At 37.5% G+C, this 122,363-nt stretch overlaps 1 protein-coding gene across 1 annotated transcript; it reads right to left on the minus strand.

The window, feature by feature from the left end:
• Positions 1-33,466: 33,466 nt before the first annotated feature.
• On the minus strand, positions 33,467-112,523 carry SIM1 (SIM bHLH transcription factor 1). The gene is given in 13 exon segments (XM_001367862.4): positions 33,467-40,033; positions 42,973-43,375; positions 67,171-67,336; positions 91,780-91,877; positions 91,879-91,928; positions 93,409-93,515; positions 94,108-94,307; positions 94,966-95,051; positions 95,196-95,304; positions 96,022-96,111; positions 98,440-98,522; positions 110,335-111,010; positions 111,782-112,523. Coding segments are annotated over 12 exon segments (2,298 nt in total). The 5' UTR covers positions 110,510-111,010; positions 111,782-112,523; the 3' UTR covers positions 33,467-39,302.
• Positions 112,524-122,363: the final 9,840 nt, after the last annotated feature.

The following is a 122,363-nucleotide window of genomic DNA, read 5'->3' on the forward strand; positions in this document are numbered from 1 at the left end:
AAATGGTCAAAGGATTTGAAAAGACAATTCTCAGATGAAGAAATTAAAACTATCTTTAGTCATATTTCTAAAATATTCCATATCACAATTCATTAAAGAAATGAAAATTAAAATAGCTCTGAGGTAGCACATCACACTGGCTAATAATATATCAAAAAAAGAAAATGATAAATGTTGGAAGATATGTGGGGAAATTGTGACACTAAACTCTGGGCGGAGCTGTGGACTGATACAACTATTTTGGAGAACAGTTTGGAATCATAACCAATGAGCCAAAAACTGTGCATGCTTTTTAATCTAGAAATACTACTCTTAGGTTTGCTTTCCAAAGAGATAAAAAAAGGGGAAAAGGACTTATTTGTACAAAAATATTTGTAATATCTCTTTTTTGTGGTGGCAAAGAACTGAAAACTGAAGGGATGCTCATCAAATGAGGAATGACTGAAAAAAAGTTGTGGTACATGATGTGCCATAAAAAATGACAAATAAGATGATCACAAAAAAAAAAAAAACTTGGAAAGACTTATATGAAGTGATATAAAGTGAAGTGAGCAGAATGAGGAGAATGTTATACACAACATTAGTACTAACATATGATGATCAACTGTGAATGACTACTATTATTAGAGATGTAAGGATATAGAAGAACCTCAAGGGTTCATGTCAGAAAAGGCTATCCACCATGATTAGAAGGAACTAATAAGGTCTGAATGCACATTGAAGCATACCATTTTTTCATTTTATTTCCTCTATGCTTTTCTCTAGTGTAAGTGAGATGTCTTCTTTCACAATATGATGAACATGGAAATATATATTGCATGATAACCTACATACCACCCAAAGCATATTATATAACTGCCATCTTGTGAGGGGGGAGAAATGGAAATGAGAGGACAAGGTTCACAAAATGTCAGAAAATGATTACTGAAAATCATATCAACATGTAATCTGGAAAAAAAAATTTTAACAGTACTGCTTTAGAGAAGTAGGGAAGAATAAAATTCATTTATAGAAAGTTTGGCAAGACAGCCAACTGAACACAGATTCATTTAAGGATGAAAATAGGTTGAAAACAGAAAGGAAATGGCAAAAAATCTGCAATTAAAAAAATTTTTAACCATCAAGGACAGTCATAGATGTGCTTATAAGGAAGAAATGTCACTAATGAAAACAATAAGATAAGCGATAGGATTCAATCAAGTATGTAAAAAGAATTTCTATATTGGTTTTGCTACATTTTGCTTCGAGGGCTTGATTCTCAAGGTTTCAGAAGGAAGAGAAGATACCAAAAGGTGTGGTAAATCTCGGTTTTCATTAATATTAAAAAAAAGACAACCTAGACAACATCAGCTAATGATCTGGATACATATTTTGCTCCCTACATATGTTTAATTTTAATGAAAATCATCTACCTATAAATCTAAAACTTTCTAGATCAGTGGTTCTCAACCTTTCTAATGCTGTGACCCTGCAATACAGTTCCTCATGTGGCAGTGACCCCAAACCAAAAAATTATTTTGGTGGCTACTTCAAAACTGTAATTTTGCTACAGTTATGATTCAGAATTTAAATACATGATATGCATTATGTATTCTCATTGCTACAAACTGAGAGGTTGAGAACTGCTGTTCTAGATGAAGGTTTTAGGAGAGAATAGGGAGGATTTTAAAGCAATTTTCCATAGTAAAATACATCTTTACCATCATATAATCTAGTTCAAGATATAGAGAATGCAATATTTCACTGTTGATTTTATTATAAAAGAAGCATTAGACTTTTCTCTATACATCAAAATTCAAGAATCCTTAACAGATTACAACAGATAATCTAGTTCAATGACCATCTTATTATCCTATCAGAGCAAGCTTAAAACATATATTCACCAATGCTGTTTGCCTGTGCCATGAAAGATACCTCCCAGAATAAAAATTGTAGAAGGATTCGCTGAGGAAGATTCATATTCCAGATTCTTCTGTTTATGTGCTGCTTGCATCATGCCCCAGAACATTGTAATCCTCCTAGAAGAGAATTCAGTCAAACCCTATACACAGTAAAAGCCAAGGAAATGTTTTAAATGCCAATTTTCCCAGATTATATAAGATATATTTTACAACAGAGCTTATCTAAATATATATGTGAGGATGTGCCTTAAAGCTCTTTTTAGATTGTCTGACTGCATATGTATATGGAAGGATTATAAAAGCATATAAGCAAGTAGAAACATCTCATGGGATACACCAGGAAAGGAGGTGAGGAGAGAAAAGAAATGGAAAAATGAAAGAAGCTTAGAATTGAAAAATTGGAAAACCCTGAATCCCAAAGCTATTTGATAGTTATTAGGGAACCATTACCTGGCATAAAGCATTGTCTCTTTTTGTTTATGGATATTTTCTTTGTCAAAAGGGGATAATAAAGGGCATTTGTATGCAAAACAGATTTTTCAATTCTATTTCACTTCAAATCCAATTAAATAACAATTTACTGAGTGAGTACTATATTCTAGGTATTTTTGCTAAGCCCTTGGGAGATAAATAAGATAAAGAGAGATCTTGCCCTCGAGAAAATTATACTCTAATGGGGAAAGATACACAAAAGGAAGCTTCAAGGTGGTGAGTACAGGGTACCTAGTATTTGGGCATGTTGTTCTGTGGAGTCAAAACGAAGCATAGCTGTTGATGGAAAATGGAGTTTGATGCATTTCTTCACAATGGAAAAAAACAGTCCCCTGAAAGAAAAAGGTCCCTCAGTTAAGATGATAAAATGAAAGAGTTAAATAGAATAAGATAATTTTCTCTATCATTCTCCACCTAACTCCTGATGTGGACAAAATATCTTGAGTTCTTTCCAGTCCAATTCCTTATGTCTTTCTAGGGCAGTGATGTGCAATGTGCTATGAAGGCAGTGAACTTTGCACTGATGGTTTACCTACAGGATTAACTGTCAGAATCAGATTTGGATGAAGACTATGTGGGAAGGGACTGTTTCCAGTGGGGAAGTAGGGAGGAAAACTTTCCATTTTTCCATACTACTTTAAGACCTACAGTTTTGAAGGATGGAAATAATATGCCATGGTTAGCCAAGTCTGAGTGAAAAAATATTACTCACAAAATGCCAGTGTCAAATAACATCTTTCCCTCCAAAACTCAAATAAAATACTGTGCAAATGAAGCATTGCATATTAGGAAGGGTTATAATATAGAGAAGAATTTCCTGGGTTCATTATCAAATGTACTCTTGCCCCCCATGAGATGGTAGTCTGCCTCTGGGCCATCCAAAGAGACATAGGTTCTAACAAGATATCCCAGAGTGGTTGACCCAGTCCAACTATAGACAACCTGGCAAACCCTTAGAAGAAATTCCCAAGCCAGGACTAAAGTTTCCACTCAGCATTTGCATAGACAGGGCCAGCACAAATGGGAGGGTTGGCCTGATTAGAAGGTAACAAAAACTAATATACTTCTGATTTCCATTCTTAGCCTCAAGTTTCCGCTCAGCAATTGCTGACCAAGTCTGAGCTTCTAAAGAAGCCAGTGAAGGCCATTACCACACAAGAGAACAGTTTTAAAAAATAACAAGCAACAAAGGGAAACAAGCTTGTTTTTCTTGCTAAATGAAGTAACAGCTTATCCAAATATGAAAGAATTACAGATCACTGAAGCTGATCACTAAAAATGGAAAGCATGATGGCAAATCTCAGGGGTTAAAGACCAAGTTTAAAGTTCACTGGCTAGGAAAAATATCATTGTAAAAAATCGAGGTTTCCTCCCATATACCTGCCAGGAAAAAAATCCTGTAATAAATATGTGTAGTCAAGCACAGCAATTCTATATAGTATCAATGTCTAAAAGTATATATTTCTGCATTTTGAGCTCATTCTCTATCTGTCAGGAGGTCCGTAGCACACTTCCTTATAGGTCCTTTGGAGACATGATTGTATATTGCATTGATGAGAGTTCTTAAATTATTTAAAAATTTGAATTTACATTGTTTTTGTCCTTATACACATTTATCTCCTGGTTCTACTCACTTCATTCTGATTTAATTTATACTACCCAGGCTTCTTTGCAATTATCTCTTTCATAATTTCTTATGTCACAGTAATAGTCCATTCTATCATATTCATATACCAGTTTTTTCAGTCTGTTGATATCCCTTTTAGATTCTAGATCTTTTTCCCCTTTTAACTCTCTCCCCATCAGGATCAGGAAGTTTCTTTCATTTGTGACTGTTCTCCCCCTATCATTCCTCCCCCTTAAATGCACCCTAATCTTTGTTTCTCTATTAAGTTTAAAGTATTTCTATACCAAAATTCGTATAAATGTGTTCTACCCAATTTTGTCCTTTCAGATAATATTGAAGCTTATCTTAAATCTATTCCTCTCACTCTTTCTCCCATGCTAGTATACGCTTTGTTAGTCCCAATTATGAGAAAAGGAATCTTCCAACTCATTCTTTTTCCTCTGCCTTCTCTTTCTCCTATTAAAAACCTCAGAACTGAAACAATTTATACTCAAATTCTCTGTTTCTCCTATTTAACTGCCTCAGTGACCTTTGAAGTCATGATGGTTCGAAAGAGCTTTTTGTTTCTTTTCCCCATTAGAATGTTGGCATTTTGGAACTGAATGGTAGCTTTAGGCTACAATTTGGACAAGAATGTCACTCCTGCTTTGCAAATGTAAAATAAGGAGTTGATCCTTTTGGTTTAAAATTCTAGCAATGATAAGTAGATATAAGCAATAGTGATTTGCCTAAGAACATTCATCCAGTTAGTGACAAAATCTGGAGAAATTTCAGGTGTCTTGATTCATGGTCTAATTCCCTTTCCACTAGCTTCTCTGCTACTCATGTCTAATTTGCCTTCTCTATTTATAATGATATTGTTAATGCAAGTTGTCCCCAAAAGTTTAGTTGCATATTAAAGTTTGAATAACTATAGAAGTAGATTAAAACACGTGCTTGAAAGGTTAGTGATTTAAAATGTTAAACTATTGATTTTTCTTACTAAAAGTCAACATAGCCACCATTTTGTGCTATATGTTGCCCTAGGTGATTTTTTAACTTTGTAAAAGTTTTCATTCGCTGCTTCGTAGAGACTGAAAGGATTGCATTTATAATTCCAGTCTTAAAATTATACAAAGAACCACGTTTTCATATGAAAACGTGGTTCTTTGTATAATTTTATATATTTATATATTTATATATATATATAATTTATATATAAATTTATATATTTATATATATGAAAATGTGGTTCTTTGTATAATATATATATATTTATATATTTGTGTATATATATATATATATATATATATATATATATATATACACAATAGTTTTCACATAACCCCACAAGAAGTCTAATGGAGGTATATCAGGTGACTAAGGTGACCAGGCAAGAAGACTTCCTTTACTAATCCACGGATCTGAAAAACTATCAAGTACACAATGTATAGGGTGCCTCATCTTGTTAAAATTAAAACTATAATTTTATCATTCAGAATTTATAAACCTGAATATATGCAAAATAAACTTAAGTAATTAAACTTTCAAGTGGTGTTTTGGGGGGAGTTTTTAATTGGTTATTAAAGCTTGAAACTGCACCAGCACTTTTGGGGCATCCTGCATTATATTTGTGGGTTGCCCCAAAGCCAGTGCCTCAAAACTTTATGTTTGAATCAGCTAGCCAATAAATATTTATTAAATACTTACCAAAAAGAAGAATGCTGGCATTGAATCATCATATGGTCCTTTTCAGGTGCTTGAGTAAACTTACATTTCTCAGTTTTTCTTGACTTTGGCATTTGAATGTCAGAATTCCTAATCAGCTCTGGCCTTTTCATCAGAAATGCTTGAAAGTCCTTCAAAATCTTGGATTCCATTAAAGGCCTGATTTTGTTTTCTCCTGTAAACCAGCTTTCCAGGATAATTTATTCTTCACGTGAACCTCTTTTATCTTTTTTAAATTTTATATTCCAAGATCTCTTATCCCTAACATTTAGCACATGGTAGGCATTCAGGTATTTATTGATTATTGACTAATTGCTAGGGCATAAAAGCTTGATAAATATATGCAGGGCAGCAGAAATGTTAAACACATCCTGTAATAAAAATTATAATCAATAAAGTACATTTGAAGGAAAGGTTCAAATATAAAAAGAGACTATATTCTAAAGAATTGATAAGTCAAAAAACAAATCATAGAAATTATAGATAATTTCATCAAATAAAATTACAATAATGAGATAACAAGCCCAAATTTTCCAGATGTAGCCAAAGCTTTCAATAGAGGAAAATTGATATTTCCAATCACTTTTCACTTTGATCAACAAAGGAAACAACAGATCAATTAACTAGTCATTCAACTAAAAAATAGAAAAGCAACAAATTTCTTAAAAACAAAAATGGAGAAAAGCTAAACATCAGCAAAGAAATAAGATTGAAGATTAAAAAATTGATTTACTAAATAAAACTAAGTTCCTGTCTTTAAAATAATAATAAAAACTTTAATTAAATAAATACTAGATAAAATGTTAATAGTATTTCCTTAATAAAAAAAAAGATCAGGAGCTGTGATTTTATTGGTATAGGGAATTCTAAGGTAAGCATATTTCTTCTACCAATAGAGGTTGTGACCTTTCTGCATTATATAGTCTTAAACAGTTTACAAGAGAACTGATATTTAAGTGACAAGACCACAAATGCATAGTAAGAATGTGACTTGAATTTGGGTTATCTTGGCTTTGAGTCTAGTTCTCCCTCAACTATATTTTTTCATCTGATTAAAAGAGGGGGGAAATCAAATTGCCAAATTCAAAAATGGAGAAAGAACTTACAACAAAGAAATAGGACATAAAAGAAATTATTCTGACAATTATGTGCCAGTAAAGTTAACCATTTACATGAAATGAATGAATATTTACCAAAAATTGGTCATTTTAATAAAATGAGAAATAGAAAATGTAAATAATCTAACATCAGAAAAATAAATTGATGAAAATACCATAGAACTCCCAAAGAAAAAAAAAGTTAGAATTGCAAATGAATATTAACAAAAATTCAAAGAACAACTAATTCTAATAATATTAAAATTGTGATATTAATTCATATTTTAAAGTCCACAAGATATCAGATCAAAAGCTCCAAGTCTATAAACTCCCTTTAATTCTACAGTTAAGATTCTTCATTTCTATGAGAAAATTAAAAAGCATCTCAGATACTATACTGGTACCCACCAAAAGTGAAGAGAACCAGAATTCTCATTGAGTGGGTCTATGGGACATAGTTATGGGAGGACATGAACAAAAATCACCTGGGAAAGGGCATGGATGAGTTCTGATTTGCATCATTGACAGAAATGCTTATATCTATGAGCTCATGGATTCCCTCAAAAAATATTTAAATGGTTTTCTTCTCTTAAAGCACAAGAACACAATTCTCCCAACAGATTCCTATACCAGTGGGAGGAGAAGGAACAAGTTTCCTTGAGAATAAATCTCATGATCTGAAGACACTGGGGAAGCACAGCACAGCCCTACTGGGCTGCTTGTTGTTTCTTATACATGATGTCCCATCTTCTATCTCTTTGACCATTGCTGAAATGCAACTGGGCTCCTATATCTCAGCCTCTCAGAATTCTTGGCTTCCTTGAAGACTCAGCTCAAATACTACCATTTCCAAGAAGCATCTTAGTATACCCTCCTCTATTGCAGCATCTTGCTCTCTGAGGTTACCTTAACTCTACTCAGTATATATCTTAAATAGACCCAATTATGTACACATTACCTCATCCATTAGAATCCAAGCCTCTCAGAGGCAGGAATTTTTTTTTTGCCTTCTAGCTCTAATATTTAATATCTCCAGTTAAAGTAGGCATTTAATATGTTTGTTGACTCTTTGGTTGATGATTCATTGACTGTGTTGTTGCTGAACCAACACCTCTGCCAAGCCAACATTTAAACTGGGGGCCAATGTGGCACAGAGTGGCCTGGACTCAGGGAGCCCTGAGTTCAAATCTGATCTCAGACACTTACTAGCTGAGTGGTCCTGTTATCCTCACTTCTGGTTCTATTTTTTTAATGGTTAAGGTTACCAATTGATTGAGGGGAGAAAGGAGAGAGAAAAGTAGGAAGGATGATATCAGAATCATCCAATACCTGGCTTTCCAGATGTATTGGGCCTTTTCTCATGAACTTGATTGAACTCTTGTGGAAAATATCTCAGTTCCCTATGGCATATCTGTCCACTCAAGGGAGCATTAGTTCATAGGGGACTTTATACAAAACAGGAAATAAATGTGTACTTGTTTGTGCATTGTCGGGACTTCTATCTAATTCTTGACTCTCCAGAGTCAATCTCCAGGTTCTCTGGTGTGCTATAAGAGGAGTAAACAACTTAACATCCACTCAAGACTTTTTGTTTAGAACTTCACATATTGAAGTATCTTAAAACCACCAGATCATCCAGTAGGCAATGACTAGAATCTAGAATAGTTCCTAACACATTGTCCTCCTAATAGTTTCATCTGTTGCTCTTGTTATTTTAGAGGGTTCATTTCGGTCTTCTGCTAAGTTTTCTGTAGGTTTATTTTTAATTTACACTCCTTTTGAATTTTTTATGAAGTGACATCATAATATTCCACAACCTTCTGATGCAATGGTTCTTTTAAAATAAGTACAGATTCAAAACCTATGCTATTCTAATATATCATATCTCTCTGCTTTGGTGAAATCGCATATCTACCACCAGAGGCTATTTCTAGACTCTTTAAACCTCATAATGACTACTACATTGTGTTGGTTAACTTCTTCCAGAAATTATGATAATCAAGGTCAATCATTTTAATTTTTTTTCCATTTCACTTTTTTTTGGCTCTAATGAACTCTTGATTAAAATCAAGATGATCCTGTTGCAGTTTTCCTTGTTCTTAATAGCCATGACAGGAATTCAAAAGGGGCTTTCAAAAAAGAATCAGACAGACCAGTCTGATAAGCTCTTTGACCTGAGAGTACCTGATTGGGGCACACAGAATGTTTTGAGAGAACTAGCACCTCTGCTATGAGGGTTTACTGAGCCCTTTTCAGGGCTGCTCCTCCACCTTTAGTGTCTACCATTCATCTAATTCTCATCCATGGCTCCAGAGTGACTATACCCTGGCAAAACCTTCTCAGCAGACAGGTTAAACTACCAACAGACTCAAATATCTGTCATTGAATTAAGGAGGTGTCTACCCTAAGTACATTAAGACTTCACCACAGAATGGGCAGAGGAAAACAATTTGTTCCAGCAGCCATGAAGGCAGTTGAAGCAGGCAGTGTGAAGAACTTAGAGCTTTGTCATATATCAAAGATGCCAACCAAGTTCATCCACTGCATCCCAGGCTATCGCCAGTCATCCTGACTTTTGTCTTAATACTAGACTTGGATAACTTTGGAAGAGACTGAGACTGACTGATGACTTCACTTGAATCCAATTCCCACTGCAAGTAAACATATCATCCCATGTCATCATTGGTCCCAACTGTTGTTTGCTTCAGTTGCCTCATTAGTAAAATGAAGATAATAATAGCATCTGTCTCCCAAGGTTGTTGTGAAGAGTAAAAAAATATTTCTGATAACACTTAACACAATGCCTAGCACATAGTAACTGCTATTTAAATGTTAGTTGCTGCTATCGTTATTATTATTAAAAATGGAGCTCTTAGGTGGCATTTACATCTTTGGAATCTGGCCTGCCTCACCCCTTGAAAGGAGCAAGAGAAGGGATACTGCTGAATACTTGTTCCCTCTCTTACCTATCTTTGGGAGGTGCATCAAACTAGAATTATATCCATCAATGAGGTGTAAATGTTTAACTATCATCTCCCCCTCCTCCAAAAAATGTTCATACTTTTAAATGTGTGTCAAAATGACAAACTTTTGAAGTTAATCTACTTAATATCTTCATCACTTTCTTAAGTTTAAGTAATCAATAAAAATAAATCAAACCTGGATTTGTAGAGACTGTTGATTTCTGTGTTGCAAATGCTCACAGTGAAAATTAAACATGAGCCTCCTATGAGCTGGCTCCAACACACTACTAATTATATCTATTTTAGATAGATTTCTAAAAGCAGTTCCCCCCTTTAATATTGCTGATCAAGTGATGTGAATCTGGTTCAGAACAAAACTGATTATTCTTAAGGGGAAGGGATTTCTTTCCCACCAAACCCTATTACACAAAAGGCCATCAACAACAGTGAGTAAGAGGCCCAATAAAGCAAGTAAAATAGCAGACAGATATTGGACAAGTTCTATAAATTAGAATATAAGAGAAAACATACAAGCGAATGAGTTCATCTTATGGGAGAGATGAAATGTCAGTGCAAACTAAGGCAAAATTCTCTATAGGGAGGCAAGTGGGAATCAAAGTGGGGAGCCAGCTTTCCCTACAGGTCTGGTTTCCAAAGTCTTTCCAATGCCTCTCTACTATCATTGCAATTTTAACTCTCACAGAGAGTCTCAAAGGGAAGCAGAGGGAATGAAGGAGGGACAGAGGATACAGACAAGCCATAGTTGACCTCAGTAGTTGGAGCCTGAGTGTGATGGTTTTCAGACCATAATAGGGTAAGGAAAGGGATCAGTTCTGGTCTTTCAGAAAGGCTAAGTGATGACACATCTGAATCCATCAGGATTTCTATCATTCCTATTTAATTCTTCATAAATGCCTGGGTATTAATCACCTTTTAACCAGAGTAGCTTTTAGTAATTTAAGGATCATGGGTTTTATAGGAATTTCCACCCAGGTGAGTCTAATTGTCTTGTTTGTTTGTTTGTTTTTTTCATTTCTGAAGACATGCACAAAAAGACACAAGTGAATCAGTAGGGACTACAAGCACAGGATAAGAAAATTTTCAGGAAAAAAAGGAAGAAGAATTGCATGCAGTGTCCAGAGAAGAGACAACCTGACACAAGTGGAGCCTCTTTGGAACCCATAACTGTTTCAGGATCATTGCATTACTAAAATGTCTTCTTCCTTCTTTACCTTTTGTTTAACATATTGATATGGTCTTTGTTCTAACTGGTTGTTGATCTGCCTTCAGATGGGCAGATAATTTTAATGAGTTTTATTTCTAATTCTACAAACATGCTCAGTGCTAATGTTATTTTAGGTGTTTGGGGGGGTTACACAAGAAGAAGCATGTCCACAAGAACTTCACCATTTAGATATTATGGGAGAATTCTCTAACTAAAAAAGACTCTAGAAAGAGAAAAATACATAACAATTTAAACCTCAAAAGATTCTTTTCTGTCTCTTGAATCCTTCAATATGAAATGTAAAGAGAACCTACTGAATGATTTTTCTATTAAAACACCAGGGAATTTAGAAAAGACCTTTCTCTAAGGAATCAGGATAGAGCAATGTTTTTCTACGCAAAGATACATCCTAGAAATATTGCTTACAGTGAAATCTGTGGGGAAAAGTCAAATTAATTCTTTTTACCTGAGATAAATAATAGTTGCTAAATTGACTGGAGAACAAGAGAGTAAACCAGAAGTGCCACTAGAGGATCTCAAACCATGTTCTCCACAGAGAATGCAAAATTGTTGTAAAAATTGACTTTTTTAAAAATTCCATCTACTCATCCTTTTTTCTTTTCTCTCTTGCCCTCTTCTCTCCAGAATTGTGGATCAGAAGACTTAGGATCAAATCTGAATCCTTGTATTACCTATGTTACCTTGTACAAGGAAGTTAGCCTTTCCAAACCTGTTATCTTGTGTATGAAATGATAGATTGGACTAGATGACCTCTAAAATCCCTTCCATATTTAAATCTATAATAATATGACCTTCCCATCCCCTTCCCTTTCCACTCAACTCACCAAAGATCCTGCCCCTAAAAATGCCTTGTAGTTCCCAAGTTCTCTCTGCCTCTGACTAGTACTGTAAATTGGAAACAACAATGAAACTTCAAAAATAACTGCTTGGAGTAGAATTCTGATTGGATGCTGAAATTAAAATTCCTACTCTAGACCAATTAGGTTTTTTAAAGATAATGGAGCAATCTTGCCAATGTGATTTGTGTAATGTTCCTTGAAGTTATTTAAATTTGCATCCATAAATATTACTGATAGAGACTCAGAGGAGGGAGGAGAAATGACTTTTTATGAAGTGCACATAATGCAAGGGAAGAAACAAACATTTACTAAGCACTTACTATGTGCCAAACACTGTCCTAAATGCTTTACAATTTTCATCTCATTTGATCCTCACAACAACCCAGAGAGGTAGTTGCTCTTATTATCTTCATTTTGCAGTTGAGGAAACTAAGACAGATAAAGGTTGAATGATTTACCCAGGGTCCCAGAGCTAGTAAGTGCCTGAGCTGGATTTGAACCCCAGTCTTCTTGACTCCAGGCCTCACACCATCTAGCTTCCTGAGTGAACAATTTTGAAAGACTATAATTCTGATCAATACAGTGACCAATTGAGAAGCAATGAATAGTTTGGGTTGACTATTATTGGTTATAAGAAATGGCTTCTATAAGAAGAGAAGCATTGATGGAAAGGAGGAAGAAGAGAAGGAGGAGGAGAAGAGGAGGCCTGGGAGGAAAGGGAGGAAGGAGGGGAAGGGGGAAGAGGAGAAGGAGGAGGAGGAGGAGGAGAAGGAGGAGGAGGAGGAGGAGGAGGAGGAGGAGGAGGAGGAGGAGGAGGAGGAGAAGGAGAAGGAGAAGGAGAAGGAGAAGGAGAAGGAGAAGGAGAAGGAGAAGGAGAAGGAGAAGGAGAAGGAGAAGAAGAAGAAGAAGAAGAAGAAGAAGAAGAAGAAGAAGAAGAAGAAGAAGAAGAAGAAGAAGAAGAAGAAGAAGAAGAAGAAGAAGAAGAAGAAGAAGAAGAAGAAGAAGAAGAAGAAGGAGGAGGAGGAGGAGGAGGAGGAGGAGGAGGAGGAGGAGGAGGAGGAGGAGGAGGAGGAGGAGGAGGAGGAGGAGGAGGAGGAAGAAGAAAGAAAGAAAGAAAGAAAGAAAGAAAGAAAGAAAGAAAGAAAGAAAGAAAGAAAGAAAGAAAGAAAGAAAGAAAGAAAGAAAGAAAGAAAGAAAGAAAGAAAGAAAGAAAGAAAGAAAGAAAGAAAGAAGAAAGAAAGAAAGAAAGAAAGAAAGAAAGAAAGAAAGAAAGAGAAGAAAGGAGAAACACATTAATGAAATGTTTTTACAAGCCCAGAAAAGAATAGAAAAAAAAGACCAGAAGGAAACATGGGCAATCAGGTCAGTTTTGCTACTATCCTTTTAAATTAATACATTTAAATTGATTACAACAGAAATTCAGAGTTTTACATAAAATCCTCTTCTCTTCTCCTTTGCATATTAAAATATTCATTTTTGTTGGGCTTACAATAGCCATAAAATGTAAGGGATATATTTCATTTATTTAAATGTAAATCCCTGACAAGTTTGATATTTTATTTTATTTTTTATATTATTTGTAACAAACCATTTTTAAGATGGTGTGGGATTCAAACTTTGAGTTCAAATCTTCCAAGAAGATAGTATCTCTGACTATCAGCTGAGGGGAGAGCAATGGGAGGAGAGAGTCCATATCTCATTTCAAGGAAACAGTCCTAACCTTTCTATCACCAGTACTCTGTACCAAAGCCTATTCCTGTGTCCTGGAGGTCTCTTTCCCAAAGCCATCTCGGTCTCTCCATGCTCAATTTGTAAGCCTGGGACAGGCTCATGGGAGAGCTACGGGAAGAATGCCTTTTCTCTGGTTCTTTCAGTGTGGGATAAATGGATCAAGAATGGATTGAAATGAGGATATTCAAATGTATTTCCCCCTTTCTCCTTTTCTCAGCCGGTGTTTGTCATGAGAGGGGGGTGAGAAGCTTGTTCTTTTTTAGTATGATGAGGGGTATTAGCGTTTTATGGAGAGGAGATGGATTGGTCTTTTTGAAGTGCTTGCTTTGCTATTATCGCTCAAAGACAGAAATCAGTTCCGCATTAAGCCCCAGCTCTCTTGGTAGCTTGGCAGGGCCAGAAACACATCACGTTTCCACTTTCTGAACTCAAGTCAGGCAGCTCAGAGACAGCCATCAGCTTACCCTAACCACATAACTTACCTCAGGTCTGCCTAGGGTAACTTGCAAATTAGTGGTGATAATTTGATCAAAACCACTCCATGGTTGTATGATGCTGAATGGCTGTGGCAAATAGAAACACCCCACGTCTCTGTGGGATTTCATCAGAGGAGAAATTACCCTCAGTATGGCTTCAGATCAGCCAACCCATAGATGAACTGTCAGACTCTGCTGAGTTTTCTGTTCTGCTGGTTTCTACTTGAACTTTGTGAGAAATTAGAAACAATTTCAGAAATCCCCCACCTACCATCATATGTAAACATATTCGTCATCATAGTCTGAAAACTAACCTCTCATCCCTCAAATCATGCTTCAGCTGGGAGTAGGAGGAGAAGAGGAAAAGAAAAGGGGAGGAGGGCGAGTGAGTCCCAAGTGGAACCAAAGGCTTCTATTTATTCCCAGTGCCCCCACTTTCTCTCTGATGGCTCTGTGGCCACCCTCCTAGTGTTGAGATTCTCAACATAAAGTTTTTATGTCTAGCATTTGCTTGTGGTCCCAGACCAGCTGTCGTAGTCAAATCTTACACACTCCAAGACTTCCTCAATGCATTCAAGGGGTGGGTCCATGCTATCCTGAGGTATGCCCACAGCTGTGCATTTCACCAAATTATGTCGTTTCTCAGCATGTGAGCTAGAGTGTGAAAATATTCTCTCCCTCATTATAAGGCTAAATAGTGCTCCAAGACTACAGCCAGCTGAATTGCTTCACTGTGAATCAGGCACATTTGGAAATAGGACCTTATGGTAAAATGTCAAAGACTGTCCATAACTCACTTGGGGTGGGGTTGGGAAATAAGAGAGAGGGGGAAAAATTCAAGGTACAAACCATCAAAAAACATTAGTGTCAACAGAGCAAATTTGTTGCAGCTGACAAAAGGGAAAGTGTTGAAGGATTCCTTGATATAAGATGCCTGGCTAGAAACAAACAAATATAAACATGCACCCAACTAATGCCACTTCTACCACATAGTCAATGAAACTGGCTACCATTGTGGGGTGAGGAGGGGAGAAAGAGACAGACAAAGACAGAGACAGAAATCATTCATTCATTCCTTTGCAATTCAGAGAAGCAATGTAGCTCAAAGTAGATAGATAGATAGATAGATAGATAGATAGATAGATAGATAGATAGATAGATAGACAGACAGACAGACAGACAGACAGACAGACAGACAGACAGATAGATAGATAGATAGATAGATAGATAGATAGATAGATAGATAGATAGATAGATAGATGTTCCCCTTTAATAAATAAATAAAATAGGATTTTGGTTTAAGACAGAAATCTACTTTCCCAATTGCTAGCTCTTACCTTACACTCAATAGTTTGATTCCTTTTCATACAATGCTGACTACACAAATTACTACAAATAACAAAGATCAAGAAAATACTTTTGAATAAGAAAAACATTTTTGCAGAAATTAAAGAAATTCTGTAGCTAAGAATATAACAGAAAATACATGAGCAAATGAGCTTTTAGATGGAAGTAAGATGAAATATCTGCTTACGGAAATAGGAAAGGGGCCTATATCTCATTCAAGGGAAAATTCCATAAGTCCTGTATTACTAATAAAGCCCAACAGCAAGACAAAGAAAGAGAAATCCCATTTATTAAAAAAAAACTATAAACAATATAAAATACCTGAGAGTCCACCTACCAAGACAAACACAGGAACTATATTATCACAACTACAAAACATTTTTCACACAATGTCATATCTAACCAATTGGAAAAACATCCATTGCTCATGGTAGGCTGAGCCAATATAATAAAAATGACAATTCTACCCAAATTATTTACTTATTCAATGCCATACCAATCAAATTACTCAAAAGCTATTTCACAGAGCTAGAAAAATAATAATAAAATTCATCTCAAAGAATAAAAGGCCATGAATATCAAGGGAATTAATGGAAAAAATAAAGGAAATTGACATTGATGTTCTGGATGTCAAACTGTATTATAAAGCAGTAATCATCTAAAAATCTGATGCCTGGTAAGAAATAGAGTGGTGGATTAGTGGAATAGATTAGGTATTCAACATGCAGTAGTAAATGACCTGAGTAACCTAGTGTTTGTTTTCCTGAAAGTTGTTTTGCTCTAATTCCTTGTTGGTTCTTTCACTCTTGTATTCATTTTGTGGCATTATTTTAAAATTAGGTGGAGAGGATTCTCATGGTGACTTTGAACTTCTCTGCTTGACTCTGCCATCCTTTTGAATCTTAGTGCCTTCCCCTCTCAGATTTTTCTACATGCTTTCCTGTCTATATTTGTACATAGTTGCTTGTGTGTTTATCTTCTCCATTAGGCTGTGAGCTTTTTGAGATCGAGGACTATCTTCTGGCCTCTCCTAATCTAGTGTCTGAAAAACCCCAGAATCTAAGCTTTGGGAAAAAGAACTCACTATTCAACAATTTGTATGTGTGTGTGTGTGTGTGTTTAGATAAAGACATAGATAAATTATCTGTCCCAGACTGGAGTCATCCAGAAGCAGCATCAAGTTTGGAAACCCAGCTTATAAAGAAAAGAGAGGAATCATGTCTGTTCATGGCTACTCAAAAGGAATTTTTTAAAACTAACCTTAGCTTCTCCAATTATTATAGCTGAGTGCTTTAGCTCTTGCTTGAGACTGTAACTCTGAGGAGCCACCCTCAAGAAAGTAAGACCCAGGAAAGAAAATGGTACCCTCATTGATTAAATCAGATCCAGTGTATACAACTGGATGTTTAACTTCGTGTTAATGTTGAGATAAATTAGTTCCCATTAAACTGACATTATTTAACAAAATTAACTAAACTATTAACTATTTTGCTAAAATTTAGCAAAATAAATTAACAAAGTATATTGTAAGTGGAGCTATGAGTGAGTGATTCTGGAAAATAATTTGGAACAATCGCCAATCACTGAACTGAATATACCTTCTGACGCAGTGATAACTCTACAAGGCATATGCCACAAAATGAAATGAACAAAGACAAAATGAAAACAGCCAAATATTTGTAGTAGCTCTCTTTGTAGTAGAAGGGAATAAACATCTCTTAAATGCATATCGTATTGCAGGCATTGTGCTAAAGCCTTTGCAAAAATCTCTTTTGATTCACATCCTTTGAGGTAGATGCTATTATGATCCCCATATTCTATCTGAGGAAACTGAGGAAGTCAGAAATTAATGGTTTGTCCAGAGTCAAACAGCTAGTATATGAGGCTTAATTTGAACTCACATCTTCCTGACTTCAGGTCCAGGGTTCAAACCACTGTACCACTTAGCTGCCAATACTAATTGCAAAGAACTATAAACAAAATACTATACTTTAACTTGGAAATGGCTGAACAGATTGTAATATCTGAATGAAAACATCATTAGGAAACGAGTTGGTATAGTTAATAGAGCATTGGTGACATAATGAAAAGCATTAGCTTAGAGTCAGGAACATATAAGTTCAAATCTCTCTCTGACATTTACTAGCTATGTGGCCCTGAACAAGTCACTTAACCTCCCTCAGCCTCAGTTTCCTCACCTGTAAAATAAAAGAGTTGAACTCAATGGCCTCTAGGTTCTCTCCTAACTCTAAATCTAAGATCCTTTGATCCTATAAGAAATGACAAATAGGGGCAATTCATAGTACCTTGGAAAAACTTGGATGAAATGATACAGAGGGAACTGAGTGGAACCAAGAAAACTATTTACATGCTGTCTATAGTAATATAAAGGAAAGCAACTCTGAAAGACTCCAAACCCGATCATGACTTAAAAATAATGATGAGGAAGCCTGTCTTCAGCCTAGAGAGAGAAATGATAGACTGGAGGCCAGAATGAGACATTTGTTTTCAGTCATGGCCCATGCCCAGATTTGTTTTGTTTGATTGTATTTGTTTAAAGAGAGTACTTCTATTGGGAAAAGAGGAAGGAATTAGTGGGAAGTTACAGAGCTACTTAAAAAGACCATCAATAAGGCATTAAAGAGGAGGCAGCTGGATGACTCAGTGGATTGAGAGCCAGGTCTAGAGACAGGAGATCTGGTATTCAAATCTGGCTTCAGACACTTCTTAGCTATGGGACCCTGGGCAAGTCACTTAACCACTATTTCCTAGCCTTTAGCACTCTTCTGCCTCAGAACTAGTGCACAGTATTGATTCAAAGACAGAAGGTGAGGATTTTATAAAATTATTAAAATAAAATAAAGTATTAAAGATACACAGAAAGAGATAAAATAAATTCATTGAGAAGTAGATACATTTTAAAAATTAAATGTAATATATACTTTTTTTAAAATTGCACACTAAGTACAAGTACCCAGTTTCCAATATGATTTCCTTTTTAGTACTTTATACATTAGAATGTTTCTTGATTTTTGTAAGTTTCATTAAAAAAACACACTTTTTAAAAATAAGTGAAACTTTGAAGATCATTGTGAAAGCCTTTGAAAGAGTAGTGTAAAGGTGTTGGAAAGATTTTCCTCATCTTCATTAATTTCACTCATTTCATAGTCCCTCAAAATGCCATTTTACCTGCCTAGGATCTTTCCAAACTAAGTAAACCCTACCATGCTAATCGTCCTAATAACTATTTTTTATGCTTTATGTTTGATTAAAAAGCTTCGGTTTTATGTGGCTTGTAGATTTCTTGTGTCTGTACTGCTTTCCTAGTTCCTCAGTAAACTCATGGAGAGAAACTTTTTCCTTCATGTTTCTCCATAATGCTTTCAATGAAATCCATTAATACTCAAAAGTTCAGTCTAATATTGTACATAGGAAAGACCAAATGGAATAAGATAATGTTCAGATGATGATATGTAGTCACACGGATAGGTCATGGAACTGGGTTCTTTGTACAAATAACTTGGTCAGACATTGAAAATGGACACTGAGCTTGGCACAGGATTGAATAGGAAAAAGAGGGCAATTTTTATCTCCTGAGGCACTCACAGGAACTCGGTGATCTCAAACTTCTCTCTGGAACAAAAACCCAGGTTTTTCACCCTAATATTCTCTTAATGGTGGTGAATGACTTATAAATTACACAGAATATCATGGTCTATGGAGAATCAGAACTACAGGTCACCTAAAGGGTTGGGAAGAGTAGAAGTGATTGAAAAATAATGGAGTTTGACCAATGATTAACAGTATTCAAGAAGCAATAGGAAAAGATATCAGAGAGATAGGTGACTAGAAACTGACTTGAACCAATCATTTAGTAAGAGGATGGGTTAACAGATGGACAGCTTGTTTGTTTCATGTGCATTTTCTTGTTAATAGACTTACTAGCAAGAATACTCCCAGCACACGTGGGACACTCCTACAGAATTATCGAAAGAGTATTGATTCTGGAGTCAGAGAATCTGAATTCAAATCCCATCTCTGATGGTATCACTTGTTTGACCTTATGCTAGTTGCTAGTCCCTAAAGTTACTTTATCTGTAAAAGGAAGAGATTATTCTAGATGACCTCTAAAGTCTCTTACAGCCCTAGATGGTCACTGATATATGATTCTATGACATGAATAAGAGTCCTACAGGATGAAAAAGGAATGGATAAACTGTGAGTCTCCTCCCTAGAAAGAAAATTCCATCAATAAGATTGCAGATCCTTCAAATTATTGAAGAAGTATAAGACATCACTCTGAATGTTGTGGAGTTCTCAATAAATTTTGCTGACGAGCAATGATTATAGAGAAATATTCACATAAAACAGGAGCACTTAACCACACACAGAGACACATATGCCTACCCTCAATCTCAAATATTTTTATCTTGATTTCAAATGAAATCTCCCCATTCACTGATTAAAAGGCTGACACAATGAAAAATCATCCCTACAAATTTTATTGGGGAGCTTGTTATTTCAAACTGGCCCTTAGACAAAGGCTCTGTTCACTGAAGAAATCTCAATAGACTGACAACTCTTCCTAAAGAGTCATCAGCAAAGGGAAAAGGCAAGCCTTCCAAAAGTAAAAGAAAAGAAAAACCATCATTTTTCACTATTCTTCTTTGAGAAACCCTTGCCCACCATTTGTCCAAAGGTACCTGTTGCCTCTGACTCTAAAATCATATCAACAGAATTAGCTGCTGGTAAATTTCTGCTTCTTCCCTTGCCCCCAGAGCAGTATAATTTATGGTAAGCTGCAGATGTTAAATTATTGGAATCCCCACTCAGTTGCTCCTCATTTACATGGTCTGTGGCGAATAAAAAGATAAGTACAATCCATATTGCAAATACATCAGACCATGATAAATTTGCAGCCATTCTTCCCCCTGGTTCTCCTTTACCTCATGGAATTTATATTGCCATCATAATAATGTCAGATCTACCCTATGAATATCTTCTTGCTAATTATATTTGGATTTTAAAACAGTGCCCATTTATGAAGACAGTATTATGGTATTCTTGATTGCACCCTAAATAATACTGTAAACATAAAACATGCTGAATAATACTGAAATTCAACTAAAGTATGACAATAAAAATTAGTTATTTGCATACATTGCAATCTTTCTTCTTTAAAAAAAAAGATATGTTTCAAGGTGTGCTATAATCTCTCTATATGTTTTTAAAGTACTGAGAAAAAATACCCAGTAACTGAACTGTGTGAAGTCCAACTTCCAAAATCAAAATCAAAGGCTACCTAGATGGCAGAATAAAAATATCCAGATCTAGAAGCCACCATAGCAAAGATGTGAATCTTGAAACTACCTTTAGAGTTCCAGAATTCATGTGGAATTTTTCACATTTAAAGTTATTCATTGGAGATAAAAATTAGACAGAACTTACAAACACAGACTTCCACCATGCCCCAGCTAATGATGTCAATAATAAGAGTACAAAATGATTTCATTGCAATCTCTCTGTTAAGTAGAGAGTACAAGAATTATCTCCCTCATTTTAAATATGGGGAAACTGATGCTCAGAAAGTTCATGACTTGGCCCAGGTCACAAGTTACTAACAGACGGAGCAAGGACTTGAATGATCTGTGGTTAAAAGATCTATAGTCTGCCTGATGGGTGTACAAGTGGATAATACAGAATCTTGGGGGTATATGGATTAGCTTGTTTCTAAGGTATCTTCCAACTATGGATTGATTTAAATGTTATTACTACTAATGTAAGTGATTAAAACATCAGGCTTTAGACTAGGGGTTCTTAAACTTTTGTGTCATAGATCCCTCTAACAGTCTGGCAAATCTTGTGGACCCCTTCTCAAAATAATACTTCAAAATTAAATTATACAGAATTAAGAAGAAAATGTTTAATCATATTTAAATATAGTTATCAATTTTAAAAAACAAGTTCATATTCCACAAAGTAACTAATATGGAAAAATGTCTTTGCATGACTGCACATGTAAACTTTTTATCAAATTGCTTACCATTTCGGGGAGGCCAGGGACAGAGAGTGAGGGAAGGAAAATGGAAAGGAAGGAAAGAATCCAGAACTCAATTTTTAAAAAAGTAAATGTTAAAAATGTGTGTTTGCATAAATTGGAGGGAAATAAAGGGTTTTTTAAAGAGAGAGTCCACAACCCAGCTAGCTCCTTATTACAATTTGTCAACTGAGTTGGCCCAGGTTATACTAAATGAAATAAAGGGATTGATGTTAAATTGGGGGGGGGGGGGAGTTCATAGACTCCAGATTAAGAACTCCTGTTTAAGACCAAGGAGTAATACCTCACAATGGCCTTTGAATAGCAATCACTGTCTAGAAGACCCTATCTATTGGTTGTGCTAACATCTACTGATTCTGGATACCTCAGTCCTACTGCTCCTCCCACCTCTGTGACCATCTCCACCTCTACTGGAGTGTCTGTGGTTTCTTCACTACTATGGAATCCAAGTTATTCAGCCTCCCTAAAAATGAATTTTCTCATATGTAAAATAAGAGCACTACACTAGACAGTCTCTGAAATGCCTTTTAGCTCTAGCTCTAAGATACTATGAACCTACAGAGTAACCCTAATTGTAATTGGGCTCCAAGTATTGATGCTGCGATAGATCATGCAGATAGACTTAGCTTTAACCTTTAAATGTATCTGATACTTGACAAGATTAATTTATAATTTATTATTATAAATTATTTAATTTATTGGGAAGAGTATATATAAATTTATTATTATATATTATTATTTATCTGATACTTGACAAGATTAATTTATAAATTAGAAAAACAAATAGTAAGGAAATAATCATCACAAAAACACAGAATGACAGAGTAAAAAGGACCTCCCGTTTTCATTTACTGATCTCAGTAGTTCCCAAGTATTCACTTACCATCTCTAGGAAGATGGCTCCCCAAATTCATATATCCTGTCCTACTCTCTTACCCTCTACCTTGAACGACAGTCCTGAATCATTTGCTGTTGACTGGATAGTCATCACCAGTAGGTGCCTCAAACTCAATTTGTCTGAAATAGAGCACATCTTTCCTCCAAAACAAGTGTTTCTTCTGAACTTCCCTACTTCTGTTTCATCACCCTTCCAATCATTCAGGGTCAGGATTTTGGAGTCATCCATAACTCACTCTCACTCATCCCACATATCCAATCAGTGGTGAAATCTTGTCATTTCTACCTACACAATATCTCTTATGTATATTTTCTCTAATCTCCATTTGCAGAGCCACTCTCCTAGTTCAGGCTCTGATCACCTAGAATATTGAAAGAATCTCCTAATTCATCTCCCATAAAATTCTCTGAACTCCCAATTAACCTTTACATAGCTACAAATGGATTTTTTTCCCTAACCCTCATCTGACATATCACTTTCCTTTTCAATAAGTCCTACTGCACTGGCTCCTTATAATCTCCAGGATCAAATATAAAATCTACTGTTTAGCATCTAAAACCCACCCCAATCTAGTCCATTCTTATTCAGTGCTTCCCTTCACATTCTCTATAGTTCAGTCAAATTGGACTTACCATCCTCATTCTTATTATTTCATTTTGTCATCTCATTTTCAGTCTTCTCAATGCATGTCTCCTATTCCTACAAAGCAGCCCCTCCTGACCTCCACCTTTTAGAATCCTTTATTTCTCTTAAATGCCACATTATGTGTGAGTTATTACTTGATTTTCCCAGTTGCTAGAGTCTTCCACCATAACTGTACTTATCTAGGTAATGGAGCCCTGGCCAAAGATGGCCAAGTTCTTGAATTGTGAACAAATATTCTCTGCCTCATGTCAATCCAGAATGTGGAACCTTGTAAACTGATTTTGGCCATGTTGATTTGGGATTAGTAATATATGATTATTAAAAAAATCTCCTAATTAGAAGACCTGATAACACAGGAAAGATTAAGCTGAAATTGAATGCATATGCAAAAGGTTCAAGAATCTGATCTCTCAGTTTCTTTCCTGGTGAATAATGAGGTATCGAAGGCAAAAATTGTATAGGAAAGCACTGAATTTGGATTCAAAATACCAGAATCCGAGTGTGCTGGTAAATTTAAACAACTGAGTCTCCAAGGAAAAAAGGGAGACAAAACATTTAAAAATCTAATCTGTATTATTCACATTTTCTCTTTTACTTTCTTACATCTAGACAGACAAGGAAGGAAGCAACAAAGCAACAAAAAGCCCTGACTTGTAGTGTTTGTCAATTTCTGATGTAAGTGATCACACTGAATATTAAACAATTAACTCTTCTGAGTTGGTCCAAGCTAACGTTAGCATACTCCTATGTGAGTTCAGCTTTTAAGAGTTGTATGATCTTAACCAAATCATCCCACTTTCTCAGTCTTTCATAAGACTATGACTGATTTTAAAGGTCATTTAGGCCCAATCCACTCTTCTTTTTTAGAAACATTTTATTTTTTCCTCAATTAAATGTAAAAACAATTTTTAACCTTCAGGGTTTTTTTTTTCATTTTCAGCCAAAATATCCCCACTGCCCCCCCACCCCCTCCCTAAGATGGCAAGCAATCCTATATGGATTTTACATATGAAATAATGTAAAACATTTTTCCATATTAGTCATTTTGTGGGAGAGAATTCAAGCAGCAACAAAAAGTGAAGAAAGAAAATGAAATATAGTATGTGTCAGTCTGCATTCAGATTCTATAAGCTCTTTCTCTGTAGGTGGATAACATTGTTCATCAGGAATCCTTGGGAGGTTGTCTTACATCATTATATTGCTAACAATAGCTAAGTCATTCACAATTATTCAACATAAAAGATTGCTGTTACTGTGTACAATGTTCTGGTTCTGTTCACTTGATTTTGCACCAGGTCATGTAAGTCTTTCCAAGTTTTTCTGAAATCATCCTTCTCACCATTTCTTATAGAACAATAAAATTCTATTACAATCCTAAGTCACACCTTGGTCAGCCATTTCCCAATTGGTGGATATCTCCTCAGTTTCCAATTCTTTGTCAACACAAAAAGAGGTGCTATAAATATTTTTATGCAAATAGGTCCTTTCCCCTTTCTAAAAAATTCTCTTTGGGATACAGATCTAATAGTGGTATTGCTGGATTAAAGAGTACACACAGTTTTAAAGCCCTTTGAACATAATTTCAAAATGCTCTTTGGAATGGTTAAATTAGTTCACAACTCCACCAAAAATGCATTCCTAACTCACTCATTTTTCAGTTGAGGACACTGAGACCGGAGAGAATTAAGTGGTTTTTCCCAAACCAAGTGTAGGATAGTGGGATGGTCTGGAAACTAGCAAAACCTGAGTTTAATCCTACTTACTAACTATATGACTCAGGACAAGTTACCTCACTTATCTCAGGCTGTTTCCTTATCTAAAAAATGGATATCATGATCAAAGCATCTATATCCCAGGATTATCATGAGAATCAAATGAGTTCATCTATGTAAAGTATTTTGAAAACTTTAAAATGTAAAATAAATATGAAGTTTTAGGAATTGCAGCAGTAGTGAGTGGCATAGCTAGGATTTGAACCTAGGACCTCTGATTGAACAAAGTGCTATTTTTACACACTGAATTTATATATAAAATGAGGAGGTTGGTCTATATAACAAGTTACCAATCTCAAATCCATAGACTAGATATCATGAGATCCATGAATCTGGATGGGGAAAAAAATTACATTTTTTTTTATTTTTTACCAACCTCTAACTTTAATTTTAGGGCAGCTAGGCAGTGCAGTCAATAGAGCCTGGGGTCAGGAAGATCTGAGTTCAGATCCAATCTCAGTAACTTACTAGCTAGGTGACCCTGGGCAAGTCAATCCTCAGTTCATCATCTACAAAATAAGTAGGAAAAGGAAATGGCAAATGATTGCTGATTCATTGCAGAAAAACCCAAACGAGGTCACAAAAAGTTAGATGTGCCTTATATGATTGAACAACAATCACATCAGACTCTGGTGTTTAGTATTTCCCTCAATTATTAAGAACCTTATTCTGGCTGAGGAGTCTTTGAGCTTCCCCAGATTGTCCCAAGGGTACATGGCACAAAATAGGTTAAGAACTCCTGGGCAAAAATATCTCTAAGGTTTACACGTAGTCAACTGAAAAGCTGCTGCAAGGTTTCAGATTTGCCAGCAGCTAACAAGAAACTCAAGCCTTGCCATCTATTCTGATGTCAATTAAAAAATGAGAAGAGTAGAGAGTTAAAATCAGAAAAGGAAAAAACTGAAGCCAGTTTGTTTAAGGGAACAATCTCAGATATAGTGGCAGAGAATTAATAAGGACAAATAAACTGCATTCTAGCATTCTTGAAATGCAATTTTTTTTACTTTAACATACAAAGAAAATTATAGATTTCCTTATAATTTTAAATAAAAAAAAGAAAAAGATATAAAAATGAGTGGCTGGGGGAAGCTAGAGGTCTCAGTGCATCTTGAAAGCCAGATCTAGAGATGGGAGGTCCTGGGTTCATCTCTGGCCTCAGACACTTTCTATCTCTGTGAACCTGGGCAAGTCACTTAAATCCCATTGCCTAGTTCTTACCATTCTTTGGTCTTGCACACAGATGGAAGGTAAGGGTTTGTTTGTTTTTAAAGGTGAGAGGCTAATGACTTTATTCAAAATCATTTGGGGGATCAGTGTCCCCTCCATCTTAATTCCATATAATTAGGTGGTCTGGTAACTTTCATATAAAGAAACCAGACACTCTAACAGCACTCTATCTGCAATTCCAAGTGCAAATGAGATGCCTTATCTAACAAAAGGAGAATTATTTCATGTGTCACTGAGTGAGTTGGAAATTTTAGCAGGTATCTGTCTCCATGAGGCTTCTCCCAATCAATTACCGTTCTTTCAGCTGGACTGGCCTTAAAGCGGTTAATCATGTAGTTTTGGGGGGTGGGTTTTATTCTGTTTGTGTGTTTATTTGTTAAATCTCCAAAAGATGCACTAGTCTTCCCATCTTTCACAGAGATTCTCCCCAGGAGAAAGGAGAGAGGAAGAAAAAGCCCATTCAATTCATTGCTTCCAATCTAGCACGCTAGAATGTATTCATTTCCACTACAAGGCTCCCCCTTCTTCTCTTCCCTCTGCGTCCAAATCACAGGGATACTTTCTCAATGTATGCTTAGCCACCAGCTACAAGAAGTCACTTAAGTAAACACGGAGCACCTTGCTGAAAGCAATTGCATGGTCTGAATACCAGCAACTGACACTTCTATTCGGTGACCCTCTCAGGTCTCACAAATGGTCTTTTCAGATTCCTCGTCTAGAGATATTGATTTCAATCAGCAGCTTTTCCTAAGAGCATCATTTCAAAAATAGCCCTGTCACAATTTCTACCGTCTAGCCAAAGTTTCATCATGGGCTTTGTGTTCCTATTTCAAACCATTCAGCTTGATGACATGAGAGGATTTGACTGAGGCATCGATTCCGACTCATGCATAGCCAGCCCTGTTTACTCTTTTGTGTACAAGTAAACATTTGGGTTGCCTTTGGGATGAAAGGTTTCCTTTTTCAAACAGTCTGAACATTTTTTTCTTTCTTTTGTAAAAATAATGTCTCACAATTAGAAAGGTTGTCATCGCAAAATGGTTTCCATGCAGAGCACTAAGATGGGAACAAAGCAAATTTAATAATCCAATATTGCCCTTTATGGGTCTACAGTCAGAGATGATCTGGATGCAGGTCAGAAAGATCATAGATTTAAGGCTGGAAGGACCTTGGGAGGTCATCAACTGGTTTTACAGATGAGAAAACTGAGGCCCAGAGAGATTAAGGCATTTGCCCATGCTCCCACACACGTATTAAATGGCAGAAATAGGATTAGGACAAAGGTTCACTGATGTTGGATCCACCTTTCTTTCTGCTGCAGTTTGCTATCTTTATAGAAGTTTAAAAAGAAATAAAAAGAGCGGGAGAGTAGTAGGTTCAGGAAAAAGTGCTGCATTTTCCATTGGAGGACCAGAATTCAAATCTGAACTCTGTCACTCCCTTTTTGACCCTGAGCAAATCATTTAACTTTATCTTCTATTTCCACATCTATGAAATGGAAGACCCACTCCAGATTTAAATCTAAAAGCCTAAGAAAAAAATAGTAAGTAAATGGGGGAGGGGGAGGGGAAGCAGGGAAGGATACCAAGTGGGTTGGCCTCTAAGCTATGAAGCTAACTCTTTATTGCCACTTATCTAAACCCAGTGGACTGTCTAAATAACACATGGTATTTATGATTATGGCCGTTTATGAAATACATGATGCTTTTTAAGATCAAAAAACTTCCCACAGCATCTTGTATTTATGATAAACCAAGTCTACTGCCATGCCCTTAATAAGTTTTTGTTGCTGCTGATAGAGGAAAAGGCCATCTTTTCATTGGATCTCATGATTTCCCATTCAGTTGTTTAGGAAACTAAGGCATGGAGAGATTGAGTTGCTTGTATATAGTTGTAGTCCTCCTCTATCAACAAATTTTCTTTTATCACTTGAGTAACTCCAATCAAGCAAGCAAGCACTTATTACCATCAGTGACCAGGTGTCACAGTGGGTAGAGCTATGTACCTGGACATGGAGAATATATGAGTTTAAATTTGGCCTCACACACTCGCTAGGGGAGTGATCCTGGGAAAGTCACTTCATCTCTATTTGCTTCAGTTCCCTCCTCTGTAAAATGAGGATAATAATAGCACCCTATTTTCCAGGATAGAATAATAATTGGAAGCCACTTAGCACAATGCCTGGCACATAAAAAGCATTCTATAAATGTTAGCTACTATTGGTGAAAGCATTTATTATAATTTGTAGAAATATACATTTTTCAAGTGATTTCTTAAGTAAATTGCAGGTTATTGTAGTTCAGAAAAATTTGGTTATTCCCATTCAAACTGAGCAAGTATAACTCAGTAAGTGACCTAAGAGAATGAAAGGCATCCTGGACCCTCCTTTTCACATCTTCTCAGTTATTTTTCAGGCCTGTAGAAATTTTCAAGACATTGATTGCCCATTGAGCTAGCTTGCATGCTCTATATCTATGCAACTTAAAACCTTGGTTATGTGATGTAGCCCACTGCTTTTAAAACAGACTGTAGACGTTTATTAGATCTCTCTAAACCCCAGACAATGAGATGGTTATATTGAAAAGATAACCAAAACTTTAGCTCCAAGAATTTTGTTTTGCTGATGTGTTTTTAGCTACTATAAAATGCTATCGTGTCCTTTATATCTAAAATGAGGTCTTTTTTTTTACCTTTTAGTTAAAAAACCTTTTACACCACAGTCATTTCTGGACACATACCACTGCCACCATCACATGGTTTAAAATCCATATTTTAACCAGCTTGATTAAACCAACATCAGGACCACATAAGCAACAAAACACCCTCAAAATCATCACCTCTTCAAGGAAAGGAGGGAGGGTGCCTTTCTTTATCTTTCTGTGTGCCAAGATGGGTTATCATGTTTCTATAACATTTGGTCTTATTCTTCATTAACAGTATTGTCATTTTTACCTATCTTTTTTTCTCTTGGGTCTGCCTTCTTCACTCTTTATCATGTCATTCTAGTCTTCCATTTTTCTCTTCATTTGTCAAATCCATAATTACTCATGGCATGATAATTTTGTTTTGTTCTAGGTTTTGAGTCTAGCTATTCTCTGAGTGGTACCTACTTTACTCCCACTTTTTTCTACCCCACAAAAATAAATACTGCTATGAATACTTTGATGAACATGGAATCTTTCTGTCTTTACCTTCCTTAGAGACAATGCTTAGCATCATCTAGGTCAGTGAATGTGAACTATAAAGTGACTTTCCTGGAATTACTCTGGCCTTTCTGCTTTTTCTAGGCTAGAGATGAACAAAAAAAAAAAAAAAGATTACCCAGCAGCTATGAGCAAGGCTGTAATGAATAAGAGTGGGGCTTACTGTGACTCTCCATGTGTTGGATGTGTGCAAAAAATCCATGGGGGAAAAGCAGAGAAGAGAGAGAAGAAGCAAAGGAAGGAATGATGGAGGAAATGAGCCCATTAGTGTTTTGTAAAACTTACAGAGCAATAATAGCACTCCAGTCAGGTCAAACCCCATTGGGTGTTCTTCCTCACACATGGCATTCCATTTCCATCCTTCTTAGTGCCCTTGCATAGCCTGTACCCCTGCCTAGAATACATTCCTTCCTTGTTTCTACTGAGGGATTGCAAAATGCCTAGTTTTCCTCAAAGCTCAATCTTCCTGATTCTGTCTCATGCCCCTCAAGAACCTAGACAGTGTGCTGTGGTGGACAGAGACATCCAGGAATATCTGAGTTCTTGACCCATGAGGTGTACTGGCTATATAACGATGAGCACTTACCTCATGTCTCGGTCATCTGGCCCGCTGTTGCAGAGAAGGTGCACCTTTGGCAAAGATCTCTTCAAGACTGAAGTGCAAAGTCTATGGTGAGGAGAAGGCTGGAGAAAAGCATCTATTTTGGTGAAGCTCATTTAGTGATTGCTATTGCACAATCAGTCGCTAAAGAAGATGCAGCATTATTAGCACTAATGTCAGGAACAGGTTATGGTTGGAGGGAGCAAAGGGAGTAGAGGGCAACATTTTCCAGCACATAAAAAGAAGAGCCCACCAAGTTCCCATGGGAAAAATAATTAAAGAAAAGGAAAGTGCAGAATGTATCACAGCTATCAACATCTGAAACTATCAAAGAAAAATGTTCAAAAAAGCTATCCAACAGATGAAAGGACTTGTTTAAGAAACTTTCAGGCTCTGGAAAATACAGGATGTCCCAAAAGTCTTCATGCACTTTTAAGTTTTAATAACTTCAGAAGTATAAATGTTACAAACTTACAAGGAACAACACTTAAGAAGTTAATTGTTTAAAAATTTAAAATATGTATATGTTTCTTATTAAGCTTCAATATAACCACCATTTTGTGCTATATATTGCTTAAGTCAATTTTTAAACTTTGTAAAAACTTTCTCCAGCTGCTGCTCAGTGCTGAAAGGATTTCATTTCTAATCTTACACTTGACAATCCAAAAAACAAAATTGTGATGTGTAAACAACAGTTTTGACATGACTCAAAAAGAAAAAGTCGGATGGAGATAGATCAGGTGACTGACAGATCAAGCAAGAGGATCTTCTCTACTAATCCACTGGTTTGAAAAAGCATCATCCAGCAACTGTCACATTGCACGACAGAGTGCCCTGTCTTGTTAAATTAAAACTTTATTCCTGAAAATTCACAAAATTAAACCAATGTGAAAGAAATATAATTAAACTTTCACATGATGTTTATGTACATTTGTAGTATTTTTACTTTCGAAGTTATTCAAGCTTAAAACTGCACTAAGAATTTTGGAACATCCTATATATGCAATGAAAGAACAGCTGATGTCTTCCCTTCCCCTCACAAAATAAAACGAAAGAAAACACTTAGCTATTGTTTCTCTTTAGTTGAGTTACCTAATTGCAAGTGTGCATAAGAATTTACTTCTTCCCCTTTTAATTGAAAAATAGATTTAGTCTGACACTGCTAACTAATCACTCTCTCTCTCTCTCTCTCTCTCTCTCTCTCTCTCTCTCTTTAAGTAATGGGGCATCTAACCAAAGGGAAGAGCTGAAAATTGAGAATTAGAGCAATGCCATCTAAGGGACCTCAATTATACTCCACATGATTTCTTTTCTGCACGATGGCTATATCTTTCCAATTAGCCATTCCCAAGGGCACCCTGGGGACTTTATCCATAAAAAGACACTTCAGGATTCAGCTTGAAAATATTTTTTTCTTATATTAAAAAAAAAACCTAAACAAAGCTATCAGGAAATCCTCACCAGAAACTCAGAATGATTTCCTTATGGCTAGAGGGATTTTGCCAAGATTCTCTTTAAGGTTTACTTAGATGGAGCTCCAGTAAGGCTCCCATATGGAATTACTCCATGCACGGGAGCCTGACCTAGAGCAAAAACTGAACAAAGCAGAGATTTTGTCAACTTCCAAACCAGTGGCTGTTTTGCATTTCTCCTACACTGGATCTAATTCCATTAGTAAATACAGCCCATATTAGGTTATAAAGCATAATTACGAAAAGGCCAAGCCATACTAAATCAGGTCAACTATTTTGATGACACAAAGTGAAACAAAACTTCAGGGAAGTGTCCTGGCCTCTTTTTTTGCAGCTTCTCAGTTGGCTGGCACCTGCAAGTTTGCATCTTTCCTGCTGTAACTGGAAAGATTGATCACAGGAAACCCAAGCTACTTAAAGAATGTCTCTTATAAGAATCCATCTGGTTGGGGTGGGTGCAGGGGGTTGGGGAGTAGTGATGATCGTTTCATGTGATAACAAACCTAATGAGCTTCTAGTAGCTTTCTGATCAAATGAGGAAAACTTGGGAATTAGAGCTATTCCATCTTTAATACTTTGTCATCTTTATAGCTACAGAATGGCTACTCTAAAGGATCTGCCATTCCTAGATTATACTTGGTATAGAGTTAACTTGTTTCCTTTCTTTCTTAAAAAATCTAATAGGTACCTCCTCCAGCCTGTTATGAGGGGTAAAACATTTCACGAGCATTTAATGGAAAATATTGCAGCTTTTGTAGGTAGATTTGAAATGTCAAATGGAAAATCTGTTACTATTATTAATTATCATTGATGTCTAGAATAGCTGGACTTATCAAAATAGACAAACCCCCAAACAAGTCAAGTGGTATAAGGAGCAGCAAGAATCTTAACTACACTGTTCTCTTTGTAGGAGTTCAAGTTTCTCTAAAAAGAGGAATATAGGGAAATTTTTATGTTATAATAAGGTGAAAAAAAAGGCATAAATCCTTATGAGATCACATGAGCTCAAGTCCTCCTCCTGGGTTTTAGCCACTTGGTCTAGTACAGTGACACTATATCGCTTATAGTGGAGAAAAATCAACTTCACACCCATTGCAAAGATGCACTCTAAGGCTATTCGACAAAACAGCCAGACTATCCCTTCCATTGAACTGATCAGTTCAATCAGAACAATCTAAATAACGAATTAGTTGTTTTGTTCATGAATACACCATTGGATTTTGATAAAAAAAAAAAAAGAACTTACTCCTTTGAAGCACTTAAGGGAAAAACAAGTATGAGATTAAATGTAGCTGCTCCAGAACAGAAAATTTACTGGGTAAAATTATCTTCATCAAAACAGAAGTCAAAATCATCATAGCTTTGTTTCTAAATCATTCTTGGGCAGCAAAGCCCCAAGATAAAGAACTTTTCAAGAATTATAGTGAAATGATGGCCAACAAACAAACATTGGCTGACCCTTCTGTGACATTTAATGGCTTTGTAAAACTGCTTTATGGAAGACCCATGAAACCTGCCTTCAATTCTTGGAGCACTGTGTGACTCTTTCCCAGGGGCCTGAGTGTGGATCCTGGCTAACAGCTTCCAGGGCAAATGTGAGAAATCCCTCAGGAAAACTCAGATTGAACACATGCAAAAGGAGTTGCCAAGAACTACTGACAAACACTGTTTATGTTTGGAAGTATACTGAGCACTACACTGAAAAAGCACTTTAAGTTCCAAAAGGGACATGATTTGAATACATCTTTTCTTTTGAGAGTTCTGTATCTAATACTGTAGATTTTTCTCTCAGGAAATAATTCTCTCAGATACTTCCTCACTCTATGACCCTGGGCAAGTCACTTAACCTCTCTTGCCAACTGAGACAGAAGATAAGTTTGTTTGTTTGTTTGTTAAGAAAGAATTCCTATTTGAGGCAATATGACAAAATAGATCAAGTATTAGATTTTGGATTTTGGAAGGCCTGTGTTCAAATACTACCAACCAGCTTTGTGACCAGGAAAAAGTCACCTCCTCTGTGTCCCCAGCTGTAGAATATGGATGGTAACATCTGTAGGACTTACCTCATAAGGCTTTGTGAGGCTCAAATGAGACAGCATATGTAAATTGCTTTGCATCTATTATCGTGATGAAGATTTAAAAGACTCGAATCCAGACAAAAATTGCATATTGGTAACTATATTTTAAACCAAAAAAATCTTCACATAATAAATACATTTTATGCACATTAACTTCAAATTTACTTCAGAAAGCTATTTACAATATAAATAATTATAATTGGGAACACTCTGCAAGATATTGTTGACGTTGCTAATTTTTTTCTACATTACATTCCAAAGTAAAACCTCCAGCCACAGGTGTTTTGCCACAGTGTCACTAGAAACTATTTATTTTGAAAGGCATGGCATCAATAATATAATCCTTTCTTCTTTTTCTTCTGTTTTTTTTTAATGTCAGTCCAAAAACAAGACTGGAAAATCTTGTTTTTTGAAATGTACCTTCCTATGCTTCATATTTTAAAATGTTTCTCTTTGGAAAAAAATTTTAATGTTACAATAACACTAAAATAATTTTCCAAGCAGACTTCATTTCCTTTGCAACATAAACACAATGGGATTTGTCACTCAGCATAAATTCAATTGCAATGAAGTGTTATTTTCAGGTTACAGATCGAACTAGATGACCACTGATATCCCTTACAACTCTTAAGATTCTATATTTCTGGGTCCTAAATATGTTGATTAGGACAAACTTCTCCCTAGGTTTCTAAAAATAAATTCCTGTTACTTAGTTCCATGTAGGTAATTGCAAAGTTGCGGGGGTTTTTTTAAGTATACAAATTTGGTTCGAATTCCCCAAATACTTTGGGAGTTCTAAATCTTCCTATGATTTGTCAGTTTATCGAGGAACGTGGCAGTTAAATATTTTTGTTTTTATTTTTGACACTTAAGTGTTTACTAATACTTCTTAGTTCCATGTAGGTAATTGCAAAGTTGCAGGAGTTTTTTTAAGTATACAAATTTGGTTTGAATTCCCCAAATAATTTGGGAATTCTAAATCTTCCTATGATTTGTCAGTTTATCAAGGAACGTAGCAGTTAAATATTTTTGTTTTTATTTTTGACACTTTTTTGCTAATACTACCTTATGGTATCCTGCTGTAGGAACTCCAAAGAAGCTCTCAGAAATGATCACATCTTTCCCTCTTGGAGCCAAGCACTATCTGTACAATCCTGCACACAAAAAAATGAGCACCACATTGAAAATCCCCCTTCCCAAACTGTTTTCTCCATAGAACACATGCTTTCACCCATACAGAACTCATCTGTCATGAATTTGTTATATACCATAATGATGATTTGTTTTCTGAATATAAACAAGGCATTTCAAAGACTTGGCTACTTGAACTTAAGTCTCTAATCGCAAAATTGACACATCATAGTTTGGATCATACCAGCTACTCTTTGAAACATTTTGGAATTTTACATTCATCATTCATCTATTTAGAAAATAGTATGTTTTTTTAGATCACTTGTTCCAGTAAAGTGAGGAGGGTTGCAAATTTTGAAATTTAAAGTTTTTTAAATGCAAGTGAAACTAGAATGTATACAATGTACATATGACATCTCCTTTGTAAAATAAGGGAGCACAAAATAGCCACGTCTTTGATTTTCCAAATTCAATACAATAATTTAACAAGGCATTCATCCAACACTTAATGCTCTCTGAGCCTCTGGGTCATTCAATGCCGCTTTTGTTCTTGGTTTTCATAAAAAATGACCTGGAAATTTAGAGGGACCTGATCCCTGTTCTTGAAAAAGGGTAGAGCCAAAATATTCATAAAACTGAATCCTTAGATATAATGACCTTTGATTCTTTCTCATATCTTTGCCATTGGAGCCTAGATTTAGGGCTAGAAGGAACCATAACATATCAGGTAATCCCGTCCCCATATTTTACAAATGAGGAGACCAAGGCTCAAAGAGGTTATTTGACCCAGGTTTTGAGAAAACGTGCTTTAAAATTATTGTTATAAAGTACTCATAGACATAGACATTTTTCTAGTCTCGGTTAGCAACAACAACAATAACAATAAAGGTCTGCCTGTTTTCAAAAAGAGAACATGCCTGTTCTGGGTGAAGATCATCCTTTCTCTCCCCAGGGTTTGGCATATATAAAGCACTTAATCAATGCTTCTTAATCATCCACTCACCTCACTTCTCATATAAAGCAGATGATTAAATGGGAATTCCCCATGCTGTGATAGATGGAACAGGGCATAAAGAGAGGTAAGAATCTGGCCAAATGGTCATATTCTCAGTCCTCCAAGTATAAGTGGTATTTCTGGAATAACATTAATGGCAAATAGTTCATAATCCCACCTCATCTGTAGTTTTACTTCCACAGGTGCCATACTAGCTAGTATCGAGCAGCTACATATAGAAACAGAGTCTTATTCCATTTATCACAGTGTGTCAACCTATGGGAAGAGATGAAACACATCCTGAAATATCTGCACCGGGTTAGTGGTGCAGTTAATCAGGAAAATAATAAGGAAAACTTTACTGCATCTTCCACATTCATTAGCAAAGTGGTTCCCCCTACACCCAAAGGAGAATTCTTCACAATTACTTCAGCTATGCAAAATTCTGGATTAAATAGGAAGATTGGTCTAAAAAATTCCAAGAAAACTTTAGTGTTATTGGCAGAGACACTGGCTATAGTACCTATTTATTATTCCTAAGGTAGTATACAAATGATGCTTCTTTATGGTTAGTGTTTTAAGATACTGTCTTTTAAAGTTCAATGCCATGGTTCTCAGCATTTAGCAAAGAGATGGAAAACAAAGATTAAAACCCAAGACCAGTCAGAGCATAAATTTAACTGATCAAGCTCTTGTGGCCCTATATTTTCTGTTTAAAACACATAAAGGGTACAGACAGTGTCTACATGGCATGGGAAATGAATTCTTGTGATGAATGTATTAATAAAGACTAGAAACCCAGTTTACTGCTCTTTGTACGCTGCTTTACTAAAGTTTCTGCCAGGGTGAAACATGGTAGAACTTGTTCTAAGTCATTCTGCCCATGTCATGTTGCCAAACACAATAACAACAACGAACAATTTTATTCCACTTTTCCCAAATTATATCTTAATTTTAGGTGATAGGATTGTTACTAGAGAATTTTTGATATTACTGGTATGTTAAATAGAACAAAGATGTGCTTATAACTGGGCCAACTATAATTTTCAGCCAAGATAGAACTTGGGCAGTCCCTGTCTTTGCCTACACATGCTGCTCTTGCCTTTCTTACAAGTTTTATTTATTCAGGCTGCTTCTATCTGTAAATTTCATAGTTTACTTCCTCCATCTATTAACTAGCCTCCACATAAAAATTCCACCCAAATTCCTTTAGAGCCAGCCTTTCCTCTAGTATAAGTTCATTTTCCTTGGTTCTTATGTTTCAACTACTCTTTCTAGCATCTGTCTATGCCATATTCTGTAGAATATGTACACATCAGTAAGGGCCCATCTGTACAAACTTCCTTTCTGAAGTAGACCATATTTGTTAAATATTTCAGCTCACCCACATCTTTAGCTCTTTATTTCTCCTCGGTTTTGCTGAATCCTTACTACTTCCCCCCTCAAAAATCCTTTCTCTACCTGTTACCAGAATACCATTGCAAGTATCCCAACATTGTCAAACATTCTCCAAAAATGCCTTCAGACTTGTGATTCATACCTAAATCGGTGCTTAGAATTGTATTTATTTTTAACTAGGAATTGTAATAATTTTAGATTTTAAATTTTAGATTTACAGCTGGCACCAAAAAAAAATCATTACTTTACTCTGATCTTTCTATTTTTATGACACCCTAAGCATATCAAGAAATGGATTTCATATCAATGTCATGGATTTTAAAAGAATTTGACCGCTGCTTTTCCTCATGACAATCCAGTACTCAGAGACCTTCAGATTACTATCATTCAGAACTACTCCTGCCTTTGGACTATCAAGGGTACTTTGTCAAATGATAACAGTATATTCTAAATCTGTTCAATATTCAGTTTTGTGTTTTCTCTTAAAGGTTTGAAGGTTAATTCCTCTAATGCCTAACTTTCCATAAAGGAGCCATGAACTATCTGCCTGGAGAAAAGGAACATCAGGAAATATGGGTCAAGAATAAGTTTATGAACTACCTCCCTATACCACCTATAATACTCTCTGTGGATTTCTAGAACATATCTCATTAAGCAAAGCTGGTGTGCTTTCTGAAATCTAAATTTACCTTTCTTCTTTCTTCCTTTGTCAGATCCTGCCATATACATTTGGACTAGGTCTAAACATATGTGGCAGAATTGAACAGGCCTGGGAGATTCAAAGGGTCTGATTCAACTGCAGACCATCCATATGGCTGTGTGAGTGGTATACCACCCAGAAATTAAAATCCCTGCCATTCCCAAGGCATGATGGATCAAACCAAGAGAATCTTTCATTTAAATCCAATTTTCTCAAATGAATGAACCACAGGATTTTAGGGCAGCAAAAAACCTTAGAGATAAATTATCTAAGGTAACCTCCCCATTTTATAAACGATAAACCTGAGAATTAGGAAGGATGGTTATGTGATCTACACAGATTCACACAGCAGGTTAGTGATAGCATCAGCACTAGAATCTAAATTTTCTGACCAGTACTAGTACTATTGGTCAAGAGTAAAGTGATCTTTTTCATTCTCCCCACAGTATTTGTCTTAAAAACAACAACAACAAATCCAAGTAGTCAAATATCGCAATACCTTGTCTGTTCCTTCATTCAGAATATTGTATCTCAAACTCCCGTGCCTTCTTCTAACTAAGCTTTTGACTCCCACATTCTCTCGGGATCAGATTATTTCTTCACTATACTGGCTTTCCATGTGTTTTTACATTTGTGCAACCATATTTAGCAATGTTTTCAAACACTTCCAATCATTTCATGCAGTACCTCCCTTGTTTTTCTTAATTACTTTTCACACTTCCTCTACATCAGCCTAGTTTCCTGGTGGGTTGTTCTGTAGTTGTTTTTTCAAAAACTCTTAATGTGTTGATTACTAATGGCACACAGTCTGAACCCAAAATAGTCTGTTCTTGGAAGGCTTTTCATTTATCTCTGTTTCTGGTCTCATTGCCTCCCCTGAATTTCTTCTAATTGAATGCCCTCAATTCTTGGTGCGCGTTCCATCGTATTGTCTAATTGCTATTACTTAACACAGTCCCTTACCTCTATGTTAGTGCAATCCCGTCCCCTTGCATGACTCAAAAGCAGCCTGAAAATTGCCACTTCCTGATTGCTTCTAATAGATACCATGTGAGAAATATGTCCAGTGCCATATCCAGAACCATACCCCTAATGTATGCCTATATCAAATGCGTCTGAATGGCTAAGAGACTACAGAGAAGAAACCACTTCTCTGAGATCTCTCATTCTCTGCTTTGGGGAACAGCGGTAACTTCTTCATGTCCTGAAGAAGCCCTCTTATGTTATGGTTCCAAAAAGTTGCCCATTTGGGGCGTGTGCATTTTATGGTGTACATTCCAAATGTTTGCATGTCAAGGGTGCATAGCAGTTTTGTGAGTAGCGGTCTGTGCCCATGCAGCCCACTGGGTCTTCCCTCTGTGGCGTTTCCAACTAGTACTTCTTATACAATGTGCATAAATTGCTCACTTGATCTACACTGGTATTGTCAACTGACTTCATCCATTCGGGCTCCCATAAATCACAGGGGCAACATATAGGTTCACTTCAGCTCCATTCACTGTAACCCCGAATGCTAGTGCATTTCTTATTTTTTACAGTAATATGTGTCAATTCATACCCAGTAGCTTAGGTTATTCTCTCTAACATACTGTGGTATATTAAATGCTGGTAACAAGGGCATTAAAACATATATATATATATGTTCCAACTATGTTTCAAAGATATCCTTAAAGCACATTTTTTTAGAAAAAAAACCCCATCAGCTCCCATTGGTTATTATAACAGATGTCCCTTTGTGTCCTTGTGCTGGGTCTTGCTGCATTCTTAAATGGGAAGTTACATCAAAGTGGGAGCCATTGCAGCCCAAGGAATAGGTTCGAATGGCCTCGCTGTCATACAAGTGCTCCAGGGCATACCCAGTTAATGTGTAAGCATGCTTATCAAAATACTGCCGATGCGAACTGTAATAGTTCGGAGACACTGCTGGGTGATCTCCTACTGTCTGATGAGGGGACATGTCTGAATGGAGATAGTCTTTCGCTAATACCAGGCTGGATTTAGAAATGCGATCCGAGTTGGGGCTGCTTATCCTAGACAACGCTGTGGGGCTGCTGCCGTAGTCGTTTTCATGAGGGCTCATCATTTTCCCTTCTCTTTGTTGAAGGTGCTCGCAGGGGGAAGTGTTGGCAAGAGAAGGGCCATGGCAGACCTCGCCAGTCAGCTGCGGCTGCTGGTAGTTTGCAAAACAAAGGGAGTGTTTTTTCCCTGCTCCGTTAATGGCAGCCAGTTGGTCAGGAGGAGCTTTCCGGAGCTGCAATCTGTTCTCTTCCTCTTTAATCATCTGCTGCGTGGCTCTTATCAGAGTTTCAATTTTGCTGGGTTCGTGGGGGCTGCTCTGGTACTGCTCAGCGCGGTAGCGGTCACCTGATTCGCTGGCAGAGCCAGGGTCTGGAGAGCTGACCACACTGTCTTCATCCCAGTGACCTCTCCCTAGAGAAAGATCCACACACGGATTACACACTAAGCAGATTCTTAGGAAGAAAGTAGAGCATACCGTGCAACTATGTTTCTAAAAGAAAAACAATGCATTAATCGTTTTAAAGGCAGGCAGAGGCGGCCACACAGCAGAATGAATGAATGACAAAAATTGTCACAAGAGCTGGGTTCAAATTCTACCTCCTATTTATTGTCTGAGTAATCTTGGACAAGCCCCTTAACCACTTTGGGTCTCAGTTTCTTCATGTGTAAAAGGAGTATTGGACTAGAGAGATTCAGGAGTCCCTTCTACTTCTAAATCTATGACCCAATGTTCCCTTCATCAGCACATATACTAAATCTATAGTCCAATGACTGATTCTCAGCCCTCAGAAGCTCTGGAGTTCAACAATAATATGGCAAATTTGCTGAAAGTAAATGTAACTGAAGGGAGAAACCATGGTTCCAAGCCCAGACGTGCCAATCCCTAGCTATAAGACTCCAGGCAAGTCACTGAACTTATCATACCTCTTCTTCCCCTGCTGTAAAATGAGGAGGCTGGACTAAAACTCATCACCTTGCAGCCATGCTTGCAATGTTGCTTCCCATGTCTCTCAGTAAGATTTCCCAGTTTAGTTGTACCTGCTAAGGCTTGTACACTATCGGTACAGTCTTTAAGAACCCAAGATCAGAGGCAGCTAGGTGGCTCTAAAGATTGAGTGCCATGGAGTCAGGAGGTCCTGAGTTCAAATCTAGCTTCAGACACTTCCCAGCTTTGTGTCCTTGGGCAAGTCTCTTAACCCCCATTTCCTAGCCCTTACCATTCTTCTGTCTTGGAAGCCATGTTTGTATCCATTTTTTAAGAGAGAAGGTAAGGGTTAAAAAAAAAAAAAAAGAACCTACCATCATGAGGAATTTAGGTTTCTACATCAGTTCAGGGATTGTTGTTTTAACTTCAGAAAAAACTATCTAAAATGTTGATACTTCTAAATATATCTTAAGTGAATATAAAATAATGCTCTGGGTTTCATTTGTATACTACTTGGTGTAAAAAAATATCTATAATATCAATATCCTTAATAAAACCCATATAACAGTATCAAATGATAATACTTGTATAACACAGTGGATTTGCTTGTCAGCTCCAGGAGGGGGGGAAGGAAGAAAGGTGGGAAAGATTATGAATCATGGAAACATGGAAAAGTATTTAAAAATTTAAAAATAGAGCTAAAAATGAATTAAATAAAATAATAAAATCCATATAATATGCATAATTTATCACAGAGCTGGCATCTCAGATTGTCAGTCCTTTTCAAGTCAACATTACCATTTAGGAACTTGATTCAAGCAAAGGGAGAAAAAAAAGGCCAAAGAGGCAGGTGGAGTGCTCAGGACTTTGAGGAATGATGCACACCCAGAATGTCATCTATAGGAAATCAAATTCCCCAAAGAGCACAAAGTCAATATAAAAGAAGGAAAGAGAAATGGGAAGGCTTGAAGATTTCCTGTAGACTACAAACATGGCATATAACAACATAAATTTAGAGGCTATCTAGATCTACAACATACTTTTACAGATGAATAAACTGAGGCCCAGAGACATAAATAACTTGCTCAGTAACACACAGGTAGTATGTAGAACTGAAATTTGAACCTTGTTTTCTTGGTTTCCAAACCTAATATTCTTTCTACCCTGCCTCTCCTAGGAGAATTCTACAGTCATACCATTGGATTAGTCACTTTCTTTTCTTACCATTTTGGTGTTTTTTTTCTTTCTAGTATTTCCTTCTAGATAGCAAGTATGAGGTATCTCCCCCATACTCTGTCTAATCCCTATAATTCATATCTTTACAATATTTTAGGTCATACATGCACGTAAATATCTTATCTCTTTTCCCTTCCCTTCCATGACATCTACTTCCATTTTGCAAAACTAGACAAAAGTGGAAAATAACAATATAAAAATTAAAAATCAAAGAGAACAAGGGTGTGAGGCATATGGGGAGGGTGGTAAAGCAGCAAGATTGGAAGCTTGATGGATAATGTAAGACATAGGCTGAATCTTTACCATGGTTAACTTATTTTAAATGATCAGTACACTGAGAGTACACAGGAGCATGTACTAGGGTCTTCTAATTAATCTTTGCATCATTGTCTTCTTTAACAGAGATAAAACAGAAAGAATTCCAGAGACCTTCCTGAACTCATCTCTGGAGGAAATGACCAGATGTCTACTTATCCCTCATTTACTTTGCACACCAGACTAAAAAACCTTTTTGTGATGCTAAGCAATTGAAGTATGTTCTCCATTTTCCTGAGGCTGCAATGCCATGCAACATCTATATGATAAAGCCAAGATGGAAACCCAGCTTTAATCCCAAGATTCCTTCTAAATGATTTTTCTACATGGCCAGCGCACTTTTTATATTCTACTTTCCAAGTGAGCACAAGAATGTAAAAGATACATGCAAGAATCAAAGGGTTATCAAATCATAAATCTAGAGCTAGAAGGGTCTTAGAAGCTATCTCACCAATTCCTTCATTTTATAAATGAAGAAAATCAAGACCCCGAGATGTTCACTAACTTGCCCAAGACCATACAGGTAATAAATAAGAGCTAAGAATTGAACCTTGGCTCTTTACCTACAAATTTTTTTACCTCTTAATTGTAAGGTACTAAAACACTTTTCTTTCTCTCAAAAAATTAAAAATAGATTCAATGGGCATTTTAATGTATTAAAACTCTCATTCTTAGGTTTGTTATGACCTTGAGCAGTACAGAGTTGCAAATCTATACATTTAAAGGAAAACCATATGGACTAACAAGTACATCCCTCCATCTAGAATAGTATTTGGCAGCCTTGAAATTTATAATTCTATCTCAGCAGAGACTCTACTATTAATCATAATTAGAGTTTCATATACATTTTTCATTTGCTCCCTACTACTCTTACCATGAATTCTGTGAACAGAGGTTATGTGTGGCATGCTGTTCTCGTAGGCTTCTCTGCTTTCTGGGGAGGACTTGGTTAGGGGCAGTGCTGAACGAGAGCCCCACCAGGGCTCTCTTCCAGTTTGTGGGGTGCCAAGGAAGTATCGACCCGCCTCGCAACGGCCTCCTTCACAGGCCTGGGTATGAAAATGCCTATCATCTGTCAGCCTGGAATGGTCTAGTGCAAAGCCATAGCAAAGAGCAGTACGGTCTGAATACTGTCTATAGGCACATGAAGCATCATGCTGGGAACTGGGCCTTTCTGAGGGGTCCAGTAACTGTGGAGATGCAGTATCTGTAAGTGGGCTTCCTCCCCATTGACTGTCATGATCCGATTCAGATCTTTCAGTGTGAAATCCAGAATACTAGAAGACAAAATAGAAGAAATATAAGTTTCCAGGAAAACATCTATGAATGGATACAAAGCTAAATTAAGCAGAATCAGGAGAAAAATTCACATAGTGTACATCCTAGAATAAGAAAAACAACAATGAAGAGTTTCAGGATCTGTGAATTGACTCAAACATACTGCAAATTTAGAATTGTGGTTAAAAAATAATGAAAATGCCCATATCCTTTGCTTACACATCTTACATCAAGATATTTATCTAAAGACATCAAAAGAGAAGTCTCTATATTCCAACATCCTCATGGCAACACTTTTTATGTTGGCAAAGAATTGTAAATAAAGTGGCTGCACCTTGATTGAGGTATATAAATGTAATGGGATATTAATTTACTGAAAGAAATAAATATGAAAAATTCAGAGAAGCTTAGGAAGATATCGCTGAACTGATAAAGAGAGAAGTAAATAGAACCATTTTAGACATGGTCATGTGCTGGTTTACTTAGCTTACATATACTTCCTTAAGTAATTACTTTCAGAAGGCAACATCTTTAAGTAAGAAAGCATTGTTTCAGAGATGGAGGAGAGCAGCAATGCTGGTTTTTTATTGATTTTTTTTATTTAAAAAGAAGTGTTTTGCAAAATCTTGGTGAAATAATGGGTAATATCCTATGTGATTCAAATACTCTTTTATCATGTGTCTCTAGGAGTAAAATATTTATGTAAATAACTTTTACATACCCAAAAGAAAAAAAATATGGTTCACTTGAATCACTTCTAGAATTCAGAGTTTTGCAAACTCTCCCAAGGTCAAATAGGCAAAGAAGCACTGGAATAAATTTAGATCCCTAATTGAGGCATACCAATGCCTCCCTATAACTTTTTTTCCTTGGGATTTATACCATAGCCATATATGCTAATGTATTTAATAACATCTTTTCTATTCTTTTGTAACTGAAACTCCTTGGATAAGGTCTAATATGCACCAGTCAATGAATTACACTCTACAATGACTAACAAGGTATAGCTCCATTTTTTAACTTTTTAAGTATATTTCCACCACCATAAAATTAAAGATTTGGGAGATATTTCAGAAATTCAAATCATATCCTAAAAGGAGTTCCCTCTAGAACATCCTCCAAATTTGATTTTCTAGCTTTGATATGAAAACCTCCAGACAGACTTCAAAGTCCCTTTAGGCAGTTTATTCCACTTCCAGGCAGCTATAATTGTTTGGTTTTTATCATTACACAAAAGTCTATTTCTGCAATTTCCATCTATTGCTCTAAGCTAACCTTTGAGGCAAAAAGAAGAAAAATACCTTTAGGGTTTTTTGGAAAATTAAAGCCCCATTTTGCAAATATTTTGCTCTTCCCTAAAACCTAACTTTCCAGAATTCCCTGTTATTCTGTCATTGCCAAATGCTCCATTGAAGTCCACCTACAATTTTCCACTATTTCTTTCCTAATTCCTAATTTCCTAATCCCTATGAAATAGTGCACAGAAGATAGAATATGCTAACATGCGAGCACACGCATACACACACACACACACACACACACACACACACACATGATCCCTCATAGATGGATAGTGGATTATTAATTTAGAAGCATGCTGTCTATTTGCTTGTTGAGAATTTCATCAGGGCAAATGTAAAAAGCAAAATCCTGACCATAGCTAATTTCCCATAATGTAGGCTATATCTGAAACCATGGAAATTAATAGAATAAATAATGCTATCCTGAAGTCATTTCAATATTTGAAGGATCCATGACTACATTAGCGTGGACACCTCCTTGGCCAACATTTCTATCTTTCTCCTATAATCCTTCTACCTCTTGGTCTTTATGAATTCCTAAAGCTGAAATTCCATTAGCCTGCATCCAACATGGTAATAAGTATTTTTCTCAACTTAGCTAGGCTGGTTCTAGGACAACAGCCACATAGCACATGACTATACTGTACATTATACCATTCTAGCTTTATAGCTTAATAGCTTAATAATAGCTTAATAATAGTTATTCTCTGCCTCAGTTTCTCAGCTATAAATTAACTGAAGAAAAAAATGGCAAACCACTCTATCTTTGCCAAAAACAAACAAATAAAAAACAAATGGGATCACAAAGAGTAGGATATGACTGAAATGACTGAACAACAAACTCAGTTTTCAAGATCCCCCCACCTTAGTGTTATCTACATTCCCTAATGAGGCATCAGAGTAAAATGTCAGTGGAGGACCCTGATTTCAAAGTGGAGAAAAGAGGGGGTTATCCTATCCTCAGGATGGTTACCACAGTAACTCTTATGCCTTAGCCATATCAAGACTAGAGGAGGAAACTACCCCAGTACTCATGTGCTGTAAGGGATCCCAGGTTATAATTTTCTCACCTCCATCAAAGACTATTATTATTTTCCATGGCAGGGACCTAAAGCCTAAGTCCTATATGAACTGATGCAAAGTGAAGCGAGCAGAACCAGGAGAATATTGGACACAGTAACAGCAATATTATGGGATGAGCATTTAGGAATGACTTAGCTATTCCCAGCAACACCGGGATCCAAGGAAACTTCAAAGGTTCATGATGAAAAAATGCCATCCACCTCCAGACATAGAACTGATGGAGTATGAATGAAGACTGAGACATTTTTCACTTTTTTCCATTTGAGTTCTGTTTCACAAAAGGGCTAATATGGAAAGATATTTTATACTATTACACATATCAGATTGCTTGCTATCTCAGAGAGTGGGAAAGGGAGGGAGAATGAGAATTTGGCTCAAGTTTAAGAAAATTAAAGATAAAAATTTTTTATGTAATTGGGTTAAAAATAAAATATTGGAAAACTAAAACCTAGATCCTCAGAAAATTTTGCCTAGCCCACCCCTACTGTCTCTATCTGACTGCCCTAGAAAAAACAAGCAAAACACTCTTCACAGATGCCTCTTTCTCTCTATCACCCCTGGCTCAGGCTGGACTTTGAGGGGAATGTAGGGTAGGGAATATTTATGCCTTTTAAAAACAAGCCTGCAGACCTAAAGGACAAGGATCAGAGGAAAAATAATAACATTCTCATTCCTATTCTTGAATAGGACAGACCAGTGCCCTTTAGAGGCAGAAAGATTAGGTGCATAGGCAGGTCTTCTTTGGGAGAACTCCAAAAAAATCCTAACAAATATGATGTACAGAGTTCATAATTGTATGCAAATTCCAATTTACAGTTTTATCCTTACTATTCCAGATTTTCTCATTAATTCTTTGCTATTTGTATATATGGACCACTAGTCTATGATATCAAGAAGAGGGTAAAGAGGGCTGAAAGTCCCAGCTCCCCTACCACAGACGGTTGGTGCATGTGGAGGCAGAAGTCTGATTTTCTACATTGCAGCTCTTCAAAATCCCAAACACCTTTTCTTTTAACAGTCTTCAGATCTGTCTTTTCAAAAGAAGAGGCCGTTGGCCACAGTAAGTGGTTAGCTAGTGTCCACCCTCTTCCTCATCAGCAGGGATCAGAGTTTCGTACATTTGCCATACAGAAGCCATCTCCATATGCTTGCCCTTGGAGAAATTCAAACCATCTGTGCTCCTCCAAGAGAGGGGTTGCTCGGATTCTGCTTTGTTTTTATAAAAGTATAAACCTGGCCTATTTCTGAAGTACTCCAGTCAAGACTTTTGAGCTCTATTCAGAAAGAAAAAAGCTTACCCTGAGTACATGTGAGAAAGTGCTATTGGCTCACGGTAAAAGAACATTCTGTTCCTCATTCACAGAGAAAAGTTCCACATGAGGCAAACCCCGAGCAGGCAGGCATGCACAAGGCAGACAGGCACACCAGGCAAACACTTCAAGGACACACTAAGGCAGAATTTGGAAACTAAGGGTCATGCCAGTGGCTGAGAAACAATAGCAGCAGATAGGCTGCCCTGGGGTTCAAACAGCCAGAGGTGGGATGGTTCACTCTGAGTAAATCTGTCATATTGACTTGGAGAAGAAGAGACACAAATAGCAACCAATCCTTCCAGGTGGCAGCTCAAATTCAAAGGACAGCCAAACACCTGACAATCTGCGTAGCATCAGTCTGCTGAGCCACATTCATAGGCTTTGGGAGCAATTCCACTAGATGACAAATTCCATGGGGCAGAAGGATGCCCCTAGGGTTTCATCTAGAATAGCCGTTCCCAACCTCTCAATTTGTAGCAATGAGAATAGATAATGTATATTCCGAATCATAACTGTAGCAAAATTACAGTTTTGAAGTAGCCACCAAAATCCTTTTTTGGTTTGGGGTCACTGCAACATGAGGAACTGTATTGCAGGGTCACAGCATTAGAAAGGTTGAGAACCACTGATATAGAACCTTTCTATCCCCTTCCCTAACTCCCACCTTAAGACAGAGCCTTCCTAATAGCAGGTGCTAAATAAATATTGGTTGTAAACAATGAATGATAACTCACATTTATGCATTGTGGTTTTATAATTTTGCCAATAATTTTACCCACAACAAAATGAAAAAGAAAGTAGGTTAGTATCTGTATGTTGCCATTAGGGAAACTAAGATTCAAAAAAGGGGCACAAGACACCATAAAAGTTTCTCCATTTTTTTTAAACCATTCCTTACCCTCCATCTTAGAATCAATACTGCATATTGCTTCCAAGGCAGAAGAGAGATAAGGGCTAGGCAATGAGTGTTAAGTGACTTGTCTAGAGTCACACAGCTAGGAAGTGTCCGAGACCATATTTGAACCCAGGACCTCTCATGTCCAGACTTGGCTCTCAATTCCCTAAGCCACCTACCTGCCCCCTAGTTCTTCAGTTTTTAAGTCAAAAAACCTAATTTGTATCCCAACTCTGACACTGACCATCTCTGTGACTCTAGACAAATCAAGGATTGTGGACTTAGTTCTAGATACTATAAGAGCTCAACAAGTCCAATTTTCATTCCTTAACTTCTCTGTGCCTCAGTTTCTTCACTTGTTCAATAAATACAATATTTGTATCTCTTCATAAGAAGACTGTCATGAGGAAAAGACTTAACAGACTCATGATGCCTAGAAGTCTATCATTTTACCCCTGTGAAAAACTATGTCTGTTGTCCAGGTCCAAGTTGGAGATATCCCTTCAAGGTGATTCAATTCAACAAGCATTTTTAAGCTTGTTATGTATTTATTGAACTTCTTATAATTATAGGCAAGTAAGTGTCACAATGAATAAAATTCAGAACAAGGAATCAGAAAGATGTGTGTGAATCTGGACAAATCCTGCAACTGCTATCTGCCTCAGTTTCTTCATCTGTAAAAATAGGGATGATAATAGCACATACTTCCCAAGGTTTCTAGGAGGATAAAGTGAAGTAATATTATATATTATTATATCATATATTATATATTATAATATTAAATATTAATTTAAACCTGAAAGCACTATAATCCAAGGTTATTTGTAATATTCCTAAGCAGCTACCATGTGCCAGTACTGTGCTGGGTGCCAAGGATGCAACGACCAAAAAAATGAAACCTTCCCTGACCTCAGGGCACTCATTACCAGGTTGGTCACAGGGCAGTGAAATACTTGGCCATGGCAGCATCCAAAAAATATTTCCTAAGTCACAAAGGTGTTATGATTGGTATTGATAGCAGAAGCACTCACCATAACAAAACCTCAGATCCTCCCAATATTCAAATATTATTGTTGAATGATCTTATCAGAAAACTAGCAAATGCTGAAGGTTTTCTGAATCCTCTCTTGGGACTCTGAAGGCTATGTCACGATGCCTCTATAGTCTACTAGAACATGCAAATTTGCATGTCTATACAACTGTACTGAGAGGTAAGTGCTAGATGGTGCTGAGGATGTAGCACTGGTCTTGGAGTTCAGATTTCATCCCATATACTTATTAGCTAGCTAAGTGACCCAGGGCAAATCATTTAGCTTCTTTCTGCCTTAGGTTCCTCATCTGTGAAATGGGGATGATAATAATAATATTTGTCTCAGTGTTGTCATAAGAGTTAAATGAGATAACTATATGTAAAACATTTTGCAAACCTTAGAACATTATAGGAATACTAGTTATTATTATTATTCTTAATTCAATAGATACTTATTAAGGGCCTTCTTTATCTAAGGCACTGAGTGGGCATTAGAGGGTGAATAAAGATGAGTAGGACGAGGTATCTGATCTTATTGACCTGATATCCAAGAGGAGAGATTAGACATGTACACATACAAATAATTATAATAAAGACCAAATATATAAAGGTAACGTGAACACAGTGCAAACAATAATGTAGAAGTATAGTGAATGAGGATTTTCCCCCCCAAAAAAATGCTATGTTAGTTCAGAGGATGGAGAGATTACAAGAAATGGGCAAAAATGGATTGATAGAATATAAACTCCTTCAGGGGAGAGGCCATTTTTCATTTTGTCATCATATCCCCAGTGTTTAGCATAATTCTCTGCACATAACATTTCCTTGGCCACACCTTATATAAAGGATGAACTTAATAAGTGCTTGTTAAATAAATTAATGAATAAATATGTTGGTAAAAAGTCTGACAACTCATCATGTAGGATCTGGTACCTCAAAAAAAGCCTGACGGTCAATAAAGGAAGAAGACACATAAGGAAACTTGAACTTAAAAATGTGACCAAAAGGCCAATATCAGTTTGCAAAGGGATAAATATTAGGGTTAGAAGTGTCATTATGTGACTCCTCTCCACCCAAGCTCAGTTTTACTGGTTGCCACTAATTTTGAACATGAAGTATTGTCTATCAGTCTCATTTCCTGAAAAGAAGGAACTTAAAATATTAGCCTAAATTTTTGCTATTCTATGTTTTTTTTTCTGTAGCAAATTTTTGCATTTCTATCATCTTTCAATCAAGGAGACAAGTGATATTACACAGTACAATAAGGTCTTGATTTTTTATAGGATAGACTGAGACAATAATTCTATTCAAAAAAAGATTTTTAAGAAAATGGAAATATGTACCAACAAAATGCCATGCTACGTAATTAAACAGGGTATGTAAAAATCCAAATTCCATGTACCTCAGAACCTCAATATGACAAATGGACTGATCAATGGGAGATGCATATTCTACTCATGGTTCCTTTGTGTGCAATGTTGAGAAAATCATTTTATTTCACTCAGTCACTGTTTCCCCATTTTAAAAATTGTAATGCCCTATAATATCATAGAATTCTCTTAAGGATCATTTTTTTAAATGTAAGCATTGAAAAGGGTCTAAAATATTTATATAAATGTAAACAGTTATTTCCCTTTTATAAAAAACTATGATGATCCCACAAAAACATTATTAAGTTAAACTGAGGTTTTCCTTAACTGTGATCTGGAGGCTTTGGTGCTATCCTCAACTCTACCATCACTGCTATATTCATACATTTGCCAAATCTTATTGTTTCTGAACCTAATTCTCTTGCATCAGACGCCTTCTCTCTTTACTCACACAGCTCCACCCTTATCACTTCTCTCCCAAATTTCTGCAATTATATCTGGCGGCGGGGGGTGGGGGTGGGGTGGGGGTGGGAGGGTGGTACTGGGGGGGCTGACTTCAAGGCTTTCACCTCTCTGGTCCATCCCCCTCAAAAGAAATTGTTCTTAAGCTGCAAGTTTGACCATGTTATTCTCCTGGTCAATAAACTCCAATGGCTCTCTAGTGCCTCTTGGAGAAAACTTCATTTATATTTATTCTGCATGTACTTATATATGCATTTGCTGTCTATCTCCTGTTAGAATATATTCCCTTAGAAAGTAAGGATTCTTTCATTAATTGTCTCATGTGATTTCATGTAATTTGTATACCCAGGTCCTAGCCCCAGATCTGGCACAGAGAAGAAGTTTAATAAATGTTTGTTGATTGACTGATCTTACCAATGTGGGAAAAATACCGAGGTCAAAGTTACATAAAAAATCAGTGCCATGGTTAGAATTCTAAAATCTGCTTTAGATACCTGGAGAATCAGTTTTCCAAACACTACCTTCCAGTTACCCTTACTCAAGTCAAATAGGATTTGTTTCTAAACAAAAATCAAATCATTTGAGATATGATTCAAACTGAAAATAAAAACGAGTGAATGTGAATTCTTCATGAACCACACATCCATACACAGTGAGATCACCAAGCAATTACTGATAACTGTGATCCTAGTGCAGTTATCTAAACCAGTGAGTACTAGGTGGGATAATCTAAACTTCTGAAATTGGTAGCATTCCTATGAAAAGATGACATTCCTACCAAGTCACTTTACATAAAGAATCCATGTGACATTTTCTCTGATTTCTAAGGACAAAAGTCCCCTTCAGAACCAAAAAGAAAATATTTGGATCCTAAGTTTGAATTAGGCTTGAAGATCAGTCGCTGCAAGCTCATTGGAAGCTAATGCTTGTTAATTTTATTGCAACTACTGCTCTTGTTTCTTCTGAAAAGGTGATTTTTATATCAAATATTCTTCACAATATGAACTCCCTTCATATTCCTTCCCATCTCCAATTCTTCTCATTCTTCAAATTTTGGCTTTTTTAGAAAGTCTCTCCTCCAAAAGAGGAAATAGAATACTTAATTCCATCTCACAAAAAGAAATTGAACAAGCCAGCAAGGAACTCCCTAAAAAAGCCTCTCCTTGTGATCACTTCTTTTTAATTGGTCCTGACACATAATTAAATAAACTTGGGACATTCGTGATAAGAAAACTCTGTTCTGCAAGTCATAGTCTTAGAGAATCTTCTGTAGGAGCAGAAAGGTTAAACTTGCCCAGGGTCTAATTCTTGTTAGAAGAGACAGGGCTTGAACTCAGGTTTTTCAGATCCCACTCTCTGCCACACCACAAAGCTTCTATGGTGGCCAATTAAGAAAATAAACAAATAGAGGAAGGTCTACTTGTTCAAATGCAAAGCTTCCATTTACTAAATATAGGTGTCCACACTGGTGGCAGAAAAGGCAAAGCAACAGCCACAATGCCTGCTGCCTCTCAATTTGGGCTCCTAATCTATGATACAGCTGTGCCTCCCTGAGGCTTAAACTGCTTTCAGAAATTCAAGTTCAGCCTATCAGCAAAAAGGCAAATGATTTGGGGATAAAGATTTATCCAAAAATAGTTATCTTCCCAATAGATTCCTTAGGAAGACATATTTGAGCAAGGCAAACCAGGCTCAATTCTCACAGGTTAAATAAATGAAAAAGCTCCTGGAAAATACTGAGTGGCATGAAATCCCAGCAAATTTTCCCAAAGAGCCTACTTTAAACCCAAACACCCGCTCTGGGCAACCCTTACTGGGTACTTCCTCTGATCGAGCCCCAAACCTGAAAGGAAAAGGTATGCAGTAGGTATTGCTGTGCACATTCCTTTTCAGATAATATGTTTAAGATTCAGGCTTCTCTCAACAATGTGTTGTAGGCAGGTGCTCGGCATTCATCTGGATATGGAGACAACAACCCAACTTGGGAAAAATGCCAGATGTTCATACAATAAATGTTACAGTTATCTATTTTTTCCTGGCAGCTCATTCAAGTTTTTATCATTTTTAGCTATAAAATATATAGTGAAACCCTCTTATGGTAAAGTCCTGTTTTCTATGAAAACTTTCACTACATCAGGCGTGAGCAGCTTTCTCCTTGATTTGTGTCTTAACCATGAGAAAAAACATCACAGATGCAGACTGCATTGTACTGAGAACATATGCATGCTTTTAAATCACTTTTATCTTACTTTTTACTAATGTAACCCTGAAACATAAAATATGTTCTTTTTTTTGCATTCACTGTTATGGGCAGAACAGATGGTGAAAGGGTTAGATTAAAGTAATACAGCATGTCCATTAAAATAACCCCCACTGCTGGTGATTCTTCATTCAAACAGGAGTCATGTTTACTATAAAAAAAAAAAAAAGACTTTTGCTTTAGCATTTGGAGCACGTTGGAAGTTGCCAGGAGTTCCTTAAGGATAAACATAAGGGGACGAGAAGAACTAATGTCAGAATAAAATGAATTTCAAAAATACTATCCTAAGCTGTTTTAGTCATCTGAAAGACCAAATAAACCCACAGCCCTCTTCTAAGGCAGCTGAACTGTCAACAAAGGTAAATGGGGTCAAATTTAGTAAAGAAAAATTGTGAAAACTTATCTTGTGCAAGTCATTTTGAACCAGGATATTGTTTCACATTTAGAGACATCAACTGAGATGGCAACAGTGAAAGAAATTTATCTTTATTTTCTTCATAGGTCTATTTTAATAATTAAAGTACAGAGGGTCTTGTCTGCCACTTTGTCATTTGCTAAATGTATTATTAGTAAGCAGTAAATATTGTTCTTTGTGGGGAAAAACAGCCCAAGGGTCTTTTCCCAATGAGATAAAAAATACCTTAGTGGAACATACGCTAAAAGTAATATATGGCCAATGGCCTTAAAAAGCAACTGGTGATAAGCAAGCATCCAGAGTCATTTAAATGATCCATTTAGAAGGCTTGGGGATCATGTAACCATGGAAAAATATTCTAAATTAATTATTAAATTTAAAAATTCACAAAATAAAATATGTTGATATTACATAATTTTTAAAAGCCTGGGGATAATTCAAAGTACCCTCATGATCACACAATACCTTTAATATGGAAAATACAAGCTTATTGGTTATGATTGTCATTGATATTTGCTACCTATTCATTTCATAAAAATCTCTTTCAAGAAAAACTTGAGCATGCATTCCAATAGCAATGAAATTCAAGAATAGAGAGCACACAGTTTCCTTTTTTGATTCAAAATAACTGTGGAAGATGACTGGTCAAATGACCAACCCTTAATTCCATATAGATTCCAAATGCTTCATAGCCATTTCTTCTGTACCTCAAGAGAAAGGGTTCTTAACCTCAGCTTGTTTTTAAAAACATTTGATAACTGTACTTCATTATAATTGGTTTTCTTTGTAACCCTACATATTTTATTTTATGCATTTAAAATATTATTGTGAGAAGGGATTCATAAGCTGCACCATACTGCTAAATAGATCTGTGATACAAAAAGGTTAAGACTTCTTGTACTTGAGTTAAGATAACCAATGCCAATTTTCCAAACATAAATTATATCGATATTAATTACTTTCACAGTCGATTTATGTTCATGGTTTAGCTTACAAATTATTTTAGGTTTGTTTTATTTTAATCTAAACTATTTTTGTGTGTTTCTGAATAGAATCAGATTTCCATTTCTATTCTTACCTGCAAAATCTCTGAACTATTTCGTTAAGCAGAGACATGTGAGGATTCCAAGCAAACTGCAAAAGCCACTTGAAATAGTCGGGACTTTTTCTAAATCCAAGCCCCCACAGCAACAAAAACATCTCTGGGATTCAACCCACTCCTTTTTCTCACAGAAAAAGTAAGCACGGTCTACATCTCATTCGATGTCAACGTGATATGCAGCTGGAAAGGAATTGGCAATCTGGAACCAAGGGCCAGATTGACTTCCAATGTAACTCTATCGGGATTCTCCTCTAGGGTTACAAATGGAGTGAACTGGATCCAAAACCATAAAATCCATTCCTCACCCCACCCCAAACCCCCCAACCCCCCCACACATATGCAACTCCAACAACAACACATTTTTCCAAAGGTGAGAAAAAAAAAAGATTTAAAAGATATACTTGCTCAGACTCTCTTAGACAGGCATTACCCACGATTATTTCATCCTAATGAGATCACCCTGCCCATGGGTTGAAATGATAATGCCTGTCCATCCCAACCTGTCAAGATAATACAAAAACATCTAGAGACAATTGGGCAAATCCCAGTTTTCCATGACCAGTAGCACTAATTTTAATAGTAATCCTCATCCATAGCCGGCTTAGGGCATGAGCCAGAAGCACTCCACTCTGTCCACCCAGTCCTCCAAGTCACTATCCGATTGCCCGCAACTAAGTGGCAGATTAGACGGGCTTGAATGAGATGGGTACAGGTGGTGCCACCTGCTCCACCTCTTTTAGAGCAGCTTTATTTGGTCTCTCAATGGTTTATTCAGAGGCTGAGGGAAAAGACAGAAAGACAGGCTGCTCTTGGCAGTGTAATTGCATGGGGTCTGCTCCAACTCTGCTGGCAAACTGGCAGCCACCACTTACCCCATCCCCTATCCCAAACCTGGAGGGAAAGTCCATGAGATTTATAATTTTGAGGAAAGAAATGGAAACTTAAGTCCCCTAAACCAAATTAATCTCTTTCAAACAAACAAGATACATAGCTTCCTTTCAGTCTCACTTAAAGTTAGCAGATGTAGTTTCTATTGTTTCTCCCTAAATCAAGAAACAGAAGATATCAAAGTTAAAACCCAATAACAAAAACTTAGAACAGCAACAGATATGCATCTATTAAAGCTTGGCTTTGTGGGGCAACACATAGCATAATGCAAGGCAATGCTCTTACAATATATTCAAGAAATATGAGGATGAATGAATGAATGATCTAAGAAGAAAGTGTGAGAATTCCTGGTTATGGATGCTTAAGGCCTGTTCTTTACAAACTTTAAAAGGCTTCCATGGTAGATGAGTGAAATCCTATTCTATAAAGTCAAAGGAGGCACAATCTATCCCCTTTAAATTTTGAATAGAAGAATGCTGTTTCCAGCAGCAGCAACAGTTCCATAAATTTAGCCATAATGAAATTTCATTGAGCTGACTTTGTTGTAATAAACCGTTCTCACTACATTTATGTGTAGGATATATGTATGACCATGAAATATATGTGTCTACATGGGTTATCTAATTGTCAAAATATAATTCACAGGCAGCAGAGATCAATAGCTCTAGAATCTACCCCACACCTGGGGGCGGGGGGGAGGGGGGGAGACTGTGATTTTTCCTTTAAGGGGAGGAGGAGAAAGGTCATAACTGGGTACTCGCTCTGTCCCTGGAGTACATCAGGCTTGGTTTATATCCATCTGCCCCTTCAAACACTGGTTATCTAGGAATATGACTTTTAGGGATTCAAAAAAGCTTGTTGTTTTTAAAAGTAAGGGGAAGGAAGGAGGGTTAGCCCTTAACTTATGTTAACCAGCTTAGCTCCTTCCACCAAAAGACATAAATACAAAAGACCATTATACATTGAAAATGATCAGTAAACTCATTTTATATTTATCTAAGCAAAAGAGCAAAAAGAAATTGAAGAAATTCTATGGATTATAATATAAGAAAAGATACACCACAATGAATGAGCTCTTCCTCTGAGAAAGATAAAATCTTGGTGTAAACCAAAAGCCAAGACCCAATTCTAACCAAGAAGAAATTGTCTCTGTAGTATCTAGGAAGACAAACAGGAAAGTAGGAGGCCAATTATCCCTAAATGTCTGCAACTTCTCTGTGAGAGTCTCTCTTCATATTATCTCTCCTGAAGAATCATTGCTCTCTGAAAAGACTGGCACCAACACTACCTTTATACAGGTATACCGCATCACCTCAGTATTCTCTCTACCCATTAAGAGGCATCACCCCTCCACAAATCCATTAGCACACACACACACACACACACACACACACACACACACACACACACACACACACACACACACACACACAAACCAACACCCATGTTTGTTTAGAAGCCCAGCAACAGTTAGACTTTCCAGAGATCTGATTCACTACCCATGCTCTAGCTGCCAATCTCCTCTTGCCACTCCTCAGCACAGTAGCCTGGGGACTAGAAATTTTAATTTCTAGATTAGATTAGATCTTAATTTCATGTAGATTACCCCAAACTGTGTTGAACCTTCTTTCTAGTGCCCTCCAAAATTAAAAAGACTTCCCACCAAACCCCTGATCTGTAGTCAATTGGGTCCACCTGGGTATAGCAATATAGTGGGTGAAGAATTCTCATTAACTTTGGAATCAGAGGACATGAATTCAAATCTCAACTTTGTTACTAATATACCTCGTACAAGCCCCTTTTTTCTTCAGGTCAATTTCTTCTGAAATTAGAGGACTAAAGAGAAGGACTTCTTAGGGCTCCTTCCAGCTTTAATTCTTCTCCTTCCTAAGAATTCACACAGCATTTTGTTCCTATCTCTCTAATGGTCTTGCCACATTTCTGTGGTAAAGGTATAATAGTATTATTAGCACTTGTATATTCTCTACACACCCTATGCAAATATTCATTAGGCTGTGGTAGGACAGGAACTGTGTTTTATTATTCTTTAGAGGTAAGGTGATAGAGTGGGGAAAGCATTTGGCTTAGAATCAAGCTTATATTTCTTTCCCAGCTATGACACTTTCTAATTGTATATTTTCTATTTACATTATTCAACCCACAGATTCTCAAAGTATTTTGTAAAACACAAAGACCTATATAGAAACTGTATATACCTTCCCATCCTATCTTACTACTAGCCCATCTTTCTTCTTTCTTTTATTATCAGACTTCTAGGAAAAGTGAGCCATATTGATCACATCCATTTCCTTCTATCCCCTGAAAAATCTGGCTTTTATATTTCATACTCTATTGAAACTATGCACTCAAAGATCACCAGTGACTTCATAATCACCAGTTCCCTGGTCTTTGTCTGTAACATCACACTATATTGAACACTTCTTTCCTATGGGATAATTTCTCCTTACTCGGGATTTAGACATTGAAATCACCCAATTCTTTTCCTGCTTCTCTAGCCATGCTCAAGATGACACAAATAGTAAGTTTCAGCCTTCAAACCTTTTATCCAGGAGATGTTTACTGCTTTCTTAAATGCCTTAAATCCTTTTCAAAGACCTCTATAAGCATATGCTTAGCTCATTATTGGAAAGAAATGATGAATTCTGAAAGGCACTAATTCAAACCACTGAAAATATTTTTTGTAATTCCTCTCTATATAGATTTTAGGCAAACGTAGTGTCTATGTGATAGTAACCAAAATACCTGGAAAGTCTCCCCACAAAAAATGAAACTTTGCACTAATCTAGGGTATGGGTTAATAAAGATGTGAAACACAATAGGGATAGAAGAGATTACGAGCAAGATTTTCACCAAAAAAAAATGCAAAAACAAAAACAACTTGGAAAGACTTAAATGAAGTAATACAAAGTGAAGTAAGCAGAACTAGGAAAATGTACACAGTAGCAACAATAATGTATCATGATCAACTTTGAATAATTTGACTATTAGCAACAAGGCAAGGATCTAGGACAACTCCAAGGAATTCATGACAAAATAAGACATTCACCACCATAAAAAGAACAGATGGAGTTGAAATGCAGATCAAAACATACCATTCTTCACCTTATTTCCTCCATGAATTATTCTCTAGTGTAAACAATATGTGTCCTGTTTCACAAGATGAACAGGGAAATATGTATTATATGATAATATATGTATACCCTATATCATATTACCTGCCTTCTTAGGGAGGGAGGAGTGGTGGGAAGGAAGGAGAAATGAATGAGATAGATTTGTGGACACAGCTAATGTAAGAATTTGCTTCTCTTGAATGAGCAAGTTTATTATAAATTATTGCAGCTTTATAACAAATCATATGTATTATGATATTCCAATTATATTATATTATATTTAAAAATAAATGGTGACAAAAAAGGGATGTATGTAAGATATACAATAAAGGGAATATAGACCTTGACCTCAATAAAATCTTCTAGGGCCATCAAGCATTAAAAAAATTGCATTTTAGTAAAAATGTCAAGAAGTAATTCAAGATCTATTCTCTCTATTCATTTCCTAGGCATTTAATATAATGATGATATGACTGAGATATAATGGGGGTCATCAGGAGAGTAGCCCTCATCTGCTGGACTGGAGCATGTCCTCTAATTCTCTGTGCATGTGACCTGGCTTGCTGCTCAAGAACATCTGAAAACCACAGACCTCTGATTGGTCCCTGTGGAGGCACTGTGTTGAAAAGGCTAGCCACTGAGCCACTAGAGCTGCCCTCTTGGCAAACTCTAAAGGAAAAAAAAAGGCTTCCAGTTTTGCTCTCTATTCTTTCAATGGATAGACAAGAAATCCATCCACCACAGAACTTAGAAAAGTGTTATTGATTCAATTCAACATTTATTAAGCACCTTCTATATGATACTATGCTTCCCCAAAATGAGCTTTTGAAGATAATGACCCACATTATCTCATTCTATTCACTCAACAATCCTATGGGGAAACATAGCGACAGATAAGGAAACTGAGGCTCAGAAAGGTTAAACAACTTCCCTAGAATCATGCACCAGGAACATCTATTCATACACTTCAATTGCTTGTGTGGACAAGTTCTCTCTGTATTTATTATACTCCTAAGATAACATTTTATTCTACTGTTTCAAGTACATATTTTGCCTTCTTTGATTCAATAGACATGTGTTAAGTCATTACTCGGTGAAAGGCACATAGTGATATTAATGCTAAATACTTTTTGTTGATAAAAAGACAAAAATAAAAGTTCTGCCCCTCTAGGGGTTTCTATTCTACTTAGTCTTCTTGTAAGGAAGTACTTTTGTGGTATTTTTTTCTGCCTCTGAGGTAACTATCTGAACATGCTGCATCAACAGATGCTCTATAAATCCATTCATTCATTTTTTTATTCAGAAAATGTCTTAATTATCAATCATGTGCAAAATAATGTGCTACCACATGCTGAGAAGGAGAGTGATTACAATCTAACTAGACATAAATGACTACAAAGCAAAGTAGCAAAAATGATACTAGTTATGTGGCATAGAGAACAAAAGGAAATCTTTCCTCAGGATAGTGGATCATCAGTGATGAACTTTGTGGTAAAGGTATTTGAGTTAGGTGTTCAAGGATGATGGTAGGCAAATCTTGACAGGTGGTAAGAAAGAATGGCATAAAGATTTGCTGGTAGTTAAGTGCCTGACATACTTAGAAGCCAGTCTGATGTGTCTGGAAGACTGGGTTCACTTAAGAAAGTGGGGTGAGATGAGGTTGGGAGAGAGGCAATGGAATGTCTTACATCTCAAGCTAAGGAATGGTTTTTTCCAGTGAGGAGCCATTAAGTCCTAAAGTAGGAACATGATAGGTTAAAAGCAGTGCATTGGAATACTAATTTGGCAGTGACATGTGGCCTTGAAAAGAACTAAATATGTGTAAGGACATATTACCTTATTTTCTCAGTCACATGATCATTTTTTTCCTCACCATTCATTCTATTTATTCATAAAGCATTTGTTAAATGCTTTATGAATATGCTCAGTGCTCTTGTAGGCACCATGGGGAATATCAGGAGCTTACAATCTAGTTGATAAGATGATGACAGAAAAGGAAAATCAATAACCAGGACGGATTTAAGCACATCTTCAAAATACTTTAGGAACATGAATGAACATGTCTTCAATTTTATGTAAGAAAAACTTTGATTATTATGTATTCAGGTGTAGTAATGAGATTGCAAATTGTGTATCCTATAAACACAAATGACCATATCCATTCTTTCTCTTACAAAATAGTGATAATTGTATTATTAAGGACATATTTACAAAATGCTTTAAAGTTTACAGTGTACCTTCCTCACAACATCTCAATGAGGCAGATAGTGAATTATTAACTGCATTTTACAAATGGGGAGATTAAAACTAAGATTTGCCAAATGCTCACTATATAAATGACCTACCCCCTTTTCCAGTCATTGATTTCTTTGATGACTTTTTTTGCCATAGCCTATCATTATCTAGCCATCACATAATAATACTTGAAGTGAATAAATCCATAACACTGAGCCCTTGTCTTAGTAGCTTAAGTATAGGGATAAGGATAGGCACTGAAGTTGTATTTTTTACTGGTATAAAGAACCTCTGGATAAGGAATTTTTTTGCCTAAGGTCACAGTGTCATTGAGTGTCAGAGGCAAGATTTGAAACAAGGGAGCCATTTCTCTCTGCCACAGGCCTAGAGATAGATACAATTAGTTAATGGTTCAAAAAGCATTTGTTAAGTACCTATGTGCCAGATACTGGGATAAGTGCTAGGGATCCAAAAATAAAACAACCCTTGCCCTCAAGAAGCTTATATTCTATTTGAGGAAATAATATATACACATATATATATATACATATACATATATAGTGTGTATAAAATGTATTCAAAATAAGAAATGGCAAATTAAGTCTATAATGTTAGTCAAAAACATTAATGTCATGCATTATATTGGACTAGAAAGTAAGTTCTATGCATTCACTCTTTCTGGACAAGACCTGTGAATGATGACCAGATAATGGAATCTATTTTCTCTATAAATACAAACTCAGTGGCAAGATAATTCAGATGGAGTAGAAGTAGGTTAGTGCAACCCAGTAGATCTGAGCAGAATTGTTGAAAATTATCTTTCATCTTTCTTACAACAGTTTTTCCAAAGCCATTCAAAACAAGGGCTTTCTTTTTTGACCTCTCTTGTCCATTGTATTACAAAGGTGGAAAGTTGATTGAGCCATTCATTAAAGAGACCATAATGTAATCAAGTGTGAACTCATTCCCAAGGGGATCATCACACCAAGATGGGGAATGAAAGGCTGGCTCATCATTTACTTCCACAAATAACCTGAAGAGGAACAAAGAGAGATGCTAGTTGGTACTCCACTTACATGTGCTAATAAGCATGTCTGACCAAAAATAAAAAGATGCATTTTAGGCCACATGAAGAGAATCAAACAGCCATGTCTGTCTCCTCCTCTCCCATCTAGGTGTGGCCAGACATTATGGCCCTTGACTTCTTGTCTCAGGGGACATTTACACAGGGTGTATGGTTTCTGCACACACAAAGTAGAGCCTTTGTCACATGCTCCAAAGTTCCTATCAATTAAAGAGGCCATTTTGGTATATTTTCTCCCTTTACCATTTTTCATTACTTTTTTTGGCCAAACCATTCATAAAAGTAAAATCTGACATCATTTTTGAACTCCTAGGTCATGCTTACTGTAATATTACACGTTTAAGAAATACATGCTAACTTTTGTCCCCTTATACTTTTAAACTTGGTGCATGAAAGCATGCAAACTCATACCAATTAGTGTATTCCTGAGTTTCCAGAGGAAATGGCTGATTCTGTGTCTTCTTTCCTCACTGAGACACAGTCCTGGTTTTAAAATCCATAGTGTTTTTGTGAAGATGCTAAAGTGAACTGATCTCCACTAAGGGTAGATTTTCATTTCTTGTGATGCCCTTGGGACGTAGAAAGGAGCCTTTTTAGGACCAAATATTTCTTCCCTTCAAAATAAGGTGGGAGATAGGGAAGCTTTTGGGTCCAGTTCAGTATCTTGGGGATTGTTCTGCGTGTTTTGTCCCTTGATACATGGAACAACCAATAACACTGGACCCTCTGCACAGTTTTGAAATTGACACCACAGTTGTAGAAGTGAGGAAATCACTCACTTAAATCTATCAAACATATTCCACTGAGGAAAATTCATCAGCTTACCCCAGGTACCTGGAATTAAATTATCATACCAGCAAATTACTATTTGGTTTTTTAAAGAGTGGGTTGTACACATTAAACTATAATAAATGTTCTCTGAACAATAACAACCAAAAAAGGTGTGATGTATTTTATGCTTCCCCAGAGAACTAACAGAAATTTCTGATCATCCCTAAAAAAACAAGATCTTAAAATATTTAGGGAAAAATCTGAAGACAGAGTTAACATTCACAGAATCTGCACACCCTCATGTAAACAGCTTGGTAGAGACACAGTATCACCTCTAGAGAACTTTAAAATTTTATAGCATGATTAATTCTCCCAATGCTCCAGCTCCTGGTGCCTTCTCTTCTGAGATTATCATATATCTAGTCTGCATACATTTTGAATACACCTTGTTTTCATGTTGTCTTCCCCATTAGAGTATGAGTTCCTTATAGGCATGAGCTATGTTTGCCTTTCTTTGTAGCCCAAGAGCTCAGCACAGTATCTGTTATGCAGCAAGTGATTAATAAATGCTTGTTCATTAAAATAGACTGGCCCTGGAGTCAAAGGTTTATATTCTGCTTCTGGCACTCACTATTTGTGTGACCATAGACAAGTCCCTTAACCTCACTGGATCTCAATGATCTCGTTTTTATTTAACAGAGATCTCAATAAAATGATGTTTAAATGCCCTTATAACCCTAGACCTATGATCCTAAGGATCCAAAGAGTCTTCCACTCAAGGCAAATTATAGCCCCTCCCAATAAAGATTGTGAATAAAGAAATAATAAAATGTGGATCTTCACAAAGGGCTTTATTTTTTGTTATTATTGTTTTTAGCAATAACAATGTGGTTAAAAATTCAATTCCATCAATGGTATTGAATGAATGGCCATCTTTTCATTTAACAAAAACCCCCACATCCAATCAATTTCCAAGTTGTTAATTCTACTTTCTCAAGACCTTCTATGACCATTCATCTGTACTACCTTAACAACTCCCTAACTGGTCTCCCTATTCTAATCAGTTCTCCATGTAACTACTCCCACCTATATTTCCAGACTTATTTCATATAATTCCCTTTGAAATACTCAGCTTCTATTAAACTACCTTACTGGTTTATACTGCAACTCAACATTCCATCCCTGTTCACCTCTGTTTTTTATAATTCCTCACTTCCTTTGAGGAAGAGAGTAGGTGCTGCCTCAAGTAAAAATTTTCCTGGATCCTCTCAGGTTTAGTACTCTCACTTCTAAAATTACCTTGAATTTACTTGTATAATCTATATAAATACATCTGTACCTTTCCAGCACAATGTAAGTTCCATGGGGGCAAGGACTATCTGGTTGCTATTTATTTTATCTTTAGATTCCCACCACCTAGCAGAATACTTTCAATGAATACTTTAGAAATACATTCTGAATTAAACTGAATCGACCATAAAAAAATACTGTTACCTCTTTCTTTGTCTGGTTCTTGTAGCTGTTCAATTTTTCCATTCCCACTCTGACCACCTAAATTCAATTGCAATTGGACTACTGCAATGTTTTGGTCTCCTTTGTTGCATTTCCTTGTACCTCCAATCCCTCCTGCATACCTCTGCCAGATTGATTCTTCTAAAAGTTCATTTTCCCCAAGATACACTTCAAAAATTGTCGAGTACCTCAGAGCCTACATAATAAGGTCCAGATTCGTTAGTTTGGCATTCAAAGACCTCTACAATCTGGTCCCATCTTTTTGCCTTCTCAATCTAATCTCCTACAAGTCCTCAACATTAATTCTCTGCTCCTTTTAGGCTGACCTAGTCCTCCCATAAATATACTTTTATATGTTCCCATATTTTTTACACACACATACACACAGAATACCTTCCTCTGCCCTTGATGCCTACCCAAATCTTGTCTTCTAAATAGTACTTCTCAATAAAGACTTGACCACCAAGTGGCTTCTCTTTCCTATAAACTACTATACCACATGTGGCACATAGTCATCATTAACATAACATTCATTCTATATTAACCACCTGGTATTGTTTGTTGTCTAATTGTTCATGCATATAAATCCTATTTCCCCAACTAAACTGTAAGCTCTTTGAAGACAAGAACCATGCAATATACTTCTTTGCACACCTCATACATTTTCATCAGTTATTTGAGAAATATTTGTTGATTATTATGAAACTGAACTTTAAGAAATTATTCTAAGTACAGATTGTCTCCACTATTGGAATGAAAGCTCCTTAACAGTATTTTTGTCCTTGTACCTTTAATGCCATGCACATGATTATTGATATATATGTATGTATATAACATACTGAAATCAATGGGTAATGACAACTATTTTGAGGCAAAAGGACCTCTTGAACAAAACCAGAATATTCTAGAAAAATAGATTGAATACTTCACCCCCCCGAAAAGTCTACTGGTTTGTGTAAAAGACTAGAAGTTGAGACCCTCCAGTATTCATCTCAACACTATAAAGTACATGTGTATATCTGGTTTTGCATGTCCTAGTCATTTTCCTAGAGCCACATTAATACCGTGATCTACAGAATTAACTGACTCTCGAAACCTGAAGGAGAGCTTTGATTAGATGCATAACAGCTAAATTACCCAATTCACTTTTATGAAACACTGAAAATATACCATACTATAAAAATTCCAAGTGTACAGGTGTTCACCAGAAAAGAAGATTAACCAGATTTCACTGCATAGTAGTCCCAAAAGAGTAGAAAAGAATGCAAAATCTTGAGCACTCCATTTGTCATTCTGAATAAGGTACCATTAATCTGAGATGTATAAAACTGAATTCTTAAGAAAACCATACAACAGTCTCAGTGATATAGCTAGACTACAGGAGCCTGGCTTCTAGTCCCAATTTTGTAATTTTTTGAAAATATATGACAATGAGCAAACTTCTCTTTATCCTCATTTTTCTTTTTTTATCCTAATTTTTCTTAATCTATATTTTTTCTTCCAATATAGCCCTTTACTTAAATTCAAGTAAAGGGAGCTAGGTAAAAATATTTGAGGGCAGAACATATTCTCCAAATTTATAAAAGGGAGACTAAAGTTCATTGACAGAAGCATAAAACAGCAAGTAAATACATTTCCTTAAGAACTTTATCTTAATGAGACAGCATCATTGACAGTTATTTTAATTAAAATACAAGTTGCAATGTTTTCAGCCCCCAAAATTGAAGGCATATATTGCCCAGTGTCTATGGTCAATGAGAAATTGTCCTCTTCTTTACCACTGAGAGAAATTATAGAAATAAGATCCTCCAATAGAAAGTTTAAATCTCTCTAACACAACCAGCACTTACATCAATCAAAAATCAGATAACATTCTCTCTTATCCATAAAAATTTGATCATTCTTGAAACAGACATTCCAATTTCATTTCTTTTAAAGGATGTTAACAGAACAAAGGAAGGGCCTTGAAGTGACAAGGCGAGGAATGGGAAAGCTCATAAACCCCAGTTTTGTTTTGTGTTGTATAAAGTTACTTTATTTGTTAGAACCTTAGAGACCATCTCTTAGCATTTACTGCTCAGGGGAACCATTGGAAACAAGAGATGATTCTTGGAAGATAAAATGAAAAATTGAGAGGGCCACTGGGTATAGGGCATTTAAAGATGTGAATCCTGAGTCCTCTAGTGAGTTCTTCTGGCAAAGAGAAGACAGTGATTCACTCTTTGGGCACATACTGTCAGAGCCTAGATCCTCTATACCAGAAAAGAATCATGACATTCATTTCTTCCCATTCCTTTTACTATCTTTTGATATTTCGATAGCACTTCCTCTGGGTTTCTAGCCACATTCTTGACAAAGATGAGTGAGTTCAGAGGTACTTTTCTGATCATTCCTACCATCTGGAATAGCCTTTCTGCTCCTTTCTTCCTCATGAACAGCCCATCTGTTTCTAAACTGCACAGGGAATCACATCCTTGATCCTCTGCCTAAGTCTCTTATTTTGCTCCCCCTTTAATTCTTGGTCATAGGATTAGAATTTTCAATTCCAAACTCCTTGGCTTTCTATATCTTGACAAATTGGCTGCTTCCTTAAAATATTTTAGCATAAAACTTGGAAGATACTTAGCTAAAAAGCTGGGTGTGCTATACTCCAAGTAAGACTACACTGAAAGAAATACAACCAAAACTCACAAAAAAAAATTAAAAAATTAAAACTCTCTGAAATTTATTTCAGCCAGCAGAAAAGTGAGGGTCACATGGCTTAAGAGAAAACAGGTTATTAAAAAAAACTCAATAGTGGAAAGAATAATTTCTAGACCTATGGGAATTTCAATTATTTTAGAGCTGGATGGCTCATTCCAATCAATTCCATGGTTTCTCAAACATGAAACCAAACCAAGTCAGATGAAAAGAGAACTCTCTGCAGCAACTTTTTCACCTACCTGTGGGTAGGGAGATGTCCTGGATTTTGATTTTGTGTTTGAGAGGCGGGGCTTGTTCCCCTTTCGGTTATCAGTTATGGTGGGTGTGGTGTTGGTATAGGAGAAAGATGGTTTGGTGGCTGTGATCTGATCCAATGAGAGTTGCAGTCCTTTATATTCTGTATCTCTGCAAGGAATACAAAAAGTGGAGACTTTAAATAGCCCATAAATATATTTAATTTTTTATTTTTCTTAATAGAAATAAAAATCTGTTTGAAATGAGTAGAAAAATTTTAAGTACTTGAAGAGATGAGGGAGAAAATATGTAATATTTTCAAACTCTTCATTTTTTCCAATGCTAATCAGAAGAAAGGCATAAAAATGCAGCCAGCAAATATAGACTTGCTATCATACTTATCATATAATAATTATAATATTTGATTAATGTAATCTACCCATATTGATTTGTAATTCATCAGTATTCATTGTCTTATTATCTTTTCAAGTACAAAATAATAGTTCAAATTCTACTGGTCCTTTAGCAATGCGGCTATTTGATGAGCAAAGATTAGATGATGTACTTTGGGATTTGAGTGAAATGATACTAGAAATGGAAGTCCCCCAAAATATCCATTCCAAAAATATCAATTTCCAAGGTTTTCACTGTAGTACTATTGCAGAATATTACAAAAATCATGTATGAGATTGTCTTCTTATCCACTCACTCAGGAGAGGTGAAAAATCCTTCTAAATGAATAAAATTTTAGAAGGCAGGAAAATATTTATTAATAGCTCATAGTTACTAGATTATAATAAGATTCATGAGAATAGAAACCATGTCTTTTTGAAACTTTATAGTATCTTCATTGCCTAACACAACACTTTGGACTGGATAAGTACTTAATAAATGTTTGCTGGATCAAGGTTTGTACAAAAACATAGATGCTAATTCCTTAACCAGGTATCTATTGTCTAAAGTCCTACCTAGCTTTCCTAATTTAAAAAAATTTTTCCTACTATACCTGTCTTTGTTCAGATGAAACTATGTTCACTGAACATACTTTACACTCTCCAAGTCTTTATTCATATAATTTGTCCTTCCTGTAATGACCCCACTATCTTCTTTCCAACAAAATTCCATCAGTCCCTCAGGGCCCAAATAAAATCTAATACCTCTGCAAAATCTTCCCTGACTAGCTGATATTTAATCTTTGTACCTGTTTTTCATGTATATGCAACTTATACAAGACTTTATAAACAAATGCCTATAGAACAGAGATCATATCTCAGATGTCTTTACATTTCCTACATCTAGTGGTATAGAGTCTAGCACATAGTAGGTGCTAATGAATATCTGCTGATTACTATCTCTGGTCACTCTGTGGCTGAAGCAGAAAATGGGAGGAAAAAGAAAAACTTTCAAATTTGAGCTATTTTTTCCAACAGTGCATCTGCTATCCAAATGGTCCCTCTACATGAAGGAAGTCTCTTGGATAGATGCAAAAAGTCCTATGAACGTACCCAGTCACCTCTCTGTCCTCTAATTAACCACCGTGCAAGCAAGGCAAATGAAAGTTTTGTTTATTGACAAATTTGACCATGAGAGATCACACATTGGTAGCCAATCAGTTTAAAATCTGCCACCATTTGCAATTTTTCCAATAAAACAATGAAAATAACTCAGAGGACAGTGTGCCCTGGCTTCTTCTTTACTGGCTAGGCAACCAGGAGCCTAGTTGTCATCTCCTGTTTTAATGTAATTTTCCTTTTGAATTTTTTTTTAATAAAACAGATACTCAATCTTAAAGAGGCCATTACTGTGCTTCTCCTGATTGAATTTTTACTCAAGAGCAGAGATCCAAATTGAATGTGCCCTGATAGGGAGAGAGAACAGGTTGCTTTATCATGAAGATTTCCTGAAAATTTCTGTGACTAACTCTAAAATGACTAATAAATCTATATTATAGCTCAATACATATGGAGCCAGAAACTATGAAGGTAAATAAAGATTAGTTTCTCACTTTTCAATTAATAATTAGCATTGCTATATTGCTTAAGTTTTGCAAAGTTCTTTACAAATATTATCTCATATTTCACAACAACTCTGGGAGGAAAATTATTATTATCCCCATTTTACAGTTGAGAAAATTGAGACAGAGAGAGATTACATGATTATCCCCAGAGTCATCCTGCTATCTAAAAAGAGACCCAAACATCCATCTTCCTGACCCCAAGCCCAGTCCTCTATCCAGTGCACCACCTCATTGCTTCTAAGTCACAATGAATCATACTCAAATTCTACAATAAAAAGTACTACTAGTTAGATGGGATTTTGTAAGTACAGAGAATTCCTGAGTATTTATAAGTATAGCCAATTCCCAAGTATTGAAGTAATTTTCTCTACCAGTACAGGTAAACACCTTCTCTGCAATTTAAAATCTTAGAGTTGCTTATAGCCCTGAGAAGTTAAGTGATTTGCTTAGGGTCACACAACTGGTGTATGCCATAGGGAACTATGGGGAACTTGAACTCAGGTCTTCCTATCCACTTTCTATCCACTTTGACACATTAATAATTAGAATATTCTAAATTTCTTCCATTATTTCTGGATTCAGTACAATTTAATGGAAATTTCTTATGCACTTCCTGAATCTAAAAGAGTTTCAAGGACACGTGTTTCATTGGTGTGAATACTTCTTCCTCCTCCCATACAAATCTCAACCTTCCTATAACTAATTAGGTATTCCAGTTGATTTGCTATAGCTGAATAATTCATTGTTCTATGGCCCATCCTAGGGAGCATCCTCTCTGACCTAAGCTAGGCTGATCTTCTGACCTCAAGTATGATCTGTGTGGTCCATACTCAAAGTCTCTGCAGCTTGAAACTTGTATTTAGTCAGTCAATAAACACATGTTAAGTGCCTACTATGTGCCATGCACTATGCTAAACATTGGGGATACAAAGAAAGTGGAAAAGTCAGTCTCTGCCCTCAAAAAGTTCACAATCCACAGATAGACCCATCAAGAAGTCACTCCTATCCCACGAAGGAAATATGGAGTAGAACTTCAGTCCCCAAATAGTACCCATCGGTAAATCTCTTTTTAAATTAATAAATAGCAAAAAAATGTCAAAATATCTGTAATGAGGATATGTGATAAATTTTGGAAGTTAGACAAATAAACCTATTAAATGAATGAGTTATATTATCAATCAGGATGGTAATTTTTGTTTTTATGAGGGTAAAGAGGTGCTTTTTAAAAGGGACAAGGAGTAAGGAAGGAACCTCTCGGAAGCAACTTCCTCTGAAAGTTAGGCAGAGCAGTACTGCAACTACACCAAAAATATTTGACAGACCATAAGCCACTGTACCAGGAAAGATCATTCTAATCATAGCATCCCTCCATTTGTATATTATGAGGAGAGTTTCACCACACTGTTAATGAATATATCACTGATGCATGACCACCCCTATCACAAGGCTATTGTCTCAAATGCTATCTTCAGAGACAAACAAAACATTTGCATGCAGACTGAGAAGTGCCACACATGCCACCAGATTGTAAAAAAAGGCATTAGTTATAACCTTTGTAATGAACAATTCTTACAGAATTCTCCAATTCTCGTTACTGTGCCATATAGAATAAGGAAATAGTTATGTTCTGATCCACCATATAAAGAAAATGAAAATGCAGTTTTAAAAAGCCTGCTGTCCCTTTATTAAAACAAAAATAATGATATTCTCATAAAAATAGATATCTTGAAGTGTATGTACATTTTCAATAAAGCCTTTTAATTTTTCCCTGTGGGGGCAAGATAGTAGAAATCCTCCACTCCCCAGTTTGTAGACTCTAAAAAGGGTATAGCATAAAAGTCTTTTTTACTTAGAAAACTTCTTTTTTCTTAGAAAAAAATAAATATGTAACTGAGTTTTGACATTCATATTGAATAAATTCCATTAGGCAGAATCTTCTTAGGAATGCTTTTGTTAAAGATCCTATTTAGAGCCCTGTAAGTAACCACCCCAAGGAAGGCTTAGTTCAGTTGTGGAAAGGAAAACTGAAGCAAATTTTGGACTTTCTGCCAATCAGGTGGAATAAACAGCAGTTGGAATGTTAGAGAGAAGATACTGACAAGAATGACAGTTGGTGGGGGGAGGGGCAACTGGGAGTGGCAGTTGATCTCATGCTCTCTCTCCTTGGCTCTCAAACTGGAAGGAGCCTCTCTCCCTGTCTCTCAATAGAAGTACCTCTGAGATTCTTGATTGTGTGCTCTACCTGGATTCCTGTGATCATGTCATCAAACAGAAGGACTTAAGGGAAGCAGTTTGAATTGTAAGGCCAGTCTTTAGAGGCATCAGCCCAAAGAGACAGGCCCAACCAGCTCTTAAAGTCAGAACTTTTCTTCCTCTTGCTGTCTACTGCTAAGATTTTGAACTTAAGAAAACTAGCACAGATTAGCATAGACAGGAATACAAGAAACCCTCCACCAGCCTGAGAGGCCTGACCTCATCTCAAAAGCTGAGAGAGACACAAACCCAATCTAGGGAAATCCCGATTCCCGATTCCCGATTCCCTCATACCTCCCCAATCCAAACTTGTTATTAAAATTCATCTTTATTTAAATAACCACAGTCAGATAAGAGGACTGTCATTTCAGGGGACTTAGAGGGAGCTGAACCTAAGGACAGCCTTTCAACCACTGACTGTCCTTATTGGACCCCTGCTGGATGATCTTGGTCTAAGGGGAGGCTTGTCCCTCAGGAGGGTCTGTGCTTACCTGCTCTGGGGTATCTTCAACATCAATCCATAGAGAAGACATTCTCTCAGGCTATCATAAGTGGCCCATTTTCTCGGGAATCCCATTTTTCAAAAATAGCCTCTTGGCAGGGGGCATCTCTCTCCTTTTACCTCACCCGCAGCCATATTCCCCCTCTCTTCAACTCCTCCATTCCCTGTTATAAAAACTTCCATATCCTCTCTTCTTCAATCCCCAACACATTTTCCCAATAAATATTACAGTTCTCCCAAATACAATAATAAATTCTTTTACAAGAGAATCAGGGGGGTAAGCCATCTGCCACATATTTCAAAATGGTAGTCACCTAGATAAAAACAATGGTTCTTTCTCTTAATTTTTGGATACCAAAGAATTAATCATCTATTTTCTAAAACTAGCTTTGCAATTACTCTAATGGAGTTTCTGGCCCTAAAAGCAGGGGGACATGGGTAATTTGTAATCATAGAAGCTTAGAATTGGTCAACAGCAACCCCATTCACACAGATGAGTATAATTTTATTCAACTATAGGCAGTCAGATAGTTATCTACATCTACTCTAAAGTTAAAATAGTCATAGTCACTCTTTTCTTGTAAAGTGTTATGATCTCATTTCATAGGTCTTGCTTAGCCTACACATTTGAATTTACATAATACAGTTGACTGCCACCACACAGCTGCCAACCTACTATCACATTTAAACTTAATGCAGCCTCTTTGCTTAGCAAATTTTTCTACATTGTTACTTCATACAGATTATCTTTTCAATAGAAATGTTCCAAATTAAGGCATAAAAGTTTCATGCAAATTTATATTCACATCATATGTAATGACTGGGATAATACTTAATTTGATATTTAGTATTTAGAAAAGAAAGTATGATTAGAACAAAAATATTCTTCCAGAATACAAATCCTCATTGTATAAAGCATCTGGTTTCCTTAGGACAGTTTGGGAGTCCTTGCTGTAAACTCTGGTGAAAGGAAAGAAAGAAAGAAAGAAAGAAAGAAAGAAAGAAAGAAAGAAAGAAAGAAAGAAAGAAAGAAAGAAAGAAAGAAAGAAAGAAAGAAAGAAAGAAAGAAAGAAAGAAAGAAAGAAAGAAAGAAAGAAAGAAAGAAAGAAAGAAAGAAAGAAAGAAAGAAAGAAAGAAAGAAAGAAAGAAAGAAAGAAAGAAAGAAAGAAGAAACAGATAATGCTATCACTTCTGTGTTTCTTAAGTAAGAGTCTGGAACTCTAACACTATCTAGAACCACATCAATTCCCTGATTATGGAGATTTGAATTGTGATAATCTCTATTTTTTTAGTTCATTCTTTTCTCTTCCTACCTGTATCAGCCAGGGTTTTTCATCTCCATTTTAGATAACCTCTTATTTTACTTCTCTGTTGATATTTTTGCATGATGCCTAGCAGAATTCAGCTCCACTTTGCCTGTTTTATGTTATATTATAATCCTTAATGGATGTTGCCAGATTTCCCAATTGAGCTATCCATTTTTTTAATACAGCTGAAGGTGATCAAATTACTCTGAAAAACGTGGAGACAAAGACATACAACTGATTTGGCTCAAAAAGATGTTGATTGAAATAAGCAGAGTATTGCATTAAGCAGTGATGGGATTAAGTGGGAATGACTGCCTATTCTAAACTTTTTAATTGGATTCTATAGTCATTCTTACACGAAGTCCATGACCTTCCTTATAATCTGGCACCATGACTCTGTCCACAGTTCCAACCTCTGAAGCAGAGAGGCTTACTTTAGGCTTCATTTCCAGGCTCCTATGGAGCCTAGCCTTCAGGCTGATAAGCAGGATTCCTTACTGTGATGGCCTCACAAACTAGAGTCCTGCAGGGAAATTACACTAAGGCACCCTTGGAAATGTAATGGTTTCATACTAATAAGTAGATTTGTGTTTCTTCCTTGTAGTTTTCACCACTTGATTTGGCACTTCTATTAGTTCCCAAATATAACTTGGTTTACATAAATGTTGACTCTAACATCTATCTATCCACCTTCTAAATATCTTATCTTAAATATCTTAAAATATCTTAAAAGTAAGTGATATCATATGGCCAAAACTCATGATCTGATTTCAATGTCTAAAAGAAAGGATCTAATGGTGTTCCTCCCCAAATAGTTTTACAAGTTAAATCCAAAGACTAGGAAACCTAAGAAAGAGTTATTACATAGCCAACTGCAACCATCCTCGCTACATGGATATCCAAATGCTTATTCACTGTCCTCGACAAGTGCTTCTTCCTCAGCCTTTTGCTAAATTCCTCCCATTAAAACAGAATCTAGTTTATACATGTAATACTCTTTCTTGTTTTTAAAGATACTGGAGTGGTTTGCCTGCCATTTCCTTCCCCATATCATTTTCCAGATGAAGAAACTGAGGCAAACTTGCCCAGGGTCACACAGCTAGTAAATGAGGCTGTATTTGAACTCAGGTCTTCTTGACTTCTTGACCCAGTACTCTATCCACAGGGCCACCTCACTGCCCTCCTAATGCTATCTTGAGTTTTATTTCATTGTGATTTCCTATCAGATCTCTACCACCTCTGAAATCTTGGAGAACCTTCTGTCTGCATCAGTTATTTGACACTGTTTGCATACTTCCTTATTCTATTGTGTATGTATAAAGATAGGTAGACAGATATGGATAGATAGATAGATAGATAGATAGATAGATAGATAGATAGATAGATGGATGGATGGATGATGGATGGGGGGTGGGGGTTCCTGCTACAACTAAATCAGATACTCGTGTAAGTCAAAAACTATCCCTAGTCCTTACCCCTAAACCACCAGATTAGATGTTTTCAGTAAGTATGAGATTAATATTTTCAGATGCTTGACATCATCATCATCATTACAATAAACTACCATTAATGCAAAGCCCAAATCATAAAGTTCAAATAAACACAATATTTTTTCAATGCTCTTCTTTTTTATGAGGGATTAATGCTAAGTGATCAAGCTTATGTCGGGAATTTATCACAGCATCACCTCCAGCACACATTCTAGAGTTGGATTCTGCTTCCTATCTTACATTTTCTTTGTCTAATTATGATTCCTAAGATTCTACATGATCCCAAGTCATAAAAGAAATGTTTGACTATAATCAATGTCACTGAATCTTTTGGTCATTTTACTGTATTACAATTGATTGAATATTATAGCATACATGGAAATTCTCAGTTATCCCGTATAATTATTCAGATGAATATCACTCTGTTCTATGTCCTTTCTCATTTATAAATATGATAGTGACTTGAAATCACTATTAGAATACAGGCGAGTAAAAAGTAACTCCTTGCACATCACCTTATTTGACATAGGATATTAAAAATCTAAAATAATCTAAACCTAAAAATCTAAAAGAAAAGAAAATTAAGTGGGAAAAGTAAAAAAATTCAGATAGAGTGATGATTTAGCATCAGGTAGTCTTAGAATGGCTAATTTACTGCTTTAAAAAACAAAACACAACATACATTTCAATGTGTGTGCACACATGCTCACATCCATAAGTACTAGGCAAATAAAAATCCATAGTTCTAAAGCCATGACACAATCAGTGTGATAAACCTCATTTTCCCTCCTACTGCTTATCTATTTGTCCAAATCATATCGTATAGACCATCTTCCAACAGAGTTTTCTTTTTTTTTTTTTTTAAGAAAAACAATTTGGCCCTTTTTGCCAGATCCAGACAAAATTATATGCATTATGCTCAATTATCATCTAAAATATTAACTGAAATTCTGAATCCCTACTAAATTAATGTTAAGGAGCCCTTTCAGTCCTAGATCCATTTCCCTAAATGCTTCTAGGAAAGGCTATCTATTTTCTAGATCCCCAAATGCTGCAGGAAGTGCTTAGGCAATCATAATTCAGATAATATGCATATGAGAACTAAAATATTGTTCTTGTTCAGTGTTCCCTTATTCATGTGATTCAATTGTGTAAACCAGTCCTTTTACATCTGCAATGCAGCTTCTTTTCTCTCCTATCCAACATTTACTGGTTCTTTCCCTTTTCCCCATCCATATCCATGGCCTACCCTTTCTCACCCTCCACACACACAGAGATAGTGTGGTATCTGTTGATTTTATCTCAAGCTTCATAGTTCTTACTTTCTAATCCACTTTCCATCCTACCTGCCTGGCAGTAACAGCCTGCAAAAATGTCAGTGTTTCCATGAAAACATGCACATTAACGCCAATGGTTCCCCAGGTCCCTCTTTGGGGAAAAAAAAAACTGCTGTTTTAAACTATAAATGAAAAGAATCTATAAAGTTTTGTCCTGTGGTTTTTGGTTTGCTTTTTTTTTTTGCAAATGGGTCAATCAATAAATTTAAAAACACACAATCTACCATTATCTAGACTAAAAACAATCCTAAACTAAGGCCCCTTTATTTTGCTTTGGACCTCATCTATGTTTTTTTCATGCTCTGAGGTTACCTCATATACCTATTTGTAGGCAACTTTTGCTATCCATGAGTATATTCTCCAAATCTTGCTATTCTCAGTTTTTTTGGTTATTTTACTACTTTAGAGAGTGAAGGTTTGGGAGTCAAAAAATCAAATATAAAATGCTATATTGGACTCCAAAATGTAATTGCATAAATTTAAATTTCAAATCCTACAAACCTTCAGACCCCTCTCACCAAACCTCTGCCACTCTTTAGGAAGAAGACCAAAAAAAAATGATATCATGGTATAATATAAAGAGCACTGGATCTGCAGTCAGAAAACCTGTATTTTTTTTAACCCTTGCCTTCTATCTTAGTACCAATTCTAAGACAGAATAGCAGCAAGGTATAGGTAATTGGAGTTAAGTGAGTTGCCCAAGGTCACAGAGACAGGAAGTATCTGAAGTCAGATATGAACCCAGGTCCTCTCAACTCCAGCCTCATGGTCTGTCCATTGTGCTATCTACCTGCCCCAGAAAACTTGAATTTTAATAAAAGTTTTGCTACTTGCAACTTGTGGGATGACTCAGTTAACATCGCTTTACAGAATCACAGCATCCAAGTTTTTCAGAATTTAAAGATCTCTCAACAGTCATCTAGTTTGGCCTCTGAACAAGAATCATTTCTTCAAAGGTCATAGGAAAAGGACATTTTATCGTAGGCTTCTACTGAGGGGGAGAAGACTACATTGCTGAATGATCCCATTGCTCTACTTTATATCACTTATTGTTAAGAAGTTTTTTCCTCACATCAAGCCAGAATCTACTTAACAAATTTCTAATGGCTAAACAGGATGAATTAATAATAATTATAAAAGCTTAACATTTGTATAGCACTTGCTTTGTACTATTATACTATGTGCCAGGCACTGTGCTAAACTAAGTGCTTTACAATTACTTAATCTTATTTGATTCTCACAAATCTGGGAGGTAAGTACGATTATTATCCCCATTTTACTAATGAGAAAAATGAGACAGAGAGAGACTAAGTGACCTGCCCAGAGTCACCTAACTATTAAGTGTCTGAGGAGCTGGGAAGTGTCTGAGGTCAGATTTGAACCTAGGACCTCCCATCTCTAGGCCTGGCTCTCAATCCACTGAGCTACCCAGCTGCCCCCTTCCTTGTCACTCTTCTACCTTGAAACCAATACTCAAACTGATTCTAAGACAGAAAGTAAAAAAAAAAATTTTTAAGTGTGTCATTCATATATCTTTTCCCCCCTGAGAATTAATGGTGAAATCCCTGCCAACCCCCCAGTCTTTTCTTCTCTAATGATCCCATAATCAGTTCTTTAAACTCTTTCTCTAGGACCCTCTCCATTCTGGAACCCTCCTCTAGATACCTGCCAGCTTGTCAATGCACTCCCTAAAATTTGGCACCCTGAACTAAGCACAGTATCAGGCACAGGAACTGATCAGGGCAGAGAATAACCAGATGGTCATTTCTCTACTTATTATTAATTATATCTATTAATCTATATTAATATCTCCAGACATTACCTCTCAAAAATCCAAAATAAAGATGTTGATTGTCAATTTGGCAAAATATCCACATCTTGTTTCTTACAAACTGCCACCTGGCCGCACCTTTCTAATCTCTAATTTCCCTTCCCTATGCCCTGGGTTGGGTTTTTTTTAATAGGTAAAAGGATGAGACTGAACTAAAATAATTCCTAGATCTCTTCTAGCCCAGCAAATCTATGATTCCAGGAAAACAAAATCAGATGAAGAACAAGGTCGGAGCACTTGAACCAGTCAAGATTTGGGTCTGATATTTTACAGCAGATCAAAGAACTGGAAAGGAGCCTGGAGACCATTTTAAGCCCATCCTTTCATTTTACATATAGATGAAAAAATTCAAACCTACAGAGGTGAAGGAATTAGACAGTCTCACATGGTTAAAGTTAGTAGTACATCTAGGACTAGACCCTATGCCTCCTCTCCCTTCTGGAATTGCCAGGCTTTCCTTGTCCCAACACATTAAGAACCAGAGCATGGCCACAGCCCCTGGGAAAGTCACTCTACCACTGCACAGTGGCTGAAATTATTATCTAATGATAAATAAAGGAACATTATACCATGGACATTACATGAGGGAAAAGGAAAAAAGACACACTAAAATACTTTTACTGAGGCAAACAATATTTTAAAATGTGCAAGGCTCTCTATTTAACTTAAACATTTATGGTATGTTCTATAGCATTTATCCTTGATTAAGCTTCTTCCAGATAGTTAATCATTAATGGTTTCTTTACTGTTGCTATGCAAACAGCTCATTCATACCTAGGACATATCAAATCTCAAAGACATGTTCTTTAATTGGATTCATTTATTTCTAATCTGCTTAAGCCCTTACTACTGTAATGCTTGACTAAATATACATTAAACTCTTTTATTTAAACTGCTAAAATAAATTTGAGATGCGTTCCATGAATAAAAATACTTAATTGAACACATGTTCTGCCATTGTTATTATATGCCTCATTGTTCACAAATAATTAGAAATGGCCTGGGAGACAAGCTTTTGTTATGTCTATGGGGGGAAAAGGAGAAAAATGTATGGATAGTTGCTGGGGAATTTTGGATTGCACAAAAAAGAGAAGCTTTTATAAAAATTACCTTTGTATGTACTGTCAGAGATCTATGCAAAAGCACATAGGGTGTACAGATCCTATTTAATGAGGTAAGCATTACCCTTAGGTAGAGTAGACTACTGACACCATATGTTTGGGCGAACTTGATCCAAAAAATGGTGTCCTCATGTCTGCTTTCTAAAATTGTACCAATAATGGCTTATTTCTGTAATTTACGGCTTTATCTTCCATTAAAAAGCCTTCGGAAAAGCATAAATATTAAGCTTTAGCAACCTTTATATATTTTTCTCCTTTTTCTTCCTTCCCCCCTTTATTTCTTCCTTTCATTCTTTCTCTCTTTATTTTCTCTTTCTTTCTTCTTAGTCTATACCCGTGATTTCATTGATATTAAGAAACTCACTATAGAGTTAGAACCTTAGAGGAATGCAGAAGACACTGTGGTAGCCAGTATGTATCTGATATGCAACTTGAACCCAAAGTAGAATTTCTTGATTCCAAGGTGGAATTTCTATCCATTATGCCTCATTGCCTTATATTGAATTAACTTTTTGCCCGTGAGGGCCTATTTTGACTAGGGAAAATGGAGAGTATCTGAGGGTATCTGAGAGAACAGCAAGGAATAACCTCAAAAGAGAGAGAAGGAGAAGGCAACTGGAAAGGAAAGGAAATGGCTATACAGACAAATTTCAACAACTTCCTAATTTCACCTGAGGCCTGCCCCTACTTCCTAATTCAATCTTATACAATAGTTGAAGGAACTAAGACTCTCCCAATGTTATACAAATAAAACAGAGAAAAGTTGGAGATTTGAACCCACACTATTTGGCTCCAAATTCCATGTCTCATACCTCTTTGCTTCTGAAGCAAAGTGGCTTTGGAAAAGACCAGTCTAAGAATTTAGATATTTTACCCATCCACACTGAAATATGACATCAGAAAGACTAGTTATGCCCCAATATTCTTATCTTAGAGATCGATCAATAAATATTTGCTAAAATCTGGCCTCAGACATTTCCTAGCTGTGTGTTCCTGGGCAAGTCACTTAACTTAGTTTAGAGTTGTTAGGAAGACAGAAAGTAAGAGTTTAAAAATAAATAAGTGAAATAAAATAAACATTTGTTAAGCATATGTCAGGAACTGTAACTGAGACCCACAAGAAGCCAATAACCCACCCAAATTAACACATCCAGCCAGTGGAAGATCTAAAATGTGGATCCCAGAATCACCCACCAAGTCCCATTGATGCAAATACTTTATAAAGGACTATTTTTAATATATTGTACATCATGCCCTATAATAAGCAAAGGAACGCAAATTGAATTGAGTGCTTCCCTTAACAGAATTTATATAGAAGATCCTTTTAGTTTACAAAAAGGAGATGTATAGACAAGGAAGACTCTACCGTAAAATAGCATGTAGTAGACATTTTTACCTGGCTTTCAGTAAGCTCTAACAAAACAGCACTACCCTGCACCTTGCCATCACTTTAACTATTCTAATGTGATGACAGACATATGCTCTGAGTAGCTTTGAGTCACCATCCCCCAGAGCATCCTTGGAACCCAGCAGGGGTTTGGCGGTACCCAAATCCAGTAAAACAAATTAGGACTGCATTCTACCTAGACTGTGGTAAAATTTCAACAGTTATTATAAAATCTGTCGTTTCCGCAATCTCTTAGTGGTTTAGAAGAGATGAGAAGGGGGAAGAGCAGTTGTACTTTTAAGGTTCTGCAAGAAAATTACCCTTTTACTTCTATCTGTTAAGATTATTAAAGGACACAAATATCAGTTAATTAACAAAAATGGAAAACAAGCAAGCCCCATGTTTGCTTCTTCTCTTTAGCCATTATAACAACACAATAGTTGGCAACTTATCAGAATCACAGAAGGATAAAGAAGAAGGACACAAAGCAGGGAAGACAGAGAGACTTGTCTTCCTGATTTCAAATCCTGTGACCCTGAGCAAATCACTTAACCCTGTTTGCCTCAGTTTCCTCATTTGTAAAGTGAGCTGGTGAAGGAATGACAAATCACTCCAGTATCATTGCCAAGAAAACTATGAATGGGATCATGAAGAGTCAGATGTGACTGAAAAATGATCAAACCATATGTATTATGATATCATATATGATGCTGAAATATTCTGGAAGGTGCTGATAATTTTCTCATGTCACATAGGTAAAGATAAAAGGCCTTTATATGGGAGAAATTGTTCCAGAGTCTTCTAGAATAAAAATATCATGATCAGGACTAGTAGATTAGTTAGAAATAAAGACAAGATGTGACAAAAACATAGATTATAAATTCATCATTTCAATCTAAGTTTTAAAAGTATTTCTAAGTGCATTTAATGGCTACCTTATCTTAAAAGGACCTGCATGTGCTTTCCTATTCTAATCCATGCTCTAGTTTTCCTTTATCAGTCTCAATTTAATATACTCTAAACATTCATTTTCCCTATGTTCCTACCATTTAAGTACTGGCGTGATTCTGTATGATAATATTCCTCATATTTTATATCAATTCTATATCATTCTATGTGACAATATATTTCAGTATTTGTATTAATTCACCTGATGAGTATTTTAAAGCATTTAGAGAGTGTACACTCTATTTTTTGAAATAGATCTAAGCCTCCTGAGGGGAGAGGCTCTATTTTCCACTTTTTTTTTTGGTGCCTTTCAACATAGTATAAAAACTATAAATATATAATATAATAATATATAATATAAATATATAAAACTACAAAACAGTTGTTATTCACTAATTGTTGTCTGTGACTATTGGCAAAGCTGTGTCACTGAATGTATCTTTTAATTATTGTGCAAATGGATAATGAGCTGGATTAGGATTCAAATAAGGAAAAATGGAACTGAACTGCACTTGTAAACTTTGCACTGTTCCCTATAATAACATGTTCTATGGATCCAAAAGCTCATCCCCTTGACACTAACATTCTTCCAGAGGGACAACATGAATTAGAAGCATGAAACACCATAATCTCCAAAGAATTTAAATTACAAATAGCCCAAAGGGCAATAGAAAGGCTCAAACTGAAGCAAATTGTCACTCACAACATATTTAAGAAATGGTGTAAAAGATGTTAAGAATATGTGTGACTGGAAAAGAAGGTGGGATGGTCATGAAGTGAGAAGTAGAGAGAACAGATGGGCAGCCCAAATGGCACTATATCAATGGAAGGAGTATCCATAGTCATGAAATCACACCTCTACCAAAGAACATCACTAGAAAGAAAATGAGAAAGTATTTTTTAAATAATAGTTAGAGCTGCAATTCAATAACAACCACCAAAAACCCATAGGCCTCATTTAAAGAACTATGCATGTTATCCTTTAATTCCATAGCCATAAGGGTCTTGAACATGGTTGTGAGTGAATTACTAATTATTAACTTTAGTTAAATCATCTAAACTCTCTGGGCCTCAATTCCCTTATCTGTGAGATGAGGGTACCAAATGACCTCAAAAGTTCACTATTGTTCTAATAGTCAAGAATTCTATCAATTTTATTGTAAGGAAAAAATGAAAGTAGTGAAAAGGGGCTTAAAAAATAGCTGGAAGCAATAACATTTTAATTCTCACTTCTCCAATCCTGAAATTATTCGATATAGATATAGATACACACATTGGCAAAGCTGTGTCACTGAACGTACCTTTTCATTATTATTGTACAAACACATATATATACACACATGTAATTGGAAAATATGTGTGTGAATATAAACATATACACATATTTTTCCATTATCATGTGTGTTCCCTCTCCCAGGCTCCTTAAGGACAAAGACTGTTTTCATATTGTCCTTAAGTCCCAGTTTCCAGGACAGGGCTTGAAATGTAGTAGGCATTTAGTAAATGCTTGTTGTATTATGTTATTCATTGTTTACATTATTTCTCAGGTAGCAAATGGCAGTCAGTAAAATTAGCAACAAAACAGGCTCAACAGAGGTTGAATGGGGGGAGGAGGGTGGTAAAAAGCTGGTAGTAAGAAATAAAGGCTTGAAGAGAAATTAGAACACACTAGAAGAGAACACTAAGAATCAGAATTTTCTTTAAACCTCAACATTTGAAAATTTAGAGATTCCCATTAAAGAAAGGCCAGCTCAATTCTTCATTCCTCCAAAGTATATTAACTAATGGAAAATGAATGACAAAAGGACTTTGAAGAGAAGATTCTATATAGCACCTATGTGCAGTTTTTAAAACTGCATTAAGTAGAATTAAGTAGAGAAGCATCATGGTATAGTAGAAAGAGCACTAGATTTGAGGTCAAAAGATCTGTGCTCAAAGATCAGCTATGCCACTTACTACCTGGGTGAAAACTGGCAAGTTATTTAACCTCTGAATACCATAGTTCCTTCCTCTGTAAAATGAGAGCATGGACATGATGATCTCTTTCATCTCTAAATACTATTGTCCTCTTAAAACCCATTATATCCCAAGGACTTACTATCTTATAAGACTCTGGGAGTACAAAGATGAAATTAGACATTATCCCCACCCTTGAGGAACTTACATTCTAACAAAAGAACTAGGTACCATACTAAAATAAGAGAGGTTTGAGAGGAATATAAAGTGGGAGATATCGCCTTCAACTTTGGGTTGAATCAGAGAAGGGTTCACAGAATAGTTCCACTTGAGGTGAGCTTTAAAAGGAGAGGAACATTTCACCTGGCAGAAATACAAAAAGAGAGGCATTCCAGGCCATGATGTGTGTGTGTGTGTGTGGGGGTGCTCAGGAATACACAAAGATAACAGAAAAAAAGGAAGAGATAGAAGATTAGCTAACAGTCTAACTGAGCTGAAACATACATGATTTGGTAAATGGAGGAAATGGAAAGATACTTTAGAATTCTGGAAAACCCTAAATGGCAATGATATAGAATTTGTATTTTAATTTGTAGCAATTGGCAGTCATTGAAAGCTTTTGAGTGATGCAGTGATCTAGACATTAGAAAGATTATTTTGGCAATTACCAGGACAGACTGGACAAGGAAGGGAGCAGAAGAAATAGTCAGGAGCTACTACAATACCATGTATAAGAGGTAATGCAACCACAAATTTAGCTGGTGGCCATGTGAATGACAAGTAGAGACAGATGTGGAAGATACTGCCAAGTAAAAATTACAGAATTTGGCAACTGCCTGGAAAAGAGAGATGGAAGAAAAAAAAGTCAAAGAAGAATTTGAATTTTTGAGTCATCATCATCTCCATCATTAGCATTTTCACAGCACTTGCTATATGCCAGACACTGCTAAGCACTCTACAAATATTATCTCATTTGATTCTTACAACAATCCTTAGATGTAGATACTATCATAATCCCCATTTTTTTGAGGAAACTGGGGCTGGCAAAAGTTAAGTAACTTGCCTACTGTTATATTGCTAGTAAATTTCTATGGTCTAGATTCTAATTTAGTCTTCCTTACACCAAGTGGAGTATTCTGTTCATTAGGGGTGTCATCAACAGAAGTTCGGGAAAGAGGAAGTTTAGCAGGGTTGTGGTAAATGTTTTCAGTTTTTAAAACATTGAGCTTGAAGTGCTACCTGGACAAGCCATGGTGAGATGTCCAAAAGTCAGTTGGAGCTGTGAGACTAGACATTAGGGGAAATAAGTCTGGACACATAGGTTTGAGAACATTCTACTAGAAGATAACGATTAAAGCTATAGGAGAGAGTGAAGAAGAGAGGAGTGAAGAGAAGTGAAGAATTGAGAATGAAGGCTTAAGGGATACCCAGATTTGGAGACCTAGAAAGGACAATGAGCTAGTGGGCTATCAAGCACTGCCACTCCTTTCCATTTTTACTTCTTTATTCCCTGAGAAAAGAACAACAAAAAAGGGCAAGTCATCCTAGAGAACACCAGGGAAACACTCAACTATCTAACACCTTAAATAAATGAACCTTGAGATTGAAAAGTGATTAATTAAGTGGAGGCAGTAAATATAAGATTACCCTTTCTAGAAGTTTAGTAGCCAAGAAGGAAGAGAAGTGGATTGAAATCTTGAAAGAGTTACAGGATCAAGGAAAGGTATTATTTTTTGTTGTGGTTTTGTTTGGCTTTATATTTTGGACTGGTAAGCCCTGAATAGTTGTCAGGCAGAGGAGAAGAAAGGGAGAGACTGAAGAGAGGAGAAAAGAGAAAGAAACAATCAGGATCCTGAAAGGAATGGGAAAGGATGAGATCTAGGTCACAAGTGGAAGGAATATCCATGTCAGGGAGGTGAAACACCTCATTTTCTAAAAATAGAAAAGGAGAGGAGGGGGGTAGGTGAAAGGAGAAGACATAAAGCATCATTACACATCCAAAATCATAACTTTGTTGCCCTTTTACTCAGAGAAGATGGTTTGCTGATGCAAATACTTATTTGAGATGTCATAGATTATAAGCAAAAAGTAAAAACTGAAACCAGAATTAAACTTTTATAATCACCTTTTGCCATTGCTCTTCAACTTTGTATGAGGTGAGAGGGGGGGAGGGATGAGGCAAAGGAACAGAGCAGAGAAGATTTTAAATTATGTACTTTGATATTTTCAGTCAACTATCAACTATAAGCTTCTACCACATTCAAGTAAATCTATCACTTGGACTTTTCATTTGTCTGAGGATGGTATGAGTGATGCTCTTCCAAAAGAAAGAGTAACAAATTAGATGAAGCTCCCTTCACCTTTATGACATAAGTCAGGCAAAAATATCCCTTATTCCTTTTTGTTTGCTAGGCTAAAGAGCAATAACTGAATATCAACCAAGTCCCAATTTAACAAGCATTAAATGGGCTTGGTCTCTGTTCTCAAAATTGATCTAGAAGTGACTAAGGCCAAGGAAGCACCTCTAGGAGCCTTGTACAATAACAACAAGAGGGGGAAATGGAAGAAAGCAATATGGTGAGGCAGTGGACGGGCAATAGCTAAGAAAAGATGAGAAGGTTAAACTATGAAGCTGAGAAAATTTCTCATTGTCTAGCCCCTAGGTAGATGTTAGAAGGGTGACCAGACTTTGCCATTTTTTCTCCCCAATTTTCCCCATAAAAGTACCAAAAGGGCAGGTAAATCCACCAACATACCTAAACATACATGGGGAGAAAAGTGACCAAGGACATTTGTAGAAGTCTCTTTTTTTAATATTTAATTTAAGAGAATGTGGGCATATATGTCCCTATGTTTTTTCCTAAACTGGGCTTTTGGCACTTGATGCTTTGAAATGATAACAAAGAAAAAAAAACCAAAACAATGAGAGGCAAAAACAGACTAAATAGACACATTACTTCTCTCTTTAAATAGATTCTCTAGCAGTTATATGTGACTTTGTAAATATGCACATCCATTACATTATGTATGTGTATATGCCTACATTTTTGCCAGTATGTAAAGCATATTTGGCAATGGCAAGTTTTTATAGAAGTGCAGTGTGAAATTTTTTAAAACAAAATATTTAATCACTTTTTAATATGTAAAGTACAATAAATGGTATAAGATAACTATACTGAATGCATGTCTCATGCATTTTAAAAGAAATTTCAATACATTAGATGTAGTGATCATGTAATAAAGAACTTTAATGTGGTAGTTATAAATTATCTTTCATATTGATGATATCTCCAATTTGTGTTTTTAATCATTATTACATAAAACAAGATCACTTGAGGAGGACAACTGGGACTTTTATATACAATATTATCATAATAGAAATTATGCACAATTAAAGACAATCCAATTTATGAGTATACATTACTGTTACAATTATTTTAGTGTTAAAAATGATGATTATTATACAGTAATTATTCCCCAGCTTGGGGGGTTGAGAAATAAAGGTAAATTATTTTCTTATTTAAAGAGCTCTGAAAGACAAAAAGAAGTTTCATCTGATATGATGAAAAGATTTTATAAACACTGAAAAGAAACTAAATGTCAACAATTAAATTTTACTAACTAAACCCATTTTAAATGGTTTGCTAAGACTACCTTATAATAAAACAGAAAATATGTGAATGAAAATAGTCACAACAAAATGGATACCACAAGGCTGTGATACTTTACATATATATAAAAACCAACCATTTAGGTGCCATATTGTGTGCCATTCAGGCATAGATAAGACTGAGGTTCTGGTTAAAAAGCAAGTTAGCAATGAAGAATATTTTTTAAAAATAATGAGGGCTATAGTGGTCTGATGGAAACAAAAAGAATTTTAGCATCTGTGTTGAGGGCATAGACTCCTTTTTTCCTGTTCATTCTCTTTTTTTCCTATAAATTCACAGAGATATTGAACAAAGACCACATTCTCTGTACCAATACAAATTACCTAGATTTGTTTTGCTTTTAATTTCAATAAAATAAAAAAGTTAAAATAGAAAGTGTTTTTGAGGTATACCTACTTCTTTACCCTGTGCTTAGATAATCACTGAAAAACATTGAATAGAATTTGTCCCTGATCTTTTATTGGACTGGTAGAGTTTAGAGATTTAAATCTATATCTGAGGCAGAAATTAACAAATCAATTTCTAGTGTCTTTTTAATAAATCTCTACTCATAACATTGATGCTTTGTCAACAATCCTCACTGGAAATTTACAATTCTCATTGGAATTCAAAATTTAAATGCAAGCATTCTGTAAAAATATCCTGCACTGAGCAATAATGAGACTTTATTGATATTCTGACTCTGTATATGCACCTACTGAGGGCCTGAAGAATATTAGTAGATGAGTATAGGTAACAGACATTGACAAACTCTTACATATATTTTTGTAAACGTCTGTCTGCACTGTGCAAAATGGATTTCCAACAAATTAAATAGTCTACTATGTTCCAAGAACATATATGTCTGTATGTGTATTTTTTCTTCAATAGAAGCCTTTTGCTTCATTTCTTTTTCTTTTTCTTTTTTTTTTGCTTACTAGAGAAGCAAAGATCAATCTCATCCATAAAAAATAAAGCATTTCTGAGTGGGGAAAAACAACCTTAATGTATAAAAATAAGTTACATCAAGCCTCTTACTCCTATTCCCTTTTTATGAAAACAAATTTTCAGTCTATTAGGTATTTCACATTTTTCCTTTATCAATATATTTCAAGACCAAATATTTCCTACTGGAGTGAAAGGAACTAAAAGACATGTGTATGAATAATTAATCTTGTTAATTAAACAGATTCAATGAAAGGAATTCAAGAAAATGAATGAATTCAAATGAATGAATGAGTTTAAAATATGAATTCAAGAAAGCCACTTAACTCTTTAAAAAAAAAAAAAGAACTTTCTTCCAAAAAGTTTTCTTCCTACTCTCCATCCTGACTCATGATATCTCCAAAATTTATTGACTGATGGCTACAAATTTTATTCAGAGGCCTCTCTGAAAAGTATCACAAAGCAGTCATTGACCACTGTTTACCCCATTTCAAAACATGTGAACAACTGAGAAAAGCTACCCATATAATCATTATGCTAGGCTTGCTGAAGAAAAATATGAACAAGGAACAATGACTTAGTCAAATGTCATGGAACTGCAGGGCCCAAGACATGCCAACAGAAGATTTTAATTCACAGTATCTTTATACTCCAGTTTCCAGCCTTTCCAAAACACACAGTGGCTACCCAAGGACCAATAACAGACCAGAACATTTGCCATCTGTTTCTGAAGTAATACAGTTTTCCTATCCACACTGATGAGGCAATTAATTTAAACAAGCCAATAGTCTTAAATAGATCAATTTATGATAAAGTTGTTAGACAACACTAAACAGGTTTTTCAGAGGCATGTTCCAATAGTGGAGGGTTGGAGGTTGCAGGGGTAGTAATGGGCTTAAAAAGAAAATGGTAGCTGATGTGAACATTTTAAAGACTGAGGTTTTTGGCAGTTTCCTAATATACTGGGAGTAAATAAGCTTCACCAGAGATATCTTCATTTACCCAATTCCATGTTAAATTACTCATCCCTCAGCTTCATAGCAAGGCTCTAAAGAAGATATGCTCTCAAATTTGGAGTACATTTGGAATGTCAAATTATTTGGAAGATTGTGGTTTTACGTGTATTGTTTGAGGTGGTATGTTTGGAAAGAACTCACTTATCATCATTCTAGTGCTTCATAAAGAATCAGCACTGAAAACAAATGTAAGTTCTAGTCTGCTGCTACCATAGAGAATCAATAGTCATCTATTTAATTTGTTAAGACAATGTAAATTAGTAACTTCCAACCAGATGTGTGATGTACACATCAAACAAACTGCAACCTGTTCATTATGAAAATCCTGTCAGCACACACAGAGCTGCCTGATGACATTTTATCTACTGTGGTTTCCCCATTAGTGGTTATGAAAATTGTCCTGAGGATTTCTGTACAAAGAAATGGGCGTTATAAACCCATAATGGTGCAATCAATTTCACCTATTTATCTTTTATATGTAGACTTATACAGGCTTCTGTGTGCTTCTGTGTCTTTTCATTTGGGAGGGATAAAACATTCAGAAAAAAAATGTGGCATACTATTTTCCTTCAATAAATCATTCCTCTGTAGTCATTAAGCTGTTTTTATCTAATGTACAACTTCTACCCTATTTCTCTGGCAGTGAAAAAGTATGCAAAGTGAAAAAAGACGGAGTCAACAGAAAAAGAAAGTACACATTCACTGAAAAACAAAACAAAATTTTTCAAAATGACTCTAAACATAAATTAACTTTACCCATTGGGAGGTCTAACTGGCATTCTGGTCATTTATATGGGCCTATGTGACTATGTAGCCTGCTGCTTGATAAAAAATTATTACTAACCACAGGCACCCACAGGGTAACATGATATATATAATACTGGTGATGTCTCAGACATACAAAGCGCCTTCTTCAAGTATGTAAGCTTCCTTTTCATGGTAAGCAGACATCATTTTTCACTCTTTAATACTTTTGCTTCCCCAAAGCGGTTTATTACATGAAACACACTTTGCCATTTCCCCTCGTGTTTAGTTTAATAATAGCAAAAATAGAAAACGCAAAATGGTTATATTTTGAATGAATGCGCAGTAACCAAAACATTACCGATGTGTTCTAGCCTTTGTTAAAACCTACAGTAATCTTACCATTACAACATCATTTACTCTGCTTTCTAAAAGAAAGAAAGAAAGTAAGCTGAAGGAGCTTCACAACTACCAACCATCCTTCCAGGATACTGACCCATCATCTCAATTCACTTCCCAAGTTTATATCTTTCTATCTATCTATCTATCTATCTATCTATCTATCTATCTATCTATCTATCTATCTATAATATGTATATATACATATATATATATAACAAATACTGTGTTTACTAGATTCAATTTTGTCAATGGCTAAAAGTTTTAATTTTATACCTTAAAATAACATATGAATTTGTTCTTATTCATATAATTGTAACCCACACAATAACACTTCCTTTCACTGGAAAAATATTCTTTTCTACTAAGCCTCTGCTCTGTCAACATTTGCATGATAAATAATTATTACCATACCCTAAAATCAGAATTATTTCTATACTCCCATCTCTTCTCATCTCCTCCCAAGAGAATAAGGTAAACTAAAACAAAAAGGACTTTCCACTAAGGCTTAAGAATGAAGCAGGCAGACCAGCTCTCACAAACATACAGAACGTGCTTCTTCACCAAGAACACAACAGGCCACGTGATCTAGCATGTATTGGCATATTGGCAACCAGAAACTATGATTATTTCCAGGGGGAAAAATATGAATCAAATATTGTAACTTCAGCCAGCCTGCTGGAGATTAGACTTGGCTCTACTGGCCCCAGGTCCTGAAGTACCAGCAGGTAGCATCCCTTCCACACAGATCTCATACCCTTGCAATCCAGAAGTACAAGGGGAAGAGTTAAGAGCTGAGTGTTAGCCAAGATTTCTAGCATTAACTTGAGTCTCTTCTTTCTGTGGGTTAAATTCAGACCCTTTTGGTCACTTAAGCCTTCTTTGTGGTTCAGAGTAAGAATCACTCTCTCAGAACTCTCGGCTTTGATTGGAGACTCTGGTTAAAATTAAGAACTTCAAACCCCAGATTTGAAAAAGTGAAACAGATGTCCTGTTTGTTAACTATAAATGGCTCCTTACAGAGAACTCTCTCCTTCTCTTCTTCTCTTCTCTGTCTCTGTCTCTGTCTCTCTCTGTCTCTGTCTCTGTCTCTGTCTCTCTCTCTCTCTCTCTCTCTCTCTCTCTCTCTCTCTCTCTCTCTCTCTCTCTCTGTCTCTATCTCTCTCTCTGTCTCTCTCTCTCTCTCTCTCTGTCTCTCTCTCTGTCTCTCTCTCTCTCTCTCCCCCTCCCTCCCTCCCCTGCATTAAGTTTTATTTAATGCAGAGTAGGCTTAATAGAAGGCAAAATATATACTGAGGATGAAAAACCTCTCAATCTTTCTCCAGGAAATAAAAATAAAGGGAGTTATTTCCAGAAGATGAAAGTGGTGGGTGGAGCTGTTTCCTCCCAAGGACTAGTCTATAGCAAAGGTCCAAGCTGGATATAGAATGCCTAAAGCCTGCCTTTCTCAGTGCCCTGTCTCCATCTTTCCTCTTTCTAATTTAAGCACTCCAGCTGTGAAAAGGTGGGTACAAGATGGGACAGGAAGGGGGGGGGGAGGAAAGATCAAATGATAAAACATAAGCACCAAATGATAGTTGACTGCTATTGTTATTGTAAGAGTGGCTGGAGCTGAAAGGGTATTACAAAGGGTCTTTGGGAATCCTCCCCGCCGACACCCCCCATCCCCAGCAGTCTCCCATGCCAGGGGAACATTTATCACTGAACTTACGTGAGGACATAGTTGACGCTGACGATGCAATGAGGCCTTGAGGAGCGGCTGTTGTGCACGATGGTGGCGTAGCTCTGTACCCACACCCAGCCCCCGTGGTTTCGCCAGGAACCGGTAGTATTTCGTTGTCACTTGCCCTTTCACCAGCACTAAGATGAGAGATAAGAGAGGCAAAGGAAAGAAGGAAGAAGGAGGGAGGGAGAGGGAGACAGACAGAGACAGAGAAAGATAGAAAGAAAGAAAGAAAGAAGAAAAGAAAGAAAGAAAGAAAGAAAGAAAGAAAGAAAGAAAGAAAGAAAGAAAGAAAGAAAGAAAGAAAGAAAGAAAGAAAGAAAGAAAGAAAGAAAGAAAGAAAGAAAGAAAGAAAGAAAGAAAGAAAGAAAGAAAGAAAGAAAGAAAGAAAGAGAGAAAGAAAGAGAGAAAGAAAGAGAGAGAGAAAGAGAGAGAGAGAGAGAGAGAAAGAATAAAAATACTGTACCAACACCTCAGAAGGTCCCGTCTCCAGACTAACCCTAACCCTGCCCCTCTTAATCTTAAGGCCCTGAAGTAGCAATAGCAACGTATAGAAAATAGGTGATGCTACCAAACCCTCACTTTGTAGAAGGAAGAAAGGGATGCAGAAAACAATGAGTAACGATTAGGCTTGAAAAAGCCATAACTGAAATAATCAGAGAATAACTGGGGACTGGGGAGGGAGGGAGAATCCTGAATGGGATACTAAATAACAGTGGAAACTAAGAGGACCGGAAATTTTCAAAACCAAAGGCTTAAGCAATGTTAATTTGTATCAATCTTTGGATCCTATTGATGCTTTCCCTTTCTGAGGGGAGCCAAAGCTATCACTCTTTGATAAATTGCTTCTGTGTTTGCAGTAGGAGGAGAGTGGAATATTTGGCATTAACTATACGATTCCCTCACTCCGATTTCATACTTTCAGCTACGGAAGGGCCTCGGCGGTAGCCTTCTTCCTGGAAGTGAAAATCTGATTCTTCCTTTTCCATCTCCTACTCTCTTCCCGGTTCCTGGGATTAAGAACCAAAAGTGCCCAAGGGCAAAATCACAGATTTGAATTCACAGATTGAGCTACACTATGTTTATAACAGAGATCCAGCAAATGTTTTCTTAGCAAAGGCTATATATTCTTCCTTTTGTTGGGGTTTTCAGAGAAAGTAAATAAACAGGAGTGTAAAACTGCATATTGCGCATACTAACTTGATTTTGATTTGCATATTGATTTAGGATTGTTTGTTTGGTTGGTTGGTGGTGGTTGTTATTGCAGTTAAATAAAAGGGTTTCTCAGTTGACCCGGAACGACCCGAGTCTATGCTTAAAGGAGCTCCTTGAGTCCTATTTCAGGGGCCAAAGAAGGGATGGTAGGGCCCACAAGCTGTTGGGAGTTGATTATCTGTGCCTACTCCATCCTTACAATAAAGATCCGTTTCCCTCAAGTCAAAATCTTGTCGGGGTGGGGCGAGAGAGAAGATGTCCTGTCTCCTCGTCCCTGTCTCCGGATTATCTCCAGAGCGGGCTGCGGAATTGTTCCCGAAAGGGGCGGTAGGACTGGCGGCGTTTACAAGAGGAGGCGGGAGTGGGGGGAGAAATGTTAAGAGATGCTGAGAAATTGCTTACGCAGATGATGAGCGCAGCGCAAATGAAAGGTGTCGCAGCCGTGAACGTGATGATAAAGGGTCTTCTCGATCAGGTCCTGCGGCTCATAGCCAGTTAGTTCAGCCACCCTGAGGATCACAAGGAAGGGAATTCAATAGTGGAGAAATGGCACAGAAGGGGGCACGCAGCACTGTGTAGACAGACGAGGGAAAGAAGACTTGAGTTCTAATCTCCCCTGTGGCCATTCCACTAAAGAGTGAGAGTAAGTCACTTCACATCTGAGTCTCAGCGACAGGAAGATGATTTTTGTGTGCCCTTCCTACTTACCCCACAGAGCTATATGAAGATCAAACGAAAGAGCAGACGTAAAGTACTTTGTAAACTTAGTCATTCTAAATGAAAAACATGCGGCTCAGAGAATGTTATCTCAAACAGTTAGAATGGGAAGAAATCTTAGAGAGGTAGCTTAGAGATCATTCTGTTTATTTCAAAGACGAAGTCCAGAAAAAAAAGAGAACATTTAACCAAGTTCGCACCATTTAACACCTTTGCAACAAGGCTATGACAGAACAATGACCAGAACCCAAGTCTGAGTCCCCGCCAGCCCAGCGATTTCCCAACACCCACATTCTCCCCCCCCCCCCCCCAATTCTTATTAAGGCAACGAGAATGGCTGCAAGATGAGACTTGGGTTTCAGCACCAGGTAAGCCCAGCCTTACCTGGAATCCAAAAATATGAGCTTCATGTCCAGGCTGGCACGAAACATGAACATATTGCTGTGTAGTTTGATCTCGGTCACAGCGCTGGGGGGCAGTGAATGGCCCACGGCTACCAAGCCCACATTCTGGTAGCAGCCATCAAAAGGTGACATGTCCAGGCTGTACTGACGGATCTTTAGGTAACCGCTGCAGTGAATGACCTACGAAGGGAGAGGGGGGAAATAGACAGATATTCCACCAAATTCACCCTTCTTGCCTCAGGATCCCAGCTTTGGCACTTGAGGGGGAAGTGGGGACATTCGTGGACCCCCAAAGGAGTTAGCCTTAGTTCTTTGGTTAAAGTGTTTATTCTTGACCTGTAACCAAGATACTTAGCAAAAAGTTCAGCTGAAGTTTAAAATCGAAATCCCTAGATAATAAATGCAACTTTAGATTATATGTGATTCTCTAGACAAAACAAGTGCATTTATACTTAGTAATTTTGTAGCAACCTTGATCAAACATTTAGTCCCTTTATGCCTCAAATCACTAAGCTGCAATGGATGAAGGGAGTTTTTGCACTGGAAGCTCCCTAACCCATTTCCCTTCTCTCCTCCCTACCCCCCAATCCTCACATATTCACTCTCCAGATGTGCTCCCCCCCAAAAAGAGTAATGCTTCAAGTTTGCAAAGAATGTATTCACTTAAAAATGACAAAATTAAAGTCTTTCATTCTAGATGTCCTCTGCCTATATGGTACACATAAATAACTATCCTCAGGTAATCCCACTATCCAGGATATCCCACCACTGCAATCTGACAGGGGTAGCCAGTCCTGGCACTGCCAAAATGGGGCTTCAAATTCCCTCAGACACAAACCTTGTAGCCCCCACAAGTGAGACCAGCATTCCTCTTGGCCAAGACACACTTCATTCTCAGGAAAAAGGAACGCTCTATCTCATACTCTGAAAGAGAAAAAGGGAGAAATTTGAGTGGGAAAAGGCAAGTAACCAAGTATGTCTTTAGGAGTATATAGGGTTCATTCAAGAGAAAAGTGAAGCAAGGGGATAGAAAGAAACATAATGGAAGCCCTTGGGGGTGTTTTTTACCCTGTACAAAATGAGAGTGGTAAGGCTGGTGGGCTGTGAGCACTGCAGTCATCTCATCATGGTCTGCTGGGTGGATATATTCATAAATGCTGTTCCCGGTCAGTTCTACCTGTTATAGATAAGGATTTCACAGTTACCTGCACTGACTTAGGGGAAAGTAAAAAAAGAAAAAAATTAAGTTTGGCCTCAAGGGGATTAGAGTGGGTATGGAGATCTTTGCCCCTGAATTCCTAAAGTCTTCCATCCTATACTACTCTTTAAAGTTTCCCTCTGCCTCCAACCCTAAGTGGCCTGTGGAAATAATCTTCACTTAATTGACAGAGGAAAGAAAAGGAAAGGGCACATTGGACACAGGACCTAGAATTTGAAAAGTCCTTGAAGTTCATGTAGTTCAAACCTTTCTTTTTTATTTTTTACAGATGATGAAACTGAGGCCCAAAAATGTTGATTCTTTTTTATCTTTGTATCTCCTGTGCCCTTCATATAGTAAGTTCTTAATAAACATACATATTTGGCAAATTATTTGACCAAAGCCATAAAAGTAGTAAATAGAAAAATTAGGACTCAAGCCTAGGTTCTCTGATTTTAAGTAATCATTCTACTACCCTGTTTTGGAAACTGGAAGCTTCACTTAGCACCCTGGAATAATGTAAATACATGGACCTCATTAGAAAGACACAGTTCTACCCTACTGTGGAACCAATTTCCCGAAAAAATAAGGGAAGTACCCTGAAGAGAATGAAAGCCTAGAATATTTCTCAAGCTCTCATCACTGCTGTAGGGGAATGGAAAAAAGGACATGGAATTGAGGAATATGTAGACCTACCTGAGAAAGACCCAGATGGACAGATGCAGTCTCTGAAATGTACATGATCTTCCCATCTGGAGCCACCACAAAGATGAAACCATCCAAAGTCTAGGAAAGTAGACAGAAAGTATGTAAAAGACCCTAGAGGTGGAGCTAGGGACTGAGCTGGGAGAGAGTTTGAAGAGTCACGGCCCTCTGTGAAAAGGGGAAAGTCCAGCAAAAAATTTTTTTTAATTTTTTAAGGAGAGGCCAAGAAAAAGTTGACTGGTCCTTGAGAATTGGAAACATGACATTGGAGAGGGTTAAAAGTGACCCATGTCATTCAATATTCATCAAGCTCTTCTCTTGAGGGAGAAATATATAAGCGCAAGTCCTTGTCCTCCAAAGTCTAATGAAGGGTACTAAACTAGCAAGCCTGAAAAAAATGCACAACAGAAACATACAAGTGGAGTGTCTGTGAAGACCACAAGGCAGGAGTGAATCAACTTATTTTAAGTAAGTTGTGTTCCAGGAAGCAGAAAAGGTTTGTTTGGTTAGAAAGAAGAGTTGGCTTCAGGGTTATGGGAGAAATAAGAAGTGCTGGTACACACACAAATAAGAGCAGCTGGCCTTATTGCCTCTTACCTTGAATCCATCCTATTTTCTCCCCAAACAAAACATAGGTAGATAAGTAGATGGGGAGAAAGAGAGAGAGAGAGACAGAAACAGACAGAGACAGAGGCAGACAGAGAAAAAGACAGAGAAAGATGATAGATATTAGATATCTTCATGCGTACATATGTATATTACCAGGTTCTTATCTCTTATTATGGTGTAACCATAAATATTTTGTTTCTTAAAGATGACAAAATCAATTTGGGAGGGTTAAGGCGTCTGGCCCAGAACTAGAGAAATCCCGCTCTCAGTTTCCAAGCTGGAAAGTTCTTTTCAAGGCTCCCACTCAAGAAGCTCACGTTGGACTTGAACGACAATTAAAGGGATGAAGGAGCAGGGGAGAAGTGTCAAGCCTAAAAATGCCAACGGGAGTTTTACTATTTTAAATATTTGCTCTGCGACTTAAGTGGGCAACGGGCAATTTAAAACGGTCTGCACTGCAAACAATGCTATAATAGGACCTACACATTGGTCATACACATTACCTGAATATAGTATGACTTGCACTTGCGCATGTGCGTGTCTCTGTAAAGCTAGATACAGGAGATTGGGTCATGGCATGGGGGCGGGGGAGAGAGGAAGGAGGGGAGATGCGAAGTGTCCAACAGAAGGAGGATTGTGGAAGAGGGCTGTGACAGCAGATGAAAATTCGATTTAGAACGCAAATGTATCCAAAATGTTGTAGAATTTTAAAAATCGTTAAGACGATTGCATTTCCCGATTTCCCGTCTGAAACATTCGCCTTGGAAAAGTACAATGGACTTGCTTCTGTGGCCCGCATTGCTTCCAATGGGTGCTGGCAGAGAGAGTTATATTTCTGTGCTCTACGTTTATTCAGCTTTGGTGTACCTCTCAGAGATCTACCGAAATCTGGCCAGCCCCACTGAGCTCTGTGGTCTCTGTGGTCTCTGTGTCTCTCTTCCCCCAATATATCTGTTCCCATAGACATAGATCTAATCAGACAGACAGACAGACAGCGACAGACAGAGACAGAGAGACAGAGACAGAGACAGAGAGAGAGAGACGGAGAGAGAGAGAGAGACAGAGAGAGAGAGACAGAGAGAGAGAGACAGAGAGAGAGACAGAGAGAGAGACAGAGAGAGAGAGACAGAGAGAGAGAGACAGAGAGAGAGAGACAGAGAGAGAGACAGAGAGAGAGAGACAGAGAGAGAGAGAGAGAGAGAGAGAGAGAGAGAGAGAGAGAGAGAGAGCGTGCACCTTTGCTCAGCAGTCATCTAGCAAAAATCCAGTTGAGAAGTCCTATCATCTTGCCTGTCCACAGCCTGCAGACGTGTGAATGGGTAAGGTAATAGCAGGAAAGATAGAGTTTATTCAATTCTATTCTCCAAACATTTTTAAGCAACTACCATTCTAAGGCATCGTGTTATTTTCTGGGGATCCCAAGTCAAAAACTTAAAAACAGTCTCTGCCCTCTAAGATTTTATTTGCTACTAGATGTGGAAGCCACAACTCTCCTAGTACCCAGCTCCGTCATCCCTAAGGAAATATCACCTGTATTCCTTGAAACATGACCTCAACAAAAGTGTAAAAAGACGTCCAAGAAATTGTAATTTTGTTTTTTCATATGAAGCTACATGGACAACAGAGGCTGATGATACTTCAAAGGAAAGAAATTCAGACTTGGGCTCCTTCTTGCTTCCATCTGTGAACAGTTTTGTTAGGTTGTTTTTTTTTTTACACAGGAATACAGGCTAGAAATAGAATCCACCGTAATTAATAACCTTTCCTATAAAAGGGGCTTTGATTTTTAAGGCCAATTACCTGTAAGAGATGGGACCCCAGCTCCCGACCGACGTTATCCAAAGGACTGGTACGGGTCGAATGGCCCCACGCTTCTCCAAGCCCTGTATACGGAAGACACGGAGACAATTCTTCAGTGGAAATAAAATTGACAAGATCCCGGGTTCTCCACGTGGGAAGAGTTGCCCGTTGTTAGGGGAGCAGCGTCAGCAACCGCGGGACCACTAATTACTGTGCCTAGGGTTATTAGTAGACTGCTAGTGCTACAATCACAACGACTGCCATACGGTGGTGTAGCTACTGATAATAAACAGTAAGCATTCCCCAGCAACACTAGAAAGATAATAGCGATGGACTGTGGTACTGGCGTTTCTTTCAATTCCAAGGGCTAAGTGAACTCCAGTCGGGTTGCCAGAGTCCAGGGATGCAGATAATCAGACCTTTCACACTACTCTATCTCACCTAACCTGCTTCCTTCGCTGAAGAGAGTGCTGGGTTTCTCTTAGAGAACCCAGCCACAGCAAGATGTAACACAAACTATTTTGTGCCCAGCTTCAGCATCTCCCTCCCAGGAAACAGTGTGCGACCATAATAGAAGGTAAAGGAAATGGTCCGTTTGGGGTTACATCTGATTATGACTGCTTAGCCATTCCCCTGATACCGTGTCCTATTGATGCGTTTTGCGTACTTCATTTGTATGTCTACAAGAAGAAGAAAAAACAAAACACTTTATTCTTTAGTCACATTTTTCATCCTCATCATTAACAAGAGAAGGTAACTAATAGCACAGGAGGATCTTGTGCATCCACATAAAGTAATCTAGGAGGCCTTCGTCATTTTAGCCTCAGATAGGATTTCTGATTGGCTATAATGACTCTCCTGTCATTCTCCTCCCCTTAAATCTTCGAAATTAAGCCCCCTTATTAAAAATCAGTTTGGTTTCGCAATTCTTCAGCTCTATTTCACCAGTATCAGGTTTTGCAAGCATCAGTCAACCATTCCCTACCCCGACCCTCAATTCTTGTTCCCCATCCCCATCCCATTTCACACACTTCTCTGAAGTTAGTTTCCGGGGGGTACCGAGAGGCTTTGGAGAATGCCTCAATGTTAATGCTGCCCTGAGTAGATTTTCAAAGCAATTCCACTTCCTAGACTTCTAGATGTTAAATACTAGAAATCTGGACACTTATTGCGTTTGACTTATAGATTTCTCAAACCTCGCATCCAAAACCTCCGCTTTGGTTAGAATGATAACGTTGTTCCTCAAGATACATAATATACAGTGTATGTACACATATAATATATTACATACACATTACATATAATTGGTGCATATATCACATTATACTTATCTATAATATATAACCAAGATTGTCTGTTATTTTCTAGTTTGCGGAAGGATAAGGTAGAGGAAAGCCGAAGGGAATTGGCCGAAACGGAGTTAAGCTATTTATGGGTAATATCTTTTAACAATGTTGTTGCAGAAATAATTTAAACTGGGCAGTTAAAACCTTTTATGCTTACCCCATTAAACAGGGTTTAACGTGACCAAAAAAAAAAAGTGATTGATTGCAGTACAGTGCAAATCACCATGAAGTACACAATGACAAACACGAGTATTATGATGTCTTACCCCGGGCTAGGTACTACAAATTGGAGCACGGAATTTGACTGTTTTAAAACTGCTGGCCAGGTGTTACTTCCTGCTTATCCACCGAACCAGAGGCAAATAAACAAGTGATCAAAATCTGGGCAACAGAGAACGGTTAGTTCTCCTTCATCCTGGACCCGATTTACCTAAGTGTTTGCACATCTAAATAAACCTAACGATTTCCCCACAGCTATGCAAACATTAATGCTCGCAGCCTATCTCCCTCCTCTCACTCCCTTCCTCCCTCTTCTGTAACCCTCCTAGATTCTTCTCCATCCCTCCGGTCTGGCTAAATCTCTCCCATCCCACTCCTCCCCTTGGTTCTGTTTTCCTTTCTCAGCTATGCCCCCTCTTCCCCCTTTTCAATTTTCCTCCTGAGCATTTATGCAAAAAACACTTTTATTCGTGGCTACGCACACACGTCCCATACACATCACACACATTTTCTGTTCATGTCTGTCTCCCTCTCCTCTTTCTCTCTTCTCTCTCAACTTCTCTGTCGTTTCTTCTCTTTTCCTTTCTTTTTTCATCTTCTGGTCCCTCCTTCTCCTTCCTCTCCCTTCCCCTCATTACGAGAAAGTGGGGGCGGGGGAGACTGAGTAGAAAGTGTCTGTAGTCTGTGGAGGGCTGCGGGGGAGGGTTGTCTGCTTTCACTGTGTGTATGCCTGACTTGACTGACAGTGATCCGGATCACCCAGGTACCTGCACGTTGAGCAACAAAATCACTCGTAATGGCACGCCATCTGATGTCTTTTGCTAGAGCCAGGTACTGAAATCTCAGACTAAAACTCGGTGAGGAATTCGAAAACCAAGACACCAGAGCAGAGCGTCAGGGCAACTCTGAAGAATGAACAGTCTTTCGCAAAAGAATTCAGAACCAGTAGTTGTGGGTCGTTATATGTTCTTTAAAATAAAATTAAAATTAAAAAGAGATTCACACGAGATGAATGGAAAACAGCCCATGAAGGTTTCCCTGCTTGAACAACTGGAAAAGACACAAAGTCGGTAGGCTACATATTAAATACTGGTTCAGGACTCCTGGTTTAGGCTCTGGGCTGATTATTAATCCAAGTTTACGGGTCTAATTAGTATGCTCCTACGAGGGAAAGTAAAACTTCCATCGCAAGTTAATGAATAGCTCATCTCAGGTTAATACAAGCCTCCTTTTCTTTTTCTTTCTTTTTAATGAACTTTTTTTTTCCACGGAGCACTGCACTCCACTTTATGTTTCTGGTAAAAAAAAAAAATCTCTGCCTTGAGATTGAGTTAATGTTTTATAACGTAATGTGCCCCCCCCTTTTTTTTACTTGGCATGACTTTTCCTAACCCTAATTCTTTGTGTTTCGTGGGGCACCTTCTTAATCACAAGATCTAGAGTCTTCTCATCTTCAGACCTTCAGAAAAATGGGGAGAAGACAGAACACACCAAAAAGCAAAATCCTTTCTGTCTTCTAAGTCCCTGCTGAAGATTCCTCTCCTAACATGCTCCTTTACTACAGTCAGTCTGTTGGTCCTTGGATCCATTTCTCTGTCCAATTCCTTTTAGTCAGGGGGGTAAGCTGTGATTTTTTGCACTTGACCTACCGCAGAAAATTCTGCAAATCCGTTGATTGTCTGTTTAAAACAAGAAGGAAACCAGCTCCCTTTGCTGCAGGATTACAGTGGAAACCAGATCTAAAGATTCCCTTGTAATTTGGAGAGGCCGAAGGCATAAAGGGTTTGCAAGGGGAACAAGCAGCTCTGTGAGGGAGAGGATAACTAAATCGTTTTTTAGGCAAAAGGATTTTCCCCAGCTAAAGTAGTAGAAGACAAAGAAAAACATAATCTATTTTGGAAGATTTCCAAGATATGCCATATTAACCTTAGCAGATAAATTTTGCTTTTCTATACCCCCCCCCCAATTCTCCTTAAAGTCTGGTTTATCATATTTACATAAGTAGCATTAGAGGGGGATGTATCTATTATGGATCTAAAGGACTAGCTCACATTTCATTAGAAAACCTAGGAGAAGTTTCTCCCGTTCTGTATACTTGATGCATTGTAGAGCCATTTCCATTTAAATACCCCCTGACCCAAGGATTACCTCAATGGACTGACTGCACGGGTTTTGTAATTTCCTGAAAATGAGATTTCGATTTATAAAACAAGAAACCAATTAGTAACCAAATGAGGCGAAGTAGATCCACTAAAATTGACCTAATCCCATAGGCACCATTTAGGCCAGTTCTTGGCGAATGAATGATGAGCCCCAGTCTAGCATGGGCTCAAAGCATCATCCAGCTGTGTTATTGCAAGCAGCAAAAATAAATTGATCGAGCTTTTCCTTCAGAATGAATTTCATATCCTTGACAAAATATAGATTATGGTCCCTGCATCACAGTTTCCTCCGCTCAAACAGGAAGAGGAGGAGGAAAAGAAGCACTTGGTATTATTATGTTTTGTTTTGTTTTTTAGCTCTTCCCCACAAAAGTAACATATATAGATTTTTTTCTTCCTTTACAATAAGTAATAAGCAAAAGTAGATTGCTATCTGCATAGCTGGAGGAAATATTTATACCAATTACATCACAAATTCATTTGAGTATTTTGTCGGAGCTGCTTCAGTTTCCCTCATAGTTTCCAATATGCCTTTCAGCTGTCATGTTGGATAGAGAGTGAGGTGGGAGGGGAGGATTGGAGAAGAGGTCACAGTACTCATCTCTTGTCATGACCTGAACATGACCCAATGATTACTGTCGGAGATGCCTATCCACTCTCAGGACAAATGCAATCTTTAATCATAGATTTTATTCAGGAAGAAGTGGGGTGATGGAGTTAGAGTGGGGGACAAAAGAAAAAAGGGAGAGGGGGGGCAGGGAAAAATCATGTCTCAAAAATGCTGTACATAGAGACCCAGATGCCCACTATCCTAAATGGAATTCCAATGTATTTAGCCTATAGCCAACCTACCTCCTGTACTTTCTTCAGCCCAGGAGAGATAGGGGAGCTCCAAAGCCTGTAAGAGTACAAGCCAGTAACAGTACTGAACTCAGCCCACCAGCTCACAAAGAACAGTGTTTCCAGTATCTAGGAAGGTAAGAGAACTTGGGCAGAGAATAAAAGAAGAGAAATCCTAGTAAGTAGTAAAGTACTCAGGGTTAAGAAGAAACTCAACCCTAGAGAGCTAACAGTTTCCCTCTATTCTATTCTGCCTTCTTGCCCTGGTTCCTAAGGCAGAATCTAGGAAAGGGTATGATGTTTTTGAAGATGGTTCTGTGTCTCTGTTGCATTGTGGTCTCTAAAGATAAATCAGGTTGTCTGGACTCCTAGCTCTTTCTACAAATATGAACCACCTTTTTCTTAAGAATTGCACAGCCTTTCAAGAAGAATATGGGTCTGATCAAGAGGACAATCTGTGATTTTGGTTGCCAAATCAAACAGCATGTTAACACTCCATCCCAGTAAATGAGAAAAGCTAGATGTAAGGTTAGTATGTAGAAGATTAAAATGGAAGACGTGTTTAAAATTAATATTTTAAATAAGAGAAAAATAAATAGTTTCCCCAAAGGTTTCTTATCAGCCTCAGCTGAGAGTGTCAACAGAGCTTTTCTTTATGGAGGGCAAAGCTTTCTATAGACCCTTGGCCCCACAGCCCTGCTCTGGTTCCCATTTCTGCATTTGGCTAAAATCTTCTAGCCCCCAGACAAGTATAGGGACCTAATTCCTATGAGCCTTTCAGCATGTAGTGGGAGTAGAGGAGGCAGGGAGGTGTTTGTGATGTAGGGGGAGGGAGCTGATATCTCTCCCTGGCCCTGAGATCTACAAGGCTTCCACTCAATCCAACCCTAGCTACCTAGTAGATTGGGTCCCCTCTCTCCCCCCTCCCTCCCTGCCCAACCCTTCCTCACCCAGGCTAATTCAACAAGTCGCTTCAATGTTTAATCAGAAGGATCAGCATTAAAAGTAGCCTTTCAGAGCTGGGAGGGGCAAAGCAAAGGAAGCAGGAAAAGTTTTAGTTGGGCCTGCATCCTTTCAAGCTCAAGCTGATAGATAACTTCTCGGCCCAGTGATCATTTCCATTACCAATTAGAAGGGGAGGTAGGGGAGAGAAAAGAGGAAGGAAATAACTTTAACTTGCTGACTTTTAAGCTCTGTAGACTCTCCAGGAGGCTATTAACCTAGGACATTTTGTCCCTCTCTTGGCCTCTCTCCTTCCTCTTCCCTCCCTCCTCCCCAGGTCTAGGAGGTAAATTTAGGGGGTGGGGAGTGAGTAATCACCACTATTATCCGGTTAAGCCCTGGTTGCAGAGTTTTCCCAGTGGAGACCGAGGCTGGGGGCCTGGTAGCTGCCATGGTTGCAGATCTCAATCCAAACCAGGCGGAGGCAGAGGGCTAGGGAGAAGGTGAGAGCAGGAGGAATTTCTCCTGGGGCTCCAGAGTAGGTGAAGGCCTATAAACCCTCGCAACCAGAGGCAAACCCTTGGGGAACCAGGTGAAGCTGCCTCATAAACCTTAATGACTGTCAGGGACCAGCTCTTCCCCTCTCACCCAACTCCCCTTACACTAGATTAGTTCTCAGCCAGCTAGTAAACTGTATCTTTAGTCTTTCCTGCTCTCCTAGACAGGACTGGCTGGCTACTGGGAAAGAGCTCTCCTCTAGCTCCTAGGAAACTCAAGAGGATCGGGGGTTGTGAGGGGTTGGAAGAAATGAAAGATGGAGGGAGGAAATGGAAATGGATGGAGAAAGGTTAGATCTCTCCCTCTCTCAGGACCTAGCTACCCATTCCTCACTTTTGGTGAACCCCAAACTATTCACTGATCACAGATGAATGCCATCCATCATTGGTGAAAATATGGAGTCAATCTAGAGATCAAGGGTTGATTTCATGTTGGGAGATGGGTTGGAAGGAATGAAGAACAAAATCAAAAACAAAAGAAGCATCTAATGAAGTATGAGATGGGGATCACTCTATCAACTGGCTACCAAGCTGTGGTGGTTTCTTCTGAATTCAGAGTTGATCTTAGAAAAATGTACACTGAGTCCTGTGAGGTCCTTTAGCCCTCCCAGATGAGATTCCTGCATAAGAAGCCTAAAAGAATAATTTTCACAATTGGAAAAATTACAAAGATGACTGAAATGAGTATCTGGTATCAGATGATATGTATCAAGGTGAAAAGAGAAGACTCAGTTAAAGGAATATTATATACTCTGAGCCTCAGCAGTGCAGAAATGAGCAGTATATAGCTGAAATGGTCTGCAAACCTGATTAGGAGTTGACCTAAATTCTTATGCACTATGACCAATTGCCAGAGTCACCAAGTTGAAAACTTCCCTACCCAAAGACTAAACAGTCTTTTTTTTTTTTTTAAACTAGACTGCTACCACAAAACTGAATAGGCAAACATTTAGCCCCCTTCTCAATTCCAGGCCAATGTTTGTACTGTTTGATGAAAGTACCAGCAAGCCTTAAGAAAACTACTTAAAAAAAAAAGCCATTGAGGACAACGAAGAAGAAGAAAGTTGAGGGTTTGGCACCTTTAAAAAAAAAAAGGTGATTTCCCCCATTGATCTGATCTATAATTTCTGGCACATAAATCTGCCTTTGCAACTGCTCCACAAGGAGTTTAGTTCTGCACTTCGCATTTTAAGGCCACATCAAAACTGGAATTAAACAGAGAAAAGCCGCGTGGAGAGTAAACTGCTGCCTAAAGGCTTTTAAATGAGAAAAACTTCTGTAAAAAAATAAACATTGAAACCTAATGCTCAATCATTTCCCTGAACGGCAGGGAAAACAGTCTTAAATCACGGGCCCACGTGGGAAATGGGGCTTCTTGTTCCCTTTTAGTTCTCGGTCCCTAAAATCTAACATGATTAAGTCTTTCAATCTCGAGGTGAATGCAATAGAACCCACCCCCTGCCGCCAAGGTTTGTTTAATCATAGTCCCTCTGGTTCTCTGGAGAGTGTGCCCTCCTTTTTGTAATGTTCTTAATTTCAAGTCTGCAATTTTTTCTTTTATTTTTCCCAAGTTGTCTTGACACCAAAATGGTAGCAAAGTTGCCATGTTGATGAATAGAATTGTAAACGATGCCCAAGGATTTTCAAAGGTTATTCTGAGTTATCCACTTAGTTCCCAGCCAAAACACATTTTAACTCCATCACACATTTATGTTTCTTTTAAGGTTGGGTTAACCCACTATGCACACAAAGAATGTAATCTTCCTTTTATCATGTTCTCTCCCCTTCCCCATTCCTGGCTTTGAAAATACTAAAGATTTATTCATTTCTACACGTCTCAGTTTTTCCTCTGCAAGGCTGTTTAAGAATAGATTATGTTACCAGTTGGAAGACATGGCCGTTTTAATGATTTCACAGCAATCTTCCGAATTTTCTTCTTGCTGGTGTTTGTATCCTGGAGTCTCTACTCTAGAGGCTGCATTCTAAACTCCCCCAGGGACCTAAGCCACCCGCTAGCTTTCCTCCTTTTTCTTCTTTCCTGCCATCCTTATATTCCTCCTCTTTTTCTTTTCCTCCCTCCACATCTTCCCACCTGTCTTCCTCTTTCTGTCTTTCATTTTTCTGCTTTTGTTTTCTTCCTTTTCTGCACTTTTATGAACCTCTGTTATTTTTTCCTTCTTTGTTCCATTTTTATCTTTACGTTTTCCTCTTTCACTTTTCCCTTCCCTCGTTCTTTCCTTCCTTTTCTCGTCTTCTCCCTTTCCATTCTCAAGAATCTGAGATCAAACTGGCCTCTTTGCATTTGGGTTGGAGTCATTAGTCATCACAGTCCCTTGTGACCCTCAAATCCTGTGATTCTGTGAAAAGTTCTTGAGAATGAGGTTAGGTGTTTCTTTTTTATTTGAAAATTAAGTTAGAAAGTCCATGAATTAGGCTTTTATGAGGAAAGAAAGTCCTGAGTTCTTTAAAAGAAGAAATTAGTGGAAATGGAAGGGTTTTCTTTTTAAACAAACGTTCTGGCCTTTCCTTGCTGCTATTGAGGGGAAGTGTTGAATTTGTGTATATGCTCTATTTTTCTTCTTTCAAGTAAACATGAAAAACTAGCCCCCTAAAGCTACATGTGCACCCCGAATAAACTACTACAATAATTGTAAGCCTTTCCATGTACTCCGAGTGAGCTTCAAAGTTGTGTAATTTAACGTTGGCTATGAATGTGATATGTATTTCACCTTCAAAGTCACTGAGATTTTCTGTCCTTGGGACAGTCCCAGACCTCGAAATTAATTATAGAGTTCTCTTTTGCAAAGATGAAAAAGCATTTCCCCTACCCTTGGTACTAAGCCTTCCATTCAGTTTCCCAAACCTAGCTTCCTGTTCCTACTCCCTCTTTTACTCCTCTGCACCCTGGTTCAGCACCCCCTGCTGGCAAAGCTGGACTCTGAAACTTTCCTCCCCTTTTAAAAGGGTGTGTTTCAGTCCAGTCCGCCACATTAAAATGAAACCCACCCAGCACATGCTGGGAATGGATTACTTCGAGGCCTCCTGCATTTCCAGCTCGCTCTGATGACCCTGCATAACTCATCAGGGGACTTTGTGACACTCAGCCGCCAGTGAGTTACGAGCTCATCAATAACTAGGGGAATAAATGAGGTGCCCAGAGTTAGCACATTGTCTCTTCCCTTTATCTCCATAAACGTACCATCACTTGCAGAAGGAGATAAAGAAGTTGCACCCGGTGAGGTGGAACTGTGGGAAGAGGGGACTGCCTAAACTATAGCCCCTGGTAGTTAAACCAGACAGACTTGGAAGGTTGGTTAACTTGAATCTTGCCTAGGATCTAGAAGTGACTCAAGCGCGTGTTTTGCATTCATTAATTAATTTATGAATTGCTGTTAGCACTTCATTAAGATGAGAAAGCTTGCTGTCTTAAAGCAAAACAAAACAAAAAACCCATCTCCATCAAAAACAAAACAAAACAACAACAACAACAACAACAACCACCCAATTCTGAACAGAAGCTCCTCCTCAATTCTTTCAGGCACAAATTAGCATATGCTTTGGAGGGCGGCAGCTCGGGCTCCTATGCACTTTGCCACACAATTCCCTTGTGCATGCAGACATTCTGTTTGGCCACGGAGGGACGGGGATCCGCTATTCTTCTCTTCCCATGATTACTTACAGCCCTACAAGCAGTACCATATGCTTCTTCTGATCAAACAACTCGCTACATAGGCACCAATAATTGACGAGACCTGCTAGAAATCACGAAGAAAGGTAGCCTACTGAGACTGCAGGAGTTGACAAATCACTGCTAATAATCCTTTTACGCCCATCACGGCCATGAGAGTTTGCAATAGCTTTATTTTTATAAAGTGGGTGCTGACAATATAAAAGACAAACTAGGTCTTTCTCTTTTCTAAATCAGAAGGCTGCTGAGCACGGTCATCATCTTCCCTCCAGTAATTCCCATACAAACAATAGAACTCAATTTGTGATTTTAATTTTAAATTTGCATTTTTAAAAATTTCCCTTTTCCAATGTTAACTTTAGTTAGCTTGCAAACTGAACTTTAAGTCTAAAATGAAAGCCATTGGTTCAAGAAAATCGCTTTAAGATGCAATTGACTAAGAACATTATTTTTAGTTTCAGGGAGATTTCTAAGGCTTCTTTTCTAACCTTGTTTGGACTGTAACATTCATTTCTAGAGCTGGTTCCCCCAATAGATGAACAATTAAAACAATTTTAGGTCAAGGAAAGCGAAACCTATTTTTTACATATTTCCTTCCACTTTCCCATCTAAACATGTCCAATAACCCCCAAATGCTCAAAGTCCAAAATAACATAATGCCTTTTCTCTCTAAGGGGCACTGGCTCACTCATAAATAAACACAATTCTCTATCTTTGTTAGTCAGTCAGTCAACTAGCATTTATTAATTGCCTACTACATTCCAAGCACTGGGGATACCAATAATGATGATGATGATGATGATGATGATGATGATGATAAAACAGTTCTTGCTCTCAGGGAGCTCACAGTCTAATGGGGAGAAAATATACAAACAAATGTGTACATACAAACAAGATCTAAACTGGATAAATTGGAGATGGCCTTAGAGAGAAGATACTAAAGGTAAGGACTCCTGGAGTATGGGGAAAGGCTTCTTACTTTAATTCTCTTTTTAACAATTAGACCACATGTACTATCTATGTCCCTCTTTTTTGGATTTTCTATTTTCCCTAAGCAAACTTGATATATTTTATAATCTTTTATTTCTTTTTTTCCTTTTGTCAATTTGTTAAGGAGAGGGAAGTAGAATTCTTTTAGGGCTTTATTTCCACACTGAACACCTATATCTTTAACTAGGGCATCAATTAATTGGGTAGGTACCATACTGCTTTATTAGACTGATTTTTTTTGTCTTTGGATTTGTAATAACTTGACCCTCTACACACATATTTTACATATTGCTGAAATTAATTATTTTGTACAATTCCTTAGATATGTAAGGCAATCCTCCTGGCAGTTCCCCCTGCCCATCAGCCAACAAGAGTTTATTTTCTAAACCAGCATACTGATGGTGATCACCTTAACTTATTCAGAAAAGTACATTAGAAATACAGTTCCTTCCTCATTAAATTTTTAGTTAGCCTATCTTTCAAGAACATCTGATAATGTTACAAAGTTAGGAATAGTTTTCAGAAACTGCAAATACCAAGAAGCACCAAATTCCCAAAGCTGTATGGTTCCTTTGGGCTGAGTCCAAGAAATCAACTCGAAGATGGTACCTCTGTAGTTTTTGGGAAAAGCAGTGTCTTGAAAGAGTTGCTTGACTTTCCAGTAGATTTTATCTGTTCAGATTCAATCTATGTACCTAGTGCAGTCTCTATCACTGTACATACACAACTAATGAGGATCCTGGCAATGCATATGTTTTCTACTGGATGCAACTCTCACTTAGAGAATAAAAAAGAAAAGTCTTGTTTGTTTTAGGAGTACACTTTCAGTTGAGCTCAGTGTCTGAAGTGTTGACAAAAGACTGTTGGTCTGCTTCCCAGCCAAACATCTCTGGAGTGAAGTGAAAGTATTAATGGGGCAGAAGAGGGAAGAATGAAGAGGCAAGGTCTAATAATGACTTTAGGAAGGTTCTTGTGCAAACAATCTCACTAAATTCCCATTCATGTCAGGCAGATTCATATGTGTGTGCATGGCTTATATTTTCATACATGTAAGTGTATTATTTACACATATGACATACAAGTATATGAACATATTTTTATAAAATGTTACTCATGTTCCTTCTGAAATAAAGTTAAGCAAAAACACTTACCTTCTGGGAAAACCACTCTCATTTTTAGATAGCTGGTGGTGAGCCTGATTATGGATGCTTTGTCCAGCTGAGAGGTGATGGCTGAGGGCAAAGGCAGTAATTTAGCCAGTTCATAAAATTCACTGTTTTCCTTCTCCCGTCTAGTCCGGGCAGCATTTTTGGACTTCTCTTTCATTGTGTCTTTTTCCCCCTTTCTTCTTTGAATTAAAGCTCTTCAGATTCATCAAAAACAACAACAACAACAACACAGAAACTTTCAGCTACAGGTCATGTTTGGCAAAAACATAAAGCATACCTTGAATGGAGTCATTTAAGTCTTTTTTTTTTTAACTGGAGGGAAAGATGATAGCAATAAAAGTCCAGAACTGAACAATAAAAAACATTTACCAAAAAATGAACAAAGTAAAACAAAACCAAAAGCTAGAAGACAAGATGATAGGAAAGATGATTTTCCAATGCATTCGAGAATCCAAGTGTATCTGTAGGGCACTATATGTCAATAGGACCATCGAGAAACCAAGCTTCTCTTCTATTCCAGGCGGCAAACACCAGTACTCGGAAAACAGACATAATAATTCCCGTCTTTTTCTTTTTCAGCTCTCAATCCCCAGGCCTCAAGGACGGCCCTGGTTTCTTGAAGGTGGATCAGGTATCGGATGCAGCTTCTTTCAAGCCACTGTAAAGACAACAGCATCAAAAGGATAAGAAATGTGCTGCAAACAGTCTAACACTCGCATACAGGCTGAGGCCAGGGGGAAAATGGTCAAGAAGGTGCCCAGGAGTTTCCACTGTTTGTTTGTTTTTAAAGATCTGGAGAAAGCGGCTAGCTTAACTGAGTGTCCCACAGCACAATGCTCATACACTCTTCCTCTGGCTAGCAATCTTCTCACTTCCCTCTAGTCATGTGAAATTGATCAAACAAATTATTTATTTTTAAAGAAACAAAAAATATTTTGTCCCACTCTCTCCCCCTTCCCGGCCCGGCCCCCCACCCCCACCCTCATCCCAAGACAGATATACCAACACTCTCAAAGCAGATCTCTGGACTGGACTAACTGTGCCAATAGGACAATCTATTAATTTCCCCAAAAGTGACAAACATGCTAAATCTCAACACATTTTGAACTTTACCATATCCTGTCCCGGTTTTCTGTTATGAGAGTTTGGGAAATAGTTTCTAAGATAGTAAGTGGCACAGACTATTAATTGATTTAAACTTTAAGTCATTCTCTTCTATCTCAGGAGTAAAGTCAAAAAGACAACACAATTAACAGGTTGGCCCTACAGCACCGGTTCACTCCGTCCCCCCACCCCCAATCAGTTTGAAGGTCACAGAAAATCTCAAAATTCAAATAATGAGGTCTTTTTCTCTCTGGTACAGGATAAACACAGTCTACAAAGGGTCCCACGGTGACATTGGGTTGGTAAGTCGTCTGCTTTCACCTACCTTTAGTCCCCGAAGTCTGCGGTAGATAAGGAGACCAACTCTTAATTGCAACCATTTCTACCATCCAACTAGAGAAACTTTGCTCTCTTCTCTGCTGTTCACATGCAGAGAGTTTCTGCTTCCTTTATCTTAATCATTAGGGTTTACGGTTTGGATTTTTTTTTTTTTTACGGAGATGCGTGGGAGAGGGGGACGAAGAAGAGATTATAGGTTTTGGTTCAGGTAAAATGGCCTTATAATCTTCTTTGGTAATTGTCATGAAGTTGCTATTTTGCCTAATTGAAAGCAAAAAAAAAAATACTCGCCAAATAACTTCTTTATAGCTAAAGGGTTTTACCCTCAACTTCACTCCTAGTCTCCCTCTCTCCTGCCCTCCCTTAATGCCACTCACAGGGCCCCCTTTCCTCCTATTGGTCCGAAGCGCCTCCAAGGCCAGTTATTCATTGGTCCGATGACTGAATGACGCGAGTACGCCCCAGGCCACCCTCCCCTTTCTCAGTCCCCCTCCTCTTTCGCGGGGCAGCGTCCGCCCTCTGACCCGCGTGGCCACCAGGGCTCCTAATGAGATCCGAGCTCTGGGGGCGGGTGCACAGGAGAGCACTGGGGATCCCTGGATTTGCTGGCGGGACTCCGGGCTTCCAAGCGGCTGCTACAGCTCCCAGGACCCTTGGTCTGGTCTGGCTGGGGCGGTGCTCCCGCCTGCCTGGTCTGCAGGGTCCAACCTTCTGTGGGCTAGGGGCGGAGCGGGTGTGAGAAGAGAAACAACTCGGGTGGGGGTGGGGGGAAGAAGGTTGTCAGTGCCCAGGTCCTCCAGCTCCCCACCTCCCACTCCTGCAGTTAAGAGTGTGAGAGGAGGTGGGTGAACGTTCAGCCAAAGAGGAGGCCTAGCACTTTGAAGTCCGTGATGCAGTCCGCACCAGTGGCAGATTCGTGGTTGCAAGGTGCATGGGGAGAGTCATAAAGTCTTAACAGTAGCAGCGGGCAGCGGCTACAAGCCGGCTAGCTGCAAGGGCCAGACTTCTCCAGCTGAGGACGCAAAGTTGCCAGGAACAGTCTGGAAACAGAAGCCGGTTGAGAACGGGGAAGGGGTGGGTGTGCATGGACTGGAATTGGAGGTAGGAGCTGGGGGAGGAGAGAGACACTGTCATAGTTAATGCCACTAGATTATTTCTGTAGGGAGCGGTTATTCTTTAAAACTGGTATTGTATGCCTATATGTATGTATTTACCCAATCTCCGCCCCCAACCTCCACACACCTTCTAGCACTACCTGAAGGTATTCCACGCGAAACCTGAACTGTGCCTTTTCTGATCGCCTCAGAAGACCTTGCTATGCCCTGACAGTTTGTGACAGACTGGTGAGACCAGAGAATGAGGAACGTGGGCGACTGAGTGTTTTCCCGCGTTTCACTGAAGTGCACAAAGTAACGGCCTTCATCGCCAAATGAAGAAAATTTAATATCTTTCCAAAAATTAGTCCCAAATGAGGGAACCTCCTAACGGATGGGTCAAGTTTTTTGGTTATTCTTTTTCTTTCTTTCTTTCTTTTTTTTTCTCCGTGGGGAGAGAGGATCGAAAGATCTGTTCACTTTGTAAAGTTCTGGGAGTCAGCCTTCCTTATGAACTTTGGGGGAGGAAGCGTAGAGGATTATGGTCTAGGCCAAAATAAATAATACATTGTTTTAATAGAGGGAGAAAACCCTTAAAATGCGAAGCCACTGTAACTCATTCATAAATGCAGGGTAAACAGAAGTCTTTTGAGGGGAAACGATTTTTTAAATCTCTAATTTTTTAAGTACTTTGTTTCAAAAGAGATTCATCTCTACACAATAGCACTTTGAATGAATATCCTTCCTCCGAACTTTTCTTTGAGAAGTATTTGCATTGGTTTTACAACACGGGTCCTGATGATGCAGCCGCTTATGTTTTAAAACGCCTAATTCATTTCTACCACCATCACTTGAGGAAACAAAGTGGATTGCACAGAAAATATTTAGATTACTAGAACCCAATTAGTACCACGTTAAAAGGACTTCGGTATAGATGTGCCAGTTCCTTAAACGGTCTCTCGATTTATTGCTGCCTTTTGCTTAGGCCAGGCCAAGAGATTGCTGCTGAAGGTGTATGAAAGGCGATTCATTTACGATATGGTAGCTGAGGGTGTCAAGAACTTCAAAAACCAAATACCCATTGCTTTATAATGGGAATTGCTTTGGGAAAAGCAAATACGTCTAGGAAGGATGCCTGACATTTTACCGATATCATGAAAAACTTTTAAAAGTGTTTGCTCAAAATTATCGACATCTGCCACCTTGTTGCCATCCTACGGCAGAAAGCTCTTGGAATGATAGGGTCGTCTCTTGGAGGGTATTTACACATCTGGGCAACATCTGGGCAGAAGGAGAAGGAACGCTGTCCAGGACTTAAAATCACCGGCACTGAGGAAAGTGGTTGATTGTTTTACAATTCTGTGTAAAGGGGAAAAAAAATCAAACAGATTTTGTGAAAGATTAAAGTTAGGTATCTAATCAATGAACTCTTGATAATGAGAAGACAGCAAAGACAAGAAGAAAGGAGGGAAGGAAGAGAGAAAAAAGAAGGAAGGAAAAAGAAAGGAATAGTGATTATTGTGATTTACAGATGCTTCTTGGTTTGAGAAAAGTCTAAAAGACCAAATTCTTTTTTACAGTAGCTGATTTTTCTTCTTTAATTTTAGAGAAAGCAACTTTATGTGTGTATATATATATATATATATATATATATATATATATAGTCCTCAAAGTCCAAGATTTCAGAGACGAGATCAGATTTATTTCGTCTAAACGGAGGGTAGAGGGGGAAAGAAGGAAAACGAGAAGAAACCTTCCATAATCAACAAAGTAACCCCCTGAGCGAAGCAGTTGGGTGAAAAAAGGAGCAGCCCCCTAAAGAACAATTACCGCGTATCCAGTTTTGTGTGTTGTCCCCCCCCCCCCCAGTAACACCAATCCAGATGGGAACCATGAGAGATTAATATGTGTATTCTAACCTCAAATGTTTTCTAAAGAGATTGCAGACATGTGATCCATAGCTTTAAAATAACAACAAACTCCAAACTTCAAAACATCTCCATGGCTTTCGTTCCTTTTCTGTGGTATATAATGCCAATCTGTGAAAGTGGCTGTATGAAGTCTTATTAGTGCCTGGGCTGTCTTATGTAAGGTATATTTGACACACCAGAAATTCAATATCTTGTCTTCTGTGGCAAGATGGACAAAATTAGTATGTAAGTCTTCGAATCAATTCAAAGGCCAACGTCATGGTGGGCTAAGCAAGGCTGTTCTAGAGTCCCAATGAAGCTCATTTGTCCAAGAATGGAGTGGATTATTTTGTTTAATAAACAAAGTGAATGCACAGTCATGAGATTAGGGTACCACGATAAATCCCAAGCATACAATGGTTCGGAACTGAGTTTGCCAAAGAGGGCGAATTAACAGCGAGAAACAACACCTGTTATTCTAATCTTTGAACCCCAGCAAAGGAATACTATGCGGAGAGAGAGCTGACTCCTTGTTATCCGCACTCTCGCCCCGCCCTCTTCAGACACCCAGCAGCTTAGACTCCTGCACATTCGTGCATACGCACGCAGACAGTCGTGCACAGAAAGACACACACTTATGCATCTTTCCTTTGAAGTTTCTCACGCTTAAGTGGCAAAAAAAAAGAAAGAAAGAAAAGAAAAATCCTCCTGCAGAAAAGCTATCTACACACACATGCACAAGAACAAGATGAAGAATTACGCTCTTCATTCAAGTCATACAGCAGCAATATTCCTAGAGGATCCTCTCACTTCTAACATTGCAAACATTTCAGTACACACAAAGAAAATGAATCGTAACCACACGTCACTCACATAAATTCAGGGAATTTTACATTTGGCGTCATAAAGAAATCGAAAGATTTCTGGAGACTCCGTCAGGCAGAAATCTAGGACTTTTTGGCACATGTAGTACTCAGCCTGATCGAAAGATTCAGGCATGCAAAGATTGGGGGCTTGGGGGTAGGGCGGCGCGCTTAGAAACAGGCGCGCACCTATGTGCAAGTCTCCTCGGAAATTAAACTAGAGTCATAAAAGGGCCTTAAGACAACTAGCCCATTGCCCTGGTCACTGTGGGATGGCTCCCTAGCTTGGCATTTAGCCTGATGCTGTCTCCGGGATAATTTCTTTTAAAGGAAAGGATTGAAAAAGTAAGGGGGGGGGGGGGATGGCGGAGTGGAGAGAGGTAGAGGTAGGGTGGAGTCGAGGAAGGCAATTTAAAACAACTCTCTCCCTTCCCTCTATAATCGTAGGACTTGTAATCTTTATTTCAGTATTTCTCCTAAAGAGATTTACGATCCTGCAGCTCGCTTTGTTGCCTCTTCAGAATGATTGCTCTGCTAAAAAACACAGCCAGACTTCCACTTAATTATAGTGTTGCCCAACGCAGTGAAATGAGCGCTCTGGCAGGAGCCAGGGAACTCTCTCCTCCAGGTTTTAGACACTGGCCCTTTTCTTGTCCCGAGACCTTGAGAGAATAGTGGGTTCTCTTCCATGCAGTTAATTTAGGAACGCAGACGGACACTTGGGGTGAGTGAATATGTGAAGAGGAGGAGGGGAAGGTGGTTCTGAGGAGGTAGGGATTGAAAGCTTTTCACTTAGGACTTAACGCACCCGCTCACTCTGGCCGAGAGCTTGCCACGCCCCAGAATGCCCAGTTTCCCCTGCCTAACCTTTGGGGCTATTTGCAAGCTAAGATTAGAGGGACCTCTCCGAGTACCTCCGACAGGGTCAGTGGGAACTTCCTAAAAGGGGGAAAAAGAAAGAAAGAAAATCCAATTGTTTCTTTGACTCTGCAAATCGGGTAGTTATCCAAAACTGTATTATTGCCCCTTTAACTACAATACGACTAGGAAATTAATCCGTTGAAATTCAATGAGCAGACCCTATAGCATTGAAATCAGGCAGGCCCAGGCTGCAGTTATGGTAACCAGATTTCAAACTACCCCATAATTTCTGTAATCTGCCGGTTCCTGATGGTCTCCCAAGCCTAAAACAAAGATGCTGGTCCATCTCCTCCTACTTTGTATGTCCACAGTCTGAGACTTTCAGAAGAATTCTTCAAGCTGACTAAAAGTCTCTCTTTTCAATGACCCATTTTGCTCAGCATTTACAAAGTAGCTTGATTACTTTGTATTGTTTGAGACAAGAGTTCCTTGAAACAACTACCTTTCTTTAAGAGCAGGAACTGGTACAGTAAAGAGTAATTTCACCTGCCTATGGGAGTGGTATTCTGTAATGGCAGTGGCAAGAGCACTGATTTGAAGGGGGAGCATCTGGTAGGATCTAGGTTCCAATAAGGTAGATCACTTTATCTCCCCAAGTTTCAGTTTCTTCTCATGAAAGAAAGGGTTGATCTGTAGTCTCTTCTACCTCTTGTTCCACTGATCCTATGTACCCAAAGTTATTATACCAAGTGAGATGCCAAGAAAGGCCCTGTCCTTTAAGAATACATATCTTAAGAGAGATGGACACAAAATGCTATGGGGAGTACAAAGGAAGAAGAAATCCACCCTTCCCTCCCCAAGCCTGGGATAATCAGGAAAAGCTTGGAAAAGTGGTATTTGAGTTGGGCCTTGAATAAATGAAGAATATTTGGGCAAGAGATGAGTAAAATGTCATTCAGAGTTAAGGGAACTGAGAGATGAAAGATAAGTCATCAGGAAAGTCTTAGTTTTATTCTGTGCTGGCAAGTCTTTGCATCATGGGTCTCTGACCAGATCTCCTTCTGAATGTGAAGGACACATTTATGATTAACCAAGATCCTAAAATCTAACTGCTAAGCAAATATTTGTGTGAGGCATTATCATCAGTAATGAAGGTAGAATGTATAGGTACTGCTATGTACACATATACAGGCACATATTTCTAGGGAGGGAACAACAATAATTAAACTCCCTCCTCCAAATATAGCTTGATTTTGCTAAGCTCCAATGTTAAGACTAGCCTCAAATCAGTGCTGGAATTCTGAGCAATTCCCAACCTCATCAAAACCTCTGTCAAGGTATGAAAGAAGAGATTCCTGCATGAAGGTTGGACATGGATGACTCTGAGGCACTCTTTTTTTAAAACTCTTACTTTCTATTTTAGTATAATTTCTAAGACAGAAGAGGAGCAGGTGTCAGGCAATTGGAATTAAGTGTCTTGCTCCAGATCACACAGCTAGGAAGTGTCTGAGGTCAGATTTGAACCCAGATCCTCCCAAATCCAGGTCTGGAACTTTGTCCACTGTACTACCTAACCGCCCCTCTCTGAAGTACTTTGTAATGCCAAGATTCTGATTCTTGGACCTAAAGTGAAGTTGATTGCCTCAGTAAAGAAAAGGTCATTTAGAACTGTTCATTCAAGAAGTAGATTTACCTAGAAAGTTAGGGAATCCTTGATCTGTATATGTATAGAGCTTTGTGATTGTTTGTCACACACACATACACCCACACACAATTGTCTGGAAGTTGAAACATTAGATGGAAAATATGTAGAATTAGTGAAAGTTTCTTAAAATCTCTCTTGCATTTGACATTGATATCATATAATATTTATTCTCAAGGAGTAATTTATAGTTCCATTTAGGCTCTAAAGTTGCAGAAATTTGAAACTGGAATTTTCTAAAAATATTTATCCCATTAGGAAATACCTCATACCCTCAAAAAGTCTTGGCCATTAAAGCAACATTATCTTCATATATATATATATATTCAAAGATAAATATATCCATATACATTATTCATCTATGTAGAAATCAACATTGTATTCATTGTTCTATTCATCACATGGGAGTAAAAGGTTGCTTTATATTCATATAGAAGATGAATATATATCAAATGTATGAATACAAAGCCACATAATATTAATATGTATTCATCTTATACTCATATGTGAATAAGTTTGCTTTATATTCATGCAGATGAATATAATATTATTTCAATAGTTAGAATTTTTTGACAGTGTAAGATTTTTTTCTAAAATAAAAGATTTTTGGAAGATTCCAGATTTATGAAACTTTAATGTTCAAATTGCACTATAAATTACTTTTAGAATATATGCTGTGTAATGCCAGTGTGGAAGAATATGAGAGAGGATTTAAGAAGGTACACTAATAACTCCACTTATTCTCTACCCAGTTTCAACTTCCACATGTCCCAGAACAGTCTAAAGTTGGCCACTAAGAATGCCCAAACTGCGTACTATATATATGTGTATATATATGTATGTATATATGTAATTGTATATCTTTCATACACACATATATAATACATATTCACACATATAAATTCTAATCTTTAAAAATAACCAAGTAAGTAATATTAGAAATCTCCTGGCAAGGGGAGAAGTTCCTTGGAGCATACTTTGGGTACCTACTCTTCTAGGTGGACATAGTCCTCCATTGCACATGTACTTTTTACTGCTCTTGCTCTAACACCCAATAAGCCTTTAAAAAAAAACCCAAACAATCTTTACATTATGTCTTAGAAGCAATACTAAGTATCACTTTTAAGACAGAATGGTAAGGGCTGAGAAATTGGGGTTCCATGGTCACATAGCTAGGAAGTGTTGGAAGTCAGATTGGAACCCAGGACCTCTAATCTCCAGGGGTGGTTCTCTATCCACTGAGCCACCTAGTTGCCCCTCCCATTCATTCTTCAATAACTCTTGTAATTCTAACCTAAATATAATCTTAGAGTCAATGTCATTCTGGCTGCAAAACTGACCAGGTATAAACTAGGTAGAACTCTCCATGAACTAAGTTTGATATGCTTTGTGCGCCCAGTGTAAACCATACACACCCCACCCCTCTAGACTGGATCAGTAGTGAGAAGTGAACAAAATGCAAATGCAGAAGTAGAAGTGATATCTGCAACTGTATTTTTAAAAATCAGCTAATTGCAGGAGAGTTGGATGGGTATCTCCACATAGAAGAATGGGCTCGTGACTATAAGTTCATTTAAAAAAGACATAGGGATCTATAGTAGACTTCACACTACATGTGAACTAGTAAGGTAATAAAAGCTAACTTGATCTTGGGCTGAGTGAATAGAAGAAGCACAATGCCCAGTGTAATGATCTTGATTGAATTTACTCTGGCCAGGGTCTATACGGGACATCTTATTTGATTCTCCCCATAACCTTGTGAAGAGTGGGGGTGGTGGTGGAGGTAGATGTCCATGTGTACATGCATATCCCCACTCTCCAAATGAAGAAACAGTCTCAAAATGACAAAGACAGCTCTAGAACACAGGTTTTTTTTTGCTTTCCAGCTCTTATAATTTGCTTCTAGGGAGAGATACTTCAGCCTAAATAGGTGGTTAGCTCTCCCTACTATTGAGGACATCTAGGTCACTCAGTGGATTGAGAGTCAGGTCTAAAGACAGGAGGTTCTGAGCTCAAATGTGACCACACTTTCTAGCTGTGACCCTGGGCAAGTCATATTACCCCAATTCCCTAAGACTTCTCTTCTGCCTTGGAATCAATAAACAGTACAGTCTTAATTCTAAGACAGAAGGGAAGGGTTTAAGGGGGAAAAAATCATCTATTCTTGTATGCACCAGAAGGAGTGTGAAAAAAGACTCCTATTTCCTAGGTAATTCCTATAGTTTATCTGTAAATAAACAGGTACCAACTTTTCCCCCTCTCTGAAGACTCAAAAAGGAAGAGGAAATTCAGAAAGGAGATGCCCAGTGAGGAAAGCCAGTTGTTGAAGTTGCTATTGGCTAGGAACCTTCTTGTCTGCTTCCAAATGATCACTGTTCTCCATAGCTCCTTTGGCCAGAAGTTGGAGAGGCATGGATCAGGACTCTGGGATGAGTATTCTGATGCTTGTGAATGAGAGAAGGAAACCACATATCTATCTAGGCCAGAAGAGTAATAATAGTAAAAAATCGGAGAAAAGTGAACAAAACCAGGAAATCCTCAAGTAAAATTCACCTTCTAAAGTATTATCTGACCAAATATGTCTCTTTGGAATCCATCCTCCACAAAGGTGTTAAAGTAATCTTCTTAAATCTCAAGTCTGATCATTAAATCCCCCTATTTGATAAACTCCCCAGGCTCCCTATTAGTTATAGGATTATATCAAAATTCTCCTGTTTGGCATTTAGAGCTCGTCACATGGAATACTATTGTGTTATAAGAAATGATGAGCAGGATGGTTTCCAAAAAACCTGGAAAGACTTATATGAATTGATGCAAAGTGAAGTGAGCAGAACTTGGAGGACACAGTACATATAAACAGCAATATTGTACAATGATTCACTGTGATTGACTTAGCTATTCTCAGCAACACTGTAATCTAAGACAATTCCAAAGGACTTATGAAGAAAAGTGCTACCCACTTCCAGAGAAAGAGCTGATGAGGTCTAAATGCAGATGGTAACATACATTTTTAAAAACTTTACCTTTCTTGGTTTTTTTCTTTTGAAATATGACTAATATAAAATGATCTTTGTGTGACTATATACAAAATCTATATCAAATTGCTTGCCTTCTCAATGGGTAAGGGAGGAGAGGGATGGAGACTATTGGGAACTCAGTTTTTTAAAAAAGTTAATTTTTTATGTGTAATTGGAATAAATATAAAATCTTTTAAAATGAAAAATAAATAAAGCTCTTAAACTTTGTCTCTTCCCATCTTCCCACTTTTCTTCCATATGATTCCCTTCCATGATAGCTATGGACCAGGTAAACTCCTACACCTACTTGGTGTTCAGTCATCTTTCAGTCATGTCCAACTCTTCATGAACCCATTTGGGGTTTTCTTGGCAAAGATACTGAGTGGTTGGTCATTTCCTTCTCTAGCTCATTTTACAGATGAGGATACTGAGGCAAGCAGGGTTAAGCAACTTGCCCAGGATTACACAGCTGGGAAGTGTCTGAAGCAAGATTCGAACTCTTCCTGACTTTAGGTCTGGCACTCTATCCACTTCTCTGCCAAGCTGCCCCACTGGCCTATTTGCAGTTCCTCTAACAGTACTCCATTGCCCATCTCTGGTGCTTTGTACTGGTTGTTCCTCATGCCTAGAATGCTTTCTCTCTTTGCTCTTACCTTTCAGAATAATAATAGCTAACATTTGTATAGCACTTACTATGTGCCAGGCACTGTGCTAAACACTTCAAATTATTATAATTATTATTATCTAATTTGATCCTTGCAACCACTCTGGGATTTTTTACATATTTTTTTTACAGATTTATAAACTGAGGCAAAAAAAGTTGTGACTTGCCTAAGATCAGACAGTATCAGAGGCTAAATATGAATTCAGATCTCTGATATCTCTAAGCCTAGTACTTTATCTCCTAAGCTAACCTGCTTCCTACAAAACTAGCTTCAGATAGCCTTTGCAGGAGACATCAGATTTCCCCCAGCTGCTATAACTAACCTCTAAGGTTATCTTCTCCCTATTTTGCATGTATCTCGTGTTTGTCTATTTGTGTACAGGTTTTTCTCTCCCATTAGGAAATGAGCCCCTCAAGGGAAGACTCTGTTTTTATCTTTTCTTTGTATCCCTAGGGC

Source organism: Monodelphis domestica, chromosome 2 (assembly GCF_027887165.1).
Source record: "Monodelphis domestica isolate mMonDom1 chromosome 2, mMonDom1.pri, whole genome shotgun sequence".
Classification (NCBI taxonomy): Eukaryota; Metazoa; Chordata; class Mammalia; order Didelphimorphia; family Didelphidae; genus Monodelphis; species Monodelphis domestica.